This window comes from Geotrypetes seraphini, chromosome 8 (assembly GCF_902459505.1).
Source record: "Geotrypetes seraphini chromosome 8, aGeoSer1.1, whole genome shotgun sequence".
Lineage (NCBI taxonomy): Eukaryota > Metazoa > Chordata > Amphibia > Gymnophiona > Dermophiidae > Geotrypetes > Geotrypetes seraphini.
The window spans coordinates 31,432,862-31,539,691 of NC_047091.1; the positions used below are offsets into that span (position 1 = coordinate 31,432,862).

A 106,830-nucleotide genomic window follows, 5' to 3' on the forward strand; every position below is an offset into this window, starting at 1 on the left:
ACCTTGTGTATGCATCTGTTGAGCTTACAGAGATCCAGGAACGAGCGTTGTCCTTGTCCATGGTGACGCGGGAGTTCCTGGAGTAGAAACCCCTTGGTGATCTCCTCTGTTCGTCACCGCCTCTATTGATTCTGCCGAAGCAGGTCCTCTCCTTGCTGCAGGAAAGTTGGGTCGTCAGATGGAGGGTGCCCCGCGCACTCGGGGGGGGGGGCGGGAGTGGAGACGAATTCGGAATCCCTGCTTGATGATGCTGAGGGCCCACTGGTCGATGGTGATCCTGGGCCAAGCCTTCGCAGACAATCTGATCCTGCTGGGCCGGATGGGGTGCTGGGGTGGTCAAGGTTCTGTTTTTGTCTTGGGGAGAGGGCTGCCCTTGGATGCCCCTGCCCCTCGGGCGGTGCTTGTTTGCGTAGCAGTTATGTTACTGTTGCGAGCGCTGGGGCACAGACTGCTGCCAGTGTGGACTGGCTCAGTTGTGAGCTGGAGTCTCTATTTTATTTTATTTATTTATTTCCTCTCACTGGCCTCCTGATAAAGCCGCATCTGGAACTGGAGCGCAGCAATTCGTGCGCTCAGCATTGCGCCCTCGAAGGTCTTTTTCCCCGTGGAAACCAGGGGTTTTCAGGTCCTTCCCTGACGGGGGTTGGAGGGGGGGGTCGTGCTGCCCTGTTTCTCTTAAGCTACCGCAATGTCCATGTATGGCTGCTGCGGGTTGTCGAATCCCTGGGCTGGAAAGATCTGGTACTTCAATCCCTGTCTCCTTGATGTTAGTTGCCATGAGGAGGGAGTCAGCCAAATCTCGTCTCTGCAGTCCAGGAGGTTCTTGTGGACTGGAATCGCCACTGCCTGCGTGAAGTACTGGTACTGGTAGTTCAGGCCTTGTAGTACTCTGTCTTGGGTACTTGTTGTCCACCCACGTGGATCTTGAGAAAGGCTGTGAGTTTCTGGAGGGACTTGGGGTGAGTCCTCATTTGTGGGTTTTTGTTTTTTTGTTTTTTTAGTAAATATTTATTTATTTTTGTGGGTGGTGACTCGGGGCGTGGCTGGAGGCTGGTGTGTAGCTTGTTCCTCCGTTGCTTGGGTGCATGGCATGCCGCTGAACCGCGCCATGTTGTTGTGCGTGGCTCCCTCTAAAGGGGGACATAGTGGGGAGTGTAGCCCGCTGAGAGAGGAGTGGGTCAGGAGGATTAACTGTGGCTGCTGGTCCCACCCCTGGTGGTTCGCAGGTTCATGTGCTGCTCCACTTGACTGGTTGGGTGGCTCCATGTACCCCACCGCCCTTCTCTGTCCTTCTTGAGAGGGGGGGGGAGAAGGGGCAGGATGCACCCCTTCATCTATGCCAGTGCTCCTGGCTGCGTTTCCCACTGTGCCTGGAGGCAGAGAAAGAGGAGTGATAATGCCTGAGTGGGCTTCTGCTGCAGTACTGCCTATTGTATATTAAACTGTACAGCGCTGCATATGTCTTTCAGTGCTATAGAAATCATGAATAGTACAGAGTCCCTCATGCTAGCTGGAAAAGCACTCTGGCTAGGTTTTATGAAGAGCAAACAGCTTTTTAGACTGAGGAGTTTCAAACCCCCACCTTTGGAGAGGCATGGTCTGACATGCCGCATCTCTGAAGATATCAGCACCCTGCTGAGAAAGGCAGACTCCTGGTTCCCAACATGAGAGGGGGAGGGGGGCGGGGTGGGAAAGGTGTGAATTGTAGACTCTGCAGGACCCCAAGAGGGAAAGAAACATCGAGTTGGTTTTTCTTCTTTTTTTTTTCAGCATGTCCTTCATAAGCTGAACTCTGGGGCAGCATGTCTCCTACTGGGGGGAGAGGTCTGCAGGTCCCCTCCAAGGGAAAGAAGCATGGGAGATTCTTTCTCCTTAAATTCAGATTGAAAGGAGGGTGGGGCAGAGCCCTCGGGGCTGCAACAGATTATCAGAGGTTTTCCCAAAAACAAGCAGATAGGACTTATCTTTGAACCCCAATCGGCTCCCTGCAGAGGCTGGCTGTAAGCGGCAGCATGCCGTCTGGAGGGTGAAAGCCCCGATCTGTTGCTTGCAGAGGCTGTGGATTTACGCAGCAGCATGCAAGACTCCTATCAGCTGCCCTGCAGAGGATGGCTTTAAGTGGCACATGCAGGGATTCCTGGAGAGATCTCTCGGTCTGGCGAGACTCCTATCAGCTGCCCTGCAGAGGCTGGTTCTAAGCGGCAACATGCAGGGACTCCGGGAGATATTTCTCTACCGGGCCAAGTGCAGGCGGGGGGATTAGCTGAGCCAGGGCATCCTGGAGGCTCCTTGCCACTGTAGCTTGTGGATCCCCCGCTGCTGCATTCTGATGAGGATGGCTGCTGGAGGAAGATTCTCGGGCCTCACTTCTCTTCATGCCCTGCGGAAGCTGGCTGTAAGCAGCAACATGCAGGAACTCCTGGAGAGATCTCTCGGTCTGGTGAGACTCCTATCGGCTTCCTGCAGGGGCTGGCGGCTAGCGACAGCATGCAGGACCTCCGGGAGAGATTTCTCGACCGGGCAAGTTGCAGTCGGGGGGGGGTTGACAGAGCCAGGATGTCCTGGAGGCTCCTCACCGGATTCGTCTGTGGATCCCCCGCTGCTACGCTCCGATGAGGATGGCTGCTGGAGGAAGATTCTCGGGCCTCACTTCTCTTCATGAAGTCTCTCAGTGCCCTCTTCCTTAGCTTGCGTGCACGTGGTGACATGTGCGCACAATGCAAGCCACACGGAAACCTCGAGCGCCGGATCCAATCAGTGGGTGCACAATTCATGAGGATCCAGTGTGTTCATCCTCCTCCTGCATCCCAGTTGTTTCTTTAGATGATTCAGGCATCTTCAAGTTGATGAGTAGAAAAGTTGTAATGGAGAGCTGTAGAAAAATCCGACCGATGGGAACGGGCGGAAACTAAAGACTGGGGATTAGGGGGAAGCAGGGGGAAATGGGTAGGGCTCGGGCATGCCCAGTGGGGCCCGGGCACTGCACGTGCTCAGAGAAAAAAAAAAAAAAAATCTCTCTGAGCTATTGGAGAGCTTATCCGCAAATTGGGAGGTGTTGGGACAACACCCATATGTGGCTGACTTATCCTGCTTGTCCTAGGAGAAACCTTTTTACATAGCTATCTGAAACACTGGCAGGGAACTGCACTGCATAACCAACCTACCCTTCTGGGGTTCAAAGAACATAAGCAGTGCCTCTGCTGGGTCAGACCAGGGGTCCATCGTGCCCAGCAGTCCGCTCATGCGGTGGCCCATCAGGTGGTCCTCTATCTACACTCTTAAATCAAGAGCAACGATGGGTAGAACTAGCAGACAAGGCCCCCTATTCATTTGTCTTTCTATCCCATCGGATGGATCCAAGGTTCCAGATTACCAGTATCATCTTTAGCGCTTCATACATACCCGTTTCATACTTATGCTGCTGCTAAAGCTGCCAGCGCGGGTCCTAGAAGTCCCAATTTCTACAAAGGGTTCTGAAGAGAGACACACCCAGTCCAGGACCACAGTGGATAAAATCAAGGGGTTTCCTTGAATAGCTTAAATTCATTCATTGGTAATATCCAAGCTGGACTACTGCAATTTGTTATACAAAGGAATTACGACGATTACCAGATTCTATAAAAGGCGCTGTTTAGTTGGGCGTCAGTGGGCACCCTACCGCTGTGTAATTTAGTTGGTTTGCATGGGCACGGTAATTGTCCACACTATTAAAAAAACAATTAAAAAGTTGTTAAAAATAAAAAAGTAGGCACCTACCTTCATAGGGACCAGAATCGCATCTAAGCATGGCCCCTAAGGTCAAAGCAGCTGTGATTGGGGGGGGAGGGGAGGAGAGGGGCAGAGACGACCTTAGGCACCACCATACACGATTCGCCATCAAACTTAGGCACTGGTAACATAGGCCAGGATTTTAAAGGCCCATATTACGGGCACCTAAGTTCTTCAGTAGCCGGAATTCTGTTAATGGTGCCTACGCGCAATTTCTTTTTGAAGGCGCTGGTCAAGGTAGGCAAATCCAGGTCTACACCTGTGCTAAAGTAATCTAACGGCTGCAAGAGAACGAAATGGGGGTAGAAACAGCAGATCTGTGTGAAAACCCACTCAGGCGCTGTTCTATAACTGGGTGCAAAGGGGGCCTGGCCATGATAGAGGAACGGGCAGGTCAGGGCTGTTCCCGTAAAAAACACACGCAATATTATAGAACAGTGTAGATCTGCACCGGACTTGTGCAACACGATTCATGCCCGGTTTAAGCTGGTGTAACTCTTCGCGCCCACAGTTAAGCATGAATCCTGCCGCTATGGACCATGCTTTAAAAGGGCGCCAGTCCCGGAACGCCCATTGCTGAACACTGTTCAGCGCCATTTTTTTTTTAGCGCCAATTACTGACTCCAGCCCTACGGGTGGGTGGGACAAATAATTTATTGGGGGGGGAGGAGAAAGAGAGAGAGAGAATACACCAAACAGAATACGCTCATAAGCCTCTTGTCTATGTTACCTATTGACAAAACTGAATGATTTCCCAGTGTTAAAACGAATGCTTTAAAATTCAGTATTTAGACAAAGTAACAGACTGAACTAAGTAAACAAGTAGAACCTGCCCTCGGTCAGCCTTTCAGCGGGCCTCCGCTCTCCGACACCAGTCTGAAAGCAGACAAGGCAAAACAAAAAAAAAAAGCAGGAACAGTTTCCACCAGCTCTGCTGAAGCTTTGGTCATAAGTCCAGAAATAAAGCATAGAAGGAATGTGAAAAACCTTCCAGATGTCAGCTGCTAAATAAAAATAAAAGAGAAACACACACACGAGCTCGGAGGAATCCATCGCACAATAACCCAGTTGGCAGATGCTGGTTTCTTCAATGGATGTGCGTCTTGATTGTCGAGCTGCCTTCAATGCTTTGGCTACAAGATACTGAGATAACAGCACCAGAACTGCTGCACCCCTGTCCGTTCAGATCAGAACCTCAAAAGGAAACAAACCAGACCCTCAGCTCTAAAATTCAGTCTGCACGTCCCCAAGGTTTGTACGTCAGGCATCCTGTTGAGAGTTAGGGGTCAGGCCGTACTTCTCCAGAATCTTAAGGGTTGGTATTAATGCACTAGAAAGAGAAGGCAAAACATTTAAAAAGGTGCTGGGCCGTGGTCAGCCGAAGGAAGCACACAGCTCAAAACAAGGACTCACTGACTACATCGGGAAGAGGAAAATCAGCTTATGAGTTGGAGGCTTTGAGATTACTGCAATATCACTGCTTGGTTGGATCTGGCCACCCCACATTACATTAAGTCTGACTTATATTCTGCCAAAGCCCTTAACGAGTTCATGGCGGATAACAATATATTTCTGGGAACAAGCCCAGTTAAACTTAGGGCTTCTTTTACTAAGGTGCGCTAGCGTTTTTAGAGCACGCAGGATATTACCGCGCGCTACGCGGCTAGAACTAACGCCAGCTCAATGCTGGCGTTAAGGTCTAGTGCGCGCGCTATTCTGCACGTTAATGCCTTAACGCAGCTTAATAAAAAGGAGCCCTTATTGTTCCCTTTGAATATTTGTCCTTGCGTTAACAGTAGATGATAAATTTCAAGATAAAAAAATGTTTAAACAAGAATGTCTTTAAAAGTTTTCTTAAAACAGTATATTGACCTACCGATCTTATTAAAATAAGAGAAACCATCGGCTGATAAAGCACAGTTACTTACCGTAACAGGTGTTATCCAGGGACAGCAGGCATATATTCTCACATGTGGGTGACGTCATCTACGGAGCCCCAGTGTGGACAGCTTTTCAAGCAAACTTGATTGAAGTTTCAAGTTTGCTATGCTGCACCACGCATGTGCATGCCTTCTTGCCCACTAGAGGGCACATCCCCACCTCGTGGTCCTCAGTTCCATAGCCAGCAAAGAAGCCATCCCCGGGGAGGAGGGCGGGTTGTGAGAATATATGCCTGCTGTCCCTGGATAACACCTGTTACGGTAAGTAACTGTGCTTTATCCCAGGACAAGCAGGCATGATATTCTCACATGTGGGTGACCTCCAAGCCAACCAAAAAAGGGCAGGAGGGAGGATGGCAATTAGGAAAACAGATTTCGCAAAACTGACTGGCCAAACCGGCCGTCACTCCTGGATAACATATCCAGGCAGTAATGGGAGGTGAAAGTATGAACCGAAGACCAAGTGGCAGCCTTGCAGATATCCTCTACCGGAGTAGACCGGAGGAAAGCAACAGAAGCTGCCATCGCTCGGACCTTATGTCCCGTGACCCGACCATGCAGCTCGAGACCGGCCTGAGCGTAGCAAAAAGAAATACAAGCAGCCAACCAGTTGGACAAGGTGCGCTTGGAAACAGGACGTCCCAATCGATTAGGATCAAAGGACAAAAACAATTGAGGAACCTTCCGATGAGACTTGGTGCGTTGAAGATAAAAAGCCAACGCCCTCTTACAGTCAAGCGTGTGAAGTGCCGCCTCCCCAGGATGAGAGTAGGGCTTCGGGAAAAACACCGGAAGAACAATGGACTGATTGAGGTGGAAATCAGACACAACCTTAGGTAAAAATTTAGGATGGGTGCGAAGAACCACCTTGTCATGATGGAACACAGTAAAGGGCGGGTCCGCAACCAAAGCCTGCAGTTCACTAATTCGACGAGCGGATGTGAGCGAAAGCAAAAATATCACCTTCCAAGTGAGAAACTTAAGAAAGGACTTGTCAATAGGCTCAAAAGGAGGTTTCATCAGCTGAGCCAAGACCACATTAAGATCCCAAACTACAGGAGGAGGTTTCAGAGGAGGATTAACATTCACTAGACTCCTCATGAAACGAATCACCAGAGGATGAAGAGAGAGAGATTGACCCTCGAGATGCCGATGGAAAGCAGCAATAGCACTGAGATGCACCCGAATGGAAGTCGTCTTCAGCCCAGACTTGGACAAATGCAACAAATATTCCAGAACCGAAGACACCGGAACCGAACTCGGATCCAGATGGTTCGAGGAACACCAGGATGAAAATCTGGTCCACTTCTGGGAATAACAAAGCCTAGTCGAGACCTTGCGCGAGGCTTCCAGAACCTCCCTCACAGACTGAGAAACCGGAGAAGTCAAGGGGAAAGGAACCAAGCCGTCAGATGTAAAGACTGAAGATTGGGATGCAACAGCGAACCCCGACTCTGAGACAGCAGAGAGGGAAAAACAGGTAGAAGCAGCGGCTCCCTGACACTGAGTTGAAGGAGTAGGGAGAACCAGTGCTGCCGTGGCCAACGAGGCGCAATGAGGATCATAGTGGCCTTGGTCGACTTGAGATGTACCAACGTCCTCAAGATCAGAGGGAAAGGACATATGCTAGATGTAATTTACTTGGATTTCAGCAAAGCCTTTGATACAGTTCCTCATAGGAGGCTGTTGAACAAACTTGAAGGGCTGAAGTTAGGACCCAAAGTGGTGAACTGGGTCAGAAACTGGCTGTCGGACAGACGCCAGAGGGTGGTGGTTAATGGAAGTCGCTCGAAGGAAGGAAAGGTGACTAGTGGAGTCCCTCAGGGTTCGGTGCTGGGGCCAATCCTGTTCAATATGTATGTAAGTGACATTGCTGAAGGGTTAGAAGGAAAAGTGTGCCTTTTTGCAGATGATACCAAGATTTGTAACAGAGTAGACACCGTAGAGGGAGTGGAAAATATGAAAAAGGATCTGCAAAAGTTAGAGGAATGGTCTAATGCCTGGCAACTAAAATTCAATGCAAAGAAATGCAGAGTAATGCATTTGGGGATTAATAATAGGAAGGAACCGTATATGCTGGGAGGAGAGAAGCTGATATGCACGGACGGGGAGAGGGACCTTGGGGTGATAGTGTCCGAAGATCTAAAGGCGAAAAAACAGTGTGACAAGGCAGTGGCTGCTGCCAGAAGGATTCTGGGCTGTATAAAGAGAGGCGTAGTCAGTAGAAGGAAGAAGGTGTTGATGCCCCTGTACAGGTCATTGGTGAGGCCCCACTTGGAGTATTGTGTTCAGTTTTGGAGACCGTATCTGGCGAAAGACGTAAGAAGACTTGAGGCGGTCCAGAGGAGGGCGACGAAAATGATAGGAGGCTTGCGCCAGAAGACGTATGAGGAGAGACTGGAAGCCCTGAATATGTATACCCTAGAGGAAAGGAGAGACAGGGGAGATATGATTCAGACGTTCAAATACTTAAAGGGTATTAACGTAGAACAAAATCTTTTCCAGAGAAAGGAAAATGGTAAAACCAGAGGACATAATTTGAGGTTGAGGGGTGGTAGATTCAGGGGCAATGTTAGGAAATTCTACTTTACGGAGAGGGTGGTGGATGCCTGGAATGCGCTCCCGAGAGAGGTGGTGGAGAGTAAAACTGTGACTGAGTTCAAAGAAGCGTGGGATGAACACAGAAGATTTAGAATCAGAAAATAATATTAAAGATTGAACTAGGCCAGTTACTGGGCAGACTTGTACGGTCTGTGTCTGTGCATGGCCGTTTGGAGGAGGATGGGCAGGGGAGGGCTTCAATGGCTGGGAGGGTGTAGATGGGCTGGAGTAAGTCTTAACAGAGATTTCGGCAGTTGGAACCCAAGCACAGTACCGGGAAAAGCTTTGGATTCTAGCCCAGAAATAGCTAAGAAGAAAAAAAAAAAAAAAAAAAATTTAAATTGAATCAGGTTGGGCAGACTGGATGGACCATTCGGGTCTTTATCTGCCGTCATCTACTATGTTACTATGTTAGGAGGAAACGCATAAAGGAACCTCCCCTCCCAGTCGAGCAGAAAGGCATCGGCCTTGAGACGGTCCTGGGAGTACATCCGGGAACAATAGAGGGGCAGTTTGTGAGTCTCCGGGGAGGAAAACAGATCCACCTGAGGAGTCCCCCAGCGGTCGAAGACCTCGCGCAGAACTCGGGAGTTGAGCGACCACTCGTGCGGCTGGAGAAGACGACTGAGTTTGTCCGCCAGACAGTTCCTCTCTCCCTGAATGTAAACCGCACGTAGGAAGATGTTCTGGGAGACTGCCCATTCCCAAAGGCGCAGGGCTTCTCGGCACATGGACCAAGAGCCCGTTCCCCCTTGCTTGTTCACATAATACATGGCCACCTGGTTGTCCGTCTGTACGAGGACTACCTGATCGTGCAGCAGGTGGCAGAACGCTCGAGCCGCCAGGAAAATGGCACGAAGCTCCAAAACATTGATGTGACAACGTTGGTCCTCCGCCAACCATAGACCTTGAGTCCGCAGACCGTCTAGATGCGCCCCCCACGCGTACTCCGAAGAGTCCGTGGTCAGGACCTTGCGATGCGGAGGAACGAGAAAGAGCAAACCCCCGGAAAGATTGGAAGAGTTGGTCCACCAACAGAGCGAGCGTCTCAAGGAAGGCGTCACTGTTATAGGGGATGAGACTGGGTCCCGATCTTGACGCCACTGGGAGGCCAAGGTCCACTGAGGAAGCCTCAGGTGCAAACGGGCGAACGGAGTGACATGGACCGTCGACGCCATGTGGCCGAGCAGAACCATCAGGCACTGCGCAGAAACTGAGGGCAGCAGCGAAACCTGTCGAGACAGGCGAAGCAAGGCCTCCAACCGCGGAGGAGGAAGGAACGAACGGAGGCGAACTGTGTCCAACACGGCCCCGATAAACTGAAGGGATTGAGCAGGGCACAGTTGGGACTTGGAAAAGTTCACCTCGAACCCCAGACGTTGAAGGAAGATGATAGTCTGTCGGGTCGCTGAAATAACCCCTTCCCTGGAGGACGCCTTGATCAGCCAATCGTCCAGGTAGGGGAAGACCTGCAGCCCCCGAGATCTCAGGGCCGCCGCGACCACCACCATACACTTCGTGAAGACTCGAGGGGACGAAGCCAGCCCAAAGGGGAGGACCCGATACTGGAGGTGCAACTCTCCCACCTGGAACCTGAGGAACTTGCAGAAGGCGGGATGCACCGGAACATGAGTATATGCTTCCTTCAGGTCCAGGGAGCACATCCAGTCCCCCAATTCTAACAGAGGGTACAGGACTGGAAGGGATAACATACAGAACTTCTCCCGGACAAGGAACTTGTTGAGCCTCCGGAGGTCCAGAATGGGGCGTAAGTCCCCTGTCTTCTTCGGGATCAAAAAGTAACGGGAGTAAAAACCCCGTCCCCTTTGGTTCGGGGGCACCGGCTCCACCGCCCGAAGGCCCAACAAGGACCTGGCCTCCGACAGGAGAAGTGGAAGCTGGTCTCGACAGCAAAGAGAAGCCCCCGGTGGATGTTCTGGTGGCATGGCTAAGAAGTTCAGCGAGTAGCCCTCAGAGATGATCCGGAGCACCCAAGCGTCCGACGTGATCTCAGCCCAGGCTGGAAGAAAGGCCTGTAAGCGGCCCCCGATGGGAAGGGGGGCCGACGATAGAGCGGAGGGGGCGCGCCCCCATCCGCGCATCACGTCAAAAAGACGGAGCCGGTTTACACGCCCCTTGCGCCTGAGGCTTTGGTTGGGACGCTCTGCCCTGCTGAGGGGGACGCCGGGGCGGAGGCCTCGAAAAAGCCGGCATCGACTTCTGCGGGTATCGCCACGGAGGAGGTCTAAACGGCTTCTGCGGCGGGGTCCAGGGTTTAGGACGGACCAATGAAGCGATAGAGCGCTCATGTTCAGACAGGCGTTTGGTCGCCGCCTCCAAAGACTCATCGAAGAACTCTGAGCCAACACATGGAAGATTAGCCAGACGTTCTTGCAAGTTCGGGTCCATATCCAGGGTACGGAGCCATGCGAGACGGCGCATTGCCACCGCAAAGGCGGAAACACGAGAGGCCAACTCAAACGCGTCGTAAACTGTGTGAAAAAGGTACAGACGCAGCTGTGACAAATTGGCCATAAAGGTACCAAAATCCCCCTTATGGGAATCCGGCATGACCCCATAATAACGGGGCAATGCCTTCACCATCTGCCTTAAATAGGACGAGAAGGTGAATGCGTAATTAAGGACCCTGGCAGCCATCATGGAATTAGAATAGAGGCGACGACCAAACTTGTCAAGGGTCCGTCCCTCCCGCCCTGGGGGGACCGCAGCAGAGACCCTAGAAGGCTGAGACTTCTTCAACGCCGACTCCACCAGCAACGACTGGTATGACAGCTGTGCTTTGTCGAAGCCTTTGCAAGGGACCGTACGGTACTTCGACTCCATCTTCAATGGAACCGCTGTGACTGTAAGAGGGGAGTCCAAGTTTCTCAGGAAGGTCTGATGTAGAACCTTGTTGAGAGGCAGACGAGGAGTCTCCCTTGGGGGAGAGGGCAAATCCTGCTCCTCCAAAAATTCCTTCGTGTATTGAGAGCCTGACATAAGGTCAAGGTCCAAAGCCCTCCCCATCTCAAGCACAAATCTGGAAAAGGAGGAGGGCTTCGAAGGCGGAGAGGGAGATCGAGAAGCCCGCGTCGCCAAAAAAGAAGGGGGGTGTGGAGAGGGATCCAAGATGGCTGCCGCTATCTGAATGCTGTCGGGTCGTCTGAGAGCGTTTTTTCTCATACCTCTACGATGCCGAAAAGAAGGGGCAAAAGCGTTGGTGGTGCCTCCCAGCGACTGGTGCCCACAGTTCCTACCATCGAAGACATTTTCAGACGCCTGCAAATAGAGCAAACTGTCTCGGGGAATCGCTCGTTGAGAGTGCCGGCAGAGAGGAGTGCCTCGGCAGAAACCCACGGGCTAGACGTCACTCTGAGCCCCGACGTCAGGACGCCTCCCCTCCAGCCGCTGCCGCTGGGAGCCAGCTCACCGCGAGAGGAGAGTGTGTCCGAAGAGGCAGTATTCTCCCCTCGAGAGGCCAGTGAATCGGAGGGCTCGCTGCAGGAAATGGCTCAAAAGGACTTGCTTCTTTTGGAGAAACCAGCGATCGGACCATCTTTTGCTATGGAGGAACAAGGCACTGGGGAGGTAAACCAATCATCTGAGCCAGCTTATTCTACACTAATAGTTCCCTTTGCTCCAGTTAAACCCCCAGAAGTTACACTAGATTCACTTTGGGAATTAGTATTGGCATTGGGAAATTCCTTGAATCCTCAAATTAAAAATTTAGATAAAGAATTGAAAGACCAGAAAGAAGAAAATAAAACTTTGAAAGAGGATATTGTATTATTGAAATCAGACATGCAAGAAGAAAAGAAGGAAATAAAAATGATTGGAAGCCATCATGATATACTTGTAAAGGATAATCTGATTATAAGGAGAAAATTGGAAATACTTGAAAACAATAGCCGCATAAATAATTTACGCTTAATTAACTTTCCAAGGGTTCCATCAATTTCCCCAAGTGAAACGATAAAGTGTTACTTTCTGGAAATACTTAAAATTCCTGAGAATTCTTTACCACCTTTGTCAAGAGTGTATTATCTACCTACAAAGACTCAGGATTCTCAGAAGAAAGAAGGTGTTGGAAAAACTCAGGAAAGTTCCCTGGACGTTTCTGCTTTATTGGAACAATCAGATAGAGAAGTGGCTATTTCAGCCACTCTCTTATTGTCTGTGGCTTTGGCTCCAGACAAAGATTGGATTCTTAAACTTTTCTTTAAAAATAGATCCAGAGACTTCCTGGGTTTCCATATTCAAATTTTTCCTGATGTCTCTAGGGAGACTCAAAAGAGAAGAAGGGAATTCTATTATTGAAACCAGGTGTGACTCAAATTGGAGGTTTATTTTTCCTTAGATATCCTTGTAAATGTGTAGTGAGGTATCATACTTTAAAATATGTGTTCTTTGAACCGGCTCATTTGACGGCCTTCCTCTCCAATAAGCGCCTTGAAATGGAATAATATCTAAGTCCAAGTAATAATTTAGCTTTATTTCAGCATCAGATAATGAGCTTTCTTGTTAATTATTAGATAGTTCAATCACTCCTATTTTTTTAATCATGGATCCTAATTTGGAGGACTAGTGTGTGATTAAGTAGAGAAATAATTTCCTATTATAATTTGATTTATTTTCTGGATGGAAAGTAATTTTAATATTATGTTATCTTAATTACCGTATTTTCGAGGATATAACGCGCACCCGTGTAAAACGCGCACACGGGTATAGCGCGCAGAAATCACGATGGTATGTACAAAAACTTTTGTATACCGCGCTCACGGGTATACCGCGCATGATGCCCGACGCTCCTTTCGCCCGCCCTGACTTTCCGTGCGCTGTCCCGACTCTCCGTTCACCCCCCCTGACTTCCGTGCACTGCCCTGACTTTCCGTGCGCTGTCCCGACTCTCCGTTCACCCCCCCTGACTTCCGTGCACTGCCCTGACTTTCCGTGCGCTGTCCCGACTCTCCGTTCACCCCCCCTGACTTTCCGTGCACTGTCCCCCCTTGAAGTCCTGTCCCCCCTTGAAGGTCTGTCCCCATCCTGAAAGCCTGATGCCCCCCCCCCGACGTCCGATACATCCCCCCCCCCCGGCAGGACCACTCGCACCCCCACCCCGAAGGACCGCCGACTCCCCAACAATATCGGGCCAGGAGGGAGCCCAAACCCTCCTGGCCACGGCGACCCCCTAACCCCACCCCGCACTACATTACGGGCAGGAGGGATCCCAGGCCCTCCTGCCCTCGACGCAAACCCCCTCCCCCCAACGACCGCCCCCCCCAAGAACCTCCGTCCGTCCCCCAGCCGACCCGCGACCCCCCTGGCCGACCCCCACGACACCCCCACCCGCCTTCCCCGTACCTTTGTGTAGTTGGGCCAGAAGGGAGCCCAAACCCTCCTGGCCACGGCGACCCCCTAACCCCACCCCGCACTACATTACAGGCAGGAGGGATCCCAGGCCCTCCTGCCCTCGACGCAAACCCCCCCCCCCCCCCCAACAACCGCCCCCCCGAAGAACCTCCGACCGCCCCCCCAGCCGACCCGCGACCCCCCTGGCCGAAACCCACGACCCCCCCACCCCCCTTCCCCGTACCTTTGGTAGTTGGCCGGACAGACAGGAGCCAAACCCGCCTGTCCGGCAGGCAGCCAACGAAGGAATGAGGCCGGATTGGCCCATCCGTCCTAAAGCTCCGCCTACTGGTGGGGCCTAAGGCGCGTGGGCCAATCAGAATAGGCCCTGGAGCCTTAGGTCCCACCTGGGGGCGCGGCCTGAGGCACATGGGCCCAACCCGACCATGTGCCTCAGGCCGCGCCCCCAGGTGGGACCTAAGGCTCCAGGGCCTATTCTGATTGGCCCACGCGCCTTAGGCCCCACCAGTAGGCGGAGCTTTAGGACGGATGGGCCAATCCGGCCTCATTCCTTCGTTGGCTGCCTGCCGGACAGGCGGGTTTGGCTCCCGTCTGTCCGGCCAACTACCAAAGGTACGGGGAAGGGGGGTGGGGGGGTCGTGGGGGTCGGCCAGGGGGGTCGCGGGTCGGCTGGGGGGCGGTCGGAGGTTCTTGGGGGGGACGGTCGTTGGGGGGGAGGGGGGTTTGCGTCGAGGGCAGGAGGGCCTGGGATCCCTCCTGCCCGTAATGTAGTGCGGGGTGGGGTTAGGGGGTCGCCGTGGCCAGGAGGGTTTGGGCTCCCTTCTGGCCCGATATTGTCGGGAAGTCGGCGGTCCTTCGGGGTGGGGGTGCGAGTGGTCCTGCCGGGGGGGGGGGGGGGGATGTATCGGACGTCGGGGAGTCGGCCGGGCAAGAGGGCTTGGGCTCCCTCTTGCTCCGATCGTGGATGCGGGTGCGGGTGGGAGCGCGTGCGAGCGGTCGTTCGGGGTGGGGGTGCGAGCGGTCCTGCTGGGGGGGTGAATCGGGCGTCGGGCGGGGTGGGAACTATGTTCAAAAACTTTTGTATACCGCGCTCAGGCATATAACGCGCGAGGGGTATGCGCGGTAGGTAAAAACGCGTATAGCGCGCACGTTATATCCGCGAAAATACGGTACACTTTCTGTACAAGATGATATGCTTGTTAAATAATGTGAAAATTTATAAATAAATAATAAAAAAAAAAAAAAAAAGAAGGGGAAGCCTCATGGGAGTAACAAGGCTCCTTACCGGTGCCAGACCCCGAACCCCAAGAAGCTGCACCCAGCGACCTCGACAGGGTCGGGGACCGCCCATGCCCCGAGGAACCCCTGCGGGAAGTCCCCGGGGTATGAGGCACCGAGGCACGCCCCTTCCGTCTCGGCGAAGAGTCCCTCGAAAACTCCACCTCGGAGGAACGGAAAAGCCTCGGATTATCGAGGCGGAGCTCGGAGACCTGCAGGGTCTCAGCCTCGGTCGGCGAGGAGCAACCGCGGCGTCAAGGAGAGCCCCGTTGACGTTTGGGCTTCCTCGGCCGACGCTTCGCCTGAGGCCGACCCGAGGGAGAGGAGCCCCGGGAGGACCTCGACGAAGAAGAAGAGGAAGAGATTCTCCGAACCCTCCGCACCTTGTCCCGAGGCCGCACGCTCCGCTCAGGCTGGTCAACCGAGGTCGAGGACAAGGTCGGGGTCGAGGCCGAAGCCACCCCGGGGGCCGAAGTCGAGGGTACCGAGACCGGGGCCGACGAGGCCGAAGACGGCTGGAGGTGCGCGAGGGCACCGGACAGTTCCGAGGCAATGAGCGCACGGAGTAAGTCTTGAAAGACGGGAACCCCCATCATAGTCGGCAGATCCTGGGCCGGCGGGTGCTCCCTCGAGGGCGACCTCGGTCTCGAGTATTCCCGCGGGGCACCCGACTTCGACGCTCGGGGCGGGGCCGAGGACGACCCACCCGCCCCCGATGAGCCCGAGGATGGCTTCTTCGAGGCTGGAAGAGAAGAAGGAAGTGAGGACTTACCCACCGTCGACTTCGGGGTCGAGGACGCCGGCTTCGACGAAGCAGGCTGTCGGGGCGAGGTCGAGGGAGTCGAGGCCGAGGTCAAGGCCGGGGCCGAAGCCGAGACCGACGTCGAGGCCTTCCCCGCCGCGGGGTCGACAGCGAAGAGCTCCGCCATCCGAGCACGACGGCGGCGGAGAGCTCTCGGCTGAAAAGTAGAGCACCGAGTGCAGGAGTCGGTCGGGTGCTCAGGACCCAGACAAAGTAAGCACCACCGGTGGGGATCGGTGATTGAAAGCAGCCGATCGCACCGGGTGCACTTTTTAAAGCCCGTCAAGAGACGGGACATGGGCCCAAAAACCGGCCGGGAACGAACGAGGTCCCGCGGCCGCGGCTACCGGGAGCCCCCGAAGCCGAACGAAAAAGTTTTGTTTTTTTTTTTTTACGAAAAAAGACACACGAACAAAATAAAAACACAAATTAAGCACAGCGACCGAGAAAAAAACACTCAGCCGCAGTGTCAGAAGGCAAATTAGAAGAGCACAAATTCCACAGGGCTTCTGGCTCCGCGGAAAAAACTGAACTGAGGACCACGAGGTGGGGATGCGCCCTCTAGTGGGCAAGAAGGCATGCACATGCGTGGTGCAGCATAGCAAACTTGAAACTTCAATCAAGTTTGCTTGAAAAGCTGTCTGCGCTGGGGCTCCGTAGATGACGTCACCCACATGTGAGAATATCATGCCTGCTTGTCCTGGGATAAAGGAAGGATGCCTTCCATTGAACAAATGATCATCACTCAAAGAGGTTATAGAATAGAGAATGACACGGGGACAAATTTGTTCCCACCCCCGCAGGAAGTCAATTTCCCCGTCCCCGTGAATTTTCTTGCTGTTCCTATCACTGCCCCACTCCTGTAAGCTCTGCCTTAACTGCACAAGCTTCGGACACTTATGATTTTAAAGTGCTTGAGGCTTGTGCAGACGAGGACAGAGCTTGCAGGAATGGGGCAGCATCAGGAAAAGAACTCGCAGGGATGGGATGGGAAAATGAGTTCCCGTGTCATTCTCTACTATAGAACCTAATTTAAAAGTAGATTTAAACTGCAAAATAAATTTCTGGGATAGAACGCACCTACATTCAGAGTCAAATTCATCACAATACTGATTTGTCACAATTCAATAGGAGAGGTGTTTGCCAGCCAGTCTCAACTTCTGTAACCCTACATCTATCTTAATCTAAGTCCCATCATTGTCTCCTCTCTAAAATACCCACCATCCAGGTCTGATAACTGTATAATTCCCACACACAGAGAGATCAATCACTGTTGATCCAAGACGGCACACTGAGCTTGAATCATCGCCGATGGGACCCCCATCAATGACGAGAGACAGCTGTGGCCAGAGATCCTGGAACTCCTGGAAACACAAAGAATGAGTAGTTAACCAATAGACCTTCTAGGTCCTTAACATCAGCAAAACACGCTCTGGAGACCGATTCTCAAATATATCTATAGACTGCACGATTTGTGAAAGTTAACAAAAAGCAACCCTGTATTCTTTGGAGCTACAAACCAGCTCAAGAACTTAGAAGCCAGAAGCTGAGAAAGCTTGCATCTGCTATAACCCCATGAAGAACAAGGGACGGAGGAACACCCTCTCCGGGCTCTGCTGCAACCATTTCTGGAAAAAAAAACAAAAACCCAAACTTTCCTGGCTTTGTTATATCCTTCCAGATCAGAGATTCTCAACCCAGTCTGGGTTTTCAGAATACCCAGAAAGTCAAATGCAAACACTGGACTGGAATAAACTTAGGTCATGGAATGAAGCCCTCAGTAACCTGTGTGTTAGATGTTCATCACCACGACAGGTAGGTACTTTTTCTTTCATCGGGCTTCAAACCGTATTTTTTGATTGTTTTTCAATGCTTATAAAACTTCTTTAATGATTTTCAAAACTTTATATAAAACTTAATAGTTTGCTCTAATTACTTATGCAAACATAGAAGCGACACTTATCTTTTATCTTTTAAGCCAGTCGCTTGTCAGCTGTGCTCAGACTATCGGCCCGACGGGACCCGTTTCGCCACTCTGGCTTCTTCTGGGGTCTGAATAGTCGAGCGCTCAAAGCTGTACCCGGTTTATCAGGTTCAAAAAATGGCGTCGGGAATCCTGAAAACCCAATTGGCTAGGTGTGTCTTGAACACTGGGTTAAGAATCCCTGTTCTAGATATACTTGTTGGGCCAAAAAAAAAAAAGAAACCCTCCCTGGTTTCTTTCCCTCCCCCTCTTACCTTCCTCTTAAATTTTATTTTTACTTTGATGTATTTTTCAAACCCCCAACTCCAGTACCTCACGTACCAAGCTTGTCTATGTCTCGTCAGTCACTTATGCAATATTTATTAAGTGACCCCTTTTCTTTTAAAATTGTTTCTTAATTTTAGTATTGTAAACCAACCAGATACTTGTTGATGGTCAGTATATCAAATCTAGAATAAACTTGGAAACTTAGATTGGGAAGTAGCCCAGAACAATGTGATAAATTAAAAATATCATTGTGAAAATGTAAGGGGAAGTGAAATCAAGTTGCAAGGTCTCCGCCAATCAGCCCTCACCTGCACAGTCAGCGTGCTGCCATGACAACTGACGTTGGCACTCGTTAAGGCCAGTGGTCCCGAGCACGCCTGAGCCAGCTGCTGTACGAAGAGGTGGTTTGGAATGCGTACTCCAACAAGCTGCGAGAAAAGGGGAGAAGTAATAAGTTACAAACAGCCCTAAAGGCGCGATCCTGCAACTGCTGGAAACATTGGGGTTAATTCTCTAAAAGCCCCCTAAATCATGTGCACTACGCCTAAAGGCCCAAATCCTCTAAACGGCACCATAGGTTAGGCGGAAGTAGGCACCCCGCTGCTGCCTAACTTAATAGTTTTAGTGTTCATTGGCCACGTCGTTTAAAACCAATTAAAACATCATTCAAAAAAGTAGGACGGTGTAATAGCATCTACAGAGATGCCCAACGGCAAAGTAGGCATGGTTTACGCCAGAAATGACTTTAGCCTCTGCTAGGCACCTCTGTAGATGCAATTCTCGTCTAACCTAGGCACCAAGAATCCCTTCAAGTCCCTGGCCTTCATTACCAGTGCTTGTGTTCGATGGTAGGTGCGATGCTGTAAACGGTGCTGTTAGCATAATTGGCACGTGATCGGTGGCATTTTTTTTAGGCATCGTTTGCAGAATCCGGCCCAAACTCTATAACTGCAATTATATGCATAATTGCTGCTAAATACTAAAGTAAGACCACATTTGCACATACTCCGGAACATTTATTGGCATTAGACTCATTTTTTAATTATCAGCTGTTTTCCCAAGGCATTTCAGCGAGTATTTATACTTTACATTTTTGTCGCAAAATTTTCGGGTGCACATCCTATCAAACCATTCTGTTCTTTGTTCTCATCTGCCATCCCTCAAAACTAAAATCATTTACAGTAACTATTTATTATGCCTCATCGCTAATATATTCTTCTCCATCTTACTTATCTCGAGGTAACGATCCACATTAACAATATCTCACACCTCAACTTCTATGTTTAAGACATTCAAGCTTTAGAAACCTCAGCGACAACTCTGGGTTCATTTCACTCATTGCCCTAAGCGTTACATGGCAAGGTAGGCGTCTATTCAACCAATGAGAAGATCTTTATTCGTTAAATTAGTCTTTATTCCTAAATATAATCCCAACTAGGATCCACGTTTCGTCGTAATCAAAACGCCTTCATCAGGGGACACTGATATAAGGAGTGGAGCTTGGAGCATTGCCTGCTACAGCAGGTGTGCCGGCTCCTCATCGTGTTCAGTGAGCCTTATACGAGTGTCCCCTGATGAAGGCATTTTGATTACGACGAAACTTGGATCCTAATTGGAACTATATTCAGGAACAAAGACTAATTTCACGAATAAAGATTTTCTCATTGGTTGAATAGACGCCTACCTTGCCTTTCATTGGATTATTTGGATTTTAAGGCGAGGTGTTCTTCTTTTTACCCCCTAAGCATTTCATGTCATATCCTCATCGGTTCTATAGAATTCTTTTTATCAAATATTTCAATTTCTTATTCACAATTAAATAACACTTAGAGCTCCTTTTACTAAGCTGCGTTAGGGCTTTAATGCGTGGAATAGCGTATGCTACAATGCCGCGCGCTAGACGCTAGCAGCAGCATTGAGCTGGCATTAGTTCTAGCCGCGTAGCGTGAGGTTAGCGCGCGCTAAAAACGCTAGCGCACCTTAGTAAAAGCAGCCCTTAGCTTTGTGGTCTTGAAAGCCAGGGTTACAGCCAAAATGTTTCGCTTCCCGCTTTTTCAAGACTATTTCCCCTTTTCACCTGCTTGACCACTTCCTCAATCAAGCTAAGTGTTATTTAATTGTGAATAAGAAATTAAAGTATTTTATAAAAAGAGTTATATTTTACAAAAAGAATTATATAAAACTGATGAGATGACGACACATAGGGGGAAATTCTATTACTAGCTCCTAAACTTAGGCGTCGGTAGACAATGGGGGATTAAGTGACCTGCCCAAGGTCACAAGGAACAGCGTGGGTTTGAACCCCCAACTGCAGGGTGCTGGGGCTGTAGCTTTATCCACTGCACCACTCTAGAAATCAAAATGTAGTAAAAGTGAGCCAAATATAAGACAATCTAGCCATTGTGACATCACTGATGAGGTTGGTTCTTATTGGTGGAATGAGGCATTATGATGTCACAATCCCAGCTCTGGTTATCAGAGGCTGAAACTCTTCACACTATTTGTTTATTCAATTTTCTATACGGTTCTCCCAGAAGAGCTCAGAATGGTTTATATGAATTTATTCAGGTACTCAAGCATAATTTGATTTTTTTTTTTTTTAAGACGCATGAATTTAGAATTTTGTTTTGCAAAACAAAGTGATTAAGAAAACCGAGCATAGAAGAGCTACCTGCTCGCTAGGACTTACAGGAGTGAAGGGGTTCAGGTCTTTGCTGAGGGCCTCCGAACGCTCCAATACCAGTGTTACAGGACCAGGTAACAAATCTTGCAAGAGCCTGTCAGGAACATGCACGCGGCAGTACCTAGGGATGAGAAAGGAATTTTCACTGAGACCCAAGGGCAAGAAGCAGGAAAGCACGTTCTGCTTTCAAGTCCAACTTAAAATTTAACCCATGCGAGGTTGCAGTTGGGTCTTTTTAAGATTGGCAAATGTTCCTTTTTGACAGAAGTATGGGGCTAATTTTCTACAAGTCACCTAAAGTTAGGCACCAAGATGATTCACCCCAACGCCTGGATTCTCTAACCGGCGCCCAAACTCAGTTTAAAAAAAAAAAAAAAAAAAAACAGTTTAAACTAAGAGAGAGCTTTTTCTTATATTGCTGGGTCAGAAACCCAGAGCTCTGCCCGGTACTGTGTTTAGGTTCCATCTACTGGAGTCCCTGTCAAAGCTCAATCCAGCCCATCTAAACCATCACAGCCTTCAAATCCCTTCCCAGCCCATGTGTGAACACATCTATAGAATTAGAAGGCAAGAGAACGGCTGAAACAATGACACATTTCAGAGTCCTAGGGCACATAACGTTTCACCACCTTCAGCTCACCAATTTTAGGAAGAAAATCTTTACTAGATCTGGTCACCTCTGTAATCCTAACGGTTTGAGGTATCAGTTACTTCAACCTCTAATGTTCATTCAACATTTTTATACCGCTTAATCAAGTTTCTAAGCAGTGTACAATGTAAAAAATTATATAAAAACAAGTTAAAATTAGAGGCATTAAACAAACCCAGAATAAGTTAATAAAACACATAAGAAAACAAAACATATGGACTAACATCACAGTTGTGGAAGAACTACAATCTTTGAGGAAAAGAGCACAGTAAAAGGGGAAAATTAATAGGTGAGGGTAAAAAGCTATAAAGCTTGTTTTGGTCCTTAAAAGGGCAGTTATTGTCCAAAAGCATCCCGGAACAAGAATTCATGGTGGAAACCAGCATTATAACTGAGGAATAAAACCTGTATGCCAGGGTTATTTGAAATAAATAGGTACTGTGTTAAAATTAAGAAGACCAGGCCTCCATTATATACAGAGGTTGTCAATTGGCCCTTCCAGTACTGCAACCAGACGTGAATTAAAACAACAGCAAGAAACACTATGGTTTATAACAGACACGGACACCTACAGGCCTCTGCTTACTCTTCAAGGCTGCTGCAAAGTGATCCATTCAGAGGACATTTCTCATGGAAACATTACAATTAAGACAATGGACAAAACCTTAAGCAAGGATTACCGGTATATGTCCTGGATTTCTCTGACACAGATGGCTAAGGGCTTCCCTCCATTGCGCTCCTTCATGTGGTAGATTCCCTTGATGGCCCGGGAGTCCTGGGCTAAACAGGCTATGCCATAGATAGTGTCTGTCGGGACTCCTATCACCCCTCCTTCGTGAAGGACTCCAGCCGCTGTCTTTAGAACTTCTGCCCAATCTGGGAAGAGCCAGGAACAAGTCAAACATATGTTATGGAATACCAGCCCAAGAAGTTATTGCAAGCCAGGGTTACCATCATCTGTAGTATCATTAGAAACCAACACTGCTGTAGAGATACACAAGAGACTCCCCTGTACCATGGGGCTTCCACTCTAGTCAAGACATATGGACAAAAAAAGGCTTCTTAAAAGTACAGAAAATGGTTAAAACAAAGAAAGCAATGATCACAGACATTTACCTCTTGGTGGTTCCAAAATATGAATGTGCAAATAGGTTAACAAGCTGTTAACTATCAATTAATTGACCTAATCAATTACTAAAGTTAACTAACGCCAATATGGATTTGTACACACATCTTCCTGTGTGTTATAATACCAGGGGCCTAAATCCCATAGCGATAAACCATTGGGTGGGTCCTGAGCAAAGAAGCATGACCAGTTCCCCTCTGTAATAAGCAACGATGTTCACCAACTTCTTCTATTGTCTGGAGAACAAAGCAGAGGGGGTGGAAAAAAGAGACAGACTTCTGGGGCAGTGTTGGCTCTGGCCCAGTGGCATAAATATGGGTGGGCAGAGGCCCACCCAGATTTGTCTCAATGTCACCCAGCGGCGGCACCACACTACCTTCTCCCTCAGCATCCTGGCATCTGCCCTCCTCTCTTAAACCCATCCCTCCCTGGTATACCTTTCACACATACCTAGGGCCTACAGGGGTTCATTTTTGCTGCAGGCACCAGCCCCCAAATGCTTCCATCTGCTACATCCTGCCAGACAGGAAACAGGAAGTGATGTTAGTGAGGGTGGAACACGGCAGAGGGAAGACTTTGGGGGTTGGCGCTAGCAGCAAAAATAAATTGGGGACACATGAAAGGTATATTGAAGATGGACGGGGTTGAGAAATAGAAAGGCAGATGCTGGAATGCCACAGAGGAGAGGGGAGAGATACTGGTTGGATGTAAAATAATTTATAGCAACTGTATTCAAAAAAAGAAGGCTGAATCCACTAAAAAATATATTACTATACACACCAAAAGTGAAAACAATATGACCACAATTGTCTTATTAATTAATTACACTTTACTTAAATAAATACTTAGGGCTCCTTTTACGAAGCCGCGTTAGCGGCTAACCCCCGCGCTAGCTGAAAAACTACTGCCTGCTCAAGAGGAGGCGGTAGCGGCTGGCAAATTAGCGCGCACTATAATCCACGTTAAACCACTAACGCGGCTTCGTAAAAGGAGCCCTTAATATGGATGGGGCAGACTGTGATGTGCATGAGTAAGCAGCACGGTTACCTCATATGAAGGTTCAATCATAGGTCAAAAAAACCTTCGACAGTCAATGCTTAATAATAAATTGCACATCAAGAAAGGAGCACTTGTCTCTTGTCTGATATATCCCTACGGGGTGTCTCCGTTTCATCAACGGCTTCTTCAGGGAACTGGACAGCTCTGTACATTACAACTTTGTGCAGTAACAAATCTCAGTATATTCATTTATTGTGGATATCCTGAAAACCTTGACTAGCAAGGGGGTACCCCAGGACTGAGCTGAGAAACGCTGTTCTAGAGCTTTCTAGCTGGAGACTAGCTGAGGTGGGCTCTGTCCAGGTGAGAATTGCCCTTACAAGTAAGCAACTTCTAGTTTTCAACTGAACTAAACTAAACCTGAAGCTTATATCCCGCCTCTTCTCTATGAGGATAGAGCTCGGCACAGTTTTTAAAGAAAGGGATATATAATAAGAAAGTAGTGATTACATAGAGAGCAGCAAAATTTACATTTTTGAAAATAGGTAAGTTTTCAGATGTTTTCGAAATAATTGGAAAGGGCCCAAATTGTGCAGCTGGACAGGAAAATTATCGTGTCTCTTCCAAAATAAGACACTGTCTTACATTAATTTGGGGCCCCAAAAAGGCACTAGGTCTTATTTTTTTCATGTAATGATCATCTCTCCCTTCCTCTCCTCCACCCCAATTCTTCCTGTTTCCTTTCTCTCCCCCACATGTGCAGCATCTTTCCTCCCCTCTCACCCATCCCCTTGTGCAGTGTCTTTCTATCCCTCCTGCCCATCCCCCCCTTGTAGCATTTTTCTATCCCTCCACCATGCATCCCCCCCCCCCCCAATCTCTCCCTCCCATCCAATCTACATAGGCTGCTTTGCAGCCTTCTATCTGAGCGTTGCTGATGACATCATCAGTGATGGAGAGATGGGTCAGTGAGAGGGGGGTGCGCAGCGGCGGGTGGGAGAAGCACTTATATTAAGACTTACCCTGAAAATCATACTAGGGCTTATTTTCAGGGTAGGTCTTATTTTTGGGGAACCAAGGTATTCCAAAGCTGAGTAATTTTAAAGTTGAGATTTCCCTAATTTTCCAATATAGATAACACCTTTTAATGAGGGGAAAGATCATTTAAGCTTTGGATAGGTCTCGCAGAATTCCAAGATAGAGGAATTACACTTCCCCCTCCGTATTCGTGAATTCCGTATCTACGGATTCGCTTATTTGCGGTTTTGACTACAGGAGCTCAAGGCAGCCATTTCCTGTGAGCGATCTGCACAGGGCAGGAGCGTGGGAAGATCGCTCCTGCTCCGAAAACCCGCTAGACCACCAGGTAAGGCTTAAGGGGGGGGCTTTCAGGGCTTAAAATAGCCGGAGGAAAGCGGGGGTTAGGGGCAGAACCGGCCCAAATATTATTCATGGATTTTTTTAATATTCGCGGGCCGGTTCTGCCCCTAACCCCCGCGAATAGGGGGAAGTGTAAAAGGGGAAGAGCACCAGCCATGCAAGATCTTAAATGTCAGGCAGGCCCCTTTAAAGTAAACCCTGGAGATTCCTGGGGGGGAGGAGCCTTAAGAGCCCCGCCCCTTCCCTCCACTTGGGTTCTCTTTGTAGTTTTATAAGATTACTATCCCATTTGTCCGGCCTTTTTCGGCAGTTTCTCACCTTCAGGTCTTCCGGGTAAAGGCAGCACCCGGCAGCATGGCTCCTTACGCATGGCGGCGGCAGGACCACCAGGCGGAACCGAGCGCGCGGGCCAAACGCTGCCAACCAGGGACGAGCAGCGCCGGGCAACCAGCAGCATGTGAAGCCGGAAGAAATGACGCGCTTCCGGTCTACAGCCCCGCCCCGACGCCTTAAAGGGGAGGGCGCGCGTAGGCGAGAGAGACGGCACGAGACGAGCGAGGAGATCGGCTGAGCCTTTAAGGGGAGGAGCGACGCTGGTAAAAAAAAAAAAAAAAAAAAGGGCGCGGTTACGGGTGTCTGGATCATTAGGACGCTTCAGGGAATTTGGTCCGTGCCCCTACCCCCCCCCCCATTCTCGGAAGCTCTGACTTAACCGCACAAGCCTCCAGCACTTTAGGATTTTAAAGTGTTGGCGGCTTGTGCAGATAAGGATGGAGCTTGCGGAAAAAGAAATGGCGGGGACGGGGAAACGAGCTCCCGCGGGGACAGGGAAAAATGTTGCCCTCCCCCTGTGTCATTCTCTATAACTAACGAATGTACAAGGTGTTTTTCTAGTGCGTAACGACGCTGCGTACGCTTAAGTGGCGGTTGTAGCTCGCGAATCGGTTTTAAGCTTTTTTTGGCTAAAAGGCAGCGTCCCGCAAACTTTTCGTAGTCGCGTCCGCAAATGCGAGAACGACGACGTCGCGCGCATGCGCGGAGGCTCTCCCGAACTTGTTGCTATCGCTACGGATTGGGAGGGTGTGGAGCTGGAGGAGGAGAGGCGGGACTTGGCTCTTTCGCCTGCGCCTCTCCTCCTCGCCGGCGTCTCGCGGCTATAGTGTGCCATCCACTGGGCTAAGGAGACGTGCTTTGGCTTCAGCCATAAACATATGTTGGTTGATTTATATGTATGTCAGAAATAACTAGTTTGTCGCTGCTAAGTTATTAATCTGCGTTTAGTAACGCTTTCTGCTTAAGTACCAACTATGGAACAGCTGGACAGAGTTTTCCAATAGTTTGTTGTTGTTATTATTCGTTTTAATGTATTGCAATTTTTGATATATCGCCTTTCCATCAGGGTATTTTACAATATCTTCTAGAAACTTTGGAATTAGCTTCCACTTTCCAGCTGTAATGCCAGTGATCAAAGGTTCTATGCGATGACCTTATTAGACGTTTGGTTAGAGTGAGCAAAGGTTCTATGCGATGACCTTATTAGACGTTTGGTTAGAGTGAGCAAAGGTTCTATGCGATGACCTTATTGGACGTTTGGTTAGCGTGAGCAAAGGTTCTATGCGATGACCTTATTGGACGTCTATTCGATGACCTTATTGAACGTTTGGTTAGTGCAATCAAAGGTTCTATGTGATGACCTTATTGAACATTTGGTTAGCGTGATCAAAGGTGGTTGTTTTCAACAGGTGTTTTAAATGTTTTGTTTCAATTTGATGGTAGATTATCAAATCTGATTAGATAAAGCCCCTTGTCATTAAACAATCTTTTGTTATCTCAAGCCTTTTCATTTACATTTGCTGTCTTTCTCTCTTGCCTCCATTGATCTCTTATTGTCCATTTTATGAAAAAAAAAATTTTTTTTCAGGTGGTCTTCATATTGCATTATGATCTTCGTTCTGCAGCTTTAATTAATTATTTCTTTCCAAACCTATACTCAAGGTGATGCATTTAAGTAGGGTAATTATCTATCTATAAGTGCATTCATTTATTGCTTGAATAAATCTGGTGTAATAGCTGTAAAAAAAATGTGCCAGAGTTTAGTCTTTGTAATTACAAAATGAGCTCATTGGGGAGAACGAGATAGAAAACAAATAAAATATTGTACTCAAGTTCCCCCCCCCCCCCTTTTTTTTTTTTACTTTAGATTTCATAATGGATATAGAAAAGGTTTCAAGGGGACAAGATACCGAACAGCAGGTGAGGGGTTTTTTTGTACTCTATTCTGCCTCAGCCTTCAGAGAAAGTAAGTGTAGAAATCTAAGAAAAATATTCTCTTGATTAGTAGGTCTCGCTTCTCTCCTAGAAGTACACCTACTCAAATGGTTGTTGGCATATCACAGATATATATGCTTAAGAGACATGTACATGCAGATCTCTCTTGCACATCCATTAAGGTTATACTGAAAACCTAACTGACCTTGAGACCTTTACACCAGATCAGTGATTCTCAAACCTATCCTTGAGGGCTAAGAGCCAGATGGGTTTTTGTGATAGTCCTAATGGGTTTTTGGATAGTCCTAACAGATATGCTTGAGAGAGATTTGAATATAATAGATGTGTAAATCTGACTCATGGTGGTCAGTTTGCAGAATATCTAAGGAATGCGTGAGATGTTATGTCATGGTTTTCAGTTTATCTACACTGAATATTCAACTGGCCTTGGTCCCCCATGTCAGATTTGAGGCCTTTCCCCACCACCTGGGTTTTCAGAATATCCATAGAGTATACATGATATAATACTGGACGCTCAGTATATACAAATTCATCTCATGAAATCCTACATTAAGTATTTTTCTTGAAAACCAGTGGTGCACAAATTTAACTCTTGAGGGCTGTAAACAAAGCAGGGCATTCAGCATATCCTTAATGGATATGGATGAGATTGATATCATGTATGCAGATCCTTGTTGCATATTCATTTGGCATATCCTGAAAGCTATGTTGACTGACCCTGAGAACCAAATTTGTGCATCCTTCCTATAAACACCAAAAAGTAATTTAAAAGCTATTTATTGGGGTAAATGGACAACTTGGAATCTGCCCTCTCAATGTAGGTAGCTTTAGCTATAATACAGAAAGGTGTTCTCATGGGCAGGCTTCGGTTAGAACAGTGTATCGCAAACTGTGTGCCTCCTGAGATTTCAGCTGTGCTGCGGTACACTGGGGAAGAGGAGAGATGCCAGCACCATATGACTGTCTACAGGATGTGCCTCTTGCCGAGAGAGGTACGTCCTGTAAGCAATCTCCAGACGCCGGCACCTCTTTTCTCTGCCTCTTGATGCAAGGCCTGTTTGAAGGGCCTTTGAGCATGCATTGACGGCGGCGTGCTGACACCCTTCCAGGTGTCTCGAGCTGGGGACACTAGGTTTAGTGTGCCCCGGCACAAAAAAGTTTGCGAGACCCTGGGTTAGAAGCAGCAGTATCCCGGGCAGTTTACATTCTGAAAACTGGGGGTATTTTTTTTTTTTTTTTTTTCTGTTTTCAAAAAAGGAAAATTCTTCTCGTGCTTTCCTTTTAAAATCTAGCATAAAGCCTCCTCTGTAACCCACATAAAGAAAATAGTAGTAAGGGAGGATAACTTGGGGCTCTAAGAGTCCATGCCCTCAGCCATCTTAAATACTTGCCCTTCAGGAGAAGGTAATGATACTTATTTGGGGGGGGGGGGGGGGGGGTAATAATCTTTGCCACAGACTACTCAGCCATACTGTGTTTACCATGTTTGACATCTCCATCAGCCATAGCCTGGCAAACAATCTACCATAGAATGTGGTACAGGGGTTATAGATGCAGCCTCAGCACCCTGGAGTTGTGGGTTCAGACCCACGCTACTCCTTGTGACCCTAGGCCAAGGGTGTCCAATGTCGGTCCTCGAGGGCCGCAGTCCAGTCGGGTTTTCAGGATTTCCTCAATGAATATGCATGAGATCTATTTGCATGCACTGCTTTCAATGCATATTCATTGGGGAAATCCTGAAAACCCGACTGGACTGCGGCCCTCGAGGACCGACATTGGACACCCCTGCCATAGGTGGCTCGCTTGGTCCTCCATTGCCCTAAGTCAGGGGTCTCAAAGTCCCTCCTTGAGGGCCGCAATCCAGTCAGGTTTTCCCCAATGAATATGCATGAGATCTAGGTGCATGCACTGCTTTCAATGCATATTCATTGGAGAAATCCTGAAAACCCGACTGGATTACGGCCCTCAAGGAGGGACTTTTAGAGATCCCTGCCTTAAGTATATTAGCTGGTGAGCCCACTGGGACAGACAAGAAAAAAATGCTTGAGTGCCTGAACAAATTCATGTAAACTGTTCTGAGCTTCTCTGAGAGAAGCGTATCCAAAACTGAACAAATAGATGTTTCAGCAGAGTTGTGATGTATGGACATTAATACATTTTCAGTTGTGGGGTTTTGTTTTTTGTTTTTTTTACTGGGATCAGTTTTGGTCATTTGATCTTTGACCTACAATGTTGTACTTCGTATATTGTTCAGTGCTTGACTGTATTGTTGCTTGTGATCCGGAATTATAAATAGTTTCAACTTACAAAGTTTAAAGCAGTGGTCTCAAACACGTGGCCCGGGGGTCACATGCGGCCCACCAGGTACTATTTTGAGGCCCTCGGTATGTTTATTATAATCACAAAAGTAAAATAAAATAGTTTCTTGATCATATGTCTCTTTAGCTATAAATTACAATATTATTATTTAGACTTAGCCAAAAGGAAAGATTTATAAACTATAAAGTTTTTTACCTCATGCAAAATTGTCATTTCTTTAATAAGACATTAACTATTTTTTCTGCGGCCCTTCAAGTACCTACAAATCCAAAATGTGGCCCTACAAAGGGTTTGAGTTTGAGACCACTGGTTTAAAGTGTGTGGATGGACCCTATGGCTTACACAAAAACTTGTCCTGTTGATGCACAAAATGCAATAATAAAATTGGTCCTCAGCCAGTGCTAGGGTGGGGATCAATTTAAGGACCAGAATGTAATGTACATGGAGAATTGTGTGAGCTAAATTCAAATCCCACAGCTTGGGATATAATAAGGACTGTTCTTTCTTAGGCTGCAGCAGCTGTAAGAGAGAATCTTCAGCAGATTGAAGCCCAGCAGCAAATTCTACTGGAAAATATTGCACACTGCAATCAAATGCTCGAAAATCTTGCAAGATTAAAGATTAGACTTGCTGTTGAGTATTTTGAAACTTTTGTTGACGACATCATAAAACACAACCCTTTTACAGCTGCCGTCATAAGGATGCCTGGAATGCTTTCCCATTGGCAGACTACTGTAGCATCCTTTTTCACTACCCCTAAAAATCTTGTAGCCGTTTCTCTACTCCCACTAAAGTATTCACGAGACAAGTTGGAAGATGTCCTACCTGTCTAAAAGTGGACCTAGAACCTTTATAATTAAGGTTTTATTTAGGTACACTAAATGCTAAGCCCTCCCCCCACAGGAATAAAATGAGCTGCATGGCACTTAAATACACTAAACCCCTCCTTTACTCACACATAGTGCAGGTTTTAGCAGTGGCAGTAACTGCGCTAACACTCATAGGAATTCGATGAGTGTCAGAGCAGTTACCACCACTGCTAAAACCTGTGCTACAGGTTGGTAAAGGAGGGGGGGGGGGGGTCAATGCATTAATAAAAAGATTCCAAGGTCTGTAATTTACAAACTAGCAGGCTCTTCTTGTCTTGTTCCAATTATTAGGACAAGGGTTGATCCTAAAGCCTCAATGCCTTGCTGGGTTTTTTTTCCTGTTTTCCTCTTACACACTAGAACAAGGGTCTCCAAACTTTTTACCACGAAGGCCACATTGCAGTGGGCTGTAATTAAAAAAAAACAACTCTATATATGAGTTATTGAAAGCAGAAAATTTTATAAACTAAATAGAGTATGTGAGATTAAATTATTGTATATTAATGACAAACACTGCCTGCAAATTCTCATCACAAATTATAATAAAACCATTTATGTGAGTGATGGGACTGTTTTTGTGTTTTAAAAATCGTATTAAACTGAGGTTCAAATTGTGAAATGCTAATTAAAAGTAGCGACTTCAAATGTTCATCAGATATACTTCATTTGGGAACAAATATGTTTGCAAAGATACATGAATTGACACTGTCGCTTGGGGCCAAACAAGTACAAAGAAATACTGCAAAGTATACAATTACAATTTAGTATTAAAGTTGTGAATAATATGGAATATTAATATATTATCCCAGGACAAGCAGGCAGCATATTCTTGACTGATGGGTGACGGCACCGACGGAGCCCCGGTACGGACAATTTTAGAGTGATTGCACTCTAAGAACTTTAGAAAGTTCTAGCTAGGCCGCACCGCGCGTGCGCCTTCCCGCCCGACAGAGGCGCGCGGTCCCCAGTTTTCTTAATTCCGCGGAGCTAAGAAGACGCGTGTTTCCAACGGCTGTTGGAAGTTTTTTTCTTCATTTTATTTCTTTCTTGTTCTTTTAACGTTTGTAAAAAAAAAAAAAAAAATTGTTTTTATTTTTTTCTTTTTTTATTGACTACCCCGGCGGGGCCTGTTGGCACCATCGAAGCCTCCGGCTTCGATTTTGCTACAGCGGTTTTTCCCTTCATGCCCCCGTCACCGGGTTTCAAAAAGTGTCAGCGGTGTGCGCGCCCTATATCCCTCTCCGACCCGCACAAGTGGTGCCTTCAGTGTTTGGGTCCGGACCATAGGGCTGACACCTGCACCCGCTGTAGTTCTTTACAAAAAAGAACTTTAAAAAACCGACAGATTCAGCAACGAATTCTGTTCGGCACCGACATGGAAGTTGCACCAGTATCGACATCGGCAACTTCCTCCAAATCGACACCGACTGTCTCGGCACCGACAGATACATCGCCGACGTCGATCCCTGTAGGTAAGCCGGCTAAGAAGCCTTCCCCTACTGTCCTAGGGCCACCAGTCGAGCATGCAGTGAGCCAAGTCCTGCAGACTGAGCGCCAGCCCCGTAAACGCTCCGCTCCCATTGAAGTCACTGCCTCGTCATCGGCATCGACTTCACCCGAGCGTAGAGCGGCACCGAAGGTACCGAGCAAGAAAAGACCGGTACCGGTGCAATCGGGACCTACGTTGGATGAGCGCATTGCCTCTATCCTCCAGGCCCAACTTAAGCAGCAACTGCAACAATTGCTCCCGGCTCTGTTGACACCGAATCCTCCAGTGTCGGTACCCAATGAGCCTTCGGTGCCGACCGTCGATCAACCCCTTTTATTGACATCGACTTTGTCGGCACCGCACAAATCCATGTCCATGCCTATTCTATCAGCAGAACCGAAACGACGTTCTGCTCCGGACACTTCTGAACCGGTACCGTTCTCTGAACCCCGTACCGTTCTACACTCCCCTGGTACCGTCTCCAACCGTTCGGGGAAATCGGTACGCAAGACTAAACATGTTGGCACCTCGACTCCACTTTCTCAGGGTCGTCTCCAATCGGTACGGGACCCTGACTTGTGGGATGACTCGGATGATCACCTCGGTACCGAGGAAGATTATTCATCTGAAGAGGAGGATCTATCGGTGCAAGACCCTGCTACTAAGCCAGAGCACTCCTCATTTACCAAATTTTTAAGGGAAATGTCAGACACCCTTTCAATTCCTTTGGAGTCTGATTCTAAAAAGTCCAAGGCATTCTTAGATGCCTTGGACTTTGATCATCCTCCTAAGGAGTTCTTAAAGTTGCCCCTCCATGATATCTTGAGGGAAACTTTCTATAAGAACTTGGAAACTCCCTTAACCATCCCGGGAGCCCCAAGAAAATTGGAATCTCTTTATAAAGTCATTCCAATCCCAGGATTCGACAAGCAACAACTTCCCCATGAATCCTTGTTGGTGGAATCAACCCTGAAGAAGTCTGTAGGTGCCAGTGTTTACGCCTCTGTCCCTCCTGGCAGAGAGGGAAAGGCCATGGATAAATTTGGAAAGCGCCTTTACCAAAACGCCATGCTGGCCAACCGTTCAGGTAATTACGCATTCCACTTCTCGTTTTACCTGAAGCATCTCATTCAACAGGTGACCTCTTTTCAGAAGTACATTCCGGACCATAAGCTTCCTGCTTTTCAGCAATGTACCTCTAGTCTTTTGCAACTCAGGAAGTTTATGGTCCGTTCAATTTATGATACTTTTGAACTGACGTCACGGGCCACTGCTATTTCTGTAGCAATGAGAAGGTTGGCATGGCTACGGGTCTCAGAACTGGATGTAAACCATCAGGACCGACTGGCCAATGCGCCTTGCCTGGGGGATGAGCTGTTTGGGGAGTCCATGGATACCGCCACACAAAAGCTCTCCGCGCATGAGACTAGGTGGGACACCTTGTTGAAAAACAAGAAGAAACCTCCTCCTCCTCGACCATTCAGGCAACAACCTTCTTATCAAAGAAGGTTTTCTGCTCGCCCGGCTCAGACTCATCCTCCTCAACCTCGCAGGCAGCGTCAACAGCAGCAACAGGCTCGTCAACAACAACAGCCTGCTGTAAAACCGGCTGTTCAACCTAAGTCTACACAGCCCTTTTGACTCTCTTCTCGAGAACATTGCCAGTCTTCCTCCCTCATGCCTTCTACCTCAGCCCATAGGAGGTCGACTACAGGTTTTTCTGTCTCGATGGGAAGCAATTACCTCCGACCAGTGGGTACTTGCTATCATCGCTCACGGATATGCCCTGAACTTTCAGACTCCTCCACCGTTAAGTCTACCAAAAGAGTCTGCTTCCAACAAGGCTCAGTCCCTCCTTCTCGGTCAGGAGGTTCAATCCCTCCTACTTCTCAATGCCATCGAACCAGTTCCTCTAGACCAGCAAGGCCTGGGATTTTATTCCCGGTACTTTCTAGTCCCCAAAAAAACCGGAGATCTCAGACCAATATTAGATCTCAGAGATCTCAACAAATGTCTGGTCAAGGAGAAGTTCAAGATGTTATCTCTTGCCACCCTATACCCTCTTCTCTCTCAGGAAGACTGGCTATGTTCCCTCGATCTCAAGGAGGCGTATACTCACATTCCAATTCATCTGATGTCCAGACAATACCTTCGCTTTCTTGTCAACCAACATCATTACCAATACAAGGTGCTACCCTTCGGCTTAGCCTCCTCTCCCAGGGTATTCACCAAATGTCTGATTGTGGTCGCAGCTTATCTCCGCTCCCACAATTTTCAAGTCTTCCCTTATCTGGACGACTGGCTCATCAAGGCTCCTTCTCCTCAGTCCGTTCACATAGCCACCAATCAGACCATTTCCTTCCTTCGACTGTTGGGGTTCGAGATCAATCTACCCAAGTCACACCTCATTCCAACTCAGCGACTTCAATTCATTGGAGCCATTCTGGATACTGTTCAGATGAGGGCGTTTCTTCCTCCAAACCGCCTTCACACCATCCTTCATCTCTGTCAGCAGGTGTTCCAGAAAACTTCCATCTCTGCAAATCAAATGATGGTACTTTTGGGGCACATGGCATCCACAGTGCATGTCACCCCCTTCGCACGTCTCCACCTGCGTACTCCTCAATGGACCCTAGCGACTCAGTGGTCACAAGCGACGGATCCTTGTTCACAACACATATCTGTGACCTCGTCTCTTCGACAGTCGCTTCTTTGGTGGTTGAACTCATCAAATCTATCCAGAGGTCTACTGTTCCATCTACCTCCTCATCAACTAGTCATCACCACGGATTCCTCCCCCTATGCATGGGGAGCTCACTTGAACGAGTTCCAAACTCAGGGGTTTTGGACCACCCAGGAAAAGAAGCACCACATCAATTTCCTGGAACTCAGAGCGATATTTTACGCCCTCAAAGCTTTTCAACATCTCCTCTTTCCTCAGGTTCTTCTCATTTGCACAGACAACCAAGTTGCAATGTATTACCTCAACAAACAAGGAGGGACGGGATCCCGTCCTTTATGTCAGGAAGCTCAAAGGATTTGGACATGGGCGACTGCTCGTCACCTATTCCTGAAAGCAGTCTACATCCAAGGGGAACAGAATTGCTTAGCAGACAACCTCAGCAGAATTCTTCAACCTCACGAATGGACTCTCGACCCCTCGACTCTCCAGTTCATTTTCTCTCAATGGGGCACTCCTCAGGTGGATCTTTTTGCAGCTCCCCACAACCATCAACTGCCCCTGTTTTGCTCCAGACTTTACTTTCCTCACCGTCTGGAACCCGATGCATTTCTTCTGGATTGGACCAATCTCTTCCTTTATGCATTCCCTCCTCTTCCGCTCATGCTGCGCACCTTATTCAAGCTCAAGAGGGAACAAGCCACCATGATCCTCATCGCTCCACGGTGGCCCAGACAGCATTGGTTTTCCCTTCTACTTCAACTCAGTTCCAGGGAACCCATACCTCTTCCTCTGTTTCCTTCACTACTTACACAGAATCAGCAAACGCTTCTTCATCCCAACTTACAGTCTCTGCACCTGACAGCTTGGTATCTCTCGGGCTGACTTCACCTCATGCTCTCCTTTCTCAGCCTGTCCGTTCTATTATTGATGCCTCCAGGAAACCGTCTACTCTCCAATGTTACCAGCAGAAGTGGTCTCGGTTTTCTTCCTGGTGCCTGTTACATCACCATAATCCCATATCTACAGCAGTGGGATTGGTGTTGGACTATCTTTTGTCCTTATCTGACTCTGGTCTTAAATCCTCTTCGATAAGGGTCCATCTTAGTGCCATTGCAGCTTTTCATGATCCGATCCATGGAAAACCCCTCTCAGCTCATCCCTTAGTCTCAAGGTTCATGAAAGGCCTTTTCAATGTAAAACCACCTCTTAAGGCCCCTCCTGTTGTATGGGATCTTAACGTGGTTCTTTCTGCGTTAATGAAGCCTCCTTTCGAGCCTCTGGCCACAACGCATTTTAAATTTCTAACTTGGAAAGTGGTCTTTCTGATAGCGCTCACTTCTGCCAGGAGGGTCAGTGAGCTCCATGCTCTGGTGGCTGATCCACCTTTCACTGTTTTTCACCATGATAAGGTTGTCCTTCGTACACATCCAAAATTCCTTCCTAAGGTTGTGTCTGAGTTTCACCTTAATCAATCCATCGTTCTTCCTGTTTTTTTCCCAAAGCCTCATTCTAATCCAGGTGAACAGGCTTTGCATACCTTGGATTGTAAACGTGCTCTGGCTTACTATCTTGATCGCACCAAACCTCACAGATCATCTCCTCAACTGTTTTTGTCCTTTGATCCTAACAAGTTGGGTCACCCTGTATCTAAACGCACTCTATCCAATTGGCTTGCTGCTTGCGTTTCTTTTTGTTATGCTCAGTCAGGCCTGACACTGGAGGGTTCTGTCACGGGCCACAAAATTAGAGCTATGGCAGCGTCTGTAGCTTTCCTCCGTTCCACTCCTATTGAGGAAATCTGCAAAGCTGCTACTTGGTCCTCTGTTCATACTTTCACATCTCACTATTGTCTGGATGCATTCTCCAGGCGGGATGGACACTTCGGCCAATCTGTTTTACAAAATTTATTCTCCTAATGGCCAACCTTCCCTCCATCCCTCTTTTTGTTAGCTTGGAGGTCACCCATCAGTCAAGAATATGCTGCCTGCTTGTCCTGGGATAAAGCACAGTTACTTACCGTAACAGGTGTTATCCAGGGACAGCAGGCAGATATTCTTGCGTCCCACCCACCTCCCCGGGTTGGCTTCTTAGCTGGCTTATCCTAACTGGGGACCGCGCGCCTCTGTCGGGCGGGAAGGCACTCGCGCACGCGCGGTGCGGCCTAGCTAGAACTTTCTAAAGTTCTTAGAGTGCAATCACTCTAAAATTGTCCGTACCGGGGCTCCGTCGGTGCCGTCACCCATCAGTCAAGAATATCTGCCTGCTGTCCCTGGATAACACCTGTTACGGTAAGTAACTGTGCTTTTTGAACAGTTTTAATTAATGCATTTGAAATCTACCAACATCCCGCGGTTTGTTTGTTTTTTGTTTTGCAAGTTCTCATTGGAAAATTAGTCCAATTCACGCATTTCCGCGAGCTAGATAAATCATATCACGGGCTGTACTTTGGAGACCCCTGCACTAGAATAAAGAAGTGTGTTCTAAAGTAACTGCAGATTATTAAGCCCCAAATGTTCCCCACCCCTATTTTCCTGTATTCTGTCAGCTTTAACTCCTGTAAGTATCAGAAAACCTGACTAGCTTGGGCCTCAGCCATCATATACTGTGGTATGTTTGTTTTTTTGCAGGAAAATTCTAGCATAACTGATGCTTTCAGCAAGGCTGAGATAAAAGTTGCAGCACTGCATCCTGAGAAGGATCAAGTATAGCACAGCTCCAACTAGAAAGTAATAAAATTCATACTTTCTTGCAACTGTTTTCCTCTGCTGTATGGTTAAAATTTTGTTTATTGGACGCTTATAGAAGCTGACTGTTTTCAAAAGTTCATAAAATCTTTGCGGTCCAAATCAATCACCTGCAGCCCTCAGCTAATTTTGTTAAGTATGATGCTTCAGCTTTAATGTTAAATAATAGATGCTGAATATATTTGATTTATTTCAGGTTATCACTGTCTTGAATAAGCAGCAGTATTGTACTATGAGGTGTTAAATAAAGCTTTTAATTAAAATTCATGAATTATTGCTTTTCAATTCCAGAAGAAAGTTTCCACTTAACTAAAGCAAAGTACAATCACTTTTATACAGATTTTAGTAATGGACAAAGGCATCTTTACATGCTTTCAAAATAATTATGTTCTGGTTTGGTAAATTCTTCCATTAGAAACAATGTTAAAAAAAAACCCAACAAACATTTCTAAAGTAACACTGATCCCACATTTTACATGAAAAAGTTGAAAAGTGATAATGGGTTTGCATCTGGTGTACAAAAGAGGACCAGAACCCACAGGTGCAAGAACAAACAAAAAGTGGGATCGGGCAATGAACACTCCAAGAGCAAAAAATTGTTTGGTCAGTTCTCAGCGTCCGACTTTTTGAACGTTCACATTTACAAAGGACTTGCTCGCCGGTGTATTACTACATATATGACCCCTGATGCAGGCGACTTGCGTCGCCGAAACACAGTACTGCCGGGTCCACAGTTGATGTTTGTCCTTTTTTGAAATAAACAAGATTGTTTGGTTTTATTTTTTGCTCTTGAAGTGTTCGTTTGTTCAAAAGATAATGGAATCTTAAAATTGAGTTTGAAGACAAGGTTTTGATATATGTGTGCAGATTTAGAATGTGTGGGATGTTCTGGAGACCACACCATCAAAAAGATAGAAACAGGAGAGCCAGGCCAGAGTTCTGCCAAAGTCTATGGGGACAGACTTCAAGATCTCAATGGGAGGGAGAAGAAATGTATACGTACACAGAGGCAAGTTTCTTTCAATTGAAGGAAAGCTGATCTAGACAGAGGGGACAGACTCGGAAGTAACCTGAAGAAATACTTCTTCATGGAGTGAACACACTATCTGCATTCAAGAAAGCTTGGAACAAGTATATAAGGGTTTTAAGGGATGATGGATGGACAATATGGTCTTTATCTGGCTTTGTGTTTCTATCTAAAAATATCTATACAATTCCCCATCTGCATTCGCAGTGATAGGGGAACAGCATCTCAACGAATACAGAAAAACCACAAATAACTTTTTGTGTTTGCAGTTTTTCTGTTAAAAAACAAACAAACCTTAAGATACAAAACCGTGAATAACCTGACCTGCAAGTGTAGTGATTTTCTCTGTGAAACACCAGGAGCAATGATTTCCTCTGTGCAATGCAAATTTGGGGGCGGAACCAGGAAACAAAAAGCCATGAATAATCAAAACCGCGGTTAATGATACCATGAATATGGAGGGGGAAGTGTATTAACCTTGTTTTCTGCATAACTATCAAAACTTGACCAATTTCAATAAAATTTAGGATATCATCCTAAATAAATTTGTACTAAGCCTACAGCAACTACTCATAATGTCACCTGTTTGGTGCACACAGATGCTTAGCATCATTCTCTACTGCTCAATAGAGAATGACATAATTTGTCCCCATCTCCAAAAGCTCGGTCCCCGTCTCTGCAAACTGAGCCCATCTGCACAAGCCTCCACATAGTTATTTTATATTGAAGTTTTATTAAAATATAAAAAAACAATATTCTGTACAATTGTCATTTTATAAACACAAATAATACAGAGCAAGGATCAACCATACCCCTGTATCCCCTCCACTATTGAGAAAACTGTATAAGCCAAATTATTATAGAATGCTACACAGAAAAATCATTCTAACAAAATACCACAGTCACACATGGCAGGAATAGTGTTAGGGGAGTGCAACTAAGTCAACTACCCCCACTGAGAGAGCCCTAAGCCAGCTGGAAGCTAGAGTGGCACAGCCTGGGCTTTGCAGTCCCCAGTCATGTCTAACACCAGCTCTAGCAGGATATATATTTCAATATCAGATATATTCTAATCACAAAATATAAATTTTTTTTCTAGCTTTTGTTATCTGGTCATTTTATTCTTCAAATCACATTGGTCTTATGCTCTGGTTTCTGTTTCCATCTGTCTATTCTTAACTCACTTGCCAGGGTCTCCTGATCATTTGACATCTTCTTTCTCCATTCATCTTCCATCTCTGTGTGTGTATATTTTCCACCATGTTCAGCAAGCATCTCCCTTCTCTGTCTCCTATACTTCCCTTTCTAGTAGCTCCCCTGTGCCCATCTCCCCATTTATGATCCCCTTCCTCCTTTGTACAGTATCACTCCTCTATAGCCCTCTGCCCCACGTGTCCAGCATCTTCCTTCTGCCCCATGTCTAGCTATCTTGTGTGTGTCCATATACAACCCCCATGCAGATGCAGCATTCCCCTTTTTGTCCCTGTTCCTATGCTCCCATCCATGCCCACCATCTTCCCTCTTTTTGTATATCATCCTGTGTCCAGTTTCTCTCCTCTCTTACACCAATATGTCTCAATTTCTTTCCTTCTCTCTTCCTCACTGCAGGTCCTGCACCTAGCCCCCGTCCCATGGGTCCACTTCTATCCCCTCCCTTCAGTACCTAGGTGTGGATCTGGCACCACTCCACCCAGCACCTGTTTTTCTCTCTTCCCCATCCCCATCCCGCACTGTCTCCCTTCCCTTCAGCTCCAGCCAGTCCACGCAACTCCCTTGCCCGTTGTGGGTGAAGCAACAGCCCCCCAACTCTCACTCCTGATAGTAGACAGCAAATAAAAATAAAAACCAACTTCCCCCTTCACAGGTGTAGCAGCCACCTCCTCCCCCAACCCTCACTTCCAATGATGGATGAAAAAAACCCCCCAAACCTACAAGTATGACTCCTGGGTCAGCCCCTTCACTCCTCCCAGGGTGGGCATACCAGCCTGTTAGAACGGAAGTTTTCTGCACGCAGGACTGCTCAGACCAGAACCTTCTTGCTGCCAAGTCACTCCTTAAGATATAACTTCCAGACAGATGTTATGTCGGAAAGTGGGACTTGGCGGCAAAAAGGTTCCAATTCGAGTAGTCCTGTGTCACGCTTGCAGGAAACTTCTGTTCCAACAGGCTCGTATGCCCATCCCAGAAGGTGCAAAGGGGCTGACCTAGGAGTCACACTCACAGGTTTGTGGGGGTTTTTCCACCCACCATCGGGGAGGGAGCCTCTAGATGCGCAATCACACCAAGGAGGGCACAGAGGCAACTCACAGCAAATACAGACAAGGTCATTTACCATTCCACCACATTGTGAATGGCCTTGTCTCACCCCATCCCCTGCAGGCTACCCATGGGTAACAGGCACTGTGTTATTATTCTTATATTGAAAAAGTGAGAGGGGAAATTTAACTTAGGACCCTTTCTTGCACACATTTCTTTCCTTTCTGGCTAGAATCCTATTACTTAGTTCAGAGGGTTGTCCTTAGTAGAAGGTTCAACATGTAACGTGCAAACTAACCAAGTAAATTGCTGGGGAAGACATATGAAAGTAGTATTTCATATTTCCATAGCCTACCTACCACCAGCTAAAGGAGGGGGGGGGGGGGGAGATCCCAACCCTCATATTGTTTGGCCACAGGTAGATATTACTTAAACATATCACAAGTGCAGCTCTGCCTACACCTTTGTTCACAAAAGCTAAGCTTTTCCTTAACTGGAATAAAACTAACTCCTTATACAGCATAGTATTTAAATTAAAAAGGAATTTGAGAACCTTATTATAAATGGAGATAGCTAAAGTGCCTTTTCTTATCTCTGTTACTTGCCTTTGATTTTGTGCTAAACTAATACTTAACATAAACTTGATACCTTCGAGGAAGAGAGGGGAGTTTTTCAGTACCCAGTCTGTGGTTAGGTAGAGGCGATGCAAAAGTAGTTTTTGGCTATAAATTAAAAGATGTTCACAGTTTTAAATCTTGATAATGAAAAACAGAAGAAAAGGGGGGGGGGGGGGTATTTGTTTCAATCAATGCAATTTCTTCATGCCTGGAAAAATGTCTGTTACTCCATATTTTTAAAAATTAACCAAGCTGGTAAATGATATTCAAAAGGCACAGATTCAATGGCACTAAACTCCTTACAAATATACAGGATCCACATCTTTCCAGGACATTGTGTCTAAACTATGCCCACTTCTGATTAAAAAGTACAGCTCATAGATGAAGAAAATGACTCCCACCTTTCCTAAAAACCCTATTTGCTTAGCTTATACTGTTACTAGAATGGAAGGCTGAAGCATTGGACACAATCGCTTTAACTAAATGGCCATTTTGGGCTACAAGAGTCCAGCTAATCTGATCATCCCCAACTAGCTGAATTTCCAAACATGTTACAATGACATATTTATGTAAAAGACATATAGACTGTTCAAACCATAGATCAATCAAATGACGAGACCCTTCATGAAATGGAGGGCAAGACAGTAGCTTATGTGCCCTTCTCTTCAACTGCCAACTTCAGACTCCGTCCCTTCTGCCTTGCTGTGCCATATGCTTGGAACAAGCTGACCAAATCCTTAGGGCAGGCTCTGTCTCTAGCAGGGTTCAAAGCCCACCTCTTCCAAGAGTGCTTTCAACTCCTAACTCCTCGCACCTTGGGTTCTGCATCCCCAAACCCTATGTCATGTCTGTATAGCCAGTACCTTTTAGCCTATATAGTAATATTTATCAGTGCCAAACTTACCCCTTTTTTTACAAACATGGAGTACAGTTTTTAGCGCCAGCTGTGGCAGTTAACAGCTCCAACACTCATAGCAATTCTATGAGCGTAGGAGCTGTTACCACCATGGCTGGTGCTAAAAACCACGCTACAGTTTTGTAAAAGTGGGAGGGGTTAGTCTTTGTAATAAACAGAAAACTTAGTTAGTCTGAAGAGCATCATTCCTCTTTTGAGCAAGACAAAGGAGATTAATTAGCAAGGGACCACATCAGAAGGCCCACCTTAAAACAATCCCTGATGGTCTAGCGGTCACTTTAGAAGCAGCAAATCCCCCCTTCCCTCTCCCACCCGGTGCTCTGCTCCTTACCACTGGTGATTTGAAATGGTTGCCAAGACTGTTGCAAGAGATCCCAGCAGCCATATTGAAATGGCTGTTGCTTCTCAGTGCCAGTTTCAATTCAGCTGCTGGGTCCTCCCATGGCAGTCTCATAAGGCTGCTATTAAAAGCCCCAGCAGCAATAAAAGGCAGAAAACAGTGGGGTTCTTTTTTTCCCTCCCAAGAGGCCACTAGATCACCAGGGCTTGTTAAGGGAGGGCAGGAGTGTCAGTAGGTGGTAGAGAGTTTCAGTTTCACCTGAAAATGACCTGGCATTTTCAGTGGAAACTGAGACCCTGTTTCAAAGCCATATCCAAAATCAAAATTCAGTCAACCTTTAGGAGGAAATTCAATTTTTTTTATACCAAGATCTATTGCTTTTGTACAGAATGCCTGATTTAAGTCCATACATGTGCAAACAGTTCTTCCTGTACCTATGAGTTGCTAAAACAAAGATCCACAACCAATGTCAAAGTGAAACAAAAGAAAGCAATTACAAAGACAGAGAAACCATATTCCCTCGTTTCTTAATATACTTTATGAATACAAGTAACTCCGATATCCATGTTCACATACGACAAGAAAAAGTGACAAACAGTGCAGCAAAAGTAAACAGTTCTTATAACTTAGCTCATTAAGAGACAGACCCGAAAAGGACGCTGTGGGGCTGTAACTAAAATGCTCTCCGAGGAAAGCAAACACTAAATTATTTAAAAAAAGAAAAAAAAAATAACCTTTCCAAAAGGTAGGTAACTTCATCCTTAAGAAGAAAAGTGATGAAATCTTCACTTGGAGAAATCAATGTCCTCATCACTCTGCAATAATGCTTCCAGTGGCATTAGAGTGGAGGGGGTTTCGGGACTTTGGAGAGGCAGGAAGTCCGAGACATCCATGACGCCAAGTGCATCACTCTGCGAGTCTGATGAGTTTACAGTCCGACTTCTGCCCTCGGGAGGAGGGAACGAGACAGTCTGCTGCACAGGAGGATTTGGGGCAGTTGGTGCTGTTTCTGAGGAACAATCCTTCCGGGATGTAGCTTTGTCTTTGACAGAATCACGGCAGGCGCACTGACACTGGCAGGACTCTTCTTGCTTGATAATAATCACAGGAAGACTGAGACCAATCTGCTGGACAGAGTTCTCTGGAGAGACAAGAAAATGTAGGAAAATATCAGAGCAGCAGGAATTTATAATCAGTCTAAGGACATTAAAATTCATTCCGTTAGATTTAGAACAGTAAAAGTATACCAGGGCTGGTTGTGGTTCCAGCCACACTGTTGCTGAGCAGAAGATGTAACTTTGGACACACCACTGCAGTCAGAGTACTCGGTACCAGGGAGGAAGACAGACTGTTGCCATTAACTGTCTCTCCTAAATATCCAACAAGCAGTACTGAGGATAGACCTTCAAGAGGTGGCGCCCTTATAACTCTCGTACACCCTCTGCAAATGGAGAATAAACAGACCGAAAAGGGAGCCTGCCAATCCTCCCTCTCTACAGGTTTCACAGAATGCTATGCCGCCAGGCTCTCTGTGTTTATCTTAAATTAGGGGGTCATGATTGTCCTTGGTAGGTGAATTAGGAGAGGAGTCGGCAGAAAAGTTCTACCTTCCATGTAGGTTCTCCTTTCATTGCCTAATTACATTAGGGGTGGGCAACCACAGTCCTCAAGGGATAGAGTCCAGTTGGGCTTTCAAGATTTCCACAATGAATATGCATGAGATCTATGTGCATACAATGGAGGCAGGTACATGCAAAAATCAATCTCATGCATATTCATTGTGGAAAGACCCTAAAGGGCAGTGGTTGCCCATCACTGAATTAAATGCTTGCTTGGGGAGGGGGGGCATGGTGGGGTCTGAGATTGTTTCCTCAGCTGTTGCCTAATCAACAATGATGTCCAATGGGATAGACAGCCCCTTTATAAAAATGTCTAGAACAGGATACCCAAACCTGTCACAGGGGAGTCCCAGCCAGTCAAGTTTTCAGGATGTCCACAATAAATATTGAAGAGACTGATTTGCATACACTGCCTTCTTGATTTGCAGATATATCATGCATATTCATTACAGATACCCTGAAAACCTGACTGGCTGGAGCTCCCCTGGTACAGGTTTGGGAAATGACTGGTCTAGAGCAGGGGTAGGCAATTCCGGTCCTCGAGAGCTGGAGCCAGGTCAGGTTTTCAGGATCTCCACAATGAATATGTATGAGATGGATTTGCATGCACTGCCTCCTTGAGATGCAAATCTATCTCATGTATATTTATTGTGGATATCCTGAAAGTCTGACCTGGCTCCGGCTCTCGAGGACCGCAATTGCCTACCCCTGGTCTAGAGTAAGAAATTGGTAATTAAAGTACGGGGAAACAGATTCAAATGTATCAACTGTAGCTGGTTTACCAAGTGCAGTAAATTCATCTCCCTTAAAATTAAAAGTACAGAGCCCCTTTGAAACAGAGAATGTTAACCTAAGAATTGAAGGTTATAGGGGAACTCTCTACCTTGCCAGAGGAAGTGCTCAACCCTCAGAGCATGTATACTGAATGTATAAACATATACATATTCCTTATGGATATCCTGAAAACCTGACTGAGTTGAGAACCCCAGTAATGGAGGAAAGTTGAAGTCGGAAAAGCGTGATAAATATGTCAACATATCCAAAATATCATGCATAGGCTCTGGAAGGAGGGGTCATAGAACGAGAAAAGATGGGAATAGATTTAGGAGAATCCAGTGCAATATTTATTTATGGAAAGGGTAGTGGATGCGATGAGACAGACACAATAACTGAATTCAAGGCAGCCCAAGACCAGCAGAGAGAGTCCTGAAGAGGATATGTGGATGAATAAACTACATAGATCATAGGGTCTTTCTGCCATCATGTTCTCTTTCTTAGGAAATTATTTAACAGAGTTAAAACTTGGCTACATAAATCAAGTTCTTCACGGTTAAACTGATTTTACTGAAGTTAGTACATACCAGTACTGCCAGCTACCGGTACTGTAGTAGTGAAAAATACTTTCTCCACTTTAGGTGCTTGCTTCTATGAAAAAAAAACCAACACAGGGGTAAGTCATTGATCAGCTTCTGCTTGAGTCAAGGCAGGAGGCAAAAAAACCATAGAACTGATGATCTTGTAATATAATCTATTCATAAATAGTGCATAAGTATACACAATAAAATGTCCAATAATACAAATGTGGCATAGACCCGACATGGGCCGTGTTTTGGTTGTGAAAACAACCTTCTTCCAGGGTCCGTTCTTACTGTGAGTCACAGGTATGAAAATGCAATAAAAGATGTGTACACGAGCGTAGTCTGTAAATTGAGTCACAGCAGGACACACCAAATCTTCAATCAGAAATGAGCCTGGACCTAGAAAACCAATTTTGATGAGTTCACCTGGACATCAACATTGCTACACTAATTCTCAACGTAAAGACCATGTCATGTGCATAAAGGCAAAAGAAAAAATGGAATTATTCCCAGTTTTATCCTTAATCTCGTTGTCCTTTTGACTGCTGCTTCAAGCTGTTCAAAATCCTTTTCCTGCCTGGTAGCTTGTAATATGGAGCTCAACAACTCATGCCTATAGCTAAGAATTTTCCTACAGACACTGTTCCACACTTATGTGAAATTTAATATGTCAATTGTTTAGTTTCTAATCTCCATGGGGTACTAGAGCAGTTTAGAACAAATTAGGTAATAGTGTAAGCAAAAGAGAAAACCAAGTGAAAGGAATAGGACACAGGAAGAGACGGGTCTTCCTCACCTAGAGAATGACACAGGGACAAATTTTCACCATCCACGCAGGATCGCTAGCCCTGTCCCCACGAGCTCTGTCCCTGTCCCATTCCCGCAAGCTCCATCCTCATCTGCACAAGCATCAAACACTTTAAAATCCTAAGTAGCAACATTCTAGAGCGCAGATTGTGATGTCATAATGCCTCATTCCACCAATGCCTAAGCTCCGTCCTCATCCGCACAAGCCTCAAACATTTTAAAATCCTAAGTAGCAACATTCTAGAGCTCAGATTGTGATGTCATAATGCCTCAATCCACCAATACCTAAGCTCCGTCCTCATCCGCACAAGCCTCAAACATTTTAAAATCCTAAGTAGCAACATTCTAGAGCTCAGATTGTGATGTCATAATGCCTCAATCCACCAATACCTAAGCTCCGTCCTCATCCGCACAAGCCTCAAACATTTTAAAATCCTAAGTAGCAACATTCTAGAGCTCAGATTGTGATGTCATAATGCCTCAATCCACCAATACCTAAGCTCCGTTCATATCTGCACAAGCCTCAAACGCTTTAAAATCATAAGTGTCCGAGGCTTGTGCAGTTAAGGTAGAGCTTGCAGGGATGTGACGGGGATTTAGAGATCCCACGGGATGGGGACAAATTTGTCCCCGTGTCATTCTCTCTGTCTCCACCGATTGAGGATCCGCAACGTACTTAAAAAGGAATGCCACGCCAGAGGGAAGAGGCTAAAACTTAATGTAGAGCCCATTCTAAATAATCAGTGGTTGGTAAGGTGATTATGAGCAGATTTCCAAGTTGGGAACAAAGGATTCTGAATATTAAAAAGAAGTTCTCATATACTAGAACTAAGAACCCTACGGATAACGATTAGATTTTTGAACTTTATTGTGTAGGTGGCAGGGAATCAGCATTTCTGGGTCAGATGAAGCCTGGGAGTTTTCCAGTTTCACAAGCTCCTCCTGCAATTTTTCACAAAGGACTCAATTTTTCATTACTTTGAAAAAACATTTTCAGACATCTGAAACTCACTCATTGCTCCTTTTTCCAGATTTTTAACAGGTAACACTGGTCCAAATACAGACCATCAAGGTGCTCCACCATTATGTTCTAGGTCTGGGTTAGAGAACGACACGGGGACAAATTTTTCCCCGTCCCTACGGGAACTCATCTTCTTATCCCGTCCCCGCAAGATCTTTTCCTGTCCCGTCCTGCAAGCTCCGTCCTCATCTGCACAAGCCTCAAACACTTTAAAATCATAAGTGTTCAGCCTTAACCACACAAGCCTCAAACACTTATGATTTTAAAGTGTTTGAGGCTTGTGTGGTTAAGGCTGAGCTTACAGGAATGGGGTAGGAACAGGGATAGTGACTAAACTCTTGTGGACGGGTACAAATTTGTTCCCGTGTCATTCTCTAGTTTGGGTGAGCCAGTTTGGGGCCCCGTTTTTTAAAATTCTTTTTATGGTTGATTACTGCATCTGATAATACATGCTGCATTTTGAACCACAGAAACAAGGGATTCCCCATACTGGTGGGTTATAAGTGTTTCCAAATTCTCTTTAAAAAATATACAAGGGAATACCAGGTATTGTAAATCAAGATGAAAAGATGAAAGTAATGAATATATTGACGATACTGGAATTGTCAATCTCTGATGATTGTGAAAGGAATACTTTATTGGTCTCTTTTATATTCAAAGAGGACATCAGCGCTGCCCTGAGATTATACTTTAGGAAGTTACAAAAACTCAATTCTATGATCAAAGGACATAGGTATACTTCAATTTGACAAAAATTATTCAGGAACGGAGAAGAGCTTTCTTGGCACCGAGGCACGAGACTAAGGGCTCTTTTTATAAAGCTGTGATAGAGGTTTCTCCTGTGGGCCGGTGAGGTAAATGTTCCGATGCGTGTAGGAATTCTATGAGCATCTGAGCATTTACCTAGCTGGCCTGTAGTAGAAAATTTTACTGCAGCTTTGTAAAAGCCAGAGTAAATCCTCAGCCACAATTTACTTATTAACTTATCCTTGGCAAATGTTTGGTTAGATATGCAGGGGTGAAATATGTTCTCTTTGCACCGGAACAGTCAAGGTCTTTTTTTGGACCTAAAGAAGATCTCACCCATGAATGATGAAGACTGAAGTTTATTTTGTATTTTAGATGGGATTATTCATGTATTATTTGATTTCATTCATTTCCCCTGAGAAAATCTAATCTTACACACTACTCCCTCACCTTATACTGGGGTCCGAGAAGAATTTAAGGCAGGGGTGTCCAACCTTTTGGCTTCCCTGGGCCGCATTGGCCGAAAAAAATGTTTCTGGGGCCACACAAACGCTGCAGCAAGACAGAGGAGGGAGATGGTAAACACCCGGGGGCAAGATGGAGGCAAGATGGTAAACACCCAGGGGCAGCAGAGGAAACAGTGCATTGCCCTTGACCAGGGCCGCACAAAATACTTCACGGGGCCACATGTGGCCCTCGGGCCGCAGGTTGGACAGCCCTGATTTTAGAGTATTACTGCCAATGTTTTTTCATATAGTTTTTGCTTTTGTTTTCTTTAACAAGTATAGTCGACTCCACCTAAGTGCACATCAGTTAAGCTCACGCTTCGGTTATCCGAACCCGACCACCATAGTCCCTTTTTTTTTTTTTACATTAAAGTCAATGCACGTAAACTCCAGATATTTACAATTCTGATAAGCACACAATCCGCTTATGCGCACTGATGTCGTAGGTCCCACCCTCTATTCTTTCACGAAGTGTTCACTCCAGTTAAAAGCAATCATGCAGATGACCAATGTGTTTCGGAACAGCAGTCTAGGCCCGGCCATGTGTTTGAACTTTCGAAACTGCACTATGGCGTCGTGTGGACAGAAATCATTGTCTTTGGCTGAACGTGTCCACCATGCTGATGTCTGACACCGCTTAGGCGTTATTACAGCATTCTTGTACGTAAAATGGAAGGGTCTGTCCCCGGAGACTGGTGTACTCCAGGTCCTTCTGCAATTGCTCACACAGATTAACTACAGTATGACCTTCTCAATTAAAGTGATAAGATACCTACACACCGCTTTCAAACATAGCGAAGCTGTTGGCTTCAAGGTGCCTGCCTGTTGACTATGAAAGCAACAAAAACCAAGGAATAATCGATGACGGGATAATCGCGCGCCAGACACCAGCGCACCGACAATTCGGCGCAAGAAAGAAGCACGCCACGGGAAAAGTGCTGCCGTTGGGGGGGCTGTGGGGGGTGCAACCCCCCACATTATAGAGAAAACGAAATGAACCTTCCTTAGAAAAATTCAAGCGTTCCTTAAAAAGTTTTCTTTATAAGGACGCATTTGAAACATAGACAGCATAATTTACTAATCACTAAATTTTTTAGACTTTAATCAATCCCACGAGTAGGTCAAAAATTATCCCTTTTTTTAATTTCCTTTCTTTTTTTCTTATGTGTCCCCACCAAATGTGTTCTTCCCTAAATGTTTCTTTTCTTTCTCTAAAGACTGTAGTTCATCCCCCTTGCCTTCTGTACCAGTTATGTATTAGAACATATATAATTTGTATTCAATGTTTTGTTCTCTCCTTTTAGAATGTTATATGCATTGAAATATGATATTGCGTAGATAACAAATCTTAATAAAATTTGAAACTTTTCCCGAAAAAAATAAAAAGAAGTTCCATTCTCTCTATAATGGAGGGTTCCAACCCCCCAACCCCCAACTGCAGCACTATACAGTAAAGTGGGGGGGGTTCCCCACTCACACCCCGTTTCAGAGCTCTTTAAAACTAAGTTTTACCGCTGCGCTTCTTTCTTGTGCCGAATTGTCAGCGCTCGATTGTTGGCGCGTTGGTGTCTCCCACGCAACTGACTATGAACCGGATAATCACAAACTTCAAGAGTCATTACAGGACACTCGTCCTAAGATATGTGATGGCAGTCATCGATGCAAGCATGGAATCCTGCCCCCGAGCTGCTGATCTCGCAAGAAAAATGACAGTGCTCGATTCTCTTCATATGGTACTCCGATTAAGCGCACGTGGCAAACCGGTCCGAAGGGCTTGCACTTAAGCGGAGTCGACTGTATATACTTGTGTTGTAAGCTTCTGGTAAATATTAATAATTAAAAAAAAATAAATGTTATCCTTCTATCCTGGAACTCCCCAACCCCTACTTCCTCCAGATCCTCCCAAATTTTTAAACTATCCTTCCCTTCCATAAAAGGTATTTCCCATGTAGGCAAACTTGGGTCATCCCTCCCCTTTAGAATCACTGAGATCTGGAATAACCTCACCTCCCCTCTCCGAACCTCAAGCTCCCTCCAACTCTTCCGCAAACACCTAAAAACCTGGCTATTCTCAAAACTGTAACACTTCCCCCCTCTTAGGCCTCTCACCTTCCCCCTTTACACCTAACTCTTTAATCGCTCCACTGTAGTTCCTCTCTCATCTTTCTTCCTGTAAACCGTGCCGAGCTCCGCATTCGTGGAGATGGTGCGGTATATAAACCCAAGGTTTAGTTTAGTTTAGTTTCCAAATTTATTTCCTGCTCTTTGCCTCCTACCTTTAAATCAGTTACCTGTAATACAATACATCGCCTCTTATCCTTCAGGAGTTTCTTAGTAGGAACTTTGTCAAATGCTTTGCTGTTGTTAAGTACAGCAAATTGTTTCCCTGTATTGGGTGTTCTCCAATGACAGCTATGCACCGAGCCATAGAAATAAGCTGAATGGTTCACTGCACCTGCTTACCATGAGAAAATGACTGAAACCTGAATAGGAGGCAACTGTCCGCTACTCGCACACACCAAAACCTGAATTGCGTAATAATCCAGCCACACCACTATGCAACACCTTAATACATCAACTATTTCCTGCTAACTGCTATGCTGATTACAGCTTCTCCTGGATGCTGCAAATGCTCCAAATGATTCACTGAATGAATGACTTATAGGCAACCGACATTAAGAAAATAACATTGTTAAAGTTACATCTTCATGTTGGAACTTAAACAATGACAAGGGGACAAATTTGTCCCTGTCCCTGCAGGAACTCAATTTCCCCATCCCGTCCCCGTGAGTTTTGTCGCTGTCCCTGTCCCATTCCTGTAAGCTCTTCCTTAACTGCACAAGCCTCAAACACTTATGATTTTAAAGCGTTTGAGGCTTGTGCAGATGAGCACGGAGCTTAGGCATTGGTGGAATGAGGCATGATGACATCACAATTTCAGCTCTAGAATGTTGCTACTTATGATTTTAAAGTGTTTGAGGCTTGTGCAGATGAGAACGGAGCTTAGGCATTGGTGGAATGAGGCATGATGACATCACAATCTCAGCTCTAGAATGTTGCTACTTATGATTTTAAAGTGTTTGAGGCTTGTGCAGATGAGAACGGAGCTTAGGCATTGGTGGAATGAGGCATTATGACATCACAATCTCAGCTCTAGAATGTTGCTACTTATGATTTTAAAGTGTTTGAGGCTTGTGCAGATGAGGATAGAGTATGCAGGAATGGGGTAGGGACAGGAAAAGAACTCACAGGGATGGGATGGGAAAGCACAGTTACTTACCGTAACAGGTGTTATCCAGGGACAGCAGGCAGATATTCTTAACGCATGGGTGACGTCACCGACGGAGCCCCGGTATGGACACTTTTAACTAGAAAGTTCTAGTTGGCCGCACCGCGCATGCGCGAGTGCCTTCCCGCCCGACGGAGGAGTGCGTGGTCCCCAGTTAAGATAAGCCAGCTAAAAAGCCAACCCGGGGAGGTGGGTGGGACGTAAGAATATCTGCCTGCTGTCCCTGGATAACACCTGTTACAGTAAGTAACTGTGCTTTATCCCAGGACAAGCAGGCAGCATATTCTTAACGCATGGGTGACCTCCAAGCTAACAGAGAGGGAGGAGGGATGGTTGGCCATTAGGAAAATAAATTATGTAACACAGTGGCCGAAGTGTCCATCCCGTCTGGAGAAGGTATCCAGACAGTAGTGAGTAGTGAACGTGTGAACTGAGGACCAAGTGGCAGCTTTGCAGATTTCCTCGATGGGCGTGGAACGGAGGAAAGCCACAGAAGCAGCCATAGCTCTGACCCTGTGGGCCGTGACAACACCTTCCAGTGAGAGACCGGCTCGAGCATAACAGAACGCAATGCAGGCAGCAAGCCAGTTGGAAAGCGTCCATTTAGAGACAGGACGACCTGGACGGTTAGGGTAGAAGGACAGAAAGAGCTGAGGGGACGAGCGGTGAGCCCTGGTACTGTCAAGGTAGTAAGCAAGGGCACGCTTACAGTCCAGCGTGTGCAACGCCTGTTCCCCAGGATGAGAATGGGGCTTAGGGAAAAAGACAGGCAATACAATGGACTGGTTGAGGTGGAAGTCCGAGACCACCTTGGGAAGAAATTTAGGATGGGTACGCAGAACCACCTTGTCATGGTGAAAAACAGTGAAAGGTGGGTCGGCAACCAGTGCATGCAGTTCACTAACCCTCCTGGCAGAGGTGATGGCAATGAGGAAAAGCACCTTCCACGTAAGAAATTTGAGCGAATTTGTGGCAAGAGGCTCAAAAGGAGGTTTCATGAGGGCGGATAAAACCACATTCAGGTCCCAGACGACTGGAGGAGACTTCAGAGGTGGTTTGACGTTGACGAGGCCCCTCATGAACCGGGAGACCAGGGGATGAGCCGTAAGAGGTTTTCCGAGGATAGGCTCATGAAACGCAGTGATGGCACTGAGGTGGACTCTGATTGAGGTAGACTTGAGGCCAGCGTCGGACAGAGAGAGCAAATAGTCTAGTACAGTTTCCACCGCCAATGATGTGGGATCGTGGTGATGTAGTAGACACCAAGAGGAGAACCGGGTCCACTTCTGATGGTAACATTGGAGGGTGGCCGGTTTTCTGAAGGCATCCAAAATACGACGGACAGGCTGAGACAAATTGTCTGGAGAGGTCAGCCCGAGAGAAACCAAGCTGTCAGGTGGAGCGAGGATAGATTGGGATGCAGTAGAGACTGATGCTGCTGTGTAAGTAGAGTAGGAAACACAGGAAGAGGAATGGGCTCCCTGGAGCTGAGCTGGAGCAGGAGGGAGAACCAGTGTTGGCGAGGCCACCGAGGGGCGATGAGAATCATGGTGGCTCTGTCCCTGCGGAGTTTGAATAACATCCGCAACATCAGAGGCAGCGGAGGAAAGGCATAGAGGAACCGACCCGTCCAGTTGAGCAGGAATGCATCCGGGGCCAGACGATGAGGAGAGAACAGTCTGAAACAGAAATGGGGCAGCTGATGGTTGTGAGGAGCTGCAAAGAGGTCCACCTGAGGAGTGCCCCACCGAGCGAAGATGGAGCGGAGTGTGGGAGGATCCAGAGTCCACTCGTGAGGTTGAAGGATGCGGCTGAGATTGTCGGCCAGGGAGTTCTGTTCGCCCTGGATATAGACAGCCTTGAGGAAGAGACTGCGGGCTGTGGCCCAGGTCCAGATGCGGATGGCCTCCTGACAGAGATGGGGAGATCCCGTGCCGCCTTGCTTGTTTATGTAGTACATGGCGACTTGGTTGTCTGTGCACAGGAGCAGAATCTGAGGGTAGAGAAGGTGCTGGAAGGCCTTGAGAGCATAGAACATGGCCCTGAGTTCCAGGAAATTGATGTGATGTTGACGCTCCTGATGGGTCCAGAGTCCCTGGGTGCGAAGATCTCCCAGGTGAGCTCCCCATGCATAGGGGGAGGCATCTGTGGTTATGATCATGGAGTGAGGGGGTAGATGAAAGAGTAGACCCCTGGAAAGAGTGGAGGAGTTCAACCACCATTGAAGAGATTGCTGAAGAGACGATGTCACAGAGATGGGATGAGAAAGAGGATCCGTGGTACTCCGATTAAGCGCACGTGGCAAACCGGTCCAAAGGGCTTGCACTTAAGCGGAGTCGACTGTATATACTTGTGTTGTAAGCTTCTGGTTGGCTAGAGTCCACTGAGGTGTCCTGAGGTGGAGTCGCGCCAGAGGAAGCACATGGACCGTCGAGGCCATGTGGCCCAGGAGGACCATCATCTGCCGAGCTGGAATGGAGTGATGAAGGAGCACCTGACGGCAGAGGTGGAGCAGGGACCGTTGGCGGTCGGAGGGGAGAAACGCCCTCATCAGAGTGGTGTCGAGAACGGCTCCAATGAACTGAAGTCGCTGTGTGGGAAGTAGATGCGACTTGGGGTAGTTGATCTCAAACCCCAGGAGATGGAGGAAGGAGATGGTTTGCTGAGTGGCTTGTAGCACAAGTGGAGACGTAGGTGCTTTCACCAACCAATCGTCCAAGTAGGGGAACACCTGGAGGTTGTGAGACCTGAGAAAGGCCGCCACCACAATAAGGCACTTGGTGAACACCCTGGGCGATGATGCGAGGCCAAAGGGTAGCACTTTGTACTGATAGTGGCGGTGCTGTATCTGAACTCGGAGGTAGCGACGTGAAGCCAGATGGATTGGAATGCGAGTATATGCCTCTTTGAGGTCTAGGGAACATAGCCAGTCGTGTTGAGAGAGAAGAGGGTAAAGCGTGGCAAGGGAGAGCATTCTGAACTTTTCCTTGACCAGACACTTGTTGAGGTCCCGGAGATCGAGGATGGGACGGAGGTCTCCTGTTTTCTTGGGAACCAGGAAGTAGCGGGAGTAGAATCCCTGACCCCTTTGGTCTGAGGGTACCTCTTCGATGGCATTGAGAAGAAGGAGGGAGTGGACCTCCCTCAGGAGGAGGGGGGATTGGGAAGAGTGGGAAGCAGACTCTATGGGAGGATTGTCTGGTGGAAGAGTCTGGAAGTTGAGAGAGTAGCCGTGGCGAATGATGTTTAGAACCCACTGGTCTGATGTGATGACCTCCCAACGGCTGAGGAAGAGCTGGAGGCGTCCTCCGATAGGCTGAGGAAGAGGCAATGATGGTGGGAGACTGGCTATGCCCTGGAGAAAAGAGTCAAAAGGGTTGAGATGGTTTTGACGGAGGGAGAGACTTGGCCGGTTGATGAGACTGGGAACGAGCCTGAGTTTGATGCTGGTGACGAGGACGGCGAGGCTGCTGTTGAGGCGGGTTGAGAGGTCTGGCCAAGAACCTGCGCTGGTAGGAGGACTGCTGTCTGTAGGGGCAAGCAGGCGGAGTCTTCTTTTAGGTTTCACCAGAGTATCTCACCTGGTCTCGCGTGCTGAGAGTTTCTGGGTTGTTGAGTCCAGGGACTCCCCGAAGAGTTCGTCACCAAGACAAGGTGCGTTAGCCAGGCGGTCTTGGTGGTTAATGTCGAGGTCAGAAACTCTCAGCCAGGCCAGACGCCGCATGGCAACAGCCATGGCAGATGCTCGAGAGGTCAGCTCAAATGAGTCATAAATGGAGCGGACCATGAATTTCCGGAGTTGGAGCAGGCTGGAAATTTGCTGTTGGAAGAGGGAGACCTTACGTTCAGGAATGTATTTTTGTAAGGAGGAGAGTTGATGCTTCATGTAGAAGGAGAAGTGAAAGGTGTAATTATTTGCCCTGTTGGCCAGCATTGCATTCTGGAAAAGGCGCTTGCCAAACTTATCCATAGTTTTTTCCTCTCTGCCAGGAGGGGTGGAGGCATAGACACTGGAGCCCTGAGTTTTCTTTAAGGTGGACTCCACCAGGAGTGATTCATGGGGCAATTGAGGCTTGTCAAACCCTGGGATCGGAATGACCCGGTACAAGCTATCCAGTTTGCGAGGGGCCCCGGGGACAGTGAGGGGGTTCTCCCAGTTTTTATAAAAAGTTTCCTGCAGGATGTCGTGGACGGGTAACTTAAGAAATTCCTTGGGAGGTTGCTCAAAGTCTAGGGCATCGAGAAAGGCCTGGGACTTTTTAGAGTCAGACTCTAAGGGAATGGAAAGAGCCGTGGACATCTCCCTGAGGAATTTGGTGAAAGAGGACTGTTCAGGTTTTGAAACGGTATCAGCCACCGAGGGTTCCTCGTCCATCGACGAAGCATCTTCCTCGGTACCGTGCGGGGATTCCTCCCATAAGTCCGGGTCCCTGATGTCGGGGTGCGCACGGCGGGACATCGGTGTGGAGGGCTCGGCATGGCGGGTCTTGGAGAGAGACTTGCCGGAGCGTACCGAGGCGGTACCGGGAGAGGAAGACCGGTGCCATTCCTGGTACCGGGAAGGGTCGGTATCAGAGCGGGCCTGCACCGTAGGTTGGGAACGATGTGGTTCAGCCGAGAGCACCGGCATGGAAGTGTTAAGCGGTACCGAGGGGGTCGACACCGATGGGATCGTGCGAGGCTCGGACCGGTCCTGTACCGGAAGGTGTGGGGGCCAGCATCGCTGGCAACAGTTGTTAGAGTTGCTGCTGTAGCTGCTCCTGTAATTGGGCTTGGAGTATGACCGCGATGCGGTCGTCCAGGGGAGGCACCGGTACCGCTTTTTTCTTTTTCGGTACCATAGGTGCCGTTCTACGCTCCGGCGATGAGGAGGCCGATGACGAGGCACTCACCGATATCGAAGCGGAGCATTTGCGGTGTCGGGAGGACCGGCGTCGCAACCGTGGCAGGAGGGCGCTCAAGGGAAGTGGAAGGCTTCTTAGCCGGCTTACCTGGGGCCAGCGACCCCGAAGAAGGATCCGGTGGCGTCCAAGTAGTCGGTGCCGACTTTTGAGGTGCCGTCGATGTTGCGGCAGGTTCCATGGCAGATCCGGTGCCGAAAAGAATATTTTGCTGGATCTGTCTATTTTTCAATGTGCGCTTTTTAAGAGTAGCACAGCGGGAGCAGGTGTCAGCCCGATGCTCCGGACCCAAGCACTGCAGGCACCAATTGTGCGGGTCGGTGAGAGAGATCGGGCGTGCACACCGCTGGCACTTCTTAAAGCCCGGTTGAGGGGGCATGAAGGGAAACACGGCCTCCGCAAAATCGAAACCGGAGGCCTGTATGGTGGCATCAGGCCCCGCCGGGGCCGGCCTGAAAAAAGAAAGAAAACTCAACGAGTTTTTTTTTTTTTTTTGGAAAGTAAAAATAAAGGGATCCGAAAGGAAAAAATAGAAGAAAAACGAAAAAATACGCGAGCGGGAAGGCAGAACTAGTTTTTCAACGCCGTTGAAAACACGTGTCTTCTTCGCTCCGCGGAAACGAAGAAACTGGGGACCATGCACTCCTCCGTCGGGCGGGAAGGCACTCACTAATGCGCGGTGCGGCCAACTAGAACTTTCTAGTTAAAAGTGTCCGTACCGGGGCTCCGTCGGTGACGTCACCCATGCGTTAAGAATATGCTGCCTGCTTGTCCTGGGATAAAATGAGTTCCTGCGGGGACGGGGAAAAGTTTGACTCCCGTGCCATTCTCTAAATTAGCTCCTTCATTTCCCAGCTAAGATCTTTCATTCCCCAAAAGCACCTGGGGCAGACCTTAGAGGTATCCTACAGGCAATGATCGCAGTGAGGAGACCCTCAATCACTACACAACAGCGACACATCTGTGATTCTGTTTAGGTTCTGGAAAGAGCCCTGATGTATGGCTCTCAACTAAGGACTGTTACTGCGATGACTGCTCTAAAAAGGGAGTTAGGAGGGGATATAGAAAGGTCAAATGTAAACTTTAATTTCCTGAAAAAGCAAATCAGCCAAGGCAAGCGCCATGTCTCATTCAGAAAGCTACCATCACATCTATTACCTCTATTGCGATCACAAACATATTGTACTCACCATCTGTTCTGAATTCTGAGAGGCGCCCGTGGCACCCCTCAATATCCACTGCAGGTTCTGCTCATCCATCACAATGCTGGACTGCAGAATAGCAGCACTTGGAGATGGGGTGACTGCTATAGTGGGGCTGCTCGTCAAGACAGAGTTTGAACCTAGAGGCACCGTATGGACCAGGGCTGGCAATGGCTCACTTGTACCAGCTGCTGTGGGAAGAGGAGCTCCAGCAACCATTGAAAGTCCCTGTACGACAGGCTGCGGTGTCCGGGTTTGCTGAAGAAATTCATTGTGATTGGCTGTGAAGTGCGTGCTCTGAGGGACAGGCACATCCGAAGTCTGTAAAATGGCTGCAGGATCTCCAAACGGGGCCTGTTGGGAATTCCTGCCAATGGAATTGGGTGCTGGAGTAACAGTGGGGGTAGAGGCTTGAAGGGTTTGCTGAGAAGGCTCCAAGATCACAGACTGAATCACCAGCGGGATGGACATAAAGTTTGTGTCCCCGACAGAAGGGTCAGGAGTGGGGTCAGACTGGGCAGGATTACTAAAACTTTCAGTCAAAGCAGCTGAAAACAAAAAGATGAAACACAGATTAAGGTTTCAACTATTTGAATATATTCATACTAGTGTTTAAGCCCATTACATTAACGGGTGCTAGAATATATGCCTGCCTGTCTGTCTTTGTTTATTTATGTCTCTCTCCCTGCTCCTGTCTCTTTCTTCCTTTCTTTCTGTCTCTCTCCCTCCTGCTATTTTTCTCTCTCTCTCCCTGGCATCCTTTGTCTGCCTGTCTTTCTTTCTTTATGTCTGTCTCTCTGGTCCCCTGTCTGTCTCTCTCCCTGGCCTCCTTTGTCTGTCTGTATTTCTTTCTGTCTCTTTCTAGTCATTAAGCCCGTTACATTAACGGGTGCTAGAATATGTCCGTTTGTCTTTCTGTCTCTCTCCCTACCACTGTGTCTCTCTCTCTCCCTGGCCATCTTTCTCTGTCTTTCTGTCCCTCTCCCTGCCCCTGTGTCTTTCTTCCTTTCTTTCTATCTCCCTCCCTCCCGCTGTCTGTCTGTCATTATTTTCCTCCTTTTCCCTGTGCAGCAGCATGTTCACCCCATTTCGATGTGCAGCAGCAACAGCATTTCCCTCCTTCCCCCCCAACTTTCCTTTGCAGAAGCAGCAGCGGTATTTCCCTTCCCCTCCAGATCCCTGTGAAGTAGTAGCAGCAGCATTTTCCTCCACCCCCATTTCCTTCTCTTACCGCGAGCTGTCCTGCTCCATTCGGCCCCTCCCTTCTCTTAATGATTTGGCCTGCTTCGTTCGGCCCCTCCCCCTTCCCTTCCCACGGTGTAGCCTGCATTCCTGTTGTTTTTCGGCCCCTCTTCCCTTCCCGCGAGCTGGCCTGCTGCGGCCGAAGGTTTTTTTTTAAGTTTAAAAGTGCCGGCGGCAGCTCCTCTCACAATCCCCGTCAGCGTCGGAAGCCTTCTCCAATGCTGGTGCAGGCTCGTGAGAGGAGCCAACACCACAGCTTGAGAGGTGGAGAGCAGGGAGTCCAGCGCTGCCGGCCAGTCTGACGAAGTGAGGACGGGAAGGGGGAGTCGCTGTCGAGACCGCTATGTTAGACGGAGTGAGGGACCCTTGTATGCGCGCATGCGCACTCTGCTGACCACGGAACTATAGATCAGGCAACATGGTGGTAGAGTGCGCATGCACCCTTAGCGTTTTTTTATATTAGATACTTAGTGCTGTTAAGTGTATTGTCAATGAATAAACAAGGGTTTTCTTCAATTACATCTGAATTTTTACAAGAAAGCCTCTTAAAAGCTAAAACGTAAGTTTATGGCAGATGGAATTTGCTGCTGAATAGTCTTAGCACATGCATCATAAGTTTCTCTAGTAATGGTTTTAAGTGCTTTAGATACTAAAGTTAATTTTTAAATTTACATTTTTCAGACTTGGGGCCTGTTTTACAAAGTTGTGCGGTAACGGCCCTGAAGCCCATAGAGATTTAAAGGGCTTTGGGGCTGTTGCCGCGCAGCTTAGTAAAACAGGCCATTGGTCCACAGCTGGAAGAGCATCTGAAGCCAAGAATCATCGCTCAATAATATGTGAGCTTGCACCCTAGACTCTTATCCCTGCAGCCCACACTCGCTTCAGGACATATGGCATACGTTACCTGTCTGCACAGAATCTTCTAGATTTGCACTATTATCTGGGCTCTGAAACATGGAATCAAAGAGGCTGACGGGAGAAATTGTGCTAAGATCTTGCCCATGAGTCTGAAAATAAAACAAATATGAACACGTATTAAATTTGTATCTCTCTTTAGCACGAACACTAACGGAGCAACATGAAACGAGACAAGACCAACAATTTACAATGCTGGGCTCAAAAGCTAGATTTGTATTTTATTTAACAAAAGAACCCGTTTCTTAAGAGGTAATAGGTTTTTAGTGTATTAAGAAGAGTTCTAGCAAAAAGGCTTTGGCGGTAGTGAACCAATATTTTAAAAAGTAGTATGTGAGCTACAACCCAGAGGCACTCATTTTCCTGGAGATCTGAAGAGACCTGTGAGGCACTGCAGGCCCTGGACTTGAATGGGATATGTCACAGGGAGTCTCCCTTTGAAAATATGTTTGGTCTGAAAAATTTAAAAATCTGTCCCTTACAGAACGTCCTAAAGGATATTCTTTCTTGGACTCCAATAATCCTAGTGGTGTCAGGTGGTTTATTATCCTGTAGTCAGTTAAAAGGTAGTTCTTTGTCTATGAAGAGTACAAACACATTGATAGTTAAAGCCAAAGAACTCCTTAAGAGTGGCAGTTAAATCTTTCTGAGTCAAACATAAGTTGAAAGTACCGTATTTGCCGGCGTATAAGACGACTTTTCAGTACCTTAAAATCCTCCCCAAAGTCGGGGGTCGTCTTATACGCCGGGTACAGTTTTACATGCCCTTACTTGCGGGGCTGGATGTACTCAGTCGCGCGGCTCTTCTTCTCCCTACCTTCTCTGCTTGCAGCACAGAGCCGAACGGAAGTCTTCCCGACGTCAGCGCTGACGTCGGAGGGGAGGGAGGGCTTAAACAAAGCTTAAACAAAGCCCTCCCTCCCTCCGACGTCAGCGCTGACGTCGGGAAGACTTCCGTTCGGCTCTGTGCTGCAAGCAGAGAAGGTAGGGAGAAGAAGAGTAGCCTTGCGGTACCAAGAGAGAGGGGCGGCCGCCCCGCCCCGGTTGCAGCACAGCCGGCCAGGTTCCCTTACTTTTGTGGCACTTCCCCGACCAACCGACAACAGCCCCGGTCCGACAATCCTCCCTGCCCTGTAGCCGCGAATCTAAATTACCTTCTTACAGCAGCTGTAAGAAGGTAATTTAGATTCGCGGTTAAGGGCAGGGAGGTTTGTCGGACCGGGGCTGTTGTCGGTTGGTCGGGGAAGTGCCACAAAAGTAAGGGAACCTGGCCGGCTGTGCTGCACCCGGGGCGGTAGAGAAGGTGTGCGGAAGAAGGGGTCGTCTTATACGGCGAGTATAACACAAAACTCTATTTTTTAACTAAAAGTTGGGGGGTCGTCTTATACGCCCAGTCGTCCTATACGCCGGCAAATACGGTAATTCCCTTTTAGAGAGACTTTTTCTTAAAGATAACCAAATTGAATGTACTAAATACAAATGTTTTAAAAGATACACTTCCCCCTCTGTATTCACGCGGGTTAGGGGCAGAGCTGGGCCGTAAATATTAAAAAACCATGAATTATATTTGGGCCGGTTCTGCCCCTAACTCCCGCTTCCCCCAGCTATTTTAAGTCCTGAAAGCCCCCCCAACACACACACACTTAAGCCTTACCTGGTGGTCTAGCAGGTTTTCAGGCAGGAGCGATCTTCCCACGCTCCTGCCTCGTGCAGATCGCTCACAGAAAATGGCTGCCTTGAGCTTCTGTAGTCTCTCAAGCCATTTCCTGTGAGCGATCTGCACGAGGCAGGAGCGTGGGAAGATCGCTTCTGCCCTGTAAACCCGCTAGACCACCAGGTAAGCCTTAAGGGGAGGGGGGGCTTTCAGGACTTAAAATAGTCCAAAAAAAGAAAAAAGTATTTTTAGGTTTAAAACCGCAAATAAGCAAATCCATAGATACGGAATTCACGAATATGGAGGGGGAAGTGTACACAAGTTTTTTTTACACAAGTTTATTAGGATATTTTATATACCGCCTATCAAGGTTATCTAAGCGGTTTTTACAATCAGGTACTCAAGCATTTTCCCTATCTGTCCCGGTGGGCTTACAATCTATCTAACGTACCTGGGGCTATGGAGGACTGAGTGACTTGCCCAGGGTCACAAGGAGCAGCGCGGGGTTTGAACCCACAACCCCAGGGTGCTGAGGCTGTAGATCCAACCACTGCGCCACACACTATTTACTCTCATTCACAAGCTTCAAATTTGTTGTAATTCTACCCTCTTAAGGGATGATTCTATAAACGGTGCCTATCTTAATTAGGAAAATACCCTTAATGGCCTCAATAATTGGAAAAAAAAATATTTTATTGGGTGATAGGCACCTATCACATGGTGCTTAGCAGCACCTAACATGCAAGCGGGTGTTTCAATGGGCAAAGCACAACTTAGGTGTTGCTAGGTGCAATTTTCCAAAATTTTAAGGCACCTGAAATGTAGGCCTTTAAAAACCTGGTCTACACTTTCAACACTTAAATTTTTACATAGGCACCGCTAGCTGTGATTCTTTAAACGACGCCTAAGCGTGATGGACATGCGGTCAGTGCCATTTTTCTAGGTGCTGTTTACAGAATCAGCCCTTAGTGTCTGCTCATGAAGAAAGAGGCATGGTATTTAATGGGAAATTTCACGTGATGATAAATCACACAAAGATTTTCTAATTCCAGAACCTCAGAACAAGTAAACATCTAGTTACCGCATTGGGATTCTCTCGTAAGTCAGAATCTGTGGACAGCAAACTTAAATCGCTCAGGCAAAGAAAATTATTTGTATCCTGTGGAGAAAGAAAGCAAAACAAATGTAATACCTTCAAAATGCTGCCTACAACTCTTAACAAAACAGTGATATTGAACTAGTTTTACCTCAAAGTGAACAATAGTAAAGGCATCTTTTGAAAACTAATTGACATTTAAAGACTATAAAAACTGCATTCTATAACCATTCCCACCCATCCACAAGGGCTTCACATCATCATTAAACAAGTACAGGCTCTTAAAATGACAGCCCATACATTCAACCTGATGTACTTTATTACACTTTAATTACAAAATTTCTGGTAAGAGAAGTGACCAGACCTCACTACATATTATAATCAAGCTCCCTTCTGAGTTTCTATGTGCCCTGTACAAAACCGTCCTTAAACAAGAGCCCAGAAAGCGCAGCCTGAAGGAAAGGAAACATCAGCTGGGAAGCACATGATCCCCTGAAGTGTGAAAACAATAGCGGAAAGATGGCGTCGGTCTGCTGACCTCACACACTGTGTTAGAAGGCATCATGTAGTAGGAATGTCCTTTGTCATGGCCCTTCATGTGACTCTTGAGACTGTACTGAGTACTGAAGGTCTTCTCACAGCCATTGCTGGGACAATAGAAAGGTCTTTCACCTAAGAAAGAAACAAACAGATGACCTGAAAATCTAAAACTCACGAGAAATGCGAAACATCACGTTGCAAGACAGACTACGTATATATTTTTTAAGTCATGTGGCTCAAGCAGTTCAAGGGACCTTATATCTAAATGAAAACACCAAAGGCACTAAACACACAAAAAACTGCTTCTCACCCTTCTTGAGCATGTTCCTAAACCTATAATATAAGTGAAACCACTGTTTGCAAGTTCTTTCTATGTAAATAAAGAGCATTTTTAGCTTCAAAAATAAATGGAGTAGATTCTCTTTCATTCTTCAGAACTGGGTCATTATTAAAAGCAATTTAACCAGTCAGAAATGGCTCCTGCATAGTTAAATCACCTGTTTAGAGACCAACTGCTAATTTTCATAGGCACTTAACCAGTTAGTTCAGCTGAAAATTAACCAGTTAGCGCCAAACTCAAACCCAGCTATTCTGGAAGCGTTCCAGGGTGGAGTTTGCACTTGGCTGGTTACCTGTAACCCAGTGGTCTCAAACTCAAACCCTTTGCAGGGCCACATTTTGGATTTGTCGGTACTTGGAAGGCCTCAGAAAAAATAGTTAATGTCTTAATGACAATTTATTTCCTTTTGGCTAAGTCTTAATAATAATATTGTCATTTATAGCTAGAGGATCACTAGCGATCTTCTGGCACATTCCCTCGGTCCGAATATATGTAATTCACTCATTTCGCTGCCATTATTTCTCACTTGAGGTATCTGGGAATTACTTTGGACCAGGAGCTCTACATTAGTAAACTCTTGTCTTTTTCATGCTTGCACAATTCAAAATCTTCGCTCAAGCTTAGATTTCAATTCTCAAAAAGTTGCACTGTATGCTTTACTGATGGTCCAAAGTGGATTATTCTAACAGTATTTTCATAGGTCTTCCTTTTTATCAGCTACAACCTCTACAAACCATTCAGAATGCAGAAATCTGTATTCTTTCCTGTGCCTTTTGGTTTGAACCCCTTAACTTACACAACATCAATGGCTTCCTGTGAAGGCTCATATTTAGTTTAAGATTCTTACCGTTACCCATAAATCTCTTCATTCTACTTTCTCATCTTATCTCTCTTCCCTCATTCACTCTTATTACTCTTCTCATGCTCTTTGTTCAATGAATCATCAACGCCTTCAGTTACCATTTTCTTGTTGAGCTCAATTTGATTTAACAAGGAAAAACACTTTTTTCCAAGCAGCCCACCACCCTCACCCTGTGGAACTCATTACACAAAACAATAGATCAGAGCAATACTTAAAATTTAGATCCCTACTTAAAACATTTTTTTTCAACAGACAAAAAAAAAATCTAGTTTAAAACTATCGATTTTCAAAAACAAATATACTGACTTTGGCCTGTGAATTTTCTACTCAGTAATGGTAAGCCTTCAACACTACAGTCTCTGCTACCCCCCTCCCCCCCCCCCTGGACTCTGGGGTTTTCCTATCCTTATAAACTTTATCTTTCCTATTACAATTTGATGTTCCTTTCTTATGTTCTGAGTTTTAAATTTATTGTAAACCATCGTATCCTCTGAGGAAAGGCAGTATACAAAAAATAAAAAAAAAGCTAACCACTATAATTGGAACTTAACTGGCTAGGACAGGGGTCGGCAATAGAGAATTGCGCGGGGACAGAAATCCCACCCGTCCCCACCCGTCCCCGCCAAAGTCCCACCCGTCCCCACCCGTCCCCGTGAGGAATCCCACCCGTCCCCGTGAGGATTCCCTCCGTCCCCACCCGTCCCCGCGAGGAATCCCCTCCGTCCCCACCCGTCCCCGCGAGGAATCCCCTCCGTCCCCGCCCGTCCATATAAACTTCAGAAATAGTTATTTCATTTAATTATGCTACTGAATTAAAGGCTGGTAGAAACCCATTTACAAATAAGCAAAAAGACTTTATTAATTTGAAAATATTAATTGGGAAGAATACATACTTTGCAAATGGGTTTCTACCAGAGCCTCTAATGTTTATAAATTTTTATCAACACAACTAATATACTACTTTATCCTGAAGCAAAATAAAAAAAAAGAAATATAATTCTTTTCCTACCTTTGTTGCCTGGTTTCTGCTTTCCTCATGTTCTCATTCAATTCCTTCCATCCACTGTCTCTCTTCCTTCTGCATCTTCCATTTGCTCTGTTACTGTGCCTCTCCCTTTCTTCCCCCTTCCAAATTGGTCTGGCACCCATCTTCTTCTCTCCGCTCCCCCCATAGTCTGGCATCTGTCTTCTTCCCTGCCAGCGTCTTCTCCCTACTCTCTCTTCCCCATTTCCTTTCAGCGTCCTTCTCCCCCCATCTTCCCCATGTCCTGTCAGCGTCCTTCTCCCCCCTCTGTCTTCCACAAGTGCTTTCAGAGTCCTCCCCCCCCCCGCCCTTCCCATGGCCTTTCAGCGTCCTTCTCCACCCCTTTGTATTCCCCATGTGCTTTCAGCGTCCTTCTCCCTCCTCTGTCTTCAAGTGCTTTCAGAGTCCTTCCCCCCCCCCCCGTCTTCCCCATGGCCTTTCAGCGTCCTTCTCCCCACTCCTTCTCTACCGCCCCGGGTACAGCACAGCCGGCCAGGTCCCCTTACTTTTGTGGCACTTCCCCGACCGACTGACAACAGCCCCGGTCCGACAAACCTCCCTGCCCTTAACTGCGAATCTAAATTACCTTATTACAGCTGCTGTAAGAAGATAATTTAGATTCGCGGCTACAGGGCAGGGAGGATTGTCGGACCGGGGCTGTTGTCGGTCGGTCGGGGAAGTGCCACAAAAGTAAGGGGACCTGGCCGGCTGTGCTGCAACCGGGGCGGGGTGTGGCGGGGCGGACTGCCCCCTCCCTTGGTAGCCACTCGAACCGCGAGGCTACTCTCCTCCTTACCTGCACTGCCTGCAGCACAGAGCCAAACGGAAGTCTTCCCGACGTCAGCGCTGACGTCGGAAGGAGGGAGGGCTTTGTTTAAGCCCTCCCTCCCCTCCGACGTCAGCGCTGACGTCGGGAAGACTTCCGTTCGGCTCTGTGCTGCAAGCAGAGAAGGTAGGTAGAAGAGCCGCGCGACTGAGTACATCCAGCCCCGCAGGAACCCCGCGACCCTCGGAGGCGTCCCCACGGGATCCCCGCGACCCTAGGGGGCGTACCCACGGGATCCCCGCGACCCTAGGGGCGTCCCCACGGGATCCCCGTGACCCAAAGGGGGAACCCGCGGGATGCCCGCGGGTCCCGCGGGATTCCCGTCGTCCCCGTTCCCGTGCAGCTCTCTAGTCGGCAACCTACAGGTCTTCTGCCATGTGGCTGTGGCTCTCCAAGCCCCAACCCTTTAACCTCCCTCCCAACACCATGATTTTCCCCCCGGGCCTACTGAGGTACCTTGGTGGTCCAGTGGGGAATCTTTCTTGGCAGGAGCACAGCCCTCTCGCTCCTGCCTCCTAAAATGACTGTCATGATCTCTTGTGGCAGCTCGCAGTACTAAAGGAAATGCCACGAGCAGCAGGGAAAGTCACAGCAGTCATTTTAGAAGGCAGGAGCAAGAGGGCCGCACTCCTGCCACAAAGACCTCACTGGCCCACCAGGTACCTTGGTAGGCCGGGGGGGGGGAGGTCATGGGGTTGGGAGGAAGATTAAAGAGTTGAGGCCTGGAGAGGGGAAGATCCTTGGCTATGGGTTGGGGGGGAGAGGGTCAAGGGAGGGAGGAGAGGTGTAGAGACCTACAAAGGGTTGGAGGGAAGAAAGGGGAGAAAAGCTAGACCTTGGGGAGGGAAGAAAGAGCGAGAGAACTGGACTATCTCAAACTCCTTTCTCTACCCATTGCAGCTCTTTGTAAATCTTGGGTCAAATTTTTAAGATAAACTGGCTCTTTGCTTTAAAAAAGTTGCCAACCCCTGGGCTAGGATAACACAAACAGGACCACATAAAAGTCAGTCCTAGGTTAAGTGCTGAATTTTGCACTTAGCCAGCTATGCATTAGCCATCTCTGCAAACACATTAATTCAATGTCATTGCCCGGACATGCCCCAGCATTGAATTTCTGGGGTTAATGCCAATGGTAGTCAGCTAAATGCTGATCGCTGTTGGCTGAATATCAGGCCCATTGTCTTTAAGAGAGACTCTCTTGTTTATACGTTGCTAGACTGTCAAAATACAACTTGGGTGAGTGGCAAAGCTTATGCTAATGTTGTTTCATATATCTTACAGCACAAACAGCTAAAAAAAAAAAAAAAAGTCAGCCCCGGACAGGAAAGAATTAAAGTTAAACACACAGAGCAAAATCATAAGAACAACAAAAAAACAACCACCCAAAATCTAAAAATCATTTTATGTATGTCTAAAAGAGAGGTAGGCCAATATGGGAGAAGTCAAAAGTGGAAAAAGTGAATGTCATTAATAAGATGCATACAGCAGTTCTAAATCTGGCCATCTCAATCCATTTTCATCTGAGTATGACAGATTTTCTTAATATCAACCTGAAGTGGATTAAATAATGAAAGACAATAATACAGGCTCAGACAACCCTCAAACCCTCTTAACACCTGTTACCAATACATCCCAGAACTGAAGAGTATCAAAAGAAGATAACATACCAGTATGTGTCCTGACATGAGTTTTCAGGTGGTGACTTGCAGCAAAAGCTTTTCCACAACCATTATGGTCACACCTGCATGAGATATTGCACAGGTTAAAGCTGTCACCAGTCCTCTGCCATTCTGTGGACTTTGAATTGGCAAAGTCACAACCATTTATAATATGACTAAATAGTATAGCACATATACCGTAAAGACTCGAATATAAACTGAGGTAACCTTTTTCCACCCAAAAAAGGTTGACTCAAATATAAACCCGGGGAGGGGGGGGGTTAATATTCAAGTGCAGTGCCCTGCCAGGCCTCCAGCCCCCTCATCTCTCCCATGCCAGCTCTGCATCCATCCCCCTTCCTCACTCCCTCCCCTGCAGGTCTCTATACCCAGCCCCCTTCCTTTATACCCTGTCAGGTTCTGCACCCTGTCCCTCCTCCCTCCCAATGTTTTCAGGCCTCCACCAGGCCTACCATAACTCCTGGCAGTCCAGCGGTGGGCCAGAACAGGAGGGATCTCAACCATCTCCTGCTCCAGCTAACTTTTATCTCCCTCCCACCACCTCCCCCACCCCCACTCTTCTTTCAACAACTTATCTAACTCCCGCCTCCTCTGCACACCTGTTAAGTTCCTGGTGGTCCAGCAGTAAACCGCAGCAGGAGCGACCCTCCTTCACTCCTGCCAGTGTAGCCACTAGCTAATTGGCTGCCAGGAGTTCTCACAGTCCTGCAAGGGAGGCAGATAACAGTTGTTTAAAGTCAGCCGGGGCAGGAGACGAAAGGGATCCCTCCTGTCCAGGCCCACTGCTTGACCACCAGGGATTTAAAAAGATATGAGAGAGGGGGGCGTGTAGGTGGTATATCAGTGACAGAAATAAGAACTCGGGTGGGATAGTACGTCTCAGAAAACCAGACGGAGACTATGTAGAGACGGACTCGGAAAAAGCCCAACTGTTAAATGAATACTTCTGCTCAGTCTTCACCCGCGAGGCACCGGGAATCGGCCCTCAGCCACAGACAAGGGTTGAATCAGTTGACCCGTTTAATAATTTCAAGTTTACACCCAGCAGCGTCTACTGCGAGCTGTCAAAAATCAAGGTCAACAAGGCAATGGAGCCTGACAACCTACACCCCAGGGTGCTCAGGGAGTTGGGTGATGTCTTGGCGGAACCGCTATCCACGCTCTTCAATCTCTCCCTTAGTATAGGTAACGTCCCGATGGACTGGAAGACGGCTAACGTCATTCCACTCCACAAAAAAGGCTCCAGAATGGAGATGGCAAATTACAGACCAGTGAGTCTCACATCAATAGTGAGCAAACTAATGCAAACCCTAATCAAACGCTAATTGGATAGGATCATGGACGAGGAGAATCTACAGGATCCCCGCCAACATGGATTTATTAAGGGGAGATCCTGCCAATCCAACCTGATCAGCTTCTTTGACTGGGTGACGAGGAAGCTGGATGTTGGGGAGTCCCTGGACATCGTCTACCTGGACTTCAGTAAAGCATTTGATAGTGTACCAAGCAAGATGAGTTCTTTAGGTTTGGGCAACACATTGACCAAATGGATTGGGAAATGGCTTGGAGGTAGGCTTCAGAGGGTAGTGGTGAATGGCACCCCCTCCGAAATGTCAGAGGTGATAAGTGGAGTGCCACAGGGCTCCGTCCTGGGCCCGATCCTGTTCAACATCTATATAAGAGACTTGGCAGAAGGGCTCCGAGGTAGAATAACATTATTCGCCGATGATGCCAAACTAAGCAATGTAGTGAGCAAAAGCACAACAGACAAAAATTCAATGGCAGACGATATGATGCATGACCTACTTCTACTGGAGCGCTGGTCTAGGTCCTGGCAACTCAGTTTCAATGCCAAAAAATGCAAAGTCATGCACCTGGGAAGCCAAAATCCATGCAAGACTTACACCCTAAATGGCGAGATCTTGACAAGAACTGAAGCAGAAAGAGACTTAGGGGTGATTGTCAGTGAAGACATGAAGTCTGCAAATCAAGTGGTGCAAAATTCATCCAAAGCAAGGCAAATCATAGGTTGCATACACAGGAGTTTCGTCAGCCGTAAACCTGAAGTCATTATGCTATTGTATAGATCCATGGTGAGACCACACCTAGAGTACTGTGTGCAATTCTGGAGGCCGCATTACCGCAAGGATGTGCTGAGACTGGAATCAGTCCAGAGAATGGCCACCAGGATGGTCTCAGGACTCAAGGATCTCCCATACGAGGAGCGGCTAGGGAAGTTACAGCTCTACTCACTTGAGGAACGTAGAGAGAGGAGAGATATGATCGAGACATTCAAGTATCTCACGGGCCACATCGAGGTGGAAAAAGATATCTTCTTTTTCAAGGGTCCCGCAGCAACAAGGGGGCATCCGTGGAAAATCATGGGCAGGAAACTGTACGGTGATACTAGGAAGTTCTTCTTCACTGAAAGGGTGGTTGATCGCTGGAATAGTCTTCCACTTCAGATTATTGAGGCCAGCAGCGTGCCAGATTTTAAGGCCAAATGGGACAGACATGTGGGATCTATCCGCAAAGATAGATAGGGAGGGTCATTGGGTTGGGCAGACTTGATGGGCCGTGGCCCTTATCTGCTGTCTATTTCTATGTTTCTATGAGAGGGAGATAAAAATTGTTGAAGTTGGCTGGGGCATGGATATGGGAGAGATTGCTTCTGTTCCAGCCCACCACTGGACCAGGCGTGCAACAGGTTCGGGGGGAAATCAGCGTTGACCCGAATATAAACAGAGATCCCCATTTTTAGTTCATTTTTGGGCCCAAAAATCTCAGTATATATTACAGTATATATGGTCAGTTATATTATTTAAGCACTGCAAACACAGTAACATAGCAAACGACAGCAGACAAGACTAGTATGGTGCATCTAGTCTACCCCCAACGGTGGCTGCAGTTGACCTGCTGCCCTGTGCAGGCTACATCTTTCTATGCCCTTTGTAACAGAGTAACCAGGAGGAAATACATATGAAGAAAGATTCTATCTTCTTTGTGGATAATATTCACAATGCCTAATCTAGGGTTTATTTGTTTTTTTACTAAGGCACGCAAGCCGATTTAGCGTGTGCTAAAATGCTAACGTGCCCATTATATTCTACGGACGTGTTAGCATTTAGCGCGCGCTAAAGTAAAAGACCCCACTAATGATTACATGAGGTATTAGAAAATACTGGGAAATTGGGGTTGGAATATTAAGAAGTGGAGCCAATTGGAGGAATAAACAAAAAAAGTGGTAATTAGGGCTGGGTGAATAATTAACCATAAGAGAAGGAATCGCCTTCTTCCTCCCACAGCCCAAATCAGCAGAGAAAACTGCTAAGCTCTCAACTCGAAAAGCAGTCCCCCTTTTCTTTAAGACGGCAGGAGGCAACCAAGAGAAATGACATGCATGCCCTGAGAATATTATCACTTCATTAACTACGTTGACAAAACACAACTTCAGCCTACCAGAAAAGCTTATATGTTACCTCTAGGAAAAAACAACTAAAGTAACAAAAAAGAAAAAAAAAAGAAAAAGGTTTTAATAAATTCTGTTAGAGCAAACAATTTGTAATACAACAATCTCAAATCCAATCCTTTTATGTGAAAAAAAAAGAAAAAAAAGTTACAGAAGTTCAAACAAGCAACTTTTGCAGACTGCTTAACATAGAAATAGACAGCAGATAAGGGCCACGGCCCATCTAGTCTGCCCACCCTAATGACCCTCCCCTACCTTTGCCTAGTGAATAGAACCCACGTGTCGATCCCATTTGGCCTTAAAATCAGGCGCGCTGCTGGCCTCAATCACCTGCAGTGGAAGACTATTCCAACGATCAACCACCCTTTCAGTGAAAGCAATGTTACTTACCGTAACAGTTGTTATCCAGGGACAGCAGGCAGCTATTCTCACTAGTGGGTGATGTCATCCGACAGAGCCCCGACACGGATATCTTGAAAGCATGTCTTGCTTGAAGAAACTTAGAAGTTTCGAGATGCCCGCACCGCGCATGCGCCAGTGCCTTCCCGCCCGATGTACCGGGCGTGTCTCCTCAGTTCAGGTAGCTAGCCTGAGAAGCCAACCCAGGGGAGGTGGGTGGGACGTGAGAATAGCTGCCTGCTGTCCCTGGATAACAACTGTTACGGTAAGTAACATTGCTTTATCCCAGGACAAGCAGGCAGGTATTCTCACTAGTGGGTGACCTCCAAGCTAACCCCAATGGGATGGTGGGAGAGTTGGCAATTTCAAGAGAACAAATTTTGTAACACTGTTTGGCCAAACTGTCCATCCCGTCTGGAAAAAGTATCCAGACAATAATGAGAGGTGAATGTATGAACCGAGGACCAAGTGGCAGCCTTACAAATCTCCTCAATCGGTGTCGATCTGAGGAAGGCTACAGAGGCTGCCATTGCTCTGACCTTATGGGCTGTGACCTTACAGGGAAGGGATAATCCAGCCTGGGCATAGCAGGAAGAGATACAAGCCGCCATCCAGTTAGAGATGGTGCGCTTCGATACAGGTCATCCCAACTTGTTTGGATCAAAGGAGACGAAAAGTTGAGGAGCAGTTCTGTGAGGCTTTGTGCGATCCAAGTAGAAAGCTAAAGCACGTTTACAGTCCAGAGTGTGCAAAGCAGCTTCCCCAGGATGAGAATGAGGCTTTGGAAAGAACACTGGAAGCACGATGGATTGGTTGATGTGAAATTCAGAGACCACTTTAGGCAGGAATTTCGGATGAGTGCGAAGAACCACCTTGTCATGATGGAATACAGTGAACGGTGGATCCGCCACTAGGGCCTGAAGCTCACTGACCCGGCGAGCAGACGTGAGGGCCACCAGAAAAACCACCTTCCAGGTGAGATACTTAAGTGGAGCCTTGTTGAGAGGTGAGACAGGACAACACTGAGATGAGACAGGACAACACTGAGATCCCAAACCACAGGAGGAGGTTTGATAGGAGGGTTGACATGAAAAAGACCTTTCATAAATCTGGAAACCACAGGATGAGCAGACAAAGGTTTCCCCTGTAGAGGCTGATGGAAAGCCGCAATAGCACTCAGGTGGACTCGTATGGAGGTAGACTTGAGACCAGATTGAGATAGGTGTAGAAGGTAGTCCAAAACAGAAGAAAGGGAAGCTCGCTGAGGTTCCGTGGCATTGGAAATACACCAGGAGGAGAATCTAGTCCATTTTTGGGAGTAGCATTGTCGAGTAGCAGGCTTCCTGGAAGCCTCCAAGACCTCCCTCACTGCTTGAGAAAACTGGTGAGGAGTTATGTTGAAAGGAACCAAGCTGTCAGGTGGAGGGACTGCAGATTGGGATGAAGTAGTGAACCTTGATGTTGAGTGAGTAGTGAAGGAAACACTGGAAGAAGTATTGGCTCCCTGCTGCTGAGTTGAAGTAGAAGGGAGAACCAAGGTTGTCTGGGCCACCGAGGAGCAATCAGAATCATGGTGGCATGGTCTGATCTCAACTTGACCAGAGTCTTTTGAATGAGAGGAAAAGGAGGAAACGCATATAGGAAGCGATTCCCCCAACCCAGTAGAAAAGCGTCTGCCTCGAGGCAGAGAGGAGTGTAGATCCTGGAGCAAAACTGAGGCAGCTTGAAGTTTTGGGGGGCTGCAAAGAGGTCTATCTGAGGCATCCCCCACTGTGCAAAGACCTGATGAAGGGGCTTGGAATGGAGCGTCCATTCGTGAGGTTGGAGAAGACGACTCAATTTGTCTGCCAAGACATTGTCTTTCCCCTGAATGTAGACAGCCCTGAGGAAGGTGTTGTGGCGGACCGCCCAATCCCAGACTCGAAGAGCTTCCTGGCAAAGAGGGGCCGAGCCCGTGCCCCCTTGTTTGTTGACATAATACATGGCGACCTGATTGTCGGTGCGAATTAGGACCACCATGTCGTGAAGCAGATGTTGAAAAGCTTGAAGAGCATTGAAGATGGCTCTGAGCTCCAGAAGATTGATTTGATGGAGTCGTTCCGCACTGGTCCAGAACCCCTGAGTGCGAAGACCATCCAGATGAGCTCCCCATGCATAGTTCGATGAATCGGTGGTGAGAACTTTCTGGTGGGGAGGAGAGTGAAACAGTAAACCTCTGGATAGATTCGAAGAGGTCATCCACCAGAGAAGAGACTGCCGTAGAGCAGGAGTGACTACAATGTGGCGGGACAACGGGTCGGACACCTGAGTCCACTGAGATGCCAGGGTCCATTGAGGAATTCTGAGATGTAGTCTGGCAAAAGGTGTCACATGAACTGTGGATGCCATGTGACCCAAGAGGACCATCATGTGTCTCGCTGAGATGGACGGGCGAGAAGACACCGACTGACAGAGTAGAAGAAGAGCATCCATGCGCTGAGGAGGAAGGAAAGCTCGAAGTTGGATGGTATCCAGGACCGCCCCGATAAAGGGGAGAGTCTGGGTGGGCTGAAGATGTGACTTGGGAAAGTTGATCTCGAAGCCCAAGTTCTGCAGAAAACAAATCGTAGTCAAGGTCGCCGAAATGACCTCTGGAGCCGACGGGGCCTTGATGAGCCAGTCGTCGAGGTATGGAAACACCTGGAGACCCATGTTCCGGAGTGCAGCGGCCACCACCACCAGACACTTTGTGAAGACTCTGGGCGAAGAGGAAAGGCCGAATGGAAGCACCCGATACTGCAGATGTAGATGTCCCACCCGAAATCTGAGGAACTTGCGGGAGGCCGGATGAATCGGGATGTGAGTGTAGGCCTCCTTGAGGTCCAGAGAGCATAACCAATCGTTCTGCTCGAGGAGGGGATAGAGAGAGGCAAGGGTCAGCATACGGAACCGCTCCTTGACCAGAAACTTGTTGAGGACTCGAAGGTCCAAAATGGGCCGCAGATCGCCCGTCTTCTTCGGAACCAGGAAATACCGGGAGTAAAACCCTTGGTTTTGCTGATCTAACGGGACCGGCTCGACGGCCCGAAGCCGAAGCAAAGCCTGAGCCTCCTGGAGAAGAAGAGCGGTCTGTGTTAAGTTGGAAGGATACTCTCTTGGAGGGTGGTCCGGGGGGACCCGTTGGAAATGAAGAGAGTATCCCTCTCTTACGATGGTAAGGACCCAAAGGTCTGTGGTGATTGACTCCCATCGATGACAAAAATGATGGAGACGACCCCCTATGGGAAAAACAGGGGAAGACAGAACGTTGGTTATGCTCCCTGGAAGAGAGTCAAAAAGGCTGAGTAGCCTTGGGTGCAGCCGGCATCTGAGGCTTCTGCTGAGTCTTCTGCGGAGGCTGTCTCTTCGCAGGCTGTCTCGCAGGAGGAGTCTGCCTCGGTTGATAACGCCGCTGGTAAATTTGAGGCGGTCTAGAGGGACGAGACTGCTGAGGCTTCGGTTTAGGACGCAGAATAGACTGAAAAGACTTTTCATGGTCCGACAGCTTTTTAGTAACAGTTTCTATAGACTCATCAAATAGATCCGCTCCTGCACAAGGTACATTTGCAAGTCTGTCTTGGAGGTTCGGATCCATATCGATGGTTCGAAGCCACGCCAGGCGACGCATGGCAACCGAACATGCCGCAGCTCGAGCCGAAAGCTCGAAGGCATCGTAGGAGGATTGCATCAGTTGAAGACGTAACTGGGACAGGGTCGCCACCACCTCTTCAAACTGGAAACGAGCCTGGGCATCAATGAAAGGAATGAACTTGCGGAGCACCGGCAAGAAAAAATCCAAGTATGAAGAGAAGAAAAAGTTGTAATTGAGCACTCGAGTCGCCATCATCGAGTTCTGATAGATACGTCTACCAAACTTATCCATCGTTCTCCCCTCCCTGCCCGGAGGCACGGAAGCATAGACTTGGGAGGGATGAGAACGCTTGAGAGAGGACTCGACTAGAAGGGACTGATGAGAAAGTTGAGCTCCCTCAAACCCCTTGTGGTGAACGATGCGGTATCGAGCATCCAGTTTACTGGGAACTGCAGGCATGGAATACGGTGTCTCAAAACAGCGCATGAAAGTCTGGTCCAGCAGCTTATGTAGAGGAAGCCGAAGTGTCTCCGCCGGAGGGTGAGGTAAATGCATGGTGTACAAATACTCTTTAGAATATTTGGACCCAGTGTCCAAAGTCACATCCAAGTCATCCGCCATCTGTCGGAGAAAGGATGAGAAAGACAGTTGGTCTGCCAAGGCCGGCCGACGAGACGGACTAGAAGAAGTGGAAGCCTCCGGGTCCAGGGAGAGCTGAGATCGGCATGGAGAATAGGAGGTAGATGGTTCCTCGTACTCTGGCCCCTCCGGCTGGGACACATCCGACGAGGAGTACCCCAAACACTGCATCTTTTTCTGTGGAGACACCTCCGAATGACGTGAGGAGTGCCGAGAAGAGTGCCGAGATCAATGCCCCTCCCGGTGACGGGACGGAGAGCGAGATCTTCTATGCATCGATTGATCCTTCGAAGCCTCAAAGGAATGGATAGGGCTCGATGCAGTGGATCGCAGAGGTGGCAGAGATGCGGATTCACGCAGCGCCACCCATGTCTGGTATGGAGTGCGGAAGAACTCCTCCTGCGATGCAGTATGCCCAGGACTACGATTATCAGGAGCCGCCCTAGCACCCTGTTGTCGTGGAGGTGTGATGGGCTCCAAAGGTGGCATCTCAGGAAGGGAAGCCCTCCTGGAGGATTCCGCCGCCCTCCGCCGATCCCCCTCGTCGAGCAGAGAGATCGAACGACGAGGAGGAGGGGGAGGGGGCGGACCGCCCCCTGAGAATCTCACCTTGAATGTTGGCGATAAGCCGGGGTCCCATAGTGTGCATAAGCTCGACAAACTGAGCTTCTAGCAGGGATCGAAGCGAAGCCGATATGGAGGGATCCGCACCGAAAGGGGGTCCTCCTGCACGGTCTTCGCGTTCCTTCGTGGCCAAGTGCTTCTGCTTGCTAGCTTTAGGCACTTTGATGACCACGGGAGGGACAGTGGAAGGCGGTACCTGAACCGAGGAGACGGAGGCAGGCGCTGATGCTGAACTCGAAGCTGAAGCCGGGGCAAACGATGCGGGCTTCACGATGCTCGATGCAGGAGTCGCAGATGTAGGTTTCAAATGGACTGGCGAAACCTCAACAGCCGCAGCAGCAGAGATGTCCTTGGCAGTCTCCATCTTGAACATCGACTCCCAGAGCAAGCAGCGCCGCTTAAACGAGCGCGCAGTGAACGTGGAACAAGGCCGGCACGATTTCGGAACGTGTTCCGGACCAAGACACTGAAGGCAGCGTCGGTGCGGGTCCGTCAGCGAAATCGCACGCTGGCACTTGCTGCACTTTTTAAAGCCGGTGATTGGTCGGGACATAGGCCGGAAAATCGACGCTGCAAGGTCGAAGGCGCCAGGCCGCAGCCACGAGGCCGGCCCGGCCGAACCGCCGGAAGAAATAATTTTAAGTTTTTTTTTTGTTTTTTTTTTTTTAATAAAGTAAAATTGAAATAAAGTCAAAGAAATAAACAAAAACGCGGGTTAAAGAAGGCAAAAAACTGAAATTCAGTCAGCGCAGAATGAAGACAAACTTCTCAGCTCCGCGGAAAGAAAAGAACTGAGGAGACACGCCCGGTACATCGGGCGGGAAGGCACTGGCGCATGCGCGGTGCGGGCATCTCGAAACTTCTAAGTTTCTTCAAGCAAGACATGCTTTCAAGATGTCCGTGTCGGGGCTCTGTCGGATGACATCACCCACTAGTGAGAATACCTGCCTGCTTGTCCTGGGATAAAAAGAATTTCCTGGTGTCACCTCGTAGTTTCCCGCCTCTGATTTTACCCGGATGCCCTCTTGTTGCCGTGGGTCCCTTGAAAAAGAAGATATCTTCTTCCGCTTCGATGCGGCCCGTGAGATACTTGAACGTTTCGATCATGTCCCCCCTCTCTCTGCGCTCCTCGAGCGAGTATAGCTGCAGTTTGTCTAACCGTTCTTCGTACGGGAGATCTTTGAGTCCCGAGACCATCCGGGTGGCCATTCTCTGAACCGACTCCAATCTCAGCACATCTTTGCGATAATGTGACCTCCAGAATTGCACACAGTATTCCAGGTGGGGCCTCGCCATTGATCTATACAATGGCATAATGACTTCCGGCTTACGGCTGACGAAACCCCTGCGTATGCAACCTAGGATCTGTCTTGCCTTGGATTAGGCCTGCTATACCTGACTGGCAGCCTTCATGTCCTCACTGACGATCACCCCCAAGTCCCGTTCTGCTACCGTTCTTGTTAGGATCTCACCATTAAGGGTATAAGTCTTGTATGGATTATGGTTGCCTAGGTTCATGACTTTGCATTTTTTGGCATTGAAGCTAAGTTGCCAGGTCCTAGACCAGCGCTCCTGTAGGAGTAGATCGTGCACCATGTTGTCGGGCATTGAATCTTCATCTGTTGTGCATTTGCCCACTACATTGCTTAGTTTGGCGTCATCGGCGAATAATGCTATTTTACCTCGAAGCCCTTCTGCCAAGTCTCTTATAAAGATGTTGAATAGGGTCGGTCCCAAGACCAAGCCCTTATGGACCCATGACATGAAAAGCTGGCCACTCTCAACACTGTGGATCGGAAACGTCTGTCATCTTTTCCCAGAGATAGTCACATATCTCTTCTTATTTTGAATTGGTACAGCACAACTATGTAAAATGGAAATCAACTCTATAATAAAACCCTAAGCGGCACATGTGCACTCCCACCTGCGTGTTCTGTATGTCCGTGGCCGGAAGGAGTGTGCATGCGCGCCTACAACTGCCCCACACTCGCGGCCCTGTTTGCATTCCAGTGGCAGCAACTGAGTGGTGGAGAGCAGCTCTGCTCCGCCTGTTGACCCTCCACAAACCTCCCGGCTCCAGCAGCGTAGGCAGCACTTTAAACACGCTGCTTCGTGCCCTTCTACTGCCGATTTCCTCTGCCGCGTCTCTGATGACATCATAGGAGACAGACGCAGGAGAGGAAATCGGCAGTAGAAGGCCGCGAAGCAGCGTGTTTAAAGTGCTGCCTACGCGGCTGGAGCCGGGAGGTTCCAAGTTTCAAGTTTCCAAGTTTATTAGGATTTTATATACCGCCTATCAAGGTTATCTAAGCGGTTTTTTACAATCAGGTACTCAAGCATTTTCCCTCTCTGTCCCAGTGGGCTCACAATCTATCTAACGTACCTGGGGCTATGGAGGATTAAGTGACTTGCCCAGGGTCACAAGGAGCAGCGCGGGGTTTGAACCCACAACCCCAGGGTGCTGAAGCTGTAGATCCAACCACTGCGCCACACACTCCTCACGGAGTGTCGGCGGGGGAAGGGTCGGATGGGAGGGTCAGGAGCAGGCCAGATCATAGAAACATAGAAGATGACGGCAAAAAAGGGCTACAGCCCATCAAGTCTGCCCACTCTGCTTATCGATCGAGCAGGACAACGCAGTAAAAGAAGGGAGAGGGGCATAACGGAGCAGGCCAGATCGCAGTAAGAGAAGGGAAAGGGAGGTGGGGGAAAATGCTACTACTGCTATACAGGGACTTGGAGGAGAAGGGAAATATTGCTGCTGCTTCTGCACAGGAAATGGGGGGGATAGGAGGGAAATGCTGTTGCTGCTGCATAGGGAAGTGGGATGGAAATGCTGCTGCACATGGAAATGGGAAAAAATGACAGACAGACAGCGGGAGGGAGGGAGACAGAAAGAAAGACAGACAGAGAAAGGGGGCCAGGGAGAGAGAGAGAGTCAGCGGGAGGGAGACAGACATATATTCTAGCACCCATTAATGTAACGGGCTTAATGACTAGATAATAAAACCCTAAGCAGCGCATGCGTGACCGGAAGGAGTACGCATGCGCGCCTACAACTGCCCCACACTCGCGAAGGGAGAAGATACAGAAACAAAGAAAGACTGACAGACAGCCAGGGAGAAAGACAGTAAGACAGGGGGCCAGGGAAGAGACAGAGACACACAAGGGGACAGAGACAGAAAGAAAGGGGGGCAGGGAGAGAGATAAAAAACATAAAGTAAGAAAGAAAGAAATGCCTCAGCGACCCATTGTGCTAAAAGTCTACACATCTATTCTAGCACCCGTTAATGTAACGGGATTAAACACTAGTAGTATATATAAAAGCTATACTTTTTGCAATGACCAATCTAAGACCTAATGGCATTTAGAGAAATACTGAGGGAAGATCAATTTGAGTCTTCTATACCACTGGTTCCCAACCCTGTCCTGGAGGACCACCAGCCAGTCGAGTTTTCGGGATAGCCCTAATGAATATGCATGGAGCAGATCTGCATGCCTGTCACTTCCATTATATGCAAATCTCTCTCATCCATAGTCATTAGGGCTATCCCAAAAACCCGACTGGCTGGTGGTCCTCCAGGACAGGGTTGGGAACCACTGATCTATACCATGATCAAATCCAGAACCATGCTGTACAACTGTTGTAGGGAGTTTGAAAAGAATGTTTTTTTCCCTCCACACTACATACAACTAAAAGGCTCTTGTGAGCCAAGAGGGAAAGACTAGCAGCACACACCTGAATGGCTTTTCTCCAGTATGCGTCCGGACATGCTTCCTCAAGTCACTGAGCGTAGTGAAGTATTTACTGCACCCCACCAATTCACAGTTGAACGTCTTCCCAGTATGAAGTCTCTGATGTGCTTTCAGTCTGCAAACACGGATACAAAAGACATAAAAACCACCACCATTCGCTCTTCCTCATAACTACTATCATTGATCATGTCCATTTCACCAAGATGGGGCAATATAAAAGCTTACATGAAAAGGGATCTTAGCTCAAAGATGAGCAACTTAGGAGATAAGAATTTCTTTCCTTCCTATGGTATACAGTAATTACTTTGGGGTTTTTTTTAAGAATATTTACTCAATGGGGGAAGGTGGAGTTGGGGAATAATTTTATAAGTTATGTTATAATATGTTATATAACATGTGTATATATCTATTCAGTTGAAAATTTGATGAAGGGTGGATGGGTGGGGGTTATTATAATACTAGATTTTATGTGTTAGATATTATATTGCTATATTGGAATTACTTGTATAATGTATTTTTGGGCACTTGTTGTTCAAGTTGAAAATGAATAAAGATTAAAAAAAAAAGAATATTTACAAAATGTAGCAGTGAAATTAGGCTTTCATCTTCAAAATAAAGAAGCCCCTGGACTCCCAATCCAAAATACCAGAAGAATGTATTGTGCAAAGTTCTTCCTAGAATTTCCCCAAACAAAATATTTGCCCAATAAAAAAGGTAAGAAGTTTTCTTTGAGCTTAACACACCTGTATAATGTATTGAATGCTTTCTCGCAGCCATGCACATCGCATTCAAATGGTTTCTCCTTGGTATGCACACGCACATGAATTTTGAGACTATAGGAGGTAAGAAAGGCTTTGCCGCACCCTTCCTGGTTGCAAACAAATGTGTACTCTCCACGGTGTGTCTTCTGATGGGTGCGCAGATTCCCAGCTGTGCTATACGTACGAGGACAACCCTCAAATGTGCACTGATATCTCTTTACCTACAAAGCAAGAGAAGCAGATTGTTAAGTTGACAGAACAGAAGATACAGAGAAAATGTTGCTCAATGTAGCCTTTAAAAGGCACGACCACAGTCTCTGGCATACTGTTCGCATATCCCCATCCCTACATTCAGCCATAAGAAAGACGTTTATAATTTCACAGTGAAAACAGACCACCAAAATTCAGCATTATGGGGCAATTTGTAGAATCAGCACACTATTCACAGGGGATCAAAGCAGATAAAAAAAATCTGTCTTAAATAAACAAGCAAGCATGTCCTATTTTGAGGGCTCTATAGCAGGACGATTTAAATAGTCTTATTTGATTTTTCTTGTTTAAATATGATTTTTTTTAATTATTTTCATGTTATAATCCTGATTTCTGTTAAGTTTTTGCTTGTTATGAAATTGTAAAACTCATTTAAAAATAAAATATTAAAAAAATTTACATGCAGACATTTCAAAATGAAATCCTTCTGCATTGCTGGCTGGCTTTTCTCTCATCCCCAATCTTTAGTGGTACAGGTAAACACACTTGTAGAGAGACGGGTAATTATCAGGTAACCGTTTGTTCATCCACCAGGCTGAAATATTTTTTACATGATTATGGGGTCCTTTTACTAAGTACAGTATATACAGCACAGTTACTTACCGTAACAGGTGTTATCCAGGGACAGCAGGCATATATTCTCACATGTGGGTGACGTCATCTACGGAGCCCCGATGCGGACAGCTTTTTTCAAGCAAACTTGATTGAAGATTTAAGTTTGCTCTGCTGCTCCACGCATGCGTGCCTTCCTGCTCCACTAGAGGGCGCATCCCCTCCTCGTGGTCTCCAGTTCACATAACCAGTAAAGAAGCCAACCTCGGGGAGGCGGGCGGGTTGTGAGAATATATGCCTGCTGTCCCTGGATAACACCTGTTACGGTAAGTAACTGTGCTTTATCCCAGGACAAGCAGGCATGATATTCTCACATGTGGGTGACCTCCAAGCTAACTGAAAAGGGATGGAGGGAAGTTAGCAATTTAAGAAAACAGATTACGCAATACCGATTGGCCAAACCGGCCATCGCTCAGTGTATCCAGACAGTAGTGGGAGGTGAAAGTATGAACCGAAGACAATATGGCAGCCTTGCAGATTTCCTCGATAGGCGTGGACCGGAGGAAGGCTACGGAGGCTGCCATCGCTCGGACCTTGTGCCCTGTTACTCGACCGTGCAGCGCAAGACCAGCCTGAGCAAAAGGAAATACAAGTAGCCAACCAGTTGGACAAGGTGCGCTTGGAAACTGGGTGACCCAGCCGATTAGGGTTGAAGGACAAAAACAATTGTGGGACTGACCGATGAGACTGAGTGCGTTGAAGGTAAAAGGCCAATGCTCTCTTACAGTCAAGGGTGTGGAGCGCCACCTCTCCAGGGTGAGAGTGGGGCTTTGGAAAAATCACGGGCAAAACAATGGCCTGGTTGAGATGGAAATCAGATACCACTTTGGGCAAGAACTTAGGGTGAGTGTGGAGAACCACCTTGTCGTGGTGGAATACAGTGAAAGGCGGGTCCGCCACCAGGGCCTGTAGCTCACTAACCCGCCGAGCGGAAGTGAGTGCGAGTAGGAATATCATCTTCCAAGTGAGAAATTTAAGATGGCATTTGTCTAGCGGCTCAAATGGAGGTTTCATGAGTTGAGCCAGAACCACATTAAGGTCCCAAACCACCGGGGGAGGTTTGAGAGGAGGGTGGACATTTAAAAGACCTTTCATGAAACGAGAAACTAAGGGGTGGAGTGAAAGGGCTTTCCCCTCTAGGGGCTGATGAAAGGCAGCAATCACACTAAGGTGTACTCGAATGGAGTTGGTCTTCAGGCCGGAGTGAGATAAGTGAAGTAAATACTCCAGGACCAAAGAGACCGGGACCGACACCGGGTCTTGGCTGTGAGAGGAGCACCAGGACAAGAATCTGGTCCACTTTTGGGAATAGCAGATTCTAGTTGAGGCCTTCCTCGAGGCCTCCAATATCTCCTTGACTGATTGAGACATCGGAAGAAAAGTCAGGGGGAAAGAAACCAAGCATTCAGATGAAGAGACTGAAGATTGGGATGTAACAGTGAGCCCTGACTTTGCGATAGCAGAGAGGGAAACAGAGGCAGAGGCAGCGGATCTCTGGCACTGAGTTGCAGTAGAAGGGAAAACCAAGGCTGGCGTGGCCACCAAGGGGCGATCAAGATCAGAGTGGCTCGCACCGATTTGAGGTGGACCAGCGTCCACAGAATCAGAGGAAAGGGCGGAAACGCGTACAGAAATCTTCCCTCCCAATCCAGGAGGAAGGCGTTGGCCTCCAGACGGTCCGGGGAGTATATCCAGGAGCAGAAGTGAGGCAGCTTGTGATTGAGGGGGGAGGCGAATAGATCTATCTGAGGCGTCCCCCACATTTCGAACACCTGTTGCAAGGTCTGAGAGTGTAGTGTCCACTCGTGCGGTTGGAGGAGGCGGCTGAGTCTGTCTGCCAGACAATTCTGCTCTCCTTGTATGTACACCGCTCGAAGGAAGATGTTGTTTGCGACCGCCCACTTCCAGAGGCGCAGAGCTTCCTGGCAGAGGGACCAAGACCCCGTCCCCCCTTGCTTGTTTACGTAGTACATTGCCACTTGGTTGTCGGTTCGGACGAGAACCACCCGGTCGTGTAGCAAGTGTTGGAAGGCCACGGCAGCGAGGTAGATGGCCCGAAGTTCCAGCACATTGATGTGACAGCGACGATCTTCTGCTGACCACATTCCCTGAGTGCCTAGGATGTCCAGATGAGCCCCCCAAGCGTATTTCGACGAGTCCGTGGTGAGTACCTTGCTGTTTGGGGGGGTTAGAAAGAGCAAACCTTTGGAAAGATTTGAAGAGTCGGCCCACCAGCGGAGCGATCGTTGCAAGGAAGGAGTCACTTGCACGGGGCGGTAGATTGGGTCCTGGTCCTGGCGCCATTGAGAGGCCAGAGTCCATTGAGGGATCCGCAGGTGGAGACGGGCGAAGGGTATGACGGGGACGGTAGAGGCCATGTGGCCCAGAAGCGTCATCATCTGCTGCGCTGAGACCGAGGTCAGCAGCGAAATCCATCGGCTCAGACTTACTAACGCCTCCAGATGTGGAGGGGGAAGGAAGGAACGGAGGCGGGTCGTGTCCAGCACGGCTCCGATGAACTGTAAGGATTGAGAGGGGTGCAGCTGGGATTTTGGGAAGTTTATCTCGAACCCCAGACCCTGAAGGTAGATAATAGTCTGTCGGGTTGCTGAGATAACCCCCTCCCTGGACGGGGCTTTGATTAGCCAGTCGTCCAGGTAGGGGAATACCTGAAGACCCTGAGAGCGTAAGGCAGCTGCGACCACCACGAGGCACTTCGTGAAGACCCGAGGTGACGATGCTAGGCCAAAGGGAAGGACTTGGTATTGTAGATGAAGGTCTCCCACCTGAAAACGCAGAAACTTGCGGTGAGCGGGATGCACTGGAACATGTGTGTAGGCCTCCTTCAGATCGAGGGAGCAGAGCCAATCGCCCTCGTCGATCAGAGGATAGAGAATCGGTAGGGAAAGCATTCGAAACTTTTCCCGTACCAAGAATTTGTTGAGTCGTCTCAAGTCTAGAATTGGGCGCAGGTCTCCCGACTTCTTCGGCACCAGGAAGTAGCGGGAGTAGAACCCTTTCCCCCGTTGGTCGGGGGGAACATCTTCCACTGCCCGTAGGCGAAGCAGGTCTTGAGCTTCTGAGAGAAGGAGGGGTAACTGAGCCCAATTGGGAGGGCACATTCTTGGAGGGCTGTCTGGAGGAATGTCCCGAAAGTTGAGAGAGTATCCTGATGAGATCACGCCAAGGACCCATGCGTCCGACGTGACTTGTTCCCAGCGAGGGTAGAAGGCTCTGAGGTGGCCCCCGATGGGAAGGAGGCCTGGGACTGTGGCGGAGGGGGCCAGCCCCCATCCGCGTGTCCCGTCAAAAGGACGGGGATGGTTTGGCAGTTGCTGGCGGTTGGGACTTGGGCGGAGCCCGATGGTGAGCTTGCGGACGTCGAGGTGGAGGCCGCGAGAAGGCAGGGGTAGATTTTTGTGGACAGCGGCGCGGGGGGGGCCCTAAATGGCCTGGACGCGGGAGGTTTAGGCTTAGGCCTGACGAGGGAGGCAAACGAGCGTTCGTGTTCCGAAAGTCGTTTCGTAGCTGCCTCGATGGTATCGTCAAAAAGTTCTTTGCCCACACAGGGGAGGTTAGCCAACCGGTCCTGTAAGTTGGGGTCCATGTCTACCAGGCGCAACCAGGCTAGACGGCGCATGGCGATAGCGAAGGCTGCCACTCTGGAGGAAAGTTCGAAGCCATCATAGGCCGCATGGAATAGATGGAGGCGTAGGTTGGAGAAAACCTCCAAAAGCAGGCCAAAGGCTCCTTGGCGGGAGGCCGGCAAATCAGTCGTAAAGGCTCCCAGTAGTCCAATAAGGTGTTTCAGGTAGGACGTGAAGGTGAAGGTATAATTTTGCACCCTGGAGGCCATCATGGAGTTCTGGTACAGTCTCCTGCCGAACTTGTCAAGGGTTCGACCCTCTCGACCTGGGGGGACCGCCGCTGAGACCCGGGAGGGGTGAGCCTTTTTTAAGGAAGATTCTACCAACAGCGATTGGTGGGAGAGCTGTGGGTGCTCGAACCCCGGGCAGGGTACTGTCCGGTATTTGGACTCCATTTTGGAGGGGACGGCTGTTACCATATAGGGGGTCTCCAGATTCCTGATGAAAGCCTGTTGGAGTACCTGGTTGAGCGGTAGGCGAAGGGACTCTCTGGGCGGTGACGGCATATCAAGCTCCGCAAGGTACTCCTTAAGAGTATCTTGAGTCGGACTGGAGGTCTAAGTCCAGAGCGAGGCCCATGTCCTGGACAAAGCGGGTGAATGAGGGGCGGGACGTTCCCGGAGCCCCGTGTGGGGACGGTGAACGAGACCTTCGTCGGGCGGAGAAGGACAGGGAGGCTTCCCTCGAGTATCGAGGTTCAAGCTCCGACCCGCGCTCTGAGACCGGGGAGACACTGCGAAAGTGTTCCAGGGTCGTGGATCTGCGTCGTCTCGAGGAGCCCCTCGGAGACGATGCCGGGGTACGAGGTGCCGATCGATGTCGAATCGGCGACCTGGACCCAGACTCCCTCGGCGATAGCCTTTGACCTCGGTTCGGAGCCCTGGACCGAGGGGGAGATAGGATAATCTGAGGGTTGGAGAGTGATAACTCCGTCACCCTCAGCGGTTCCGCACGAGTCGCCGGGGAACGGCCCCATAGAGTGGGAGAACTCCGGGCCTTCTTCGAGGTACGGCGGTTCGAGGTATCGATCATTTTGGAGCGACGCTTCGCCCCGCGGCGGTCAGTGGAGGGAGAGCGTCTCGACGAGGAATCCGAGGAGGATGGGATGCGGCGAGGCTGGCGTACCTTGCCCCGAGGGGGCTCGATGCGAGGCTCAGGCTGGTCCGGCGCACGCGAGGTCGAGGCTGGTTGTAGCTGGGCCAGCACAGCGGACAGCTCCGACGAGATCATCGCCCGAAGCAAGTCCTGGAAAACGGGTACGGACAGCATTGAGGGCATGTCCGATGCCGCAGTGCACTCCACCGAGGGTGACCTCGATTTTGAGTATTCCCGGGTGGTGGAGGCATGTCCCGAGGGCTTGGAGGACTTCGCCGGGGCCGAAGGCATGGAATTTCCACCATGCGCCGCCGGTGTCCCCGAGGCTGGCTTCTTCGCCGGCACGGAACCTGTAGAAGGAAGAGGAGACTTACCCGGAGCTGAGGCTTTCTGCATACCCGAGGACTTCGGGGTCGAGTCTCGAGGCGGTGCCGAGGTATTCGGGGCCGAGGTCAAGGCCGGGGCCGAGGTAGTGGGTTGGTCGGCGGCGAAAAGATCCGCCATGCGGGCTTTCCTTCGACGGAGGGCCCGGTTCTGAAAAGTGACGCACTGGGGGCAAGAATCTGTTGGATGGGCAGCCCCTAGGCAGAGGATGCACCGGCGATGCGGGTCTGTGATAGAAAGAAGCCGCTCGCACCGGGTGCACTTTTTAAAGCCGGTCAAAGGCCGGGACATAGAAACGAAACTGGCCGCGGCCCGTGTAGCCACGCGGCCGCGGCAACCCGGAAGCCTCCGGGTCGGTCAAAACGAAGCAGGAACAATAATAAAACAAGAAATAAACGCGCACAGCGACTTAATCGATAAAGAAAGGAAAAAATCATGGTGCTAGAAGGCAGTTGGGGCAGAGCCTAAAAACACACGACTTCTAGGCTCAGCGGAAAAATTTGAACTGGAGACCACGAGGAGGGGATGCACCCTCTAGTGGAGCAGGAAGGCACGAATGCGTGAAGCAGCAGAGCAAACTTAAATCTTCAATCAAGTTTGCTTGAAAAAAGCTGTCTGCATCGGGGCTCCGTAGATGACGTCACCCACATGTGAGAATATCATGCCTGCTTGTCCTGGGATAACTGGCTGTTTCAGCATCACATTTTCAATAGCGAGGCACAGGTAATCTGTGCAAATTTATGGCTGTGCTGCTTGTACCTAGAGATTGAAAGCACAATATTGAATCATCACCCCTTGCTGGCAGGAATGTGGATGGAGGATTCTCACATAGCTTAGAGGGAACATCTATCAGCGCCGACACTGGATATGCAGTACCAGCCACTAAATATAGGATTTCATTCAGTTGCAGCGGCCACACTGAAACACCAAAAGCAAATGCTAATTGCCCTAGCTGCTGGAGTGCTATGAAATTAGCAAGAGTGGAACACAAATTAATATCTATGTCCATGGAGAGTTGGATAAATGCCGACTTCTCTCTATCATACCCAAGTTATGGGTGGGCCTTTCACTGCCAAGCAATATGGACAATCATCAGAAATGATTAAAGACCCACTAATGAGCCATGCAGCAGTAGTCTTTTGGACTTGCCAAAACGGCATTAATACTAATGTATTTGGGGACCAGATGTACTGAAGGGGTTATCCCCGTTCTGTATCTATGAGAAAATGCTGGTCTCTCAGCCATTTCCTCATCCAAAGTCAAATCAGCATTCTCCTCGGCTTATAAAATAAAAATATTGGGCAACAGAAATTATTAGGACAGCAGGAAAACAGAATTCAATGCATCTGCTGTTAATGTCCAGGTTCCTTAACAGCAGAAGCTACTTTCCAAAGCCTAATTGGGCTGGAGAAACCAAGAATGTTAGGCATATACAATAGGTCCTAAATCTTAGGAGTTTGATTCCCCAGAGACTCTCCCCGCTTCCATTTTTTGAAAAAGGTAAATCATCTCAGGAATGCTCCAATACCCACTGCAAGAAAGGACTACAAATCTTAAATTCCAGTTGCTTTCAGAATAGGGGGTTATGCTATGAGATATATTTTGGAATATACATATGAGGAGGGGCCACTGAAAAGTTCTCAGCCCAACCAAGAAGAGAATGATGTGGAGCCTTGAAACTTACAAGCTATTCCACACTTTTCTTGACAATTTTTGTTTCAATGAGGTAAATGCATCTAGCAAATGGGCACAAGTACAGGGAAAACAAACAATTGTGACATCACCAATGAGGATGGCTCGTAGGCACTGGTGGAATGAGGCATTATGACATCACAATACAAGGATCCGCTTCAAAGTTCTCAGCCCAGCCAAGAAGAGAATGATGTGAAGCCATGAAACTTACAAGTTATTCCACACTTTTCTTGACACTTTTTGTTTCAATGAGGTAAATGCATCTAGCAAATGGGCACAAGTATAGGGAAACCAAGCCACCTGCAATGGAGCACTCTTGGTTCCTCCTTGACTGTTGACATACACCACGGCTGTGGCAATGTTTCAAAAGACCCTGACTGCTTTGCCTTACAGCCTCAATTAGAAGAACTGCTGAATCAACCGAATGGCTCTCAGCTCCAGTCTGTTGATGGACCATGCCCGCCATGCTTGTATGGAATGACCCTTACAAAGATAACCCCCAAAGCCATAAGGACTGGTATCAGTCATCAGGATCACCCTAGATTCTATGCGGAGAGGGAGATCTCTGGATAACAACTCCAGTCGGAGCCACCACTGTAGACTCTGGCGTGTTTCCATCATCCAGTATGTGACAGGATAGAGTCCTTCTGAGGCATCCAACGCACTAGCAATGTGCTCTATAAGGTACCATGGAACCTAGTACCTGCAGGAAATGTCATATCATAAGCGTCAGCCTTGCCAAGATTTCTACGATCTAGTCTCTAAGGTTCAGTTTGTGTGGCTCCGATAGGTCAATTGGGCCCTCTACAGTATTGAACCAACCCTCCCAAATACGCTGGATTTTGAGGTGGCTCCAAATGGCTCTTTTTAAAATTTATAATCCACCCCAGATCCTACAGGAACCGGACTACCTGAGATACTACCCTGTGACATTCCACTGCAGATGGCGCTCTGATCAGTCAATTGTCCAAGTAGAGATGAACTTGTTTTTTGGGGGGTTTTTTTGGATGCCTGCTCTGCATAGATAAGCTGCTGCTACTACCACCGCTACCATGGTGAAGGTGCAAAGTGCAGCGCCAAGAACTGAAAATGGTTTTCTAGCACATGGAACCTGAGAACCTCCAGTGATCTGGGAAGATGGAGATACGCAAGTAAGCCTCTGTCAAGTCTTGCGAGGCTAGAAATTCACCTGAAGCTACCGAGGTGATGATTCCATTTGGAACCTGGGAACCTTCCAAGCTGCATTGACTACCTTGAGATTCAGAATTGGTCTCCAGTTTCTGAGTTTTTCTGAGGCACGCTGAAGTATATAGAGTGTGTATCTGTCTGAGCTTGACTCTGCATCTGGTACTGACTCCAAGGCTCCAAACTGTAACAGCCATTGTGCAGTTGCAGAAAAATGTCTCTGAGGGACCGACAGAATTCAAGTTGGTATCCTTCTCGAATGATGTCCACAGATAGTCTGAAAAAATCTTCAAGACCTCTGAAAGTCTCCCTCCTGTGGGGGGATTCTAGAGGTCGACCTGGTGTTATCAGGACTTTTAGGCATGTGCTGCTGAGTGAGAGCCAGCTGTGAGGCTCTTCTGGAACCTCCAAACCTTTGTCTAGAGCCCTGAAATGACAATTGTGATGAGGAGCCCGCACATAATGCGGTTTTCTTTAGCCGTGAATGGAACCATGGCAGGAACTCCTGGAGCCTCAGTTTACTATCCTGCAAGGACTTAGGATGACGATCCATAGAAACATAGAACATGAAGGCAGAAAAGGGCCACGGCCCATCTAGTCTGCCCACACTAATGGCCCACCCCCTAACTACCTCCATGACGAGATCCCACATGCCAATCCCATCACGCTGGTCCTCAAGTCATCCAGTTCTACTCCAAAACGCATCTAAACCTTGAAAGGGAGCTTGCTCAAAGTGGCCTTAGATGCCAAATCTCCCATCCACTGGTTTGTATGGCTTTGCCTGATCCAGAGTATTCCATATATAAGGCAAAGAAATATGTTTACGTTACCCCTAAACTCCGCGAAGCACATTGGCTGCCCATATCACACCACAGAACTTATAAAATTCTCTTACTTGCCTTCAAGATAAAACACACCCACTCCCCAGCATTTCTAGACAAATATCTAACAATCAAAATTTACTAACAATTCCATCCATAAAGGAATTGTTTTACAACAACTCCATATTCTCTGTCACAGCAACCATATTATGGAACGCTCTCCCATCAGATATCAGACTCAAAAATTCCCTTGATAAATTTAATTCCAAACTAAAAAGTTTTCTATTTAGGGACACTTATCAGACTTAAGGACGCTTTACACAGCTAACATGACCAACCTCAGCAATGAATAAGAACCGCATTTCAGAAGCGACCCCCCCCCCCCCCTTCCCCTAATGTTCTTTCCATCCCCTCTTACCTCCCTTTTGTTTCTTTTACCTCAATATATTTTTTCATCATCCTTCCCTTCGATTCCCATATCATATCTTTTTTAATCATGAAACATTCCCCATTACTTTTATTTTGAATTACACTTTTTTCTTTTATATTTAGTATTGTAAAACACGCTAGGGAGAACACTGTAGATGGTATATCAAATATAAAATAAACTTGGATCATTTATTCCACATCCCAAGGCAGCTTGATTGCAGAATGCTGGCCGTCTGGGTGACAGATCTCCTGCAGCTGATAAGTTTGTCTTTTGTTTAGTTTGGACTCCATTGGACAATGCCACTCGAGGTTTTTTAGGCCAGCGATTGCCCCATTTTCATCACCTACCCATTTCTGGCAGGGAGGTGATTGGGTGCTGAGACTTTTTCCTCCTCACCTCATGTTTTTATTTTTGAATGTGCTCACATAGGAGGTGTTTTACATTTGAAGTGGCTGGGTTTATTTCAGTTACTTCAAGTTTTACCACAAACTCCATGGGATTTAAGATGATATCTGTTTCACTGTATATTTATATTTGAATAGAAGTGTTTGATGTAAGATAAGAACATAAGAATAGCCTTACTGGGTCAGACCAATGGTCCATCAAGCCCAGTAGCCCGTTCTCATGGTGGCCAATCCAGGACACTAGTACCTAGCCAAAACCCAAGGAGTAGCAATATTCCATGCTACCGATCCACTCCTTTCCTGGCAAAACTTATAGACTTAGGCTCCTCCCTGGCGCATTCTAGGATGCACTGGGGAGGGGAAGGCCCACCATTTTGATGAGGCGAGCCTGCTGGCTGGAGTGAGTAGGCATCTCTCCGGCTGGACTTTGTAAACAAGGTAAGGGGGTGGGGGAGGGGGGTCACTGCTTGATGGTGGGAGTCGGCATCCCTCCCACTACCGGGGGGCGGGAGGGGGGTTGCTTTACCGCAGCGACAGGAGGGAGTAGACATCCCTCCTGCCAATCTTCGACTTAGGGTCTTTTTTTTCTTTATTTGTGGGTTTATTCTGCTCATGTGCCAATCACTATCACCAGCGATTGCTACATGAAAATTTAGCGACCTTCCGTAAACCTTATTTGCATACGTGTTTTTATAAGAATGACTTGCCTTTTTGAAATTATTACAGTAGAGGCTGTGATAGCGGCCTGTCAGTTTTTCCTGTTTTAAATTTTTATTGATTTTTTCTTCATATAACAAGTGTGTCAAAGATTCATACAATTATCTTAAGTTTACACTTGATATATCCATAACATATTGTACATACAACATATCTTATATAATCCTTACTATAATTTTAGACAACATATTTTACTGCCAACATTTAAGCATCTTCCCCTCAGTTATTAGGCCCTTGAGAGCACATATTGTATGACACTGCAAAAAGATAAAGGTGCTCCCATGCCTTTCATCTGTTCCTAAAAAGTAATAGCCTACCCTCTGGGCATTTGTTTTTCAGAAAGTAACTCAAGTGTTTTAGCACTAGCTTATCAAGTACAAAATATATTATGAAATGTTATAAGCACTATAAACACAAAATAAATTGTTTTTGAAAGCTTTACTTATGTTATAGGTGATTGAACACTCTGAATTGAGGTCCAGCTTCACTGACCAATGTTATCTGATATCTCAGATGACATTGAAAAGTCCTGTTGTCACTGGTATAACTGGCTTTCTATCAGAATCTTTATTATGCAGAAATAAAGGTCAGCAGTCAATTCTTTTTTAAGGAATTAATACATTTGTGATTATTCTGAGAATAATGTGTACTTTGCCAGGCCTATATATGGTCTTGCACATTTGTTAACCACTTGGCACAATACACCAAAAGGTAGCTAGTCAAACGAACTGTTATAAGTCCAGTAAAAGGCCTTAACTGCAAACCTATTTGCTGCCCTTTATTTCTAGGTATCCAAGTGCCATAACATGGTGATCACAATGGGAGGAAAGCTAGAGTAATACATCAAATGCACCTGCTTGCTTTTGTAACAGATCATCATAGGAGCTCAGTCACAAAACACATTCCAAGCTATCAGTTTACTTTAAATCTGTACTTTGTGACACTTCAGCCGCCCTCTTTCCAATTGTTCAATGTTATTCAGTTCAATGTGGATAAGTGTAAAGTGATGCATGTTGGTAACAAAAATCTCATGCACAAATACAAGAAGTCTGGGGCGGTACTTGGAGAGACCTCCCAGGAAAGAGACTTGGGAGTTCTGATCGACAAGTCAATGAAGCCATCCGCGCAATGTGCAATGGCGGCGAAAAGGGCGAACAGAATGCTAGGAATGATAAAGAAGGGGGATCACAAACAGATTGGAGAAGGTTATCATGTCGCTGTACCGGGCCATGGTGCGCCCTCACCTGGAGTACTGCATCCAGCACTGGTCGCCGTACATGAAGGAAGACACAGTACTTCTCGAAAGGGTCCAGAAAAGAGCAACTAGATACAGTTATTAGCCAATATTCTAGTCACAGAATTCTTGGAATAAGAGTTGGGAAAGTCACAATATAGGTATTTTTTTTTTTTTTAAAAAGATAAGTAATTAAATTAAAACACAGAACTGCAAAGTTTTAAGCATGTCAGTTCTGACAGGGAAGGGTGTTATGGAAAGACCTGATTTATTAGAGAGCTAAAGGTGACAGCAGATACAACTTTTAGAACACCAGGTGATAGTAAAGCCTTAATAGCCTTCAGAAGCACAAACTAGGAAGCCCTGGGTCAAAATTAAGTTATGACACAGATCATCTCCTGACACAATAAGGAAAAGAACCATCACTAAAGTAAACAAGGAAGGTGGCTAATAAGGACCATGATCTTCCTCTTGCTGTGGATCGATTTTTCACTCCCTCAAAAATTAAAAAGACTAGAGGACACTCAATGAAGTTACAGGGAAATACTTTTTAAAAGAAATAGGAGGAAAATTTTTTTCACTCAGAGAATAGTTAAGCTCTGGAACGCGTTGTCAGAGGATTTGGTAAGAGCAGATAGCGCAGTTGGTTTTGACAAGTTCCTGGAGGAAAAGTCCATAGTCTGTTATTGAGAAAGATAATGGGGGAAGCCACAGTTTGCTCTGGATCGGTAGCATAGAATGTTGCTACTCCTTGGGATTCTAGAATGTTGCCACTTTTTGGGGTTCCTGGAATCTTGCTATTCTTTGAGATTCTGTGTAGAAGATACTTTGGAAGGGGGGTGTTTCTAGAATTTTTGTTACTCTTTGGGATGCTGGAATGTTGCTACTCCTTGGGTTTTGGCCAGGTACTAGGAACCTGGATTGGCCACCGTGAGAACGGGCTACTGGGCTTCATGGGCCATTGGCTATTCTTATGTTCTTACGTGAGCAATCAAGCCATTGTGACTTCACTGATGAGGTTAGCTCTTGGGCACTGTGGAATGAAGCATTATGACATCACAATCTCAGCTGTGGAATATTGCTCTCATTGGGGTTCTGGAATCTTGCTGTTCTTTGAGATTCTATGTAAAATCTTGATACTTTGGGGGGGATTCTAAAATCTTTTGTTACTCTTTGGGATGCTGGAACGTTGCTACTCCTTGGGTTTTTTGGCCAGGTACTAGGGACCTGGATTGGCCGCCATGAGAACGGGCTACTGGGTTTGATGGCCCATTGGTCTGACCCAGTAGGCTATTCTTATGACTTCTTATTTCAGCAGGCATTAGGGATTTCTATTGCGGATTAGAAAGAGTTATAGAAGATGTATTACAGAAAGATATTACATTACATTAGTGACTTCTATTCCTCCTGTACCTTGCAGTTCTAAGCGGATTACATTAGAAGATGGCTGGACATTTCCAGGAAGTTACAAATTAGGATTGGATACATAATAGAGGCTTTGAGGAGCAATTGAGGAAAGATAGCAACAGGGGTGGGGAGACAACGGGGAGATTGCAGGGACGGTAGAGCTGGTTGTTTAGGGGTTGGGAGGTCTCGTGAGCAGGAGAAATTAAACTTGCTACTCCTCTGGAGCTTCACTTACCTCCTTCATCTTGGTTTCGGGGCACTCGGACTGCAGGGTCAGCGTGGCGCCCTCGATCTTGCGGGGCATGGGCGTGGAGCCGGGGTTGATGGTCAGCTGGATCTGGTCGGGCGAGATGATGTGCTGCACGTAGCCCTGGGCCATGCCCTCGGGGTCGGCCATCAGCTGGAAGGCGGCGGCGTCGTCGTCGTGGCCATCGGGCAGGTAGAAGCGCTCGTCCTCCTCCTCGTCGTCGTCATCATCGTCGTCCAGGGGCCCGCGGTCCTGCTCGATAAGGACGGTGGTGCGGTCGTAGACGGTGCCCGAGGAGCATGGGGGGGGCAGCAGGCGCACCATCTCGCCCTCCCCCTCCTCGTCCTCTTCCTCCTCCTCCTCCTCCTCGTCCAGGCAGTCGAGGCTGAAGTCGGGGGGCTTCTCGCTCATGACGCCCCCCCGCGCTCGGGGGTGTTAACGCCGCCGACCCCCGGCGCCCATCGCTGCGCGGGGGGAGGGGGACCTGGAAACCGCCGGCGCGAGCCCGTCTCCCGAGCCGTTAACCGCAGCAGGACCCCCTCCCCTCCCCCCTCTACCGGCGGCTCCTCGCGCGGGAATTCCTTTCGTCGCCCTCCTCGGTGGCAACAATTTAACAAAATAAAGGTTTAAAAAAAAATAATAATAATCTCGCTTTTCTCCCGGCCTCGGACGTTACACCCCGAAGACGACGGCGCCACAGTCACCCCGCAGCGGTTCCCATCCTACTTCCTGTTACCCGCCTCCCTCCGCGCCGCCCAGGCTACGGCGGCCGGCGAGGGACCAGCGGATCGCGCCTGGCCGGGTCGAGCCCGCCGGCTCGCGTGCGTGCTGACCTCACTCCGTGGCTGACGTCAGTGGAGAGCTTGAGCTCGTGCCGTGCGTTCCTTTTTCAGGAGGGGGGGGACAGATCACGAGACGCCTCTTCACGGTCACACATTGCAAAGGTAACTTCGTTTGGACCTGGGGCAAAGTGGCTTGCACAGGGTGGGATTCGATCCCACAACCTCAGGCTACGGAGGCAGCAGCTGGCTTCATTTCTTTATTGAAAATATTTGTATTCTCCTATATCCACAGGTCTGAGCGGATTCCAATTTATTTAAATCAGGGGTGTCAAAGTCCCTCCTCGAGGGCCGCAATCCAGTCGGATTTTCAGGATTTCCCCAATGAATATGCATGAGATCTATTTGCATGCACTGCTTTCATTGAATACTAATAGATCTCATGCATATTCATTGGGGAAATCCTGAAAACCCGACTGGATTGTGGCCCTCCAGGAGGTATTTCGACATCCCTGATTTAAATTGACTCAACTTAAGGTACCCCTAAGGCAGTGGTTCCCAACCCTGTCCTGGAGGAACACCAGGCCAATTGGGTTTTCAAGCTAGCCCTAATGAATATGCATGAAGCAAATTTACATGCCTATCACTTCCATCATATGCAAATCTCTCTCATGCATATTCATTAGGGCTAGCCTGAAAACCCGATTGGCCTAGTGTTCCTCCAGGACAGGGTTGGGAATCACTGCCCTAAGGCACGGGTGTCAAAGTCACTCCTTGAGGGCTGCAATCCAGTCAGGTTTTCAGGATTTCCTCAATGGATATTCATGAGATCTATTAGCATACAATGAAAGCAATGCATGCAAATAGATCTCATGCATATTCAAAGGGAAAATCCTGAAAACCAGACTGGATTGCGGCCCTCGAGGAGGAACTTTGACACCCGTCCTAAGATTATCTTAGGTCCCAAAAAAACTGGGCATGTGCGCTTTTTAGAGGACTGTCTGGATGTCTAGATCAGGGCTGCCCAAGCCCGGTCCTCAAGATCTGCTGGCAGGCTAGGTTTTCAGGATATCCACAATGAACATGCATGAGAGAGATTTGCATACCAAGAAGGCAGTGCAGGCAAATCTCTCATGCATGTTCATTGTGAATATCCTGAAAACCTGGCCTGCCAGTAGATCTCGAGGACCGGACTTGGGCAGCCCTGGTCTAGATAGACACATAGAAACATGATGGCAGATAAAGGCCAAATGGCCCATCTAGTCTGCCCATCCACAGTAACCATTATCTCTTTCTCTCTCCAAGAGATCCCATGTGCCTATCCCAGGCCCTTTTGAAGTCAGATGGCTTTTTTAGATTGGAGGAGTCTGTCCAGGTTTAGCTGGCTCTCTCAACTCACCCACCTACCTCCTCCCTAGCTGCTGCATTGAATCTTTGGGCAGCCCAGCAGCGGCAACGAGGTGAGCCGCCAACCTTCAGCATCCACCAGAAATCACTTCTTTACAGCTCCTGCCTATGCGGGAACAGGCAGTCACTGCAGAGAAGCGACTGAACATAATAGCCTTACTGAGTCAGACTGTCCATCAAGCCCAGTAACCCGTTCTCACAGTGGCCAATCCAGGTCACTAATACCTGGCCAAAACCCAGGACTTGCCAATAGCAACAGGCTCACCTCATTACCATTGCTGACCTGCCGAAGATTCAGTGCAGCTGCCGGGGGTCGGAGGTGGGTGGGGTCGGGAGGTAGAGAGAGAGGTCCTACAGAGTCCACTTGGGGGGGGGGGTTTGGAAGGAGAGACAGAAAGAGAAGTACCTAGGGGAGGGGGGTTGGAAGGAGAGAAACACACACACATAAGCATCCAGGGGGGGAGGAGTCATTGGAAGGAGAGAGAGAAGCACCCATGGCTAGGAGGTAGGGAGAGATATTAACAAAGGGAGCTTTTGGGGAACAGAGGATGAAGAGGAAGAGCGAGACAGATGCTGGGAAGGAGGAGAGATTGAGAAAGATGGTGGATTCGGGGAGGGGGAGAGAAATGCAGTACCATGGGGAGGGGGCAAGGGAGAGAAAAGAGATTTTGGTCCTGGGGTGGGATACAGGAGAAAGGGTAAAGAAGGAAGAGAAGCTGGATGGGGAGGGGGCAGAATATGGGATTAGGGACAGAATGGCCTTGGAGGCAATGGAAGAGATAGGGATGGAGCTGGGACTGATACCACTACTTCTACTGTATTTCTAATCTATGCTGATAAAAGGGTACAGATGATGGGAAGGGGGACTAAGGAAAAGAGTGAAAGGGTATGGGAGGGGCCAGGTAGGGATCAGGTGACCTCTTTTTTTTTTGTCCACAAATATGGAAACCCTAACCTCCATATGAAATTCCTCACCTCCATAGATCTATGCACTCTGGCACTTGTACTCCTTGCATGCGAAATCAGCATGATACACAGAGGGGATGAATTGCTCTTACCAGGATGCAGCTCTGCTTGAGCACCCCCAATATTGTGTCCAAGGAGAAGTAAATTCTGTTTGTTTTAGCACCCCACCCACCTCAAAAAGTTGATACCTGTGTAGGTGAATGATATCATAAGGCTCTAAAGATGTATCTACTGCCCAATTTCATTCCTGCTGCAGGTTCAAACCCACGCTGCTCCTTGTGACCCTGGGCAAGTCACTTAATCCCCCCCCCCCATTATGCCAGGTACATTATTAGATAAATTGTGAGCCCACCGGGACAGAAAGGGAAAATGCTTGAGTACCTGAATAAATACATGTAAACCGTTCTGAACTCCTCTGGGAGAACGGTATAGAAAATTGAATAAATAAATAGTATGAAGAGTTTCAGCCTCTGATAACCAGAGCTGGGACTGTGATATCATAATGCCTCATTCCACCAATAAAAGCCAACCTCATCAGTGATGTCACAATGGCTTGATTGTCCTACACTTGACTCACTTTTATTACATTTTGATTTCTAGAGTGATGCAGTGGTTAATGCTACAGCCTCAGCACCCTAGGGTTGTGGGTTCAAACCCACGCTGCTCCTTGTGACCCTGGGCAAGTCACTTAATCCCCCATTGCCCCAGGTACATTAGAAAGATTGTGAGCCCACCGGGATACACAGGGAAAAATGCTTGAGTACCTGAATAAATCCATGTAAACAATTCTGAGCTCCCCTGGGAGAACAGTATAGAAAATTGAATAAATAAATAGTGTGAAGTTTCAGCCTCTGATAAGCAGAGCTGCTATTGTGACATCATAATACCTTATTCCACCAATAAGAGTCAACCTCAACAGTGATGTCACAATGGCTTGATTGTCCTACACTTGACTCACTTTTATTACATTTTGATTTCTAGAGTGATGCAGTGGTTAAAGCTACAGCCTCAGCACCCTGAGGTTGTGGGTAGAGAATGACACGGTGACAAAATTCATCACCGTTCCCGTGGATAACCATGGGAAATAATTCCATGTCATTTTTTAGTGTCTTATTTCAGCCTCAGTCCTTCTACACCAGCATTATTCAAAGCAAAGCTTGCGGGTCAGTGGTTGTGGCCATTCATACTCTGATTCTTCCCTCTTTCCTTAAAGAATGACATGAAGATGGTTTCCCGCGGTTATCTGCGGGGACGGGAACGGTGATGAATTTTGTCACCGTGTCATTCTCTAGTTGTGGGTTCAAACCCGCGCTGCTCCTTGTGACCCTGGGCAAGTCACTTAATCTCCCCATTGCCTCAGGTATATTAGATGATTGTGAGCCCACAAGAACAGACAGGGAAAAATTCATGTAAACCGTTGAGCGCCCTTGGGAGAACAGTATAGAAAATTGAATAAATAAATAAATTAAAAATAGCTTCCAAACAGCTTTGATGATTCCCCACCACAAGTTGGACAAGTTCCTGCTCAACTGGAAAGTACGCAGGTGAGGCTGGGCTCATTTAGAGCACTGGTCTTTGACCTAGGAGCCGCCGCATGAGCGGACTCTGCTGGGCACGATGGACCACTGATCTGACCCAGCAGCGGCAATTCTTATGTTCAGGAACATAACATGAAACTCACTTTTATACCGCAAAACCGTTAAGTTCTATGTGGTTTCCCGAAAGGCAAGAATGTATAATAAAAAGATGCAGTATCTAATTTCCAAATGATTTAGTAAAAAGATATGTTTCTAAAGAATGCCGAAATTGTTGGTGTCAGATGACATAACTGAATTGATTCATACAATATCATTTGGAAGGATACGATTTCCAAACTGTATGCTAATTTCTTTCTACAGATTCTCTGGGACTGAGCACTTCCAGCATTTGTTCTACGCAACCCCTCAGGCTATGCCTGTGCCTGCAGAGGCCCCTTTTTGCTACGATTGCCCACCCAAGGAAGCTAGCCTGGCCTGTATAGCCATCTGTATGAGGTATTTGTGCGGGCTCATGAGTCTTCTAACTATAATGTTCTGTCACTTGAGGTCCACTGTTGCTGTGACCCTACAGAAGAGGTTACCGTTCTTTAAGACCACAATTAATTGTCTTCTTATCACAGCATCTGTGTTGTATTCAAGGAGGCACCATGCAGTACTAAAATAGTTTTATAAAAAAGCTCTAAGGAGCTCTCTTTAGCCCATCGCTGCCTAGTGTCTAATCTTCCTCAGCATTCTTCAGGCGGTGCTCCTAACCTAAAACTTTTCTCTTTATAAAGTTTCCAGCCAAATCTCGTGATTACAAATCCAGGACTTCTGTTGTGTCTAAGGTATTTCACACAAAATGCTCTTTGTCCTACATGCCTGGGCTTGCAAAACACTTGTGTAATCTGGCGCCCTGATCTTGCCATTGTTTGTCAACATGCTTCCCATAAGGCAGGGGTGTCCAATGTCGGTCCTCGAGGGCCGCAATCCAGTCGGGTTTTCAGGATTTCCCCAATGAATATGCATGAGATCTATTAGCATACAATGAAAGCAGTGCATGCAAATAGACCTCATGTATATTCATTGGGGAAATCCTGAAAATCCGACTGGACTGCGGCCCTCGAGGACCGACATTGGACACCCCTGCCATAAGGTCTTTGAAAGAGGATGCACAGGAATTTAGGGGAGGTTTTATTCATCTTCAGCTCTGTGACCAAAGCAAGAGCTTGACAAACACCCATTAGCGCAAGTGCTAAAATCTAGCAAGCCATGAAACAAACTACGTGAATGCAAAGCTCCTGCCTTATCCTGTATGTGATTAATTCATTCCCTCGAGCCATTTCACCTACAACTCTGAAGCAATGAAGCGGATTCTCAGGATGCAAATGGCAGAGAGTTGGCAGCAGATGGAGCAGGGAAAGTGGAACAGCTTTACAAAGGCCAGAATTTGAACAGCACCAATTAATTCACTCAGGAGTTGCACGGGGAAGCCTGCTTGCTTGTAAAAGCTCAATGCCCTATTTGTAAATGTGTTTAAATCTTTTGCGCCTGCCAACAGCCATTTGTCAATGAGGAACCTCTACAATGCATTTATTCAAAACCATAATACAATAGTCTCTTAGCTAACCGGCACCCATGGGGATTGATAGATGCCGGATAAATGTAGTTTCTGGTTGCTTGAGAGTAGAGAGTTGCACGGGGACAGAAATCCCACCCGTCCTCGTCAGGATCCTCTCCGTCCCCGTCAGGATTCTCTCCGTCCCCATCCGTCCCCGCCAGGATCCTCTCCGTCCCCACCCGTCCCCGTCAGGATCCTCTCTGTCCCCACCTGTCCCCGCCAGGATCCTCTCCGTCCCCACCCATCCCCGCAAGGAATTCCCTCCATCCTCGCCCGTCCCCATAAAAAGCAGCAATTACTTCTGACAGGATCATCAATTCCACAGTTTCTTTTGTGTTTGTGCTGCTGTTTTCCTTGTGGAATCTCTTTGGTGGAACCCTTTTTTTGTTTTCTGTTTAGGTAATTAACTTATAAACCCCCTCTTTTACTAAGGCTGACGTGTTCATTATATTATATGGACGAACCCTGCTTCCAAAGCCTTCCATCCCCGTGGGAGTCCCGTTAGCTAGAGGGGGGTCTTCGTTGGAGTCCCGTTGGCTAGAGGGGGGTCCTCGTGGGAGTCCCGTGGGTTAGGGGGGATTCCTGTGGGACTCACGGGATTCCCACGATCCCTGTGCAGACCTCTACTTGAGAGTTACTATTAAAAAGAGGCCTAACTAATACAATATCCCATACTATGCTATACCATAAAGCAGTGGTCCCCATCCCTGTCCTGGAGGACCACTAGCCATTCGGGTTTCGGGATAGCCCTAATGACTATGCATGGGGCAGATCTGCAGTCCTATCATCTTCATTACATGCAAATCTCTTTCATGCATATTCATTAGGGTATCCTGAAAACCCGACTGGCTGGTGGTCCTCCATGACAGGGTTGGGAACCACTGCCCTAAACTGTTCCATACAAACTACTGGACATGTGGTAGGCAAAGCATTGGCGTACTCGGGTGCGGTACGCTGTTTACACTTAAATTTCATATGAATTCTCTGAACGTCAGAGCAGTTACTGCCATTACTAGGCGTTAGTAAAGGAGGGGGATATAGATTTAGGGCTCCTTTTACAAAGGTGCGCTAGCGGTTTTAGCACGTGCTAAAATGCCGCACGCATTAACCGCTACCGCTTCCTCTTGAGCAGGCGGTAGTTTTTCAGATAGCGTGCGCTAAAAACGCTAGCTCACCTTTGTAAAAGGAGCCCTTAATCTAAACCTGATCCAAGATCAATTTTAAACGATTTCCCTTACCCTCTTGTGACATTCCCTTTTTTATTTCCTATCAAGATATTGTGGTTCCTCCCTCACTTCCTATTACTTTGTTATCCTAATGTATTTTATGTCTAATTTTATTATGTATATTATTAATAATTTATGTTCCCCTGCTTTTCATATAACTTCTCCTCTTTTCCCCCCATATTATTGTACACCGCTCAGACTTATAATGAGCGATATATTAAAAATCTAAATAAAGTTGAAACATGATTTATCCCAGGACAAGCAGGCAGCACATGGGTGACGTCACCGACGGAGCCCCGGTACGGACACTTTTTACTAGAAAGTTCTAGTTGGCCGCACCGCGCATGCGCGAGTGCCTTCCCGCCCGACAGAGGAGTGCGTGGTCCCCTGTTTCTTCGTTTCCGCGGAGCGAAGACGCATGTTTTTTCAACGGCCGTTGAAAACGAGTTTCCTGCCTTCCCGCTCGCGTAAATTTTTTCGGTTTTTGTTCTCTTTCATTTTAGATTCCTTATTTTTACTTTAAAAAAAAACAAACAAAAACCTCTCGTCGAGTTTCCTGTATTTTTGGCCGGCCCCGGCGGGGCCTGTTGCCACCATACAGGCCTCCGGATTCGATTTTGCGGAGGCCGTGTTTCCCTTCATGCCCCCTCAACCGGGCTTTAAGAAGTGCCAGCGGTGTGCATGCCCGATCTCTCTCACCGACCCGCACAATTGGTGCCTGCAGTGCTTGGGTCCAGAGCATCGGGCTGACACCTGCACCCGCTGTGCTACGCTTAAAAAGCGCACTTTAAAAAATAGGCAGATCCAGCAAAATATTTTGTTCGGTACCAGATCTGCCATGGAACCTGCCGCGACGTCGACGGCACCTCAAAAGTCGGCACCGACTACGTTGACACCACCGGATCCTTTTTCGAGGTCGCTGGGCCCAGGTAAGCCGGCTAAGAAGCCTTCCACTTCTCTAGAACGCCCTCCTGCCACGGTCACGACGCCGACCCTTACGGCACCGCACTGACCCCGTAAACGCTCCGCTCCGATATCGGTGAGTGCCTCGTCATCGGCCTCCTCATCGCCGGAGCGTAGAGCGGCACCTATGGTACCGAAGAAGAAAAAAGCGGTACCGGTGCCCCCCCTGGATGACCGCATCGCGGCCATTCTCCAATCTCAATTACAGGAGCAGCTGCAGCAACAACTACAACAACTGTTGCCGAAGTTGCTGGCCCCGCACCTTCCGGTACAGGACCGGTCCGAGCCTCGCACTGACCCATCGGTGTCGACCCCCTCGGTACCGATTAATACTTCCATGCCGGTGCTCTCGGCTGAACCACCTACAGTGCATACCCGTGCTGCTGCCGACCCTTCCCAGTCCCAGGAACGACACCGGTCTTCCTCTCCCTCGGTGCGCTCAGGCAAGTCTCTCTCAAAGACCCGCCATACCGAGCCTTCCACACCGATATCCCGACGTGCACACCCCGACATCAGGGACCCGGACTTATGGGAAGACTCCCCGCACGGTACCGAGGAGGACGCTTCATCGACCGACGAAGAACCCTCCATGACTGACACCGTTTCAAAACCGGAACAGTCCTCTTTCTCTAAATTCCTTAGGGAGATGTCAGCAGCTCTTTCTATCCCCTAAGAGTCCGACTCTAAAAAGTCTCAGGCTTTCCTCGATGCCCTAGACTTTGAGCAACCTCCCAAGGAATTTCTAAAGTTGCCCGTCCACGACATCTTACGGGAAACTTTTTATAAAAACTGGGAGACCCCCCTCACTGTTCCCGGGGCTCCTCGCAAACTAGATAGCTTGTACCGGGTCATTCCAATCCCAGGGTTTGACAAGCCTCAATTGCCCCACGAATCTCTCCTGGTGGAGTCCACCTTGAAAAAATCTCAGGGTTCCAGTGTATATGCTTCCACCCCTCCTGGCAGAGAGGGAAAAACTATGGATAAATTTGGTAAGCGCCTTTTCCAAAATGCAATGTTAGCCAATAGAGCAAACAATTACACTTTCCACTTCTCCTTCTACATGAAGCATCTGGTGCAACAACTCTCCACCTTACAAAAATACCTTCCTGAATGTAAGGTACCCCTCTTCCAGCAGCAAATTTCCAGCCTACTCCAACTCAGGAAGTTCATGGTTCGCTCCATTTATGACTCGTTTGAGCTGACCTCTCGAGCATCTGCCATGGCTGTTGCTATGCGCCGTTTGGCCTGGCTGAGGGTCTCTGACCTGGACATTAACCACCAAGACCGCCTGGCTAACGCACCTTGTCTGGGTGTCGAACTTTTCGGGGAGTCCCTGGACTCGACAACTCAGAAGCTCTCAGCTCACGAGACCAGGTGGGACACTCTGGTCAAACCTAATAAGAAGACTCCACCTGCTCGCCCCTACAGACAGCAGTCTTCCTACCAGCGCAGGTTCTCGGCCAGACCTCTCAACCCGCCTCAACAACAGTCTCGCCGTCCTCGTCACCAGCATCAACCTCAGGCTCGTTCACAGTCTCATCAGCCTGCCAAGCCCCTTCATCCATCAAAACCATCTCAACCCTTTTGACTCCTTTCTCCAGGGCATAGCCAGTCTCCCACCGTCGCTACCTCTTCCTCAGCCTATCGGGGGACGTCTCCAGCTCTTCCTCAGCCGTTGGGAGGTCATCACCTCGGACCAGTGGGTCCTCAACATCATTCGCCACGGCTACTCTCTCAACTTCCAGACTCTTCCACCAGACATCCTCCCATCGAGTCCGCTTCTCACTCCTCCCAATCCCTCCTCCTCCTGAGGGAGGTCCAATCCCTACTTCTTCTCAATGCCATCGAAGAGGTGCCTTCGGACCAAAAGGGTCAGGGATTCTACTCCCGCTACTTCCTGGTTCCCAAGAAAACAGGAGACCTCCGTCCCATCCTCGATCTCAGGGACCTCAACAAGTGTCTGGTCAAGGAGAAGTTCAGAATGCTCTCCCTTGCCACGCTTTACCCTCTTCTCTCTCAACACGACTGGCTATGTTCCCTAGACCTCAAAGAGGCCTACACTCACATCCCAATCAATCTGACTTCACGTCGCTACCTCCGATTTCAGATACAGCACCGTCACTATCAGTACAAAGTGCTACCCTTTGGCCTCGCATCATCGCCCAGGGTGTTCACCAAGTGCCTTATTGTGGTGGCGGCCTTCCTCAGGTCTCACAACCTCCAGGTGTTCCCCTACTTGGACGATTGGTTGGTGAAAGCACCTACGTCTCCACTTGTGCTACAAGCCACTCATCACACCATCTCTTTCCTCCATCTCCTGGGGTTCGAGATCAACTACCCCAAGTCGCATCTGCTTCCCACACAGCGACTTCAGTTCATTGGAGCAGTTCTCGACACCACTCTGATGAGGGCGTTTCTCCCCTCCGACCGACAACGGACCCTGCTCCACCTCTGTCGTCAGGTGCTCCTTCATCACTCCATCCCAGCCCGACAGATGATGGTCCTCCTGGGCCACATGGCCTCGACGGTCCATGTGCTTCCTCTGGCGCGACTCCACCTCAGGACACCTCAATGGACTCTTGACAACCAATGGTCACAGACCACGGATCTTCTTTCTCATCCCATCTCTGTGACATCGTCTCTTCAGCAATCTCTTCAATGGTGGTTGAACTCCTCAAATCTTTCCAGGGGTCTACTCTTTCATCTACCCCCTCACTCCATGATCATAACCACAGATGCCTCCCCCTATGCGTGGGGAGCTCACCTGGGAGATCTTCGCACCCAGGGACTCTGGACCCCTCAGGAGCGTCAACATCACATCAATTTCCTGGAACTCAGAGCCATGTTCTATGCTCTCAAGGCCTTCCAGCACCTTCTCTACCCTCAGGTTCTGCTCCTGTGCACAGACAACCAAGTCGCCATGT

At 47.8% G+C, this 106,830-nt stretch overlaps 2 protein-coding genes and 1 long non-coding RNA gene across 3 annotated transcripts; 1 reads left to right on the plus strand and 2 right to left on the minus strand.

The window, feature by feature from the left end:
* Window positions 1-4,403: 4,403 nt before the first annotated feature.
* On the minus strand, window positions 4,404-25,391 carry YRDC (yrdC N6-threonylcarbamoyltransferase domain containing). Its single transcript, XM_033956476.1, has 6 exons — window positions 25,166-25,391; window positions 22,023-22,218; window positions 20,700-20,814; window positions 18,319-18,438; window positions 16,981-17,123; window positions 4,404-5,098 (listed from the first exon to the last, which is right to left on the minus strand). The coding sequence occupies exons 1-6, from the start codon at window positions 25,302-25,304 to the stop codon at window positions 5,029-5,031; spliced, it is 783 nt and encodes a 260-aa protein (XP_033812367.1). The 5' UTR covers window positions 25,305-25,391; the 3' UTR covers window positions 4,404-5,028.
* On the plus strand, window positions 25,368-37,713 carry LOC117365725. Its single transcript, XR_004540446.1, has 4 exons — window positions 25,368-25,443; window positions 27,048-27,100; window positions 29,965-30,087; window positions 37,124-37,713. It is a non-coding gene; the product is annotated as an uncharacterized LOC117365725 (long non-coding RNA).
* A 5,202-nt stretch (window positions 37,714-42,915) lies between these two features.
* MTF1 (metal regulatory transcription factor 1) lies at window positions 42,916-96,303 on the minus strand. Its single transcript, XM_033956510.1, has 10 exons — window positions 95,416-96,303; window positions 81,265-81,503; window positions 80,505-80,636; window positions 68,013-68,086; window positions 63,292-63,425; window positions 62,739-62,816; window positions 59,993-60,095; window positions 57,835-58,394; window positions 45,377-45,440; window positions 42,916-43,537 (listed from the first exon to the last, which is right to left on the minus strand). Exons 1-10 carry the CDS (start codon window positions 95,836-95,838, stop codon window positions 43,182-43,184), a joined length of 2,163 nt encoding a protein of 720 aa, XP_033812401.1. The 5' UTR covers window positions 95,839-96,303; the 3' UTR covers window positions 42,916-43,181.
* Window positions 96,304-106,830: the final 10,527 nt, after the last annotated feature.

Bases quoted from the DNA above. Each gene is read 5' to 3' on its own strand.
- MTF1 (XM_033956510.1), bottom strand. From the start codon at position 95,838: ATGAGCGAGAAGCCCCCCGACTTCAGCCTCGACTGCCTGGACGAGGAG. The intron at 45,441-57,834 runs GTGAGTACAATA...TTTTTTTCATAG, and splicing joins CTCAGAATTCAGAACAGATG to AAGCAAGCACCTAAAGTGGA. The intron at 43,538-45,376 runs GTATGTACTAAC...TTGTCTCTCCAG, and splicing joins ACCGGTAGCTGGCAGTACTG to AGAACTCTGTCCAGCAGATT.
- YRDC (XM_033956476.1), bottom strand. From the start codon at position 25,304: ATGCTGCTGGTTGCCCGGCGCTGCTCGTCCCTGGTTGGCAGCGTTTGG. The intron at 18,439-20,699 runs GTAAGTCCTAGC...CTTTTCTCGCAG, and splicing joins ACCTGAACCCCTTCACTCCT to CTTGTTGGAGTACGCATTCC. The intron at 17,124-18,318 runs GTGAGGGCTGAT...TTGTGTTTCCAG, and splicing joins GCAGCACGCTGACTGTGCAG to GAGTTCCAGGATCTCTGGCC.